The 144,179-nt window shown below is 38.0% G+C and overlaps 2 protein-coding genes across 9 annotated transcripts in view; one reads left to right on the forward strand and one right to left on the reverse strand.

The window, feature by feature from the left end:
- Nucleotides 1-6,702, reverse strand: part of LOC132323534 (NEDD4-binding protein 2-like 2) — a 16,845-nt gene extending 10,143 nt beyond the window's left edge. The window contains exons 1-4 of one of the 6 annotated variants that reach the window (XM_059838846.1): nucleotides 6,411-6,640; nucleotides 5,295-5,375; nucleotides 4,090-4,216; nucleotides 2,787-3,001 (exon numbers count right to left, since the gene is read on the reverse strand). In XM_059838846.1, the coding sequence (XP_059694829.1) occupies nucleotides 2,787-3,001; nucleotides 4,090-4,104 (230 nt within the window). In that variant the 5' untranslated portion in view covers nucleotides 4,105-4,216; nucleotides 5,295-5,375; nucleotides 6,411-6,640. Of the gene's footprint in view, nucleotides 1-2,786; nucleotides 4,217-5,290; nucleotides 5,376-6,410 lie in introns of all 6 variants that reach the window. The other 5 variants (XM_059838847.1, XM_059838843.1, XM_059838845.1 and 2 more) reach the window with 5 other exon arrangements.
- A 9,096-nt stretch (nucleotides 6,703-15,798) lies between these two features.
- On the forward strand, nucleotides 15,799-116,963 carry PDS5B (PDS5 cohesin associated factor B). 3 transcript variants are annotated; one of them, XM_059838849.1, is made up of 35 exons: nucleotides 15,799-15,933; nucleotides 35,823-35,948; nucleotides 39,286-39,489; nucleotides 44,041-44,127; nucleotides 44,226-44,323; nucleotides 45,379-45,505; nucleotides 52,187-52,267; nucleotides 54,015-54,155; nucleotides 61,799-61,914; nucleotides 63,629-63,723; nucleotides 65,996-66,141; nucleotides 67,044-67,195; nucleotides 68,939-69,052; nucleotides 70,548-70,629; nucleotides 73,807-73,855; nucleotides 75,342-75,481; nucleotides 75,557-75,672; nucleotides 76,648-76,753; nucleotides 78,388-78,548; nucleotides 79,182-79,305; nucleotides 80,076-80,234; nucleotides 81,017-81,085; nucleotides 85,430-85,566; nucleotides 90,054-90,177; nucleotides 95,701-95,905; nucleotides 100,018-100,132; nucleotides 100,475-100,607; nucleotides 101,406-101,525; nucleotides 101,781-101,843; nucleotides 104,073-104,218; nucleotides 106,291-106,396; nucleotides 109,844-110,286; nucleotides 110,378-110,479; nucleotides 113,361-113,502; nucleotides 114,327-116,963. In XM_059838849.1, the coding sequence occupies exons 2-35, from the start codon at nucleotides 35,841-35,843 to the stop codon at nucleotides 114,360-114,362; spliced, it is 4,347 nt and encodes a 1,448-aa protein (XP_059694832.1). In that variant the 5' UTR covers nucleotides 15,799-15,933; nucleotides 35,823-35,840; the 3' UTR covers nucleotides 114,363-116,963. The 3 variants fall into 3 exon arrangements, with proteins under 3 accessions (XP_059694832.1, XP_059694833.1, XP_059694834.1); XM_059838850.1 differs by having other exon boundaries at nucleotides 106,291-106,390; XM_059838851.1 differs by lacking the exon at nucleotides 110,378-110,479.
- Nucleotides 116,964-144,179: the final 27,216 nt, after the last annotated feature.

The following is a 144,179-nucleotide window of genomic DNA, read 5'->3' on the forward strand; positions in this document are numbered from 1 at the left end:
TTCTACAAATGATGAAACCTAAGCCTTGGCACAGGCAGGAAAGTGAGCTCTGTTGAAAAGAGTCTGAGGATTACAGTGGACATCAAATGAGATGAGTGAATGGTGTACCCTCATCAAAGGCTGGGCAAATCACAACCTGGGCTTTAGTAGAGGAAGCGTGGCCAGTAGATCATCTGAGAAGGTATCACCCACACTTTATCTGGCTCTTGTGTGGTCAATTCTGAAATACTGTATCCAGTGTGGAACTTCTCAATTCAAAAGACATGCTGAAAAACATGGGAGGCCTGAACAGATGGCTACCAAGATGGCTACAGACATACAACCTCCAAGGAGAGGTTAAGAGCAGCTGGGCTTGTTTAGCCTGGAAGTGGAGACAGTAAAAGGTCTGATGCCAACCTATTACAGTGACGTAAACCTCTCCCTTATCAGAAGGGAAGCTGCAAAGAAGACGAGCCATATTCTACCATGTAACAACACATGTTATTACACAGGACATGCAAATTATGTCTTCAGAACTTCATTTTGGAGAATAGGAACAACTTCCTTATTTAGGTGGTTTGTACTGCACTAGAGAAATTTGGTGAGACCACAGAAATCTCTGTGATGTTTTTAAGCTCAGGCCTGACAAAGACATACCTGACCTGATCCAGCGACAGTGACAGACCTCCTCCAAGCAGAACAATGAACTAGTTCACATCCACTACTCTCTTCCAAAAAACATGCCCATAATTCCAACTGCTTAGTAGGAATGGAAGAGTCAAAACCAAAAACAAACTTCAGTGGAAGATTTGAGACAGACATAAGTCAAGTTTGTGAGCAGGAAAAAAAGTGTCTGTACTTAAAAAACCCTTACTCAGCACAAAACACAAATAGAAATTTGAGATTCCAAGGTCTCGCTACTGGCTCTGCTGTCATTTCCTGCTTGGGAAACCCACTTGCAAGATACACCTTATTCCCCTCTAGTGCAGATCCACACAGACAATGTCAGTTTTCTGCTTTTCCTTCACAGTTATTTTACTGGCACAAAGGGCAAAGGTTTGCCTGCAGCTGCCAAAAATGCAAATATCTACAAAGATACCTGTGGATACTAATAAGACATCAGACATGACATCACTGCTGTCCTAGGCTACGCTGCAGAATTCTATGATGTTACACAGAAAAACATGTTCAAAACATGTTTATTAAGACTCAACTAATAATAAAGGTATTTTCCCATGGGCACCCATTAATTCTGGGATGTTTTATTCCCAAGGTATCCAAGACCCATGATTTCATGGGAATTAACAACTGCAACCAAGCATTAAACATATGAAACAGCATGTAATTGAAAACACTGAAAAACAAGCCCCATGCTGTTCAAATTCTGCACTCACTTTTGCTAACTATTCTTAACGTTGATCTCATAGTGCCTGCTTTCCCATCTGCTAAACAAAATTAGTAACTGATCTCACTAATGAGAGATGAAAAAAAGCACAAATACATGTTCTTAAAAACCTGAAGATATTTAGAATCTTTCAGATGATATGTGTCATATATTTGGAGAAAGACTTAGAGACAATTTAGCACACCAAAAATGGAAAACAAACATATTTCGTATCTTCATATTAAGTTCTATCCAATCTCTAAACTGAATGAGACAGCATTTTTTCCACAGGGTTATTTTTAAAATGTTTTATGCTGCCTTCACATATTAAAGGAATTATTGCAGTAATACCAAATGGGCACATGCAGCTTCAAAAATGCAGGCTTGCAAAATACAGCAATCAGTAACTATAAAAAAATTATTGCAAAAACTACTGAAACATGTAAAAAAAAAAACCTTATAGAAATTTCTAGTTGTAATATGTCTCCTAAATACCAGGAAAAATCCACTAATAGAATGTTAAATAGAATGTTACTCCTTTATATTAAAAAAAAAAGTAAGAACATGATGACTGTGTCTATTCCACAGACTCCTCACATAGAACAGATGATAACTAGAAAAGATATCCTGTGATATAGTTTCTGGATGGAACTCAATCAGTAAGTACTGATTCAAAAACTTCTTTTTGATATACACAAGAGAAACTTCCTTTCACTTAATACAAGTACCATCCGTGCTCTGTCCGCTTTTTGTGCTTTTTAAAATAGGCCAAAAAACACAAAGGGAAAATCCAAGTTGGAGGTATTATGTGTTTTTAACCTTGTCAGACTTCAACAAGTATATTAGGAAGAAAAAATAATGCTTTTATTGTGCGCTGTTCACAAATAAGGAAGAGTAATTGACAGACCATACTATGAAAAAAGGGAATGAGATAATGCTCAGTTTCTTCAATACACCAAAACCAAGTATTTTCAGAGTAGCAGCATTCTTCTAATGGCCTTTGAAAATTTTTACATGGGCATGAAAAGGGATTTCTGGTTCAGTCAAATGGACATTGTTAGACTTGATGGAATTTTTTTTTTAAATTAGGGAATTAAAGAATTACAAAAAAGCAGGAGACTACCACATACTAGTATGAAAATTTCATAATAAATAGCTATGCAATTTAATGGATACTCAACATTTTAAATTTAACACAGAGGAGCTCCTGCTCATCAAAACTCAGAGAGACAAAACCCCCAAGTAAATCTTTTTAATATTTACGGTCACTTGCACTCTTTAAGCACAAATGACAGCTTTAAACTACTGCATTTTAAGAGTCTAATTTACAAACTAAAACATTTCCTTAGTGCTTACAGATGCATTTAAAATTCTTAAAAAATTTTACTTGAATGAACTTCTCAAGCTTTAAGTCTTCACTTACCGAGAAAGTGTGGATTTTCCTGAACCTGGTAGGCCTCTTAAGATTAGAAGCAATTTCCGTGAACAACTGAATTTTTCTTCAGATAACTGCAGTGAAGAAAAGTTGTGCATTCCTTCTGTACTGTCAGCTTTTGGATCATTCCAACACTCTTCTCTGGTTTCACAGAAACCATTTCTTTGGAGTCCATTCTGACCATTATTCCCATTCCTGAAGACCTGAGTAGTATGGATGTTAGTATGACCAGAATAGTCAGTATTCTGATCAAGCAATGGACCATGACTTTTGATATCAGTACTTTCACGATAACTTTCATAAAGAAATCCCCTATTCTGAGAAGGAGGAACATTTGGAATTTGTGGTGAGGGATCAAATATCTGAAAATGGGATTGATGATTGAATCTAGGAGGAAAAGGTCCCTGAGGTTTTTTGAAAGATGCCCTAGTCTGCCAAGCAGGTCTGAATTCAGGCACTGAGCAGTTCCAAGTGTCTACTTGGTCATTAAAGGTATTTTCAGTTTTCCAGCCACCTGTTTCCACAACTAACTGCTGCTCATTGTTTGTTTTCTGACTGTTCTGCTCCCCCAAAGAACATTGTCCATTCTCGTAAAATGGGTGTGGACTGCCCAAAAGTACAGGTTGATAATTTTCTTGTGAGCTCTGACCAGAGTTAAATGGAGAGTGCTGTTCCTCAGAAATTTCCGTTTCTTTTTCCTGAACATTAGTATCCAAATTTTCATTTTCCAGCTGGTGAATTTCTTTATAGAACTGATCCAGCTGATCATCTATTTCTGGTACAGTGGCAGAAACAGCCTGCATCTTCTTCGCCTCCTTTCTTTTACATCTGTTTTCACATAATTCATTCTCATCTCCTCCAGTGTTCTTACATTCATTGCAATTGACAGATTTGTCCTGCTTGTTACTTTTGGCGGGCTTGTAAATAGGTCCTATAAAATCTTTGCTTGTAAAAAAGTCTTCATCTGATTGATTTCTATTTACTGAGAATGATGCACTGTTTTTTTCAATATTATCTTCACCAGAATTATTTGTAATAAAAGGGTCCTTCTCTTCTTCAACTTTAGAGTAATTCATTGATGTAAAAGGAGGATTTATACTCTGCACAATTTCTAAATCAACTGGCTGACTAAGCACTGGATTATTTTCAGGGAGAACTTCATTCAAGGACCCCAGGACACCAGGAGGTATTTTCTCTTGCTTCTGCATTTCACATTGCCCTTGGTTATCTAAGGCACACACAGGTATCCAACCATTTGATTTTCTCTCAACATCCACTTTCTTCTGAGTACCTTTATCATCATCATCAGGGAATTCCTCACAAGCCCCTTCTGTTGACTTCATTCTTTTAGAATATGGCTCAATTCCAATTTCGTCCTGACACTCCAAGAGCCTTACTGTATTTTCAGCATGAAGCATCTTAGAAAAAAGAATGAATATGTTATCAGCATGCACATTTTTAAAGTAAAGTATAAAAAAGCTGAAGTTGCTCAGTCCTATGATATCACACTGTCCATGGTCACAACTAGAATGGTACTCACCCAGAAGAAAAACAGACATCACCTACCACAAGTATGGTTTAAACTAGACTGCTACATTATTTATTGTTCACTTCTAGTAAAAAACGTTAGTGCTGTATCAGTCGAGCAGTCACATTTTATGATATTCCTTAAATAATTGATAAATCATGCTTTTAAAATGTGACTGAAAAAATAATTACATCAGCAATCTCTGACCTATGTTACTACTGTTCTCTACTAGCTGTTATTTCGCCAAGTGTTTGAAATCTCTTTTAAAGATAAGCATATGCCAATTTCCAATGCATAAACTGATGCCTGACATCACTACTAATACACCAACAAAATATAAATACTTCAACCATGAAGATTGTTTTCTATGACATAAACCAAACTCAACTAAGTCATTTAACACCAATCAAACAGGTTTGGGTGGTAATTTAGAAAAGTCAAGTAAGACTTAAAATCAAAGCTGCAATCTGTTATTATGGTTTTGGTTTTGGAACTACTAAAGACTTTTCTTAAGGACCAAGATCACTTGCTTGCATGTCTTCTAAAATTAAACACACACACACACAAATCCCTGTCCCAAACAGACTGCCTTCTGAGAACTAAACCACTATGACATGTCATTATCCATCTATTAGTCTGAATTTCTTGGATTTTGAAGTCTACACAGTATGCAATAAAGAGCACACTCTTTCCTCCAAATAAATACAGTTTCAAACACAAAAGAACACATTCCTCCTACTGGAAGGTTTGTTTATTCTACTGTTTTCTGAAACATTTCAACTTTCCACCACTAAATATTAACGAAGTGCTACATGCCATTCATCCTGGATAGGAAAATAAAGTTTTTCTTTATCTGAAAAGAATCTGTAGGTAGTATTATGGGAAGATTTGTAAGTAACCATTATCCCAACATGTTCACTTACAAAACTCACAAGAAAACATGCTACTCTAGGCACTTTCTCACCTACCATCCAAAGGAAGAGAAACCTGCCATTCTCAATCTCTGGCTAAACCAAGGAGATGTTACTGTCCGCACTTGACTTCAGTACCTGGAAGAAAGCATTACTATTAGAAGGGGAAGAAACACAGCCATGCAACTCTCTCTTCCTCAGAACTGGTACCATGTTCTCTCCTCCTCTCAAGATTTATGTGTTGTATGCATGCCTCCAGCTTCTTCGCTCTTCATTTTTGTCTATTAGAAAGCAAGTATGACATTACTAGTATCCACTGAGTCTATCCCCATCTAGAAAAAAAATGTCCTGCTGCCTCCACTCAAAAACAGCACTGGGGTAAAAAAAGTTACTTTATTAGCTCCTATGTCCTTATCTTCTGTGATGGTGTTTAAGCAGACCCGATTTCATGATGTGGAATTAAAACAGCAAACCTGTGAACACTTGCTGTATGACAAGATCTCCAGTGACAGAAAATGCTGCTCTGTGACTGCCCCACATAGGAATATCCTTTCTTGCTAATCTCTAACAGACCGTCCCTCACTAACCTTGGAGAGAGTGAAGCTGCACGCAAAAGCATATCCGCCTGAGTCCTTGGCGAGGACAGAGCAAGCATGCTCAAGGAAAATGCAGTCTCTCTGACACTCTCACCTCTTGAATGGGCAAGTCCGGGTCTATAACATTTCTGTAAAGAACTGGTTGCAAGCATTGAACCTGAGCCGGCACACGGGGATGCCAGACTTATTTACCATTTTAACTGACCTGTGAAACACCCAGAAGATTCAGTCAACTAACTAACTCAAGGCCTTGAACTCCACCTGCATAACACCTTTCCCTAATGGAAAAATAAGACCTATTTGGCAGAACCTACAGACAGGCTTTCCTTGCACGGTGGTACGGCGGTCACGGGGCGCACAGCCCAGCGCCCCTCACACGGCACAGAAGCAGGGGAATGCAGGCGCAGCTCCCACACCGGGCTGGTGGCGGCGTGTCCGAGGCGAAGGCACGGCCACCGGCCTCACGGCTCGGGGAGGTGTATCAGCCGCCCCGTCCCTCCTTTCCCCACGGTGCAAAGCCCACTCCTCTCCCCCACACACAAACACTTCCCTCAGTGCGGCGCCCACGTCACACAACCTCAGCAGCCGCCGGCTCCTGCGCGCTGACACCGCCATCCCCACGCCGCCCCTTCCCCGCCCGGTGGTGGCACAGGTCGGTGGAAGCAGCGCTGGTGGCGAAGGAGAAGCGGCTTCCCTTCGCGGCCCGGCCGATCAGCAGCCACCTCAGCCACACAGGGGGCAGGACACGAACCTCAAGGCCGCGGCTCCCGGGGGCGGCAGAAGCTGCAGTTCCACCCCCTACGCCCAAAATGGCGCCGCCTCCCGCTGCCCTCTCACCCCGCGCGTGGCGCTGCGAGGGGCGGAGCCTTCCCCCCCCCAAGGCGCGCGCTCTGCCTGGCGGGATGATCCCGGTGCCAGCCCCGGGGTGGGATTTGTCCTGGTTTATCTTCCTTCGTGGCCGGCTGCTCAGGCTGTCTAGACGTTTGCTGTAGGTGGTAGCCTGCTGTGAGCAGCGTTCCGGTGAGGACTGTCCCTAGTGTAAAAGCCGCCCAAGTTTCTTAGACGTGTGTTGTACTTGGATTTGCAATCTTCCCTCCTGCGCGTATAAAGTAAAATTTTAATACGACCTTACTACCTTCCCCCCCCCCCCCCACGCCCGCCAAATCTTGTGATACTGTGCAAGGCAAACCACATTTTTCCTAAAAGCCCCTCAGTCTTGTAACAGTAATTCCCCAAATTTCATTAGCGCACACAAGAGCTTCAGTAAGTGATGCACCCACTCAAAATACCTGCAATGTTTGTTCTTTCACATCACGCAAATGGATTGTGAAGGTTTTAAAGTATATGATTAATAAAGTCACTGAAATTAGTTTATTTGCTATAAATGGTAGAAAGAGAACTGATCAAATCCACTGGCCAGGCATTCCTTCCAGTTAATCCTGTAACCAAAGCATAGTCTCCTTCCCTGTGCCAGGTGATGGCCTTGGTTTTTTTGGAAGGTATGGATGTGTCTTTGGTAGCATTTTAATCTAGATCAGAAGTGAGCTGTGAAGTGAATCTCCCAGTTTACCACTATTTTTCATCTGTAGTAGTAATTACGTGCTTCCCTACACAGGCTGTCATGCAACACCCAAACTAACCATTAAGAGAGTAAGAGTGCTGCACATGGACATTTTGTAGGTAATATCTGGAGATCAGAGCTCTCAAGCATTCATGTTGTTTATGTAGTAATTGTCTCAGATGTATTTAATTTGGGGAGTTCTCCCATTACTGGTACCTAATTAAATAAGCCACATGTTACAACTGGCAGAATCCTAATGTCATTTTTTCAACCTCATTGAGTATAATGAAGTAGGCTTTCCTTGACAATCCTGTTACAGCTGCTACAGCTCCTATGTGGGAAGTTTCTTGCTTGAGACAAAGCTGCAAATAATTCCTCCTTATTCCTTGTCCTGCACTAGATTATAAAAAAAGTTCCATTGGAAACATCGTTAGGAGAAGCTGATAGGGTCGGAAAAAGCAGTGTCCAAGAGGCTGAGTGAAAATATTTACAAGGAAACATTAAGAGATGAGGTTTTTTCTTCATTTTCAGAGAAGTCTGAATTTTAAAATTTCATTTTTTACATATGTTTATAAAGTTACTCAATGCTACCATGTACCACTACTATGTGTCACCCAAAGCTCACTTCCTATAACGTGCATCTATGATTGTAGTGGAAGTGTCTCACAGAGGTAAAAAATCTTAGAGTGAGGTAGTGTTATTACATAGTTAAGATATAAAAAATTATCTGTTCCTGTGTTCCTAGACGTTTATTATATCACCTTCATATTAGTTGATGATTTGTAGGCTTTAACTGATCTAAGAGAAGAGTGAAAGGAAGATTTTCGACCATATGAATTCAGATTTTGATTCAGTTTTCCAAGTGACTTGTAAGTTTAAGCTGATTTGAACCTTACACATCACATCAATTAATTTGCATATGGGAAGTGAATTATGTTCTTTTTTAAAAAATAATTAGAGTTTTGATGTTTTGGAACTTGAGTGTTTGAACTTGCAAATGGAGCATTTTCTCAGAGCAGTTTTTGCAATTGATTTCCTACATTAAAAAGGGAAGATGGCATCTGACCAGTTTGGAGGATCATCTTGATTCCTTTATGGTTCACTGGTACAGTTGATGCCTTAAATGCAATGCAGACATCTCTGATACTTGTACCAAACTAAGTTGTTGCCCTGCTATCTTCTGCGTGGGCCCAATTTCAGGTTCTGTAGGAAAAAATTCTTTCAGGTGCAATTTCAAATTACAGGTAAACTAAAATGAAACTACTGCCAGAGAAAGTGCTTCTGATACTCTTTCCCACCCATGGTGTTGCCTAATTGCTGTTCTGCCTCCTCTAAACAGGTGGCTTTGGTTCTTGTTTGAGAACTGGGTATTTTTGATAAAAACATCATACTATTTTTTGTGTGTGGAAAGGTTTCTGTTAAATTTACTTCCAGAAACATTTTAGATAAAACTTTCTAGAATAACTCAGCATAAAGAAGGTAGCCAGCATAAAAAATATTAATGCAGAAAATTAAATATTTGTTAGTGAAACAATAAATGCCTGTGTTATGCCTTTTAATAGAAAAGATCAGGCAAATTTGATAGACAGAATGATGAGACTCCATCTGTTATTAAAAGAGAAAAAAAATTATCCAGCAGGCACTACTTGAGATTGACTTTTGTGTTTAAGGGTTAATATGGAATGATAGCTCAATCATTTAGATCTTGTGATCTCGTTATCAGACTTGACATATCAGATTGTTCTTTCTTCTTCTAATAACACTTAAATATAGCATATTTTTGAGTTCAAGAGGACAAGTTACAGAGTTAGATTTAATCATGCCTCTTTCTAAAGGGCCTTGGGTCATAGATTGTCTTGTCACTTTACAAAATCTTGTTTGAAAAAGTGAGGCTTCAAGATGATTTAAGAAATACTGTTGCATAATTCTTTGACTTTAAATCAAGCTATCTCTAGGGAGAAATTCCGGTGAACTTTAAGAGAACTGGTTTACTCAACAAACCAGGAATGTTGCTTGCCAAATTATTTTTCCGAAGCTTTTATATGACGAAGAGGAATCCTGGTATGCAAATGTCACATCAAAGTTTCAGTGGTAAAAATACAGTAAGAGCTTTTTGTTTATTAATTTTCACAGATAATATGGAGGTTTTTATTTTCAAATTTCAACTAGAAAATTAACTTAAGAATTTTTGATAAAGTTATATATTTTTACAAATAAAATAATGCCAGGTAGCCTGCTGATTATGTGAGATAGGAGTATTTTTTTATATATTCAACAGATTGTAGCAAGTGATGTTTAAGTCATGGCTAGATTAGTATTTCTTTTGACTGTGATATAACTACTTTGTAATTTAAATATTGTTATTTGATTCCCTTCTGGTACTGGATGAATCCTTTTGGAGATAAAAATAGTGGGGCAAGAATAAAAGCAACATCTAGTTAGTTTATCTCGGAGGTTCATGAAACCTTTCATTTAATAATTTTTATCTGACATTTGCATGATACATAGACTTTTTCTTGATAGTAAGGCACATGTTCTGTGATTTAAGTCTCAAGTGCTACAGCAAAACAGAATTAAAAGAATGGAAGAGATTTAACTTTTAAGACAGAGTGCTCTAGACAATATAACAACTGCTGGCCCACAACAAAGCTGAGATTTTGGGTTGTGAAAGCCAGCCAAGGAAACAGAATTCAGAACAATTCATGTCTTTCAAAGTAGAGCATGGGGAGTTTCTAGGAAGCTGACACTCAAGGTGAAGGTCCAGTCACTGCATAGACCGCGGGACTCTCTAAATAGCATCTGCCATTTACATGAAAATGAAGGAGACTGAGCGGAAATTCAATGGGACATTAAAGTAAGTAGCTTTAAACAGAGGGCAGACAGTGGAATGGTAAAAACAAAAAGTGTGAGTAGAAGAAAACAAGCACCAGATATAGCAACTAAAAAATACCCAGCATTTTACGGAGGACAGTATGTTCAAGTATTTAATGCTTAATGTGATGTTTAAGCAAGAGGAAAGAATTTATCAAATACTACAGAAGTTTAGTGCTACATGCTTAGTTATGTCCATATTGACATCCTCTTGGTTTGGTCAAATACTTGTTCATTTTAGCCGCTCAGCTTTTCCTGAAATTACTTTTATTTGACTTTTTAGAGCTGAACTACTGAGATGCTCACTTTACAGATACAACTTACAGTAGAAAGTTCTTAATTTCCCCCCATTTTGTTATGCTAATGGCATTGCTTAAGAATATGCAAGTTATGTACTATCCTCTCCCACCTCCTATCGTACATCTCAATTAATGATGGAGAGCACTTAAATCAATTCTAGGTAACTCAGAGGAGAAACTAATTTAATTCACTGACAAACTGAGCTAATCACCAGGGAAAGAAAGACTGGTACAGGCTCCCAAAATACTAATTCACTACTGTATTCACTACTGTCATACCTATTTGCAAGGCACCAAGGGAAGAATAATTTTTTTACCCTTTCTACTGTGATTTTTTTAGATGCTGGCTTCCATAGGTTATATTCCTGCTAAATTGTAGGAATACATTGTGCAAATATAGTCAGCAAAAAGAATCCACGACATTTAGCAACAAAACAGCTGTTGTCATACTAGAATTAAAAAAAAAAAATTAAAAATCCAATAATAAACTTGTTTTAGAGGATGAAAGGTTTAGATATTAATGCTCTCTAACCTATTCCTATCAGATGGCAAGATGGTTTGATTTGTTAAGTCATAAAGGATGGTAGCAAAATATGCACTGTCACTTCCTGACTGCAGTTAAGAGACAGATTCTGTTTTAGGACATTACACATCTAAATTAAGTTTTTACTTCTGTGGCTACTGTAACATGAGGCATTTGATTGTTCTCTTCCCATGCATGTCTCCAACTAGGCAATGACCTCTTTAGGAAGAAGTCAGAGATGAAGATACATCTACAGCTGATTTGTGAGGACATGTTTTGTGAGGGGGTAATGCTTCTTGCTTTAATAGACTGACTTACTTTAGTAGGTCATTTAATCTTAATGGTGTCCCAGTATAGCTATTAACTATTTAATGGAGAAAGCAGATGAGTAGGTGGAGTTGAAAAGCTTTCTGCAGTCCTCACCCTGAAGAATAACGTCACATCCTCATATCCTCTCTAGTTTTGTTCTTGTTGGGTTTTTTTTGGTTTGGTTTGCTTGTTTTTGTGAAATTCCATATAGTACTTAATGACTCTTGTCTTCCTGTTAGAAAACATCCACAAGACAGGCAGAAATAGGTATTTCTGGTGGAGTCAGACTTGTTTGCACTAAGATGAAAGTAGTACTTTCAAACTTCAAAATTTATATTGCACATATATTGAAGCTAATAGATTCTGAGCATCACTGCCTTATTCAGCTGTTTGATTTTTGTTTACAAGGAGACAGTGTTGGAAACAGCACACGCACAGACAGTAAGAGTCTAAAAATTCCAGTAATCTAAAGTCACTGTTTCCATGTGGCTTCCTTGCAAATTACTTAAGAGACATATGAGATACTAAATTAGTTGCAAAGTTAACTCATGTTCATAATTCTATCAGCTATTTAGTTGAAGTGGAACACCAATACATGAATAAATTTTTCTTTCTCTGAGACAAATCACTACACCTGCAAGTAGAAAGCCTCCCTCCTACATGTCAAAGGCCCCTTCCAGTGTGAAGAGCTCAGAATATAAACTACATATATTTAATCTGAATTATTTTGCTAGTAAAATCCTTTTGATGCAATTGTTTTAGAGTCACAATTAAAAGAGAAAAAAAGGGAAGTAACTATGCTGGAAACAAAAGTATAATTTTCACAAACCTGTTATTACCTTGACAGTTGTTTGTACTTACACTGAAAGGCCAATACCATAGAAGAGTATGATCACAGGGCCAATGGGTAAAGACAATGAGTTGGGAAAGGGCCAGTGTAGTTTCTGTGAAGGGAGATAGAGACAGACTTCCAGCAAGTTTGTGAGTCAGGAAGTGCATGGACAAGGAAAAACCAGGGAAAATACTTGTCTTTTTAAAGAGCATTTGTGCAGCTTTTTTACTAAAAGTTGTCAAACCAAATTTTCATGGAATTGAAGTAAATGTCCTATGCTGAGTTGGAAATAATGGTTGAAGGATGGAAGCACAGAGTACTTTTGGTCACTCCCTTGGGTGGAGAAAAGTCAGCAAATCTTTCTCCCAGAAATATTTGGGCTTACTTAGGTTGTTTTGTGCAACAATCTTTGATTTTCATTAATGACCCAGAAAAGGCAATGCATACGGAATGATACTTGCAGGATGTTAAACTCTTTCAGGTAATCAGATGCTGGGCTGGTGTAAAGAACTCCAGAAGGCCTCAGAAAAGGGGGTGGGTAAAAAGAGAGGTTTTGAGAAGTAGATCAGTGTAAGATAAAGCAGAGAATTGCCTGTCAAACCTGGAAGTCTAAGTTCATGAAATCTTGAAGTTGATGTCAGCTCTCTGAAATCTTCGACTGAAACTGCAACAGCAACCAAAAAAAACCAAACAAAAAACAAAACAAAACAAAACACCAAAAAACCAAACCCAAAAAACCAAACCCTAAACAACAGAGATGTAAGGTGTCATCAGGAATAGTACTGAGAGCAAGACAGAAGACAGTTTGCTGCTCTGAGGGAAATCTCAATGTACTCCTATCTTGAGTACAGTGCACAGTTCTGATCTGCAAGGACATAACAATTTTAAAGAATGAATTGAGAAAGATAACTAAAATGATTCAAGGGGAGAGACTGTCAATCTGATAAAGTAGGGACTAAAAGGCCCTTGTCACTGCAGTCTTCTGTTTTCACACAATGTTTTTACAGACAGAAGGCTGTGAGAAGAATACTGCTGTGTAAGGATGTTCTTTGACTATGTTCATCATTGTCACTCAAACACTGAGATGTGGAAAGTGTCTTCAGCACACACAATCTGGAGCACAAGTCTTCTGGGGAGCAAATGAAGGAGCTGGGGTTGTTTGGTCTGGGCAAAAGGAGGCTGGAGGGGTCTTATTGCTCTCTATAACTGCCTGAAAGGAGGTTGTAGTAAAGAGGGGATCACTCTCTTCTTCCAAGTAACAAGTATCAGGAAAAGTGTAAATGGCTTCAAGTTGTGCCAGTGGAGGTTTAGAATATTAGGAAAAATTTCTTCACTGAAAGGGTGGTCAAGTACTAGAACAGGCTGTCCAGGGAAGTGATGGTGTCAGCATCCCTAGAGGTATTTAGAAGACATGTAAATGTAGCACTTGGGGTCATGGTTTAGTGGTGGACTTGGCAGTGCTGAGTCAATGGTTGGGCACAGAGATCTTAAAGGTGTTCTTCAATCTTAAATGATTCTACGATTCTGTGTAAAAGACCTGGTCTTGGAAGTTCTGTGGCACTGACATTCCTTATATGTCCTACTGCAAGCAAAATATTTATTTTGTACAAATATTTTAAATCTTTCTCAAGTATATAGTTTCTGTAAGTAACACAACTTGCCTACCCTTACCGGAGGTGGCAAATCCCCTAAAATTTAGCTGCTTAGAGTCACCAGCTCCACGAGAGATGCAACTTTTCTCGTGGGAAAGGCTGAGCCTGCCCTCGGGACACAGCCAGGGCTGGCACCGCTTGAACTGTGCAACTGTGGGACGGCATGGCAAAGGGAGCGGGTGCGTGTTGCCCTCTCCCGTAGGCAGAGCGCGGGTTCCCGGCACTTTCCAGGGCGGTGAGCGCGGCTGAGCGGGCGGCGGTGGCGGACGGGCTCCCTCCGCAGGGCCGCGCGCGCCACTGCGGAACCGGGACCGGGTGGGACAAGGACGAGTGAGCAAACTCCTCTGAAACGCCGATTCCAAAATCGTGAAGGGTCTCGGTGCTGGCGGGAAACAAGGGCGGAGCGTGCCTTGGGGAGGTCCCGTTGTTCAGCGCCTTGTCCCGCTCCGAGGGGCATCCGCCGCTCCTGGCGTCCTGATCAGGCGCTGGAAGCGGTGCTGCTGTGACCTGCTCCATCAGAAAAACGGAGCAACACGGGGCAAACCGGAGCATCTCAGCGCCGTGGTTACTGTCACAGTCATACGCCGGGTTTTGCAATTTCAATAGCAGCGTTAAGAGAGTTCAAAAAGTATTTCAGTTTTCTGCTGCTTTGTAAGTATCCCTGCACACATCTGCAAGTGCCCCACTGGGAAAGGATGTGTTCCCCAACCTATGGCTTTATACTCGGTGAGCCCAGAGAGACAGCAATGGGGGAATTGAGGGGAAATTGTTAAACCTGCATCAAAAAGTTATATCTTGACTCCAAGTCCTTCCCAATAGAAAATTGTCCTTCCCAATATAAAATTGTCAGACAAACCCTCCTCTCTTTTATGTCTCTTCTTTTTTTCTTTTTCTTTTTTTCCTAGAAGGTGTGGACCAAATGTAAGTCACTGGGAAAAAAAAAAATACAAACAAGGGAAGTTTTGGGGGCTGAAAAGTGATTTGTATGTAACAGTTCTGGTTGGGCTGAGGTAGTCTGCATTAGACAATGGGGTAGTTTAGCACTGAATGAAGATAAGGCGTGCTCAGTACAATGTACTAGCAAGTTCAGAAAGCTTGAGAGGACCTTCTGAAAGATTTAAACCACTAGTTACAATGTATTGGCTAACAGTCTGTCGAAGTGTGTTTCTCACACTGGACAAAGCTGTGGGTATATTTCAGCAGATCTGTTAAGTGTGATTTGTGTTTTTTGAATCATAATCTTCTAAACACTTACATGCTGTCCTGATGCGTTGGGAGAAAGTTCTTCTTCCAGAGGGTGGTTGGGCACTGGAACAGGCTCCCCAGAGAAGTGGTCACAGCACCAGCCTGCCAGAGTTCGAGAAGAGTTTGGACAGTGCTCTCTCTGGCACATGGTTTGACTCTTGGGGATGGTGCTGTGCAAGGCCAGGTGTTGGACTTGATGATCCTCATGGGTTCATTTCCACTTATTCTATGGTTCTACAGTAAATGAAGCCTTTTAGCTGTAGCGGCGAGAAGAAGCCACATTGCTTTTTTGTTTGCATTTTCCTGTGAGGGCACCCCTCAACTCTTGCACTTACTGAAGCAAGAGCAAAAGACTAGATGAGTGACTTAGAGCAGAAAAAGAAGCGTTTCTCCGCAGTTAAGCGACTTTATTCCTTATTTTTTCACAACAATCCTTTAGTAATTCACCGTTTTGGGGAAGCGCTCGCCCCAGTCGCCCACAGAGCGCTCCTCAGCGGGAGCCGGCCCGGGCCCACCCTCAGCCCCGGCCGGGCCGGGCCGCGGGTGCTGCCCGCGCGCGCCGGCAGGGGGCGCTGCTGCCCCGCGCTGGCCGCGCTCGCTCCCCTCGGCGGTTCCATTGGAGCAGCCGGAGACGAGTTGGCGCCATTTTGAAGCCGGCAGGGGGACCGGGGCGAGCTGCGGAAGGGGAGGGGGCTGGCGGCGATTGGCTGCGGCGGCGGCGGCGGCGGCAGCGCCTCTCCGAGCCCGGAGCGGCGGCAGCGCGGAGCGGACTCGCCTGCGACCAGCGAGGCGAGGCGGCTGCGGCGGGGTAAGTAGCGTGGCACCTCGGCCGCGGATACCCCCACCCCGTCCCCGCTCCATTTTCCCTTCTCGGGGGCGTGAGGGGCGCCCGCTCGGACCGTGCTCCGCGGCCAACGCTCGAGGAGGACGGGGAGTAGAGGGGGAGCGGGAGGGCAGAGCTCCCCCTGGCCCGTGGTGAAGCTCCCCTTTCCCATCCCCCTCGCCCCTCCGCGGGGCTGCTCCCCTCCCCCCTTTTCCGTGGCCGCCGTCAAATACTAAATTTCCCCCCCCCCTCCCGCCCGGCACCCCGGGCGATGGGGTGACCTTGGCTGGGGTGCGTGGGGGCCCGGGAGTCACCCCCTCGCCCCGGTGGCCCGGCGGGCGGTGTCGCGCCCAGCGCTGGTGGCTCCTCGCGGCGCGAAGTGGCGGGGAGGGGGGGCGGGGAGGCTGCTCGCCCGTGGCTATGAGTGAGTGAGTGATCGCGGCTTCCCGGGTGTCCCTTTTCTCCCTGCCCCGGGCGTCCCCTCCCTCCCTGCCTGCCCCGGGCAGCCGGCCTGGTCCCCGCTCCGCGGGGCAGCACGGCGCTCCCGCCGCCCCGCGCGCCTGCTGCCCGGGCTGAGCGCGGGGACATCCCCGTCCCCTCCCCGCCCGCTTCGGTCTCTCCGCGCCGCACTTCGCTGCGCTCCTCAACGGGAAGAGCTGCCGGGGACCGCGGTGTGCTGGGTCCCTACTTGTGTGCGAGCGCGGTTCTTTCATGCTGGCTTAGCTTTTTTTTTTTTTTTTGCCCCGTTCCTTTCCTCCTCTTTCTTTTTCCCTCCCACTTTGCATCAGGCTCTGTTAGCGCTCGAGAAGGGAGGACGGGGGGGAGCTGTGGGGGGGCGGTTGCCGCCGCCTGGTAGATGGAAAACTATGAATTTTACGTCTGAATTGCCAGATGGAGAATGGTTAATTTATAGGTTATGTGTTGTTTACGTTGAGAGCCTCCGGTCAGGAATTTAGGTCCGTAACTTCATCCTGCTGCAAATAAATCACTATCTGTTCTCTAAAACAAATCAACAATTAATGATAGTGAACCGTCCTCGAAAATTAAACTGCAGCAGACCAGCTCCTACAGAGCTGGATTTTGTCTTGCAAGCCTTATTCCGACTTTTATGCTTGCTTGCTGCGCGGTTGCTTTCTGAGAGCTATGATTATTTAGTTAGGCGTTGCGTTTTCCCATTTAACACAACTGCTGAAGCGTTCTCGTGTTGGTCTTTGTTTTGTGCTTGCCGGGTAGGTGCTTTGGCTGTAATTGATTTCTCTTCGCTGGGGATGGAGTAGAAGGAGCGTTGAAAATTTGAGTGGCTTTAAAGTTGAAAATGAGTGTCAAATCATGTTTTGGGAAGGGAGTAAGTTGTCATGCATTATTTCAGGTTTTACCCTTTCACCCTAGTAGAGTTGTTCAGCTTTTGGGGGCGGTAGAAATTTTGCCTGGAATGTTTTTGGTTTAGTACAGATATGCTAGATATTATACTGTGTAAAGTAACTCCTCAAAAAGAAGTGAAAGAGCTGAATGTATGCCATGCTCAGATCACCTGAAAGAAGAGTGACAGTGACAGGCCATCAGGTAAGGTGGTTTAGCAGAGGTGTGTGTATGGTGTTCATCACAGCGTTTGAAACGGTGCACTGCTGGAGAAAGTAGTTTAGTACTTCAGCACTTGCATGACATCTCGTGTCTATGTTCGAAGCAAGGCTGAACTTAATTATTGTAGGGTTGGGAGGGGGTATGGTGTGTCTGGGTGGGGTGTGGTGTTTTGTTTGGGATTTTTTATATAGATAATATACTGGAGTATCTGCCTGTATGTTTCTTGCATCCTCTTTACTAGTTAATATACAACTGAAAAAACTATGGTTCAGTTTTTGATGAAACAACTAAATAAATTAAAATGGAAAAATCAGATGTTTAGCACTTGTATGCAACTTCTTTTTTCTCTTGTAAATAATGAATTTAGACTTTATCTAACATGCTTACCTATGGACTGAAGAGTAAGTCACCTAAGTCGTTATTAAGCTGTAATTAACCATATAAAAGCCAGCAGTCATTGCTAGCATTTGGAAAAGCACAGTAATGAAATATGGGCATAACCTCGGGCATTATCCATTTTTATCTGTAGAACAGGAGGTTCTGTTACCTCCTGTAAATTGGGAGAGATGCATTTTCTTTTGGGATATGTTGCTCTCTACCAGACTTTCAGGTTATGCCTTTTTCCTCTCTTCCTTCAGTCACACAGTTTATAGCCTTACAGACACATACACCCTCTTACTCCTCTGTATGGGTATGAGTCTTCTGGTTTAGTAAAGGATTTTCATTTAAAAGTGTTTGGTGTTAATTTTTTTTATTTCTTTAAACCTGAATTAGGAGAGGTGATAAAGACTACTTGTTGCACAAAGGAGAATTTTTATGGGTGCAGCAAATAAGAAAATGTGAAGTTGAACAGTAAAAGCATGCAAAATTGGAGATGGAGGGAAAATGTGATACTGCAACTCATTATTTTTCCCTATCAGTTTCACTGTAATATCCCTATCCCTTTATATTGCTTGCCCCAAATATTATGCCAAGAAAGAGGAAGGTATGTCATTCCTACTGCCTTTAGAGAAGTTCCTTTTTAGGATCAAAAAGTAGTTCTGATATGTGGAATATTATCTTACCACTTGTCAGTATCATTCTTCTTTTAACAAATACCTAAAGTAATGGTGTTTTTACTCTTAGCACAAAATGTCAATACTGCAACCTGAAATAATCTTTGGACAGACTGAGAGAATATTGGAGGCTTTCAGTCAATTCTGAAACTAGGTGGTAAGGAAAAACTGAGGAAACTTTTAAAAGGTGTGTTTGTGTGTGACAGTGCTTGGTGGTGAAGTGTGTTGATTTTCCTGATCTGTAGACCCTCTGGACAGTCTGAACATCACTGACTGACAGATCTGGGAAGGAGTCAAAGCTTTTAAAGAATTGTAAAATACATGCTTTAAAAAAAGAGAATATTTTCTTCCCCTCAGAGATTGAACATCTAAAAGTCAAGGCTATGCATGTACATAAATTACATACCTCTTGCTTTTCCATTGGTGGCCTATTCAGTTGAATGTAGTCTTGTAGAAAAGCTGAGGTGTTTTTAAATCTGCTTAGCTCTGTTACTAAAAACAGAACTTAATATAGTTCTGTAAAGTAAAAATAAGAAAAAATAATGAAAAGTGAAGAGTATGAATGAAAATTAACATTGTTATTTTAGGAAGTTAGTGGTTTGTTTCAAAACCTCTTTGGAACATTAAGGATTCACAGTAAAAAAAGCTGTTTATGTGAATATTTGCTGTAACAAATCCAACTCGAAAGAATTCAATTAAATACAAGTAATATTTTAGTTTCTAAGAATCAAAATGTTAACACCTCCATTCTTTTTAACGGTTGTTACTGTCTGTCTCTGTGTATATTGCTTTTCAGCCTTTTCTAAAGTGTGAAGAAGTCCCTGAAGTAGGTTCTGAGGATTAAGACCTCTATTACTTTGTCCCCTATCTGTGGAATTTACTCTTTTGCATCCAACCCCAAGCATTGGAAAAACATTCTGCTTGTTTAATACTGCCTGATCTTTGGTTCTATTTTTTCAGCTCACCACAACTTAGGTATTAATATGCTTCAAGAAATAATAATAAAAAAGTGCCATACCTCATTGGGAACAGATGGGGATGTTTGTACTAATGATCTTGTGTCTGTCACCATTTATACGGGAGTACCGTAACCAGGGATCAGGACCCCATCTGGAGTTTTCTAATTCAAACCCTGTTCTTTAAAGATCAGTTCCAGACAATACTAACTGTGTACTTTTTCTCTGACTTAACTTGGAATCCTGGTGAATATTTCTGCTGCTGAAATGAGATGCTTTGCTTTCATGCTTTTTAATGGACAAAAAAGAGATCAAGTTAGCAGTCAAAAATGTTATTGTCTTAATTCTTCCATTGTAGTCACCTAAACTACAAATTTATAGAACATAGAATGGTCGGGTTGAAAGGGACCTTGAAGATTACATAGTTTCAACTGTCCTGCCATGGTCAGGGAACCTTCCACTAGACCAGGTTGCTCATGGCCCCATCCAACCTGTCCTTAAACACTTCCAGGGATGGGCATCCACAAACTCTGTGGGCAGCCTTTTCCACTGTCTCACGGCCCTCAGAGTAAAGAGCTTTTCCTCAATATCTAACCTAAACCTACTCTCAGTTTGGGGCAAATCCCTCTTGTCCTGTCACTACATGCTCTTGTGAAAAGTCCATCCATCTTTCTTGTAGGCTCCCTTCATGTCCTGGAAGGTCACAATTAGGTCAGCCTGAAGTCAGGCAGAACAATCCCAGTTCCTCATAGGAGAAGTGGTCCTTACCTCTAATCAACTTTGTGGCCCTCCTCTGGATTTGCTGCCTGATGTCCTTCCTATGCTAGGGACAGGAGTCTGTAGCTCTTTTAAAGAGTATTTGATTCAGCTAAAATGTGATAACTTAGGAAGTGACTCTTGAGAAGGTAGTTGTCCGCAGCTTCTGCCAAAGCAGTCTTGTTGTCTCTGAGATCCCAATATATCCACATTGTAGTTCACTTCAAAAACTTTCAGGTCAAAAACATTCATCCTAAAGTCTTAGAAAGAGAGGGAACCAATAAAAAACTACTGAAAGGAAGAAAACAACCAACCAAAAACCTAAGTTATCCACAATAAGTAGAAACATACTGCTCGTGAGGAAGTCCTGAAAAAAATGAAAATCAAAACTTCGTGTATGTAATCTTTGGGCCACCTTGAGTTTGGCTGTTCACTTCTGTTATTACTACTTTGTTACTTAGATGTACATTCCAATGAAGGCAATCAGATTTCTACGAAATCTTTGTCACCACATATGTTTGGTTTTTGTTTTTAACAAAAAATAATCGAATTGTTGTCAGTTATGACAATTGAGCAGAAGACACTTCATGGAAACTTGTAATTACATTTAGGGATTTAAAAATTTTTTTTTCTTTTAGTTTTTCTGCATCTGCCTATGTAAAATTTCAAGGACTTTTCTTGGGGAAAATGTACGAAGATGCTAGGCAGCTTGCCATTAGGTGTGATATTTTCTCTGATAATTTTGTTGATTTTGTTACTTGGCAGCTCAGGATGTAGCATTATGTGTAATTCCTGAACACAGAAACAAAGTATATGGAAGTAACTGTAGCTTTTTGTGACATCACTTTGTGAAAACTTTTGTGAGGGATTATGTACGTGGACAGTCCAAGTGCCACCCGGTGCTTTTCAAAAGTCTAAGTGAGACAAATTCACTTAATTCATGGTACAAAATAAAGTCTACATTTGCTTTTCTTCCTCTGAGTATGAACTGATAAGAATAAGGCTATAACTTTTGCTTTCCTGGGTTTTCAAAATGAAAAAAAGCATAAATAAGCCAATGATAAACTGTTCAAAATAGTTGTGAGGAAGTTTTTCCAAGGGACAACAAACAGGAGATGCATTTTGTCTTCCAGTTGCCCAGCTTGGATCATGCAGTTCATAAATCCTTCAGTTACAGAAATGCTTCCAAGAACTAAGAAGATAGATTTTTGGTGCATGTACAATTTTTGGGAATGAATATTCTACACTTTTTTTTAATGACTGGCTGATTTGTACTTTGAGAATGTGAAACGCTTAGAAAGTTTTCCCCAAAGTTACAAATGTTGCCTGTAGTAAGTTCTCCATTAGGTTGTCCATACTGCATTTTATATATACATATAAAGGCATATTTAAAGTAACTTTTTATTTCGTAATGGACCATTGCCCCCTAGATCTTCTGTATTACATACAAAAAAGCTTTAAAACAATATTAAAATGGCAAATTATTTTTTAAAATGGTAAACAATTTAAATTAATGTTTGTCCTTGTAAGTATATGCTGTGGTAGTCTTTAGTTATAATGTGGGGTATTTTCAAACCACTGTATTTAGGAATTAGAACTGCATATCAAAGTCGGCACACATATTTTCCAAAAGCTTGAAAATGTAAAATGAATTGACAGGGGACTGTGGGGAGGGAGAAGCATATCTAGTAATTTGAATGATTGAATGTCACTTTGGGATACTGGAATTCATTCCTTCTGTCAGTTTCTTGTGATCCCAGGCAAGTCTGTTTAAACCAAACTTCCCACAAGAGCTTATTAGTAGTGCATTGATTTCCTGGGAGACGGCTCTAGACCCAGACTACTTCTGCTTGGCTCAACAGATACTTTAGTTTTAGATGCAGTGCTGGATAAATTGGCATACTTTTAAAAGTTGTGTCCTAAATTCTTCCTCCTAAATTCCTGTATAGGCAAAATTGGTTGCTAGTTCTTAAACTTCAGTCTGTATCTTCGGTTAGTAATCTGTGAAATGAGACAAATACTTATTTTTATGAAAAATCAGTGAAAGTGTTGCAAAAAAAAGTTAATTTTAATGGCATGCTAACATAGTACAGCCATGAAACCTTACAAAAGCCCAGTAAGAAATTAAGTCTCTTCAGAGTGTGGCTTAAATAGAATGTAATAAGGGACACACATAACATTATAAGGAGAAAAGTTGAATAGCTTCTTTGCTTTGAATGAAAAAGAAATCCTGTGGTGTGGAAAAAAGTAGTGAAGGATGAGATATATCAGCTCCTTTGTGTGTATTCTCTTTAATATTGTATAAGAAACTTTAATTCTGTTTCTTAACTCTTTATAAATGATTTTACAACTGTTTCTGTATTTTCATTCCTTTTTAATTGAACGTAGTAAACAAATTCACTGTATGGATGTGCTTCTGTCAGTCTTTAGGTTGTAACTTTTAGCTTTGTATCTATGATTAATTGATGGAATGCTATTAGTAGCAATGAGTTTTTCTCTTTTAGCAGCTTTGTGTGGGGTTAGAGATGAGAGCTTTTCAGTGGATTCTTGCAAATATTTGTTATTGGTAGAAGGGCAGTGTAACCTGCTGTTTGCACACTGTATGTTCTGGAAAGTACTGAGATCTGCTGGGGCTGCATTCCCCTCCTGCCAGCTGCAGCTGGTCTTTCTACTCTGATCTCTCTTTAGAGACTTCTCTGCCTAGTTTGTCCTCAGACCTCTTGGGCTTCCAATCCTTCATTGTACAATGTATTTCCTCTCTCACCTTCTTCAACACGTCTTAGGCTTTACAGGATCATAGAGTAGAAAAGGTTGGGAGGGACCACTGGAGGTCACCTAGTCCAGCCTCCTGGCTCCAACAGTGTCCCTGAGAGCACCTTTCTTGTGACTGTGTCTTGGTGGCTTTTGAATGTCTCTGGGGAAGGAGACTTCACAACTTGTCTAGGCAGCCTGTTTCAGTGCCCAGTCATCCCTATAGAAAAGGACTTCATCTTCAGATGGAACTTTGTGCATCAGTTTCTGCCCATCGCCTCTTGTCCTATTGCTCGGCGCCACAATGAAGAGCCTGGCTCTATCCTCTTGATGCCCTCCCTTCAGATGTTTATGTACATTGTTTTGTTTCTATTTTTTTCCCCTTTTTTTCCCTTTTTCTTCCCTTTCTCATTAACTTTGCTTCTTGGTTGGATGCCTTTCCTGTAACCCCTAAACTTTCTAGTCCCTTTGTCTGATAGAGCCTGTTAGGTCTCTCTTAGTAGAAGTGTGTCCAAACCTCAGCTGTTTCTCTGGTAAGCTGAGCTTTTTGTCTTAATTAAGACAGACTGCTCTTGCACTGAGAATCTGGCTGAGGTGTGAACAAATCCAGTTTTTTGTGCTAAAGAAACAGCAACATCTGGCTGTAAGCAGGCAGGTGGATTAGAGATGGATTCAGCTGTCAGCAGGATTTACCAGATGTGTTGGTTAGTGTGGTTTGGCTGTGTGAACCTTCTAACTTCAGGGGAATAAGAAGAGAGCAATGAGCAGTTCTTGTGTGTGCATGAAAAGTTCTTGTACCTTTAAGTAATAGGTAGAAACTCTCTGAACTGTTGTATCATGATTGTATGCTTACAGTCATAGTGCAAGCAGCTATATTTCTTTATTAATAATTTAAAACTTCCTCCTTTCAGTTGAAAACCTTGTTCTTTTGAAATGAATAAGCATTTGTTTCCTATAGGTGTTTCTTGGGTCGTAGTGGTTGCTGTTTATGGAACACAATCCAGTGGGGAGTTTATACAATTTTTCATCATTGTTTTTGATTTGATTTTTTGGTTAATGCTCTCCTGGGTAGGAGAGGTCTTCTTGGGGAGTGCTTTACAGGGTACTGTGAGGCAGTGATCCAATCTAGTAAAATGTGGTCCGTGTCCTTACAGCACATCAGCAGAGATCTGAGCTTGACGGAAGCACAGCCCACACAGTGATGCACGCCATGAGTTTGTCTGTCATTGTGCAGCGAATGTGGCATAGAACCGTAGAAATTCTCAAGCTGGAAGGAACTCATAAGGGTCGTTAAGTCCAACTTCCTGCTCCACACAGGACTCCCTAAAACTAAATCATATAATTAAGAGTGTTGTCCAGACATTTCTTGAACTCTGAGGTGACTGATGACCTGTCAGTGAAGAGCCTTTTCCTTAAGTCCAGTATGAACTTCCTCTGATGCAGCCTTCATTCCATCTCCTTGGGTCCTAATATGAGTGATGAGCTGCAACTGAAGGATAACTAAATATTAAAAAGAAAACAAACCAGGGTTTGTAAATTTACTATCAAGAAAGTTGACATAGCTGTACATATGCTCCTGTTTATACAAAAAACAGGACTAAAATGTACTAATGTATGTAAATTTCTGAAAGTGGGATACAAAGAAGATAGAGACTCTGTTACTTTGCAGTGGTGCCCAGTAATAGATCCAGAGGCAGTGTGCACACGCTGGAACACAAGAGGTTCGTTCTGAATGTTTTCACCATGACAGTGGTCAAGAACCAGCACAGGTTGCTCTGGGCTTTTGCAAGGTCACTGTCCTGGGAGATCCTCTAAAGCCATCTGGATGCATTCCTTGGCAAATGGGTTTTAGGCAGCCCTTCTTCAGCAGGGAGTTCCAACCTCAGCCATTCTGTGAAAATTCAACCCTATTCAATCCCATAGGGCTAAATAATTGTAAGGGATGAATAATTGTATTAGAAAAATTTACAGGAGTCAATATATTATTGGCAGAGAAGTTATATGTTGGTTAAATTTTGAGGTGGGTGTCAAAGGTAAGTTAAGACTTAAACATTAAAAGAATCTTAAGCTTTTTTTTTTTAAAGTGATCTTACTGATAGATCCATATATGACAGTAGGTGACTAGATTGTGAAACTGTTGCTGGTCCTTGTGGTCTTATAATGCACTTAGTTCACCTGGTTGTAATATGTCTTCATCTAATCTGTACTTTGTGATCAGTTATGGGTTCTTTCTCTGTCTTTGGGGACACAGTTCTCTTTTTCAGTCTGTTTTTCTGTCACAGTTATACAAAAAGCAAAATAAAATGTTTTAGCTGGGAAGAAAAGCTGAACTGATAGAAGCCATCTGGATAGACAACTTCTATTTGTAAAACACCCAGCTGAATGTGTTTTTGGTACTAAGATTGCTATATGCAGTTATATTACAAATGTCTGTTTATAATTCATGTCGATTAGGAGTGGATGCGCTATTGTGTAGAACAACATCCAACTTTGCAGTTGAATACCCATGCTTTTTTTAGGCCTTACAGTTCAATCTGTCCCACTAGCATTCTTTGTTTGCTCTTTAGTAATTCTGTATCAAATAATTTATAGGATGTAAATTTTGTATTTTTTTAACATTATATGCAAAGTTAGGAATGGAAGTGTATCTCATTTAGGTAAAGAAGTTCTGACTCATTACAAAAGCAACTTTGTATTGGTTGACCATTGTGAAGTTTTCCATAATGTCATTTTGCTTCTGTGGTAGCATACTAGTATTTTTTAAAATTTAATTTTAGTTGCTTATTTTATTTATTTTTAGTATTTTATTTTGTTTTTTTTTTAATATTCTTAGTGTTTGGGCTTTTTTTCCTTGGGGGGGACATTTGTTTAATTTTAATTCTTACCAAAAACCCCCAAAACAAAAAAAACAATGAAGTTTCATGGTAAGACTCAGTAAGGCACTTTTAGCCAAATAAATGGTACACTAAAATAATAACAAGTCTTGTTTCCTCCCAAGGGGCAACAGAGAGGTTAAACTTGATTTGTGCCTGATGTCTGTGTGTTGTAGTTGTCTCCTGCTTCCTGTTATGTTCTCCTTATTTTCTTCATGGCTTCCATGCCATTCTTGCATGGTTTTTTTTCTTGGCTTGTGTGAGTACTACTGCTGTTAATCATTTGAAATTATGTATTACAAGGTATCTGAGATTTGTGTCTGCTTTTTGAAAATAGTTAATATAAAGAAAAATAGTAATTCCTGCCTCTTTTCCCCCATTCTTTTCTAGCAGCTGGAGGAAGGAAACAAATAATTCCTGCCTTACTAAATCTTAAAGTAACTTCCCTGGTAAAAGACAGCTGTGTCAATATTACGACCATAAACCATTACGTCCATAATGTTGTGGAATTTTGATACCTAGGCTGGTTGTCAGTTCTTCTCTTCTTTTAGAGTATCAGCCTATGAACTTCCAGTGTTTCTGGTGATTCTGGAAAAAGAATGTTTTGTGGAGTTCATAGTCTGCTTTTCAAATGTACCATATGAAAGCAGGGGCTAATCTCTGCATATTGGTCAAGTCGTACAGTATTCTATTTGGATATTTTGTTTCAGATATTGACAAGAAAATAATTCTTAAATTTTAATTTAAAAACTAGAAGTCTGCCTCTCGTGATCAGTTTTTCCTCTTTGGGCTATTTGTCTTCGACACTTTGTCTTATGTGATTCATTTTCTTTGGGTGGGATCTCCTGGTATTTGTGTGATTTTTGGTGATTTCTGCCTCTTTCTACTCATCCTCCTGGCAGTCTCTTCTTGTCACATCTGTGCATGTGCTGTCCTCATGTAATAGACTTCATGGGCGCTTCTCCTAGTTTATACTATCTGGATGATAGGTGCTGGTGGCTGCACATAGTATTCCAAACTAGTTCTTGCCAGAACTTAAGATGGGTGTTAGCTGATGGAGTTTTGGGTTTGTGGGCATTGGTTTGTTTGTTTGTTTCCCAGAATGGGTGATGTTGGAAGGGACCTGGTCCAACCTCTCTGATCACAAGCAGGGCTGCCCTAGATCACATTGCACAGGATTGTGTCCAGATAGTGCTTGAGTATCTTCACTGAGGAGAGGAGGTTCTTGAATACCTTGTCCTAGAATTAATGCGAGTAGAAAAATCACCATGAGACTATAACCTAGACATTGGCCTCTCTTTAGACCTCTGTTGTTTTCCCCTCATAGCTGACTTTTTTTTCAAAGTTAGTGTGTATATTCTTGTTTAGATGTTCATATGCAGTCTTTATATTTGCAAACATTTCTGTTGCTCTAAACTTTCAATGTTTTACTGAGAGACAATATTATCCATCTCTGCATCCATCTGCCTATGATTTCCAATTTAATGCTTCCATAATAAATGATATCTGGTGCAAGGAATGTGTTTTGTCACAGATAAACCAAACATAAATTATTCCAGGGTAATATGATAAACCTGGAAGTTACATTTATCCCTGTTTTTGAAATTTTGACTTCAGTATGCAGATTTTTTCTTAAACTCTCAAAATATTACTGATATCAAACTAGTGCACCTCTAGTGGTAGTTTTTTTACCTTTTTTTTTTTTTTTGCTCTGCATTAGTAATGGGAGTGCTGCTTTTATTTCCTTGCAGCGTACCTTAATTTTTAAAGTTCATTTAAATTTTTTAAATTGAAGGGTACTGCACCATAATTGTTAAATACCTTTAAAAAACTTTGTGGTCCACACAGGTTCATGAATTCTTGGATGGTGTCCATGTGATTGCTTTGATTTGAAAATGTGGAGTTTGTAAGTGTATACACAGTAACTTCTGATTAAAGATATCTGTTACCAGTTGTCACAGGAAAGTTTTATCTGTCATTTCTCTGAAAATGGGTATTCAGTTGATTTTATAGGATACTTCAGTATCCTATGTAGGATGCTTCAGTAACTTCTTTCTTTTCAGTCATTACTATACAGCAGTACTTCCTTTTTGATTCTAGCTGCTGAAGTGCAATTTTTTTTTTTTTTTTGTTAAGCTTATTTACAGTGAATATCTCAGTTTGGCTTCAATTTTACCTTTATTTTTGTATTTCCTGGTCTCTGTGGTAGAACTGTCCTGTTTTGAGGGCTCTAATTACTACTTACAACTTCATTAAGTGGTTGTTGGAGTTCACTTAGTAGTATAAAAACGTTTCTTGCACCCCAGTCATGGGTACAAAAACTTAAAGCTTAATTTTGTTCCTTTGGCGTGGACATTGCTTGTGACCCCTCCCTGTTTGAGTTATGTACATCACCAAATCACTTCTGTTTGAACATTCTGAGGACTGGTCATAGTTTGTCTTAAGATTTTGTGTAGTATGCTTGAATAATGTGACCACCTAAGGAATGTTTTCCCTAGCACTTGGCTAACTGACAAATATATTGCAGATGTCTATTTTATTAAAATCATATTTAGTCAGCCTACACTCTTCTTTCTCTGTCAGATTCTTTTACTATTGCCTTCCAGTTTTTATCTCTTTGTAATTTCTTTTCCTGCAGCCATACACAGAAATAAACCATTTTAATTCTTACAGTCCCTTTTAGTTAGTCGTGAGTAGAAGTGTGAAAGCAGAGATCTCACAATAATAAGTCAGTTTTATTTTTCCTTAGGTTGTTGAATGGTTTAGTGGTGAATTCTTTTATATAGTTTCTGATTTTTTTTTTTAATCTGAATGTGTTTCAGTGAAAATGCTGTTTCATAAAGGGCATAAAAAAGGGGCAGTTTTATTAAAAGACAAATGACAACAGTAACATCTGGAAAAATGCTGAAACTTAAAGTTGGGTCACTTATATTTTGTGGAAGCTGCAAGTGTCTGCAACACCACTGGAGAGAGCTGTATGCTGAGATAAGTTGGTACTGAATACTTTTTACTTGCTAAATCTTTGGGAGGCTTTCTTTAATGAAGTTTGAAAAAAAACTTATCAGTGGAAGTGAGGGCTTGCCTGGGATCATTTGCTAACTTATTGCAACTCTGTTTAAGTTGCTTGAGGCCCTTAGTGTGCATGTGCTGATTTTGGTTTCATGTGTTAATCTTTTCTTCTTTGTTCTTTTCTGAATCCTCGAAATCCACTCTACATTGTGATGATGTTTCTTCTTGCACATCTCTTCTTCTCTGATGTTTCTTCTCTGCACATCTTTTAATTTTCCAAAGTTAATGTGTTAATAAAGAAACTTAATGTACTTCGCTGCATTTTCTGGTGTAAGTTTGAAAAAAGTATTTCCTAATTTAAACAGGTTATTACTTATGTATGACTGTCAGAGGACTGCCATTAATGGCATTCTGGAGTGAAACCCAACACTTTTTATGTCATTTGTAGGACTGAGAGTTACTTTTACCTTATAATTTGGGTCTTCATTCCAGAAGACATTTAATTAGTGGCTTCTGTAAATTCTTCCTGTAACAGTCCTTACTATGCTGCCTTACAGAAATGGGAAGCTAACATTTTGTTGATATGGATAATACTAGTATCTTGATTTAATGATAGTTAAGTAAACAGTATAACATGATACATTTCTAAAAGAGAATGGAAAGTATTAGTCTAGGCATTATACCTGAATAAGTATGAAGAATAACCTGGATTTATGTAAGCACCTTTGGTCCAACACACTAAAGTTTTCTATTTATTCAACAGCAAAAACAATTAATTTCAGCTTACCAAATTTCAGCTTGGAGTGGCTTTTTATAGACAAGTTATAACTCCCTAGCAGTAGATACATTATGGAAATAGGTTTAGTTTAGGGGCAGTTGGATAATGCAAGTCTCTAACACCAAAGCCACTTCTCACCTTGATCAATTGCTGTCAATCAGCTGTATGCCAGCAGGAATTTACCAGGATGTAAAGAATTGCTGTAAATAACTTAAATTGTTATGTTGTTTGTGTTTTATTAATAATACTAATAAAGTAGAAAGATGCCTGCCTCTTCCACTTGCAAAAGTTGCTGAGTAATCTCTTAATGATATCTTGTTACATCTTTTGTGGAAATTACATCTTGACAAATTTTTTCATCCGTCCTGTGTTGTTGAAACAAAGTGATCTTCAAGCATTTGTCACGGTTTATATTAATTCATGCAAGGATGCTACACACTGAGGGTGCAGAAATAAAAATTGCATAAAAATAATAAAAAGAAATTACAAACTGCGTGTTGAAAAAGGAATAGAGCTTTGGAGTGAAGTCTGTAATGTGATTTATGAGATGGAAAAGATTTTGCTTCCTTGCAATATCCCATGAGACAATTTAGAAAAATGTTTTTGGGTCTTCTAAACTGTTTTTGGATTGTTGATGGAATGGCCTCTGACAGTGAGAGGCCACTGGTCATCCTGCTTGGTTGTAGAGAAAGTGTTGATGAATATTTGCCAATCTTTTTTTTTTGCTACACTTTCTTGTTAGGATGTGTATATTTAGTTCTTTACACATTCAAATTTTTTTCCATGTGAACCACTTACTAAATTCACTTGAGCTTCTAATACCTTTGTGAATGTGAAGAAAGTGTTATTTTTGCCAGCATATTAAAAAATGTCTTGCAAACATAGATTTAAAAGTATATGTATTAGCCTACATAAATTTGATGTGTACTTTTTTAGGTTTTATATACATTATTTAAAAATTATCTCAAGAATAGCTGTAATTATGTATATTCAGTGAAAGTTCTGAAAAATAATGATGATAGAATTTGCTTAGTTGATCACTGTTTCTGGAGATCTTTTAAGTCCTTATGTTTGGATTCTGGATTTTTAAGAGGAAGCAACAGTAAGGCAGGAGACAGACTTGCGAGGAATATAGGGATGATTTGCTAAAGTTTTCTTCATCACTTGGGTAAGACTTCTATCTGGAGGATGAGGATTTAAACACATGTATAGGTCTCTGGAAAGTCACTGTTGACACATGATGTCTTCATGTTTTTTAAGGCACAGTTTGTTTAATGATTAGCACAGTTAATTAAATCACCATAGGCAATGAAAACTGTCAGCCAAACAAAATACAATTAAATGGAGTGGGGTTTAAGTCCTCCAGTTAGATCATTGACTTAACATCTTCTCATGATATTTATTGACCTTTGAAGTGTATTTGCATAGATACTTAATATACAAGATATCAATCCATGCTTTATTTGCATAATCACAGTCTGTATTTTAAAGTATTGAGCAAATTAGTATATGTGAAGTTAAGCTATTCATAAAGTTATCTACTATATAGAAAACATTTATGAATGTTTTAGCAATATAATGGCCAGTAGACTTAGCTGGAACTGAGTAGCTGTTGGATGCTACTGATTATGTACAGAACTCATGTGTAGTTTATTTATTTGAGCTTGACCAATTTTGGCAGTGGTGCTTATTACTAATTAACTCTGTTCAGATTAATTGATTGTTCCCATTTGTGGTCTGGCTGTTAGTCATAATTTTACATTAAATATGATCTTCTGATTTTTGTCACAAGAGGTGAATGACTTTTTAATCCATCCTGATCTAATGCCCAATAGATGTAACTTCTGCTTTTGGGTTTTTTTCCATGCTTTAGTTTTCCTGTTGTCATTGTACAAAGGGTATGTGTTTTGTCATCTTTCTTTCTTTTGTCTGTAGTAGTTTCTTCCACCCCACCTCCCTTATAACTTAGTTTTTAAATTGTCGTGCTATTTTGTACATAATATTTTTCAATATACTTCTGAAGACTGGCTCTCGGTTCCTGACTTTAGGTCTTTGAGAATTACAATTGCAGTGGTGCTTCTGTGTTGAAACAAGCAGTTCCTGGACATCTTAAGTCCTACTGTATCATCTTCATGTGTACAAAGAGTGGGGTTTGTATCTTAAATGCTCTACTAGCTAAACATTTATTTATTTTCTTCATCATTTTTGAAGACTTAGCTTACAGTACTGTTTAACATTACTGAAAAAACCAAAGTCTGATTGAAACATGATTTTTATTCCTATTTGTTAGGACTGGAATTTGTTATATATTTGTTCAAGTTTCTTGTGACATCTATTTCCCTTCTTTATCTTCATATAACAGCAGAAACAGGGCACATGTTAAAGTTTAGTTTATGTGCTGGGATTCTGCGTGGTGCAAAGCATTTCATGGTCTGAATTGTTTTCTTGCCTTAAAAAAGGCATCCATGTGAACATTTTCCTTTTTCATAGGATCATAAAGGTTGGAAAAGACCTCTAAGACCATTGAGTCCAACTGTTAACCGTAACTACTGTGTTCTCCACTAAACCACGTCCCCAAGAGCTGCATCCACATACGTTTTGAACACTGCAAGGGATGGTGATTCTCACAACTTCCCTGGGATGCTTGTTTCAATGCCTGGCCGCTCTTCTAGTGAAGAAATTTTCCCTAATGTCAAATCTGAACCTTCCCTAGTGCCATTTGAGGTCATTTCCTCTTGTGTTGTCATAGATTACCTGGAAGAAAAGACCAATCCCTACATTACCACACCTTTTTTCAGGTAGTTTTTGAGAGCAGTAAGGTCCCCCCTGAGTCTCCTCTTCTCCAGGCTAAACAACCAGAGCTCCCTCAGCCTCCTCTTGTAAGACTTGTGCTCTTTCCCTTCTGATGGTGTATATGGAATAATACTGGGTTTTTGGAAACATGGTGGAGAACTTCTAAAATATCATTTGTTAAAAAAAAAAAATAGAAACTGTCAGCTGAGTCTGTTGAATCTCAAAGACGGTTTAAAAGAATTTCCTTCTTTCAAAATGCTTGTCATCTTAGACTGTTTTGCAATACACTGAATCTATTAAAATGAATTTTAAAAGCTTTTTGAAAGTCAGTCATTGAATATCACATCACTGGGTTATGGATTTTCATTTTCAACATGCTGTACATATAGCTGGCCTTGAGGCTGTTGTTCTTAGCTGTTACTGTCTTCTTTTTCCATGACAGAAGTTCACTGAAACAGCGGATGTATCTAATGTGAAATCACAGACTTGCATTTGGTTAGAGTCACCAAAACACCTCCCCCACCCCCACTTCCCTGCCCCTGAATAAAATCCTAGATTCTACTAAGTGTTGAACACAGATTATTTTGATAAAGCTAGGTATGCACAGTTTTATTGGCAGTCCAGAAGAACAGGAACTTCTAGCAGTGGAATGTAATGAAGTTTTACTTAGGTCATTGAAGTTCTAACTGTTGTACAAGTTTGCTTAGCATTAAATTTTCTTTTTCTTTTTTTTTTTTTTTTTTGAATGATAGGTTTTGTTTCCTGCTGTTTCTTTTGAATGGTTTTTGTTTCTCTCAGTATTAGAAGCTTTATAATTCTTTATCCTTTATGTTCTATTTCTTAGAACCTTTTTAGAATTACTTTTGACCCTGTAAGACTAGGTGTATTAATTCTCTAGAAAGAGAAGTCCTGTTTATTTTTTTTCTGTACTTCTGAGAGGGATAAGCTGTGTACATCCCTGTGTGTAACCTTGGCTGGCTGTTAGGTGCTAACACTGCTGCTCGCTCACTCTTCTTGCCTAATGGAACAGGGAAGGAAGTAAGAAAAATGCTCATGGGTCAAGATAAATGCAGGGAGATTGCTTTCATTCTTCACTAACCTTGGTGGCTGCAGGTTTTTCACACATTTCTTCCTAGTAACAGCTATGCAGCATTTTTTGTCAGTTCTTAAATGCGTTATCACAGAGGCACTGCCAGCATCGCTGATGGCTCAACTTTGGCAAGGGATGAGTCCATTTTGGAGCTGTCTGGAGCTGGCTCTGTTATGGGAGCAGCCCCGTGTCTCTTCCCACAGGGGCTATGCCTTCAGCCCCCCCCCACTACCAAAATCTTGCCATATAATCACAGTACAGATGTTCAGTTTCATCCAGACCTTGGATGCCGTTGTAGCTTAAAAGCTTGGTTTCATGGCCGTTGGACATATTGGCTGCACAGCTGAACTTGACTGTAATGTATGAGTTTCAGTCTTTGAATTATTTCAAAATGTGCTCCAAATGGGACTACATTATCATGTTCTAATCAAGTTTCCACTGCATTTGATCTGATCTGACAGCTATCCACCACTGGAAAATGGAGTTTTGTTCCCCCATTCCCTTAGTTCCTGTTCTTTCCCTTGAGTTAGCTTTGATGCTTGTCACACGCTTTTCAAAAACAATTAGGCTTGTTTTTTGAGTTGGTGAGTTTGATTGTTCCAGCAAAGCATCTGATGCTTTTACACATTCTCATATTCAGGCGAGCAAGGCTCCCTTCTGCTGTGATGAGCTGTTAAAATGAATTTAGGTGTAATATATAACATCATCCCATATGAAAGGTAGAGTGTAACATTATGTCCTATGGCAAGAAGAGTGAACTTCATTACAGTTTCTCTGTGCTTTTGAGGAGTCCTAGACTTGACATGGACTTGTCATGGCAGTGTGTTTAAGAAATATAACGGGGATAAAAGTGGCATCATTTTTTGTATTAGAAAAAGTTACTTCAATGAGCTTTGTTTCCTCCCAGCTTTGACATTGTCAATTTTTACTACTACTGCATGCACATGGCACTGTTTCGCTGCTGGGTGCATGTAGGTGCAGAAAAGATGACAGAAACTGAGTTGACTTTCGTGTATCTGTTGAAGTACATTGCATATCATGCCTGTTGAATGAAATCTGATTATGTTCATTCTATTCATGTTTTCCCTATTTACAAAAATAAAATTTATTGTGCTGTATGAGTTCATTGAAAAAAAAAATTAAAAGCCAATGCTAACTTTTTGTTTGGTAAAAGATTTGGTGAAGATGAAGCAAAATCTGTAACTTTGGTTGTTTTCATGAAATATGAACTGAAGAATACAAATCCTGATACTTGGGATTCACAGTTCAGAACAGTCATGACTGCTAGAAGTAGATCATACTTTTAGCTAAATAAATAAAAATACCAAGACAATGACAAAGAAATTTGGTTCATTTGTTACATTCTTCATTTTTAACTGCCCTGGTACAGTCTTTTTCTAATATCCTGATTGTTCCCACACATGCCATCCAGATTTTTTCACCACCTTTTGTATTGATTGCTTTTATGTAAGTAAAGATTTCAGTTCAGCTTCTTTCTCTAAAGCAATGAAACTCTGCATAACTTAGAGTGGATTACATGGTAGTTTTCATTTGCATCCATTTAAAAGGACTGAGAAACCAAGTAACTGAGTTGTGTTTCTAGTTAGAGTTTATGAAGAAGATACCATTGCATATCTGCAGTCTTTCACTTGAAAACTTGGCTTTAATGGCATAGAGGAAAGAATTGTATTTGGTCTGCTCTGTTTCTGTCTCTAATTTCATTCTCTATTTGCTGCTTGCCTGGCAATATTGGGGAGTTAGAACTGATGGTGTGTAACAATTAACAGCACTGGTGTTTAGGCATTTTGGAAAATTGGGTTTTCCGAAAGAGTAAAAATGAACAAAAAGTCCAGTTCAGATGTCTGAACACCCAAGCTCGCTAGGATGTATTATTACCAAGAGGTGGAAACAGATCATACAGTACAGTAAGATTCTTGGTTGTGTCTTGTTAGTGTGACGATCAATGCCATTCTGAAATGAGGAGTTTTAGCTTTTTTCTGATGTGTACTTCTTGAAAGCTTTGGTGTGTCATAGGACAATCTACCTGGATATCAAAACTGTTGCCGTCGCCCACAGTATGGATTACTTTAACCAGTGGAAGTATTTTGACTTTTTTTGTGTTTGTATGGATTTGTTGGTATATTCCTAGTTGGATTTTGTTTGTCAAATGGGACAGATATGGTAAAGCATGAACTAGTTAAACAGCATTGTCTTGTTAATTTCTTTCCACAGTTTTAAAACCGTGAAATCATGGCTCATTCAAAGACGAGAGCCAATGATGGAAAAATCACATATCCTCCAGGAGTCAAAGAAATCTCTGATAAAATATCTAAAGAAGAGATGGTGAGAAGGCTAAAGGTTAGTAAAGCAACTAATTGCTTGCAGATTACAGTTTCTTGTAAAAGATGTTCAGGAATCCTATTGCTATATTTTATATCTGGAAGGGGTTTTTTTCCCCCTTTGGGCTTTACCTTTTCTATGCATAGAAGGAGAAAATTGTTTGCTCTTGTGCCTTCTGTTCTACCACTTTCTTGAAATGGTTTATTCAGAAAAGGTTTAAATGCATTTAAAAATCACAAATAGAAATGAACTGCCTTAATTTAAAATGCTACTTAAATTTTATTTTGGCTACTATGCTAAGCCAGTACTTTCATTGTTTTCCAGTATTTTCCTCTCTAAAAGAGAGTAATAATTTTGGAAATAATTTGGATACCTCTCAATACGTTCTTTTTATGCCTTCATGCCCTTTGGTTTGTTTATAAAAACTATTATTCTCATTGTTTTAGCCTGTATCATGATGAAGGTAATTTTTGTTATACTTAAATATATATACTTTGACTATACTTACAGTCTTTGAAGTATTTCTGTCTTGAATTTCTTGATCATTTTATTTGGCCTAAGCGTACAGGAAAGCTGGACAGATTTGGAGGCTAATTTTGTTACTACAGTTCTGTATCTATCTATGTACTCTCACAAAAAGGCAGGCCTGTATTGTGCAGAAGGAGTGCCTGCAGCTTGGGCTTGCCCTGTGAAGCAGGGGGAAACAGATGTGGGATGGGAACCTTAAGTATTCTAACAGATGAAAGAGCTTAATTTGGAGTTTTCTGAAGGAGTAGTTTTAAGTCAGTTGGAACTATGGGTAAATGAACAAAAACCAATAAAATTCCAAAACAGGAGGGTTGCTTCTTGTCTTCCCCCCAGTAACCTGTCTAGGCTTTGGGATTTTGATTGGTGGACTAAAGTGAGTATATTGCATTCTATGGTACTGAATAAAAGACAACATTTATAATTTTACATATTAATGATTCCTAAGAGAAGGAATTCTTTGTTAGCACTTGCCTATTTTTTTCAGCTTGTGGAAATGGCAGCACCACAGCTCTTACTATTCCTTTTTCTCCTGTAGCTTAATTTCATTTCTGGCCTTGAATGTCTAGTCCTTTCTGTCATCTTGATCTGTCTCACAGAATAAGAGGACCTTGTAAGATGTCTTGTGTTTCTTGTTGGTTGTTTATTCTGGCTGTGAATTCACTGGTGCTCAGGCAGGATAAAAACTGAAGTATTTCTTTTATAAGAGGTTGGATGATCCTTGCTACACCACAAATGTAGAGAACTTCAGTATAAACACAGTTGCAGGTGCTAAAGAACAGTAGTTGATAAGTAAGTGAACTATTAGCCTCTTGATTTCTCTGACTGCCAAATTCATGCAATTATTAGGGGAAAAGCACTTTTCTGTGCCAAAGGAGACATTCTGCTGTTTGTTGATAATGATATATTAATATAAATGCAAATTATTGAGAAATCTGAGAATAGAATGGAAAATATGCAGAGTGAATTTCTGTATTAGCATAACTTATATTGGACATATGATGCATTTTGAATTGATGCCCTCTTGAAGTTTATAATAGATTTGGAAATGAGATAGAAACTAAATGGTGACAGTTGTGAACTAGCACTGAAGAGAGAAAGAAGGTGATAAACTCTTGGAGATGATGAATAGTGTGAGAAAAGCATTTTTCAACAGTTTCTTTAATACACAAGAACCAAGTCATCATCTAATGAAATATTAATTTTAGACCAGCAGTCTAATAATACACTTTTCTGTCAGTTTCATACAAGTAGATTCCAAAGCTTGTTTCTGTGGAATGATGTAGTAAAAACTGAATGGGTTAAGAAATATTTGCCACATCTGGAAGATGAAGCTCCAGGAGTATAAATTGTGGTGGTCTGGGTGTGATTTCAGGCTCTGGAGTCCTCTAACTTACTGCTTTGCAGGAACCTAGAAAACCATGCTAGGAAAACTAGCTTGTTTTCCTTTGTTTTTCCTTAAACACTATGATGGATTGCTCTGCAGACAGGATGACTGATCTTTGTTGTCCTGATTTGTACAGATGTTCATGTTATCAGGGAGAAAACATGAAAGGTTTATTTCCAGAGTAGAAAAAACCCATAGTTGTTGCAAGAAGTATGAAAAGACTACTTTTCATGGAAATGAAAACAGGTCTGACTTGTAAATTAATTAGTGTGTAAGGGCACCAGTGCACTTCAGGTGGTTCATCTTGTGCCTGACTGGGGAGGACTTTATTTTTCTTACAATGGAAGTTGTGTCTGCCTAAGCTGCTGATCTTCTGTGCCTTTTTGTAAAGGATTCTCATATGTTTGAAAACTTCACAGCTTCTGTGATCCTAATTACGCAGATGTTTGGAATATTTTGAGTTGGGCTTGTTGCTCCCTGACCAGTTATAGTAAATTTTTTGGAGGGGAAAAAAACCCCAACCAAACAACACACTACAGCAAAGTATTTTGCAGTGTTATAGGATTCTGGGACTTTACGTTATAATTCTTTGAATATATCTCTTCTTGCACTGAAGAAATAGATGGGAGCTTTAGCTTTAATTCTCAGGATTGTGTAATTAAGGCTGTAGTACAATTTTGTTAATTTTACAAGAGCGGAACTCTTTAAAATAACTCTGCCTATGTGAGTCAGATAAGGAATTACTTAGTTTCGTCAATAAATTTCTCTCCTTCACAAAGTTTTTCAAATGTAAGAATTCTCACCAACTAACAGTTACTAAATATAGCTTTTCCTGCTTTTGTTTTATTCAGCATGTTAAATATTTGGTGTCCCAGACTCCTTTTTTCTTCCATGACTTTATGGATCCTCATAATCCTAGTGGTCATTTTAGTCTTGTTGGACAACATCCTTGCTGCTGAGCTTCCTGGATTTATATGTGCATTTGCTGAAAGTGTGGGCTCTGCTTCTGCTCTTTCCTCAGAGCAGAAATAGGCAAAAACCGGAAACTGAAAGAGAATACGAGGAAAAAATTGTCACTGAATAGTTGAGAGAGAAACAAATATTTTTAATAAAGTTTTGCCTTTTTCTTAATTTTTAAATGAATAGCTGCAACAGTGAATGCTGTTGCACTTCTTCAATTGTCAAACTCAAAAAGATTTGGGAAGTTTACAACTAGACTTTCAGTATTTCTGCTGAAACTGTGCGTTGGTTCAGTTGATAGAGGACTTGGCCAGGTATTTCCTGTGCCCTGAAAAATGAAAACACTGGTGCTCAAGTAAGTACTACTGCATAGCTAATAATGCTTCTGAGAGAAGCAGAAAACCAGAAAAGTAATTATTAGTAAGGATTCTGTTACACAAAGTATTTCATTTTATGTATTGATGTGTGTGTCTGTCTATTTAGATGGTTGTGAAAACTTTCATGGATATGGACCAGGACTCTGAAGAAGAAAAGGAGCTCTACCTAAATCTTGCTTTACATCTTGCTTCAGATTTTTTCCTCAAACATCCTGATAAGGATGTACGTTTGTTGGTAGCATGTTGTCTTGCTGATATTTTCAGAATTTATGCCCCTGAAGCTCCATACACCTCACCGGATAAACTGAAGGTAAATAAAACTAATCTCTTTTTCCACAGCAGGTTTTTACACTCAATGATTAATATAATTGGTCATGACTGCTTTTTTCCTCCTTTTATTTCTGGTACAGCCTAAACAGTTCAAAGCTTTCACTTGATTTTGGGATGGGATTGGTCAAGTCAGTTGTCCATGACACAAAGGGCTATACAGTACATATTCCAATAACTTGCAGAGTTTTGGATTTGTATTGAAAATAATTATTTTATTGAACTGTTTTTGGGATTTGCAGGTTACTTTACTTAAGAAATATTGATTATATGTATAGCTTTTATCAAAATCTCTTGCAAGATAACTAATACCTTTACTTGGGAAAATACCCCTGCATCTCCAATTAAACTACCAAGTGGCAGGTACTTGTATATTTATAGATGCTATAAAGGTGCTATTGAAACAAAGATAAAGTACTTTTGTACAGAGTTAAATGATATTTGATGTGACTTGGAAAATTCTGTAATTACAAACATCACTGATCCCACTAGATGGAGATGGTTGATAGAGAAATGTCAGGTTTGAAAAGGAAGTACAGATCTGACTAATTTGTTCCAGAAGGAAATAAACTTTATATTATTTTGTTGGTTCTTTTACTTTTCAAAGTAGAAATCTAACTTAGTTCCCAGCTCTCAAAATCAAACTGTTTTCCTTGTGCAGTCAGAATCTAGAGTAATGAACTGAGTTTTGGGGGAAATTTACCAAAACAGGTGAAAGTAACACTGAAAAATGCCTGCTTTTTCATCTCCTTGATTTAGAAATGTGTGTGGTCTTTTTTGCTTAGTCTGGTTTGGTCTTTGTTTATTCCACAGTAGGATAAAAAGATGGTTGTGGTGGATGGTCTATCTATTTTCACTTAAGAGGAAATCACTCAATTTCTCATCTAATGGTTTTGCCAGCAGTGCTTCCTTATTAGGGAAACTGTGCAGTTTCAACTGCTGTAGTACATCTTTTGTTAACAGATATACTGGAGAGATATCTAGAGATTTTTCTTAGTTCTGTTTTCTTAATTCTGAATTAGTGTGTAATCAGAGGTACAACATCTACTTCCTGTACTTATTGATTGCACCATCTTCAACTAGAGATAAATATTAGCTTTCTCTACTGTGCTATATTTAAGTCTGGTTTTCAGGTGTCCTGATTTCTATTTCAGTTTTTAGTAGATGTTTTCATTTGCTTGTTAGGCTAAGAGCTTTTAATTTCTCTCTTTCTGAGTTGGGCTAACTAAGTTCCTGCTTAGAGTATTTGATCTACCAAATGCTATTAAGCTTCACATTTCGTAGTGTACACTATTGGAAGGTTTACAGTACTGATCTCATACCTGAAGTATCAGAGTACTACAGTCACTGCTTGGACAGAACTTGGAATGGATGAGGGACTCCCACTGCCAGCATTGAGTTCTGTAATCTGTGTGGATTTCAGAATTCAGTTTCTTGATGCAGTTTTTTAAACATATTTTAAGAAATAAAGACAAGCCAAACAACAGGGACCCTTGCCTAGGGCTGCTGGGGTAGGTTTCTTGCAAACCTGTTTCTTCTGAACTCAGCTTTTGTGGTTGCAGGACAAGCTCTGATAGAAATGTCGAAGAGTTCCCTCCACTTTATGACAGAGGTAAGAGGAAGAATGCTTCCTCTTGGGTTATATCTTGGCACTATTTTTACCCAGTATTAATATAAAATCCATACTGCAGCTGAGTCTGTTCTTGTATGTTTAAAAGCAAAGTTAAAAATGGCAAAGGGGAGTGCTGAAAAGACTTAATTTTTTGAGAGGAAAAGACTCGAATCATAAGTTTTTGCCCTTGCTTCAGATTCAGTGGATCTCTTTGTAACTTACATATTGTGCAAGTGAGATGCTGAGGAAAGGAATAAGAATCTCAGCTTTTCCTCTTTTATGTGTATCATCAGTGTAAATCTTACATTCCTTGCTGATCATTGAAAGAAGGTTGATAACAGCGATGGAAAATGCCATGAGTAGAATAAAAACAGAGCTGGAGTATGTTTGCTCTGCTGGGATCTTGAAACTTCTAACTTTGAGCCCTCCTCAGTCCGTGTAAAGCCTAGAGCCCAAATCTAATTTTTTGGTGGGAAGATAATATAATCATTTATATGTGTCAGTTGAAAATGATGTAAGCAGAAGGACTGTCTACCTGTCTCGGCTGAAATGTAGATGTTAAAAAGGGTAGCAGAACTTCAGTTATCGGAAGGCATTCTCTGGTGAGAGCCATGACTGATGATTACTGAAGCCATTATGTCGTTAATTGGCATCATGACAGCAATCCACAAAACAAACCAAAAAACCCCAAACCAAACAAAAAAAACCCAAAGTAAAACAAAACAAAAACTAAAACAACAACAAAAACCCAAAACAAACAAACAAAATCCCTAAGTTTGAAGTGTGAGCACTTTTGTTTCTGAAGTCTGGATCCTAATGCAGACTTGCTTTATGCAGTCTCATATGAAAACCTATTTTCCAGTTGTGAAATTATTGCAATTTTTTGGCTGCAGCCAAAGTTTATTTTAGCCTGTGTTTTGAATTTATAAATGCCTATGTTCAAGTCATATGTTATGTGTGCTTAAAAAAGGTAAAAATGTTTGGTCATAGTATGTGAGATATTAAAAATTAGTGAGTACTGAATTTAGTCTGTGTTGCTTTTAGTCTGTGTTCTGAATTTAGTCTGTGTTGCTTTCTTTAAATAGGAATAGGAAAAAATATTTTAAGACTAAATGCGTACTTTTTAAAACCGTGCTGTTATTTGAAGCAGTCAGGTGTTGGACTTATTGTGCATATATCCTATTCATTAATGTTTGTAGTTATGTACAGCACAGTGATGAGAACTTTCTTTTGGAAAGTTAGTAGGGTCTTCAGATCACATTCAGTAGATCAGTCTTGCATACTGAGCTGTAGGATAAAAACTGAGATACTTGCTTTAATGAACTGATTGAGATTTACCTCTACAAGTAAAGTTTAACACAAAATAATTAACACAGAGCATGGGTTCTAAGATTAAGTAGTTTTTATGTTTGGTATTGGTCAGTCTGTCACATGCCCTCTTTCTTCTTCAGTTGATTCTTATTCTTCCCTGAGACTTGGTTTGAATGTGTTCTGAACTTCACAGAACCTTCCAGTGTACCTGTTTTCCATAAGACAGCATTCATTTTGGGTGGGCACTGATGGCCTGCTAGTGTTCAGGCAGTAATTTTTAAAGGAGGGATTCTTCAGATGGGCTTTCTTATGGGAACTGAATTCTTCTGAGTGGTTGGAAGCCATTAGTGTGTCCTTTGTGTCTTTTAGTTTAATTTCAGCTAAAGAGTCTAGATTTTGTGCTCTGTAAGAGATCTGAAGTATGAACCAGATAGTGATCCTACTGATCATCCTTAACTCTTCAAAATCTGTTTCAAACAAAGTTAGAACATGAATGTGGCTGTAGCTCTGAACAATGTGCTTGCTGTGCTTTTTTGCCAAGACTTGGTGATGTCACATGTAATCTAGTTCTTGATTTTACCTAGATCCACAGTAATTGCTCAGCCTGGATTTTCTGTTTATAGTATTGGAAAAAAAGAAACCATATTCTTGTCTTTTGTCTGTGTGTTATCCTTGGGGGACTTAGGGGAAATGTTACAGAAACACCTTATAGACTATTTCGAGGATAGATTTTCAGGATTAACAGTAAGGCTCTATTCTATTTATTATGGTAACTTTATACCTTTTGGAATATATTTGATTTACACCTAGGTTGTTAGATGAAACATAGATATAGTTGAGGCTGTGAAGAGTGTTTCTGGTGATACTTATTTCTAAATATTTTGATTTAATATAGTTGTATTAGATTAATGTAGTTGTAGTTGTGAATTTCCAGCTGTTAATTATCTGAATGTGAAAAAAAATTTAAGAAGATAGCTTCTTGTGTGTTTCTATTTAGTTCATAATTGACTATTTGTTCCTTGTAACCTGCTTCAATTTACTGTGCGAGACTTTTTCTGAAGGAGTCTTCTGGTGGTGAAAGTTGATAGAGGAAGCAGGAGGAACTTGGTTTATTAGTTTTTGCAAGAGATGTTATCTGTGTCAGTATCTTTATGACTGAGAAATGCACAAACAATACAGAGTGAACATATAATAGCATCTCTTAGGAAAGATGTAGTTCCCTACTACTATTTTCTCCTTCTTTTGAAACTGTAATATGAAGTAAAAATATGAAATTCATTGTCCTGCTGAATAATAATCTCTTGACTTCTGCAGTCAGACAGTTGCAGCTGTTTGTCAAGTTGAGTGCTTTTTTTTAGAAATGAAAAACATTTGTTTCCTTAGGGAAAGGTTACTTTCTCAACCCTTTAAAGAAATATGAAGTATTTTTAAATTACTCCTTGACATTTTCCATGATGTTTTTGTTGATGATCTTTTTAATAGTGAAATAATGTCTGTCATTGCTGCATATTTTGTAGTAACTAAATAATACAAGTAATTTTAAAAGGTAATTATTTTATATTGAAGGTTTAATTGCAGTTTATTGAATAACTAGCGCTTATTTCTTTTCAGGATATATTTATGTTCATAACAAGGCAACTTAAAGGTTTAGAAGATACAAAAAGCCCCCAGTTTAATCGATACTTTTATTTGCTTGAGGTAAGCTTCATAACTTCTTTAATAATAATTGTTAAACATAATCTTTCAATTTAATCTTGTGTTGACTTCTCCTTTTATTTTTTCCTGTTCCAACACAGAACATTGCTTGGGTCAAGTCTTATAACATATGCTTTGAATTAGAGGACAGCAATGAGATTTTTACACAGCTGTATAGGACGCTGTTTTCAGTAATAAAGTGAGTATTTTCACCCCAGATTTCACGGTATATTATTGCATGATTGAGGTCAGCGAGTTCTAACTTTTAGCATTAATGAGTTTTGTAATTTAATTTAACTAAAGGTAGCAGAACTGTCAGTTGTTTCATTAAAACAGAAAAAAGACACACTGCATATCATCTTTTTTCCCCTAAGAAACTTTGATTTAGTTGTCATTAACTGCATGTATTTTATTCTGTTCTTGAAACTGATTGGTGTAGTATGCAATTCTAAGGAATTTGGAGGGTTTTTGCTGTGAAAACATGAGTCAGAAAGTAGCAGACACTGGAAGGTACTGCTAGAGGTAGTCTAGTCTTTTCCCTTTGCTCAAACCAGCTTGAGCAGATTGCCCAGAACTGTAGCCAGTTAGGTTTTGGGCATCTCCAAGGATGGAAAGGCTGTGCCATCTTAGGGGAACCTTCTAGTGCTCAATCACCCTTTTAAATGTCTGAATGGTATGTCTTGTATTTCACCCTGTGCCCACTGCCTCTTGTTCTGTGACTGGACACCAGTGAGCATGTGGTGTCAAGAGTCTTGCCTTGTCTTCTCAACTCCCAGTATCGGGTATTTAAACTTATCATTAAGTTCTTTCCTAAGCTCTCTCTTCTCAAGGCTAAAAAGTAGATGTCAGCTTTCTCAGCCCTTCCTTCCATGAGAGCAGCTCCAGGTCCTTAATCATCTTTATGAACCTTGGCTGGACTTGAGTTCACGATGTGTGTGTCCCTTTTGTGCTGGGAAGCCCAGAACTGGACACAGCACTCCAGAGGAAGTCTCCCCAGTGCTGGGCAGAGCAGAGGGATGCTCTAATACACTGTCTTTTCATGGTAGGGACAGATAGAGTCTTACTGCAGTAGTGAATGAGGAGAGCATGAAATTTAAGAATGATGGTATATGCAATCAAGGAATCAAAGTATTTCTAAGAAAATCTGTGATTTGCTGATTTTATTCCTTGTTTGCCATCACCACAGGGATTACTCTGAGCAGAAGTTGTACTTTATATAGATATTACACTAAGAGTTCTTGGTTTTAATTTCAGCAACGGTCACAACCAAAAAGTACACATGCACATGGTTGATCTAATGAGCTCTATCATCTGTGAGGGAGATACCGTGTCACAGGAACTTTTGGATACAGTGTTAGTTAATTTGGTGCCAGCACATAAGGTAAGACTTAGTGGCTTATGTTTTGTTTTGTTCTGTTGGTTTTTTTGTAATCATGATTTATTGGATGTATGTGTTCAGATATGCAGATCTAATTGAGAGAGTGGCTGTAGCAAATGTCTTTGTGTTATCTGGATTTTTTTTAGCAAGCAAGTAATTTTAATAGAAAATTCAGTGAACTTTCATTGCTCTGATGTACTTTCCATAAGCGAAGTATCAGTGGTCACAGTAATCTAAAAGGTTCAATGTCATATGAATTTAAACAGGTTTTTTTTGTGCCATCAATGCCAGTAAAATGGCAGAGAGAAGTTACATACATCCTTTGGAAAGTTTTTATTAATTCATGTAATGCTGTATCAACAGTTCAAACTAAGGTGCTGCCCTGAGTGGGAGGGAAAAAGTTGTTATGACTGCTAATTTGTAATTGGCTCTGTTGTATTTCAGAAATGTTGGCTTGGTGTTATTTTTATGTTTCTGATGCAGCCATAGAATCAAACCTGTGTGCAGAAATGATGGTTCGGGAAGAGCCCAAGGAATGGCTATCTTAACTTAATGAATTATGTCATGTTTTAAAAAAAAAAAAGTCTCCTATAGATGAACTAAAGGAAAAACTTCAGAACTGTGCACCTGTTGTGATCTTAAATGTTTAAAAAGCATGGAAGTCTGACTCCTTAGTTCAGGAATTTAACTGTGTCCTACTGAAATCTCATGGGCTACTCACTTGTAAGTTGTGCATGACAAAAAAAGACTGTGGGGAATTATCTAGGAAATGTATCTTTAGCTGTATTTTGGACACTTCTAGTAGCTTTTTTTTTTTCCTTAAAATATGTTCAGGAAGGTGCTAACTGCTGTAGTTTCTAAAAAGTGTAAGGTTAAGTGGTTATTAACAGAGATATGCTTTGGAGTGCCTGCCTGTGTGCCTTTACCACTAGCCATTAATTTCAGTAAATCAGTAGGACATAAATTGTTTTCTATTGACAGTGAATGACTAAATGCTTAGTATAGGTCAGTAAATTTTTTTCCACCACTGGAAATGTTTTAGCTTCCACGCTGGAAATGTGTCCTTCAAGGAGTCTAATGCTTGTGTGCCAGACTAGACTGAAATTTCTGTGGCTAAAGTTCAGATTTACGAAGTACAGCTTTGGAATGCAAAAAACAAAAGCAAGAATATGCAAAATACTTCAGTTTGTGTTCTCAGTTAGTAAGAATCTATTGTTTCATTGTGTCATTTGTGTTCAAATTGATTTGACTGTACTATTTTTATGTTTCATGTTTAATAAACTGGCTTTGAGTTGAAGAATTTGTATCCTGTTAGGATGTCTGTAGCACTAAAAGAATTCTGTTTTATAGTGGATTTAAAATTACTGACTGAATATTTTAAAAAGGGAAATATATTTGGGGGTTTGCATTTTCTACTGCTTTTCTTTTAATCAAAGTCTCTCTGTGGATGGGATGCTCATTTATTGCCTGCTTTCCAACAAATAGATACATAATGTCAGATTGTATTCTGAGTATGTTTACCTTTTTTTTTTTCCCATTCTATTGGAGAGGAACTTCTAGTGTTTTTCTGTTGCATCTGAAAGTCTTCACATGGTGAATTTTTATTTAAAATTATTTAAAATTTGGGTCCTCTAACTACTTTCTGTGGCTACTGATGTCAAGTTGGAAAAGTGTAATAAATTCAGAGTTGAGAATTTTTCCACTCTTCCATTGAGCACAAAACTAGAAGGAGATAAGGGATAAGGTCCACCATATAAAAGAGCTGTGTCTTGGCTGACCTCACTGTTCAGCTGTATGGGCTGTGGAAAAGAGAAATTGAGTTATCAGACTGGTCACCAGAAATGGCATAAAGGCAGACATTGGTGTAATGGTCTGTAGGCAATCCCCAGATTTCCTAGTGACCAAAAAATATCTTTGGAGTGGAAGGCACATAGATCTGCTACTAGCTCAGTTTGAAGATGATCAGATTGAGAGATTGTTGAAGACAATTGTATCTATAGAAAGTGACACAGGCAAGTGGTGTATTTTTAATATGCCCAAAAGGAAGGTTGTGTATGAGAGGGAATGTGTAGTGGCCTTTTGAACTGAATAGCTGCATTGTAGAAAAGAGTTGTATTGGTAAAACAAGACTGAGCTCTTCAAATCTCAGTCTGTATAATTTATCTAACCTGTGGTCTGTGTGTTGGGAGCAGAATGTTCATCCAGTGGCTGAAATTCAACATAAGACAGCTTTAGGAAAAAATTACATTAATATATATAAAAATTACATTAATATTTTAAAGAGATGTAGTAATTAGTTGAACGGTTTACAAAAGGTTAATTCAATACTGTTACCCCTTAAGCAGACAGTATTTTTCCAAAGGTGAAAAATAGATATGGTCCGTAGTCCTGAGTGGGAAGTGTAAAAAGCAATGGTTCTCACAGGATGGCTGCAAAAACTTGTGCATAAAGAGCATATACTGGGCACGTGATGTATTATCAAATGTCTGTATACCATAATTAGGAGTCACTGAAGTAGTGACAACTCTAAACTACTCTATCTCCCTTGAGTTTGTCATCCATCTCACTTGGTCAGGATAAAAGCCACACTAATGTAAACCTGAATGAAAGCAGCTGATACCAATATCAGAAAAGAGGCACACTGGAGTGTGCACAGGCTTTCTTGACTAGTACAGCTGTCAGATAAGCCAATAAAATGGCAAGCTTAACTTGACTGACCATATGCTTAACTCCTAATTTTGATACTGAATTATTTTTTTCCTTTTTAAATTTCTTTTCTATCAACTCAACTGAAATTCTTTTGATAGGATTGTATTAGGAGGGAATGAATTTAAGTGACCTAAACCCAGATAAGACCTAGAAGTAAGGGAAGAGGTAGTTAGTATGAAAAGGCAAGAAAAATTAATAGTTTTCCTTTCCCCTTTAATGATCTTTTTGTATTATAATGCTTTTATGGCAGACCTGAAAACAATTTTGTGTTTGTGCAGTGTGTTAGAAGTCAAACTGTACTTGATTTCCTTGGGTCTTTGCCAGTGTTCCATTTTCAGCCTCAGGACTGCTACAGGGAATCCCACATTGCACATCCCACGTGCTTTACATGCCCATGTTTTAGAAAAAATGATATTGACAATTAAATTCCTAACTGTCTCTACTAAGAATTTGCTTAATATTTAGTGTTACCTATCTTGACAACACCTCAGCTGAGCTTTTTCTTTGTCAGCTGTCCATAATCTGTTTACCTTCCTGAGGAGAACAAGAGAATCTCTTGAAACTGTTTTATCAGGCGCTCTTGGATACTAATGCAGCTGCTGTGCCATTGATAATAACAATAAAACTGAAGATGCTTTTCAAATTCCAAGTAAATAATATGTGAAAAAAATGCTTTTCAGGAATATTTGTACTAGATACAGACTTAACATTTGATTTTCCTCCCAAAACTACAAGATAAAGGCTGAATTGATGCTAGCTTAGTCATCTCCTGTAAATAAAAGATAAGGCACTCACCTTTTTTTTCCTTTTTAGGGGGTGGGTAAAAATTATTTCACTCTCATAGTGTTTTGATCTGTGTTAAACTGGTTATTGAAAGGTAACTGGAAAAAAAGTAATTTAGAAAAAGTCAAGTTTGTATGAATTTCTATCACTTCCGACCCCCTTGTGCAAGAACAAATAATTTTGGCTCTGTGGCATACTCTGCTGGAGAATATTGTCAGTATAAGCACAAAAATGTGTGTGCCATACAGTCAGAGAAGTTGCCACAGCTTCTTCTGTCAAAAAATAGACATTTGTCATTCTAGAGAAAAGCAGGTATGAAAAATGAGTTGCCAAAACTTTTAATGTTTTCCCAGGTATAAAAACCTTGAAATGCCAGCAAGAAATCCCTAAAAATCATGGTAGAAATTGAGACAAAGGAGAGAACTTGTGGTTGACCAAGATAGCCTCTATTCAGATATTATTGCTGGAGGTCTCCCAAAGCTTTAAAAAATGTGAATGTTCTCCACTGTTTATTAACATTCTTTTCTGAAACAAAACTGCAAGTTCTGGGGGAAGAAGTCTGGTTCAGATGTTAAGTGTAACCTCCGTTTTCTTGCAGAAGATTTGTGTTCTGCCTTCTCAGGGATGGTTCTTTTGTTTCTGCTTATTAATCAATATTTTGTTTTTTTTTTCCTTCAAGGTGTACTAATTGCTAATGATTATTTTAAACAATGTTGCCAAGTGATGGCTTTTTTCCTAGCCTGTTCAGGATTCTAAAAACCTTAGGCCTACTGGATGCTCCTAAATGCATCCTGATTAAGATAATTGTCCCCATCACGAGGGCTTTCTTAAATCATTAAAAGATCTTGAAATACACATCATTTTTCTTTACAAACATATGGAAAGATTGTACAGGTAATAATGGTAGAAGAGCTTATCTAAGAACAGAGAAAAAAAATGGTCAAATTACATGTTATCCTTCTAAAATTTCTCCTTGAGGGGAAGGAAGTTTAGGATATTTTTGTGACAGTTGAATTAGTCAGGTTTGGTTCTGTAAAAGATCTTTGAACCTACTTTGTAAAGGCTGGGCTGCTCTTGCTTTCATTTCACCTAAGCAGTGCCACTTTTGCTTGTTTCTGATTTTTTCCTGAAACTGGAAAATGAGGAGAAAACTCATGTGCTTTTAAGACTTCTTTGATACTGTTATTTTCAGAAAGTGGGGCCTCTGGACATTTGAGGGTCATGACTATTGGCACTATTAAATCAAGTATAGGAGGCATGAAAAAATAGCTAACTTTCCTTAGCTGCTTGTACTCTGGACTATTTTTCCTCTTTAAAGCTTTTTTTAGATAGATATTTGCATTACATTTCCTTCTTATTCAGGGATGCAAATAGCCACTGCTGGCATTTATCTTGGGATGCATTAAGCTTTGAAGTGAACTGCTGTGCAAAAGATGCAAGCTGAAACTGTAATTAATGTGAATCAGAACAGTTCTGCCTGTTGAAACTCTCCTGTGCTAGGTCTGCTGTTTGGACTTGTTTTATACTAAACCAGATCTTGCTCATGATCCAGAGTTCCTTCTTCTCCAGGTGAAAGTGGTTTTCTTTGTGTTGTTGGAGGTGAACTGTGAAGTCAAGAAGGATCAGAGCAAGAATTGCAAGTGGCATACATTGCTTGTTATAGTCATTTGAGCCTTTTATTTCTGGAACCATAACAATTTTGAATAACAGAAAACAAAATATTCCAGTAGAAATACCTATTTTTAAAAAATTTTTATTGTGACCATAAAGAACAATCCAGCATGCAATGTTTTCTCTTTTCTGGGGCATGGAATAACTGTACAGTTTTGTAATAAGATGAAAGTGCTTTATATATTAAAATATTTTTACAGAATTGGAATTTTTAGTCATCTTCTCTAGTGGCTTTGAGTAAAACACACTTCAGGCATGAATCTTTGTAGTGTTTCAAGTTCACCTGACTTAATTCTATCAGTAGACAAGTCAACGATGTTTTTGTTTTATATTACAAGAAAATGTTAATCTGTTCCCACTGCTGTTTAGAAGCCTATAGTTCTATAGGGTTTTTTAAATTTCAGACAGTACTCTCCATATCTTTGCAAATCCTCTCTTTCATTCAGCATATCCAAGTAAAGAAATACCCTGGGTTGTAGCATGACACCTTGTGTTTGCTATTCATTGTGCTACAATGAAGTTTTCTTCCTTTTATGATGAGAAATATTTTAAAAAAGCAACCACAAACTGCCCCTTTTTTACTGTTGAATTATAAACTGAATATACTGGGGTTTTTTTTAATTGCAAAGACTAATAAAAATTGTAGAAACTATATTTCTGTAGAGTTTTTATAGCTATTAAAATACTACATATTGTTGTGTATTGAAGACGTTTTTCTTCATTCTCCTGTGTGTTAATCAACTGCTGTGGGTGTCACAAGGGCTGAGTTGCATTTTCTCCTGAAAATTTTTTGAGAAATAATTGTGATATAGAAATTGGAGAAAGGGTGTAACAACTGGAGCGTGGTGAATGTGTGCAGGGAAAGGGAGAAAACAATGATAGAGCAATAACCCATTTAGACAAATGGAAGGATAGGAGTGGTGATGAGGGGTTATGTTTTTTAATTTTTTTTTATTAGTTTGGTTTTTATTTTCCCATAAACCAAAATTCTAGGGTATTTTTTTTTCTTTGCTGTCTCAGGCAACAGACTGAGTATCTTTGCATGGTGTGATGGAGAGGCTGTGGTGGTGATTCACAGGTGACTGCTTGATGCAAGGGCAGAATTGCATTTTCTGTGCTCCTGTTCTGAGTCTCACTTCTGCGGTGACTCCAAATGCCTTTGTGTTGCTTTGTATCACTTTACTGGTTTTCGGGGAAACTGATAAGGAGGAGCAGTAAAATTCAGGCACTGAGTTAATTGAGCGTCAATTTTAGCTGTGCAACTGAAAAATAAGTCCTCATCTGCCTGGACTTTTTTTATTCTTCTTAGTAATATCAGTGAACACTACAAAGTTTGGTTTGAAATAGCTTTGCTTTTATGATATTATTTTCATAACTGAAAATATAAAAAGAATAGGCTATTTCCTTAATGCATTTACCAGTACATGATGGCTTTAAATTATTGGGTTTGTTTTTAGATAAATGCATGTGCTTATAACTCTTCTGAGTTTTTGTTTGTTTGTTTGTTTGTTTTTCCCCCAGAACTTAAACAAGCAAGCCTATGATTTGGCAAAGGCTTTACTAAAGAGGACGGCGCAAGCAATTGAACCATACATTACTAATGTAAGTGAGGACTGCAAACAAACATAGAAATCAATACTTTCTGTAACTGAATGGTGTTATAAAAAGAGTGAATTGCATGAAAAAAGGAAAAGGGCTGAACAAGAACTTTTTACAGGTTGTCATTTTTCTTTGAGAGAATGATTGATTGTATCAATGAAGCACTGCATATCCTGTCCTTTTGAGTATAATTCTTTACCATATAGAAACTATTAAGTACTTGAGATTTTGGAAATGCAATGGATAATTTACTTCCTACTGTCTTGGAAGACCTTGTAATTCAATCCTTAGAGTGACTGGAATACCTAGTGTATTTATATATATTGTTCTGATAAAAATACATAAGCACATTGTAAGCAAAATTTCTCTTTTAGTAAGGAGATAAGACAATTTAGAGTCAAGAGAATTGAAGATGGAGCAGAATTTTAGTGCTGTTATCACAGCAGTAGAAGAGGAAGCAGTCTAAGAATAGATAGTAAAGAAGAAAACTGAGTGAATTGAGGATTGTAGCAGAGTTAAATGTAGACATCATGGGCACTGTAATAGAAGATGGATGAGGGGAAGTAAAGATCAGAGAGGAGTATGCTCTAACTTGAGCTGCAAAATAGGAAAAAGAATAACTATTCTTTTTTTAAGCAGTTGAGGATTTAGCAGGTACTGCATCTATCCAAAACCTCAGGAGCCTGAAAACACTGGAGTACCTTAAATGCTTTCTGTTACTTTAAGACTTGTAACATTTAGAAAGTGGGTGCTTCCTAAGATTTTAAAAAATCCTCAATAAAAACTCTTCCTTCAAACCTACTGTTTGGGAAGGTGTTGGTGCATGGTTTTGTTCATCTCTAAGGTTAGACTGCAAACTGGGTGCAGTTTTCTGAGCTTTCAGGGAGTCTGTACAATGAGAATCTTCCTTCATTGGAAGAATGTACATAGAGTCTTTGTTTCACACACGAGAAGTATTTTGCGGTTTTGAAAAATTTTTTTCTTGTGATACATTAAAAACACAGTATCGGTTAGTTTCCTAATCAGGATTATATACATTCAGACAACTCTGTATCCTGAAAAACAAAACATTTCTTCAAGACAATCTTTAACTTACAGTAAAATGCACTATAATATATATATTCCTCTTTAGTTGCCTCCTACCCATCAGAGACAATGTAGTTGAAAATAGTGTGGAAATATTTTCTTTAATGGGAAGTATGAAGTTTCTCTCAAATATGTCAAGTTTACCAAGGAGGAATGTTTGCTTTACAGTTGCATTTTGCTGCTTGTAAATACAAATTCTGAAACAATCAGTTATCAACTCCTATGCTTTTACTTTCAACTCCTTAACCTGTCTGAGGTGCAGTGTAGTAATTAGCCAGTTGTTTCAGCCTTGCTTTAAATGTTAGAATACTTTTGAAATGATGATTTTCAATCGTGGAATAACTGAATATAGTCTCACTATAAAAAGATATGCACTGAAATTCCTTTAAAGTTGTGTTTCCTAAATCATTTTTAGGCCTGCTGGGGCAAACATTGTGTTTAATGTGTTTTCCTTTATGTATTACACTTGATAAGAGACAATGATATTTCAAGATTTCTGCTATGGAATTCTCATCTGTGTGTGCTACCTTCCATCCTTTTTCTTTTAGAAGTGAAATTAATGTTGTAAGATTAAAAGTGACTTAATGTTTTAGGATTTTGCATAGGATTTAGACGAGTGCATGTATACACTCATTCTTAATGTGTAATCTGTTTTGTTTCCCAGTTCTTCAATCAAGTCCTCATGCTTGGTAAAACATCAATTAGTGACCTGTCAGAGCATGTATTTGATTTGATTTTGGAGTTGTACAACATTGACAGTCACCTCTTGCTTTCTGTACTACCACAGCTCGAATTCAAACTTAAGGTAAACACTTCTACCGTTTCTATATATTTGAAACGTGTATGCTTTGACCATTATTGTTTTGGGTTTTTTTCCTTAACTGACAAGTTCTTCAAATTATTTGGCAAATAGAACTAATAACTATATGTAAAAATTACCTTCTCTGCATTGTTTAAAGGAAAACCCATACAACTCCTCAAAAATGTAATTTAAGTTCAAGTGTAACCTACAGTGCATGTGTGTATATATTTGGGATTTGGTTGGTAGATGGTTTGGGCTTGTATATTTCAAGCAATAACTCCATTTTTTTGATGACTTGAGGGCTTGACCTGTTTTATTTATGGGTTTACTTATTATTTATTGTGAAAGACCTCATATTTTGAATATATATGCTAATAATTTTGTCCAAATTGTAGTTCTGTGACAGATGAAAGAAGACAACTGGAATGCATCAGCATGTCTTGTAGCAATTGCTGCAATGTCTTATGATTTTTTAGACTTGTTTCATATGTCTGGAGAATAGCTGGTGCTAGCTCTCTATTTTAATGGGTATTTTTCTTTTTGACTTCCTTTTCAAAGTGTCTCCATCACTTGGACAGATGTGATATAACACATGAGTTGGTTCTCCCTTTATTTTGCACTACTTTTATTCTATGTGTCATTTCACAGGGTTTCTATGAGGACTGTGATTAGATTAGTATTACTCTGTTTGTATGTGATCTGTTACTAAGCTTGAGGGGCTGATGTGCATTGGGCCTCTTGTAAGTTTGAATGTATTTTTATTACAGAGAACAGATTTTAGGTTGGTACCACCTTTGGCCTCTTCTTATGGTAATATGTGTTATCCCAGTGGCTTGTTCATGCCAATTACTTTTCCCTAATGTTGCTAGGCAGGCACGCTACACTTGCTGGATGAGGGTTTTTTTCAATGCTTTTATCATTCTATTCACATTTCCGAGAGAAGTAGGGTTCAATTTACTGCTAGCTATGTCTTCAAAGTAGACCTTTTTCAGCCTTTAATTCTTGTTCCTACAGATGGCAAACAATTATCACTCTCACTTCAATAAAAATAGTACTTCTGCAGCTGAAGGTGTTATTCAGGATATTTGATCTTACCTGCTGCCATAATAGTATATAATTGCAGTACTTTTCCCATCTGTAAGTCCGCTAAAATCTGCAGGTTCTTCAATTGTCATCCAGCTCCTTCATTGACTCACGTTTCATGATTTTCAGTACTGATGTAATTTTTGAATCTTATTTTATTGGAATCAGTCTAGTAGCCAATGTCAACTTTTTATTTGTTTATTTTGTTTTGTTCCCTCTTTACCCGGGCCGGAAAAAATTCTGGTCTCTATCTTCAGCGAGCTGATTTCAGCCCTAAGCAGTTCCATGTTTTCTTTGTACTTCTTAATTTACAACACATTTTTTTCATGTTTGCATTTCTGTTCTTTGTTTAGTGTGTTCTTTTCAGATGATGTACATGTATTTTGTTGCTTTCTGTCTCCTTAGTGTAGTTTTCTCATTGTGGTCTGAACCCTTAAAGGGCGAGTGGTTTGTGTTTGATGTCTACAAGATCAACTTTAACAATGTTTCCAGGAGATATGTAGGTTTTGATAGCTACATTCTTACCAATCTTATTCATTGTTGTCTTCTTGAACTTAATATAGTTTGTAGCTATTCCAAAAGTACTGTAATAATTTGTTACTCCATGTATGTGTTTTGATACTTTAGGTTATAACACAAAATAATATATGCCTATTTTTTTTTCCCATTGGCTGTCAAATGACCATCTTCTAAAGAAGAAATAAAGCACCTCTATTTGGAGTAGGATACACCTGCTTTAAATTTTGAAATGCTGGAACCGGTTTCCCAGAGAACTTGTGGGTGCTTCACCTCTGGAAGTGTTAAAGGCTGTGCTAGCTCGTGCTTTGAGTAACATGGTCTAGCAGAAGGTGTTCCTGCTTACAGCAGGGGGGTTGAAGGATGTCCTTAAAAGTCCCTTCCAACCCAAATCATTTTATGGCTCTAAATGAGTTGAGGGATCTTTAAGATCTTTCTGTGGTGAGAAGAGTATTTTGAAGATAAGTGTTCTAAAATATTAATGAAATACAGTCAACCTGTGTTTTTTGTGAAATCAGCACAAGTTCATTCTACATGCAAACCTGCCAGTGATGATTAAATACTTTTCACTGCAATGATAGCTTTAGCTTTATTCTGAACAGCAGCAGCTAGTGTCAACATTTTTTTAAATTCAGTTCCAGGTAAATAGCTCATTAGTGTGTTGAGAATAAAGTGTGATTTCAATGAAACTCAGAGTGATTGTGGTTGAAGATAGCCAGTTTTTTATTGCTTCAAATAAAAAGAAACTAGACTGCACTAACCCTGTTAAGCTTGATGAAGCCTTGGTATAGGTGGCTGGTAAAGGAAAAAACATGCATGACAGTCCATACTGAAAATTGGGAGAGGGGAGTTGTTTTTTTCAATAAAGGTCAATTAAAATTAAGGATACAATAGCCAAGAGCTTCAGTGAGTCCTGCATATCATTCAGAGCTGGACTCGGTGATTTTGCCTTTTCTGGATTTGGCACATAGTACTGTGTCTCTGTATGCCCAGTTAAGGAGCCTTGTCCTTCTGAGCTCACTTACCATGGACTACTAGGTATTTAAACTAAGGTTTGTACAGTATATTTAGATGAAATATGTAGTTTCACTGAAACATCCAGTTTTTGTTCTATGAAATTGTCTGATATGGTTCTTGAATACAGAGTTGTGGTAACAGAAGGCAAATACTCCACTAGTGCTTAAGAGGTAGTGGGACAGTTAGTGTTTTCCAAGATCTCATATTGCTGCTTTGCTGCTTAGGAGATTTTTATTATTCCTTAGCAGATGATCATAGAATCATAGACTACCAGGTTGAAAGGGACCTCAAGGATCATTTGAATAAAATTTTCTTGGCAAAAGCACAGTCTAGACAAAATGGCCCAGTGCTCTGTCTATCTGGATCTTAAAATGTCTTATATCAGGGAATCTACCATTTCCCTGAGGAGATTATTCCAATGGCTGATTGATCTCATGGTGAAAAACTTTCCTCTTGTGTCCAGTGTTGAAGGAAAGCTGTGATTGTCTGAACAACTGCATTGTGGAGATGTGCCAGAATGATCTCATCTTGCATGCACTGAACACACGGAAGGGGACATAGTATCTTTGCAAAGACAAATGGAATAATTTTCTCTATATTTTTGAAAATATGCATTTCTTTTTCGTTGGCTTCAAAAGCAGTAAGTGAAAACAAATTTTGGCTAGATGAAGTGCACTCATGGCAGACTTATCTGAGCATGACATCAAGTGCTCTGGCTCACTTGAAAGCTGAGGTGCAAGCTTGGTTTCAGGTGTGAAATTGGCTAGTTCTGCATGAATTTGAATGGATTCCTCCTGGTATCAGCGGTGTTACCTCTAGTTGCATATTCTGTACGTGAAACAGACTTTCTATGTAATTATTTCTTTGCTTCTAAACATTTAGCCTTGAGAAAAAGAGGCTCGAGGGAGATCCTATCACTCACTCTACAACAACCTGAAAGGCGGTTGTAGCAAAGTGAGGGGTTGGTCTCTTCTCCCAGGCAGTAAGTGACAGGACCAGAGAAAATGGCCTCGAGTTGCACCATGGGAAGCTTAGATTTCGTTTTAGTAAAAATTTCTTCACTTAAAGACTTGTCAAGAATTGGAATAGGCTTCTTAGGGAAGTGGTGGAATCTCTATCTCTGGAAGTTTTGAGAAGGGAAGTGGATATAATAGTTTCCTTGTAAACATGGCAGTGCTTGATTAACTGTTGGGCTCAAGGATCTTAAAAATTCTAGTTTTCCAACTGTTATGACTCTATGATCCTGTGTTTTTGTAGCATGATTTGAAAATGAAGAGATGATGATTTTCTCCTAACCACCAGGCGAGCTTCACTGAGCCATCTCCTCCGCCTTCTGATTGTTTTGAGGCTTGATGGGAGTTTGAGGATGTAAACAAAAATCTTTGAGTTTGTGACTTATTACCTGACAGGATCCAAATCTCTTGCTCTTCATCTCCATGAAATTTTTTGTGCTCTTTCTATCAGGAAGCCTTCTAGTTTATCTTCATGTGTTTAGGGTTGTAGACTGTCTCTTTGAGTGGCAGTAAAATCCAGGGGCTTTCTCCTCAGAGAACAAATAAATTTTTGACCGTGTGTAGAGGGGAAAAAACTCTTAGTATGAAACTTGTGAGAAAGTATAGGTGTCTCTAATACTGTTGAACCTACTCAGTATTTAGGATGTAAATGATGTGGCCACCTAGTGTTCAAGTACCTTGCCATTTTGGTACAACAGTGAAGGCACAGGTAAAGGCTTTCTCCCTGTGCCATTCCTCCTCCCCCCAGGTAGGCTGAGTAGAGCAGAAGGTTGAAAGGGAACATGTGCTCAGCAATAAAAGGCCAGGGGAAGGAGAAGGAAAGGATTAATTTGTGTTCATGCTGTGTGTCTTCCCAAGTGAGCCCTATGTGAGACCCTGCTTTCCAGGAACTGCCAGGGCATGTCCCTGCCGGTGGCAGGTAGCAAATCAATTCCTCTTTTTGCTCTGTTTGTACACAAAGCTTTTTCTTTACCTGCTGAACTCTTGTTCTCTTGATGTATGGGCCTTTTAACCTTCCTTCTCTTCCCTTCCTCTCTCTGTTGGAGAGAAGGGACTTGGGTGAGTGTTTGGCTTTTGGCTGGGGTCAACCTGCCCTAGCTCTATAGATTCATGTGAAGAAAAAGCTCCTGTGTTCTCAGGTGGCAGAACTCTGTTGTTAAGCTCTGTGAGAACTGTGTGAAATCATGGTTGCTTCTTACTAGCAATTTAGTTTTTGCCTTACTATGGAAAGGAGTCTGGGAAATTACCAAGAGAAGGAGCACTGTATGCATTTAATTTAACCTCTTCTGTGAGGGTCAGTCATTTGTTCCTGATCTTGGCATTTTAAGATGATGTGTTTAGAGATCTAGTACTGACACAGAAGCACTGTGGGTTTGGGAAAGAGCTAAGAATGTATTATTGTATAGGTCAGCTTTTAGAAGGAAAGGAACTTTTTTCAAATTTCATAATGAATTTTAGAAATTTTTGTTACACAAAGCAAGTAACATTTAAATGTTCAGGAGAATGGAAGGCTGATGAATAGACTGTTTTGGAAATAATTGTCATGGGGTTTAGGCTTTTATCTTAGTGTTTTACTAAACCAATATGATGTAATGAATAAAATCAATAAAAGGTTGACTTCTTATTTTCCAGCTCCCTTTCTTCTTGGATACGATAATTAAAATTTTCAGAAGTTTCAGATTACGTGTCCACCTCTTAGTCCCAAATCTCCAGATCCTGAGTGCAGCCTATCTTTTGGACTCAGTAGTGGTAACAATCTGACTGGCTTCAGCTGTTCTTACTGACAGACTCAGATGTCTAGGCCAAAGAGAAGCTGCCTGTGTGCTAGGACCATGTACGGGGAACTGAAAATATCCATGTTTGGTGTCAATTTCTATTGACAAGTCCTGACGGAACACTACTAGAGTGCTGGATTTACTTAAGATGTGAAGGGTGTGGCTCTTCAGAGTGTCCATAGAATGGAGAAAGACTGAGATTTTTTCAGAGGTTGATGCCCTTTTTTTCATCCTCAGAAAAGGGGTGGAGATTAAAGTAGCATAAAGGAGAGAGACTGTAGCAGCAATGTATTCATTCAATAAGAAGTACAGGTTTATTTTTGTTACCCCTCGGAGTGTGTATAACCGTGTTTCAGGGAAACCAACATCAGTGTAAAAAATTTAGAAAGGACCAAATAATTATGTACCAAGGTCCATAATCACAAGTATTTTGCTGTTTCTACAACAGGACTAGAAACACAAATGGGTTGTTTTATAATTGGATTAGTGGCTGATACAGCGAAAGCTTCTTCTGCAACTAATTAATTAAGGATATTTTAGGGTTTTGTTGTTTTGTGGGTTTGTTTTGTTCTGTTTGGTTGTCATTTTTTTCCTCTATATTTCTGACTGTATAAAGTAGTTGAATGTTTAGTGTGCTCCCAGCTCTTCCATCTGGCTCCTTCTTCCACATTCTGGAGTGTCTTGCTCTGAGTCTGTGTTGGTTCTCTAAAAAAATTCAGAGGTGCTTAATATTTTAATGTTTTGTTTAAGCAAGAGAGGATAGGATGTTAGTCATGAAGGCTGGACTAATGTAGCCCAAAAAAAGAAATTCTAAGTTCTTAACCATGCCCCACAGAATAAAAATTTGTAGTATAATGGGCTGAAACTCATTAGGAAAAAACTATTATTTATTGCAGATTGAGGAGGTAGTTGTAGAATGCTTTCAGTAATGTCAGTGTGAATGTTAATTGGAAAAAAATTAGTCAAATGCAAAAACCCATATTAATAGATTTGCTGTTGGTGCTTTGAATACTTAAGTGTATTCAAAAGAATTAGTTTTTTGTAATATAGTAATATATCACTGTTAGAAATTAGTGTGTCCTTCACTTCTCTTGCTCTCTTACTTTAAGGATTTTACAAATGATTTTACTGTTCTTAGGGTTCTGAATTAAAGACATGCTGGCAAATGTTTCAATCCTTTTATGGTATTGAGACAGGAGAAATAGTTTGTCTCTGAAACTGTGGTGTCATATAAAAGAATTCCAACAGCTATATTGTGCTCCTATTTCTTGTTCATGTTCAAAAGGGATGCTGAACTAATAAGAATTCAGAGATGCTAGAAAAAAACCCCAGTATTTTACACAGTTCTCAAGTTTTACCAGAAAAAAACCTGTGAATAATAAGGGATTAGTAATATCACCTAAGCAACAGTCTGGCCTAATTAATATAAATTAATTTTAGCTGCCCATTTTCAATGAATTGTTGCAGCCAATTGAGTTTTCTGCCTTTTCTTTAATAAGCAAATAAAAAAAATATGAACAGTAAGTTCACACTAATTGCACAAATGTTAACATGTATTTCTGAAGTATGCATTAAGGTTCAGATTCTGTGTGTTGAATTAAAGAATGATGCAAACAATGATAAAACAAGGCCTTCTTTATATATTTCCACTATCTCTGTTAGTGCTCATTTTCAATATAAAAGGAAGACTATCTGTTGTACCTCAGCAGTTTTGAATATAGGCTCAAATACAGGACCACATCCTGTGGATCTCAGATCTTGGGTACTTAATCTGATGTTCTCTAGAAACTTGTATTCTGGAAACTGCTTTTTTTGACTAATAATTTTAATTAAGCAATTAAGCACTGTTCTATAGAGCTCTAAACCAAACAAGCAGAGACTAACTTCTGTAAGTTTTGTGTTGTGTCTGAACTTGTACCAGGTACATATCAGATTTCCTAACAATCAGTAAACTGTAAATAAGTGTTAAAAAGATGTGTTTTTCACCAGGCTTTGTTCACAGCATTTTTTATCTCAACATTGTTCTTCATTTTCACAGTCTTTATTATTTTGTCTTCTGAAAAAAATAATGATGGGTCTTTGCCTTGAGATGGACATTTGTATATAAGAGAAGTCTATTAAGCTGTATTGTGATATTTCTAGAAATATGTAAGTGCATTGGTGTAAAAACTGTACAAAACAGAACTCTGTTTTTTGGCTTAGTTTTTCTTTTAACTTTAAGAAAAATCTGTTTATTTTCCAGAGCAATGACAATGAAGAACGTCTGCAGGTAGTAAAACTTCTAGCAAAAATGTTTGGGGCAAAGGATTCCGAGTTGGCATCTCAAAACAAACCACTTTGGCAGTGCTACCTGGGGAGGTATGTTCTGGTTTAGCTCCCTGTCTAGGGAGGAAGAGCATTCAATGAAGTCAAATGCAATTGGTTTGGTTTTTTATTTTTAAGTGACACAGCTAAGCCTGAATTCCCTCCTGCTGCTTTATCTGAGATCTGGCAGATAATGCTAAAGCAATTTTACACATATCTTCCTCATCTGTCATTCTGCAGAGTGAACATTTACAAATCATCTCCTTAAATGCTCATTTTTTTCAACCAGCTTTGTTGTCATTGTCAAGAAAAATGAATACTTTAATTTCTTCACAACTGAAACTGTTCAATGACGGATTAATTTTAAAACAGCATCAAAGGACGTTTTTAGTATCAGGTGATATTAAAACTACTTTTGAGGCTTTTATGTATGATCTTTGTGTATGAGTTCCAATTTTTTTTTTTAATGACAGGAGTACTTTAAAAAAGTATGTAGTATTTATGATGCTGCAAACATACTTAGTTTTCTGGTTTTTGAAATATTCTGCCAGTTTGAGATAGACAATACAGCTGGAGCTTATAATTATGAGAAACTCAAGTTTGGCTACCATAAAGAAAATATTTTTGATTTGAGTAAAAGAGAATACATTCTAAAAGTTATTGCAAATGCCATAGTTTATAATGTAGCTTTCAATCATCTAAAGCAGAGTCCTCAAAGAAATGCTGCTTTTAAGAATAGAAGAAACTTAATTGGAGCAAGGTATTTTGCATGAAAATATTTAACTATTTAAAACATGAAATGTCACCAAAAACTACCACATCTGACTGGGCCCAAAGGAAAATGCTTTGTTGTGTTACAGTGTGATTATGTGCAGTTTGTTCACGATAACTGTTTTCTGTTAGTTATGGGTCACATTCATGCATTTACACTTCTAAAGATTTTCACAAAGTTGTAATAGCTGTGTTATTGAAGGAAGCATTCATAAAAATCTCTTTATTTTTTTATTGAAAACATACCTGGCTTTTACTAAGACAGGTATTCCTTAAAGTCTCTTTAAGATGTCTATTTTGATAAATATTTCAACGGTAACAGTGTTCTAAAATTACATTTTTAATTTGTTTCATACCAAGGATTTTGAGGATAGCTTGAAAATGTATTTTATTTTGGAAGAATTGTTTTCTAATTGCATCTAATTAAATGCATCAACAGTTTTGTTATAAAATGACTTATATAAAAATTAAAAATGTGAAAATACTAGTTTTCAAGCATCAAATTGAGTTTGGTCTTCCAAAAGGAAATCCAATGAAATGATCCATGTCAGAAGAAATTTGTAGCAGTCTAAATGTGCATTTGTTTGTTGTCTGTCGTGCCGTACAAGGAGGGGATGAATGTCACAGTCTTACAAAATTTTGAGTTTCTGATACATGGCTCATGGTTAATTAGGTGTAGCATTACAGAAAAGGAATTAAAATATATCATACATCTTTCTAATAGTTTTTTGTCTGTCTGGGAGTTTTTAATGTGTACCAGGAGATGATTATTCTTTTCAGGTTCAGAACATGAATCAACAAATGAGTATGAGAATTTTTTTTTAAGCTGAAGACAGTCTACTTAATACTGTGAAATCAGAGATGCTGTATGCATGTAACCCTGCATGGGAAGCATAAAAAACATTTTCAGAAGTATTTGATAATTGTGTAGAAATTAACAGATTGCTTTGGTAGAAGTGGAATTTTGGTTGTAATGCATTGTCTTGTTTCTAACTAGGTTTAATGATATCCACGTACCTATTCGCCTTGAGTGTGTCAAATTTGCAAGTCACTGCCTTATGAACCACCCTGACCTGGCAAAGGACTTAACAGGTATCAGTTTCATTATAACATTAAAATACCATTTTTAAGACTACTGGAAGAGTCAAAAAGGCCAGCTGTAATCCTAATTAATGCTGTCAGATGTTGTGGAGGACCTAATTGGTGGTGGAGTTCTAAGTTAAAGTCCCTGCCTTCAGTGTTGCTTCTCAGGCTGAGGGGATTGTACACAGCGAATGCCTCCTCTAGGGAGGTCTCTCTCCCTCTCATACAGGAGCACTCCCATTGCATTCCCAACCGCTGCTGAGATTAAGCACCATGACATCAGGTAAAGACAGCCTGCCTAACTTAATGGTTCTGGTGTTTATTGATTAGGGTGCATAGGGGAGGCTTAAGTTACACAAAGCTGAAATGTTTAAGTCTTATACAGCCGCTGTCTAAAACAGAACAATCCTCATAACTGACCACAGCTTCACAGTTCCACCTCCTTCAGATCAAACACAGCCTGAAAATCAGGAGCTCTGTAGGAAGAAGGCGACTGGCATCAGTGGAAGCCTTTAGTATTTGTTGCTTCCCATGTCTTAATAAAAAAACCGTGTAATTAATGAGAATTGGTTGGTTTTCTTTGTTGACTGTATCTTCCCCTGGTCATTAAACTCCTACTTGTAGTTTTTTTGAGACAATATCTTTGCCTAGTTGGTTTAAGGATGGAGTTAAAAGGACTGTTATGTGCATGGGATTGCTCTCCTGCTTGCTGGGTATTTGTCAAATTGGACACAAATAGAGACAGTCTGGAGTCACCCTGTAATTTCAGGTTTATCCAGAGATTAGCTCAGTTGGTTGGAGCATGGAACACCATGGTCATAGATTTGATCCTCATATGGGCCATAAGGGTTGGTCTTGACCCTTCTGGGTCCCTTCCCAACTCAGAATATTTTATGATTCCAATTAAGCCAGCTTGAAAAACCCAAAAGGTTCTGGGTCTTTCCTTAATAGAATGGCAAAAATATTTTCATTTTTAATTATCAGAATTGTATTTTCAATTTATCTTATTTTCACATTGCAGAAAGACTTTGTGCCCCCTCTAATGGTATCCTCTGGGAAATATAATTTTGCTTGCCCCTCCTCTCTCTCCCCACAGTGCTTATCAAAGCAAAATTGTTTAAAAATTTCTGTGGCTCATTGGTATTGGAGACAAGAATTGATTTGTGTAATGGCAGTATTTATTATTTATTTTAGTTTATGTTCCTGTGAAACAATAGGTTTTTTAAAAAGGCTTATTTGGATTTAAAATTTCATGCCCTCCATAACTGGAAAAGATTATTTTGAGATGTGCTCTTTTGACACTTGGGCTGATTACTGTTAATGTTAATTGCCAGTGTTTCACATGAGGCTTGAAAATTTTCACTGGTCATTGAACAGTCATGAGAGAATAGTAACCTCTGCTTATTTCATTCAAAGTTTGAATTTGCAAAGTTTCTTCAAGTTCTCAGCATTGCACAGGTGTATGCAGTGAACTGTGATATTTATTTCTGTTAGGGTGTTCCTACCTTTTGTGCTTCTAAAATAGCCTAAAATACAGCTAACAAGATAAATGAACTTGCCATTTTATTTGCCAGCTTTTTAAATTGACAATAGGTATCTAACATATTTGCCGCCTAAAAGCAGTTTTTAGGTGTCAATAGTGTAAGATTATTGGTGTTAGTGAAAGAGTAGCAGTGTACCAGAGTAATCTAGCAAAATTGTTTAAGATGGATAAACTATGATGTGTCTAAATAAGCATTTGAGTTTGAAGTATCTCTTGATTTGTCCCTGCTTACAATGCTCACATGGCTCATACTGTTGAGTGTTCCTGGAGCAGATGAGCTAGATTCCTTGTGGATAATACAGAAGTTGTGTGCAAGTGTGCAACTAATGTGCTCTAGGAGCCAAAGGGGATGGAGTCTGCAAGAAGAGAGTAGCTTCTAGCCTGATGTAAAACTTTGAAATGTATATGGTGTGGTTAGCAAGTTCTCAAGCACTGTCTTTTCTACTCTACAGCTCCAGTCCTGCTTGGTTATGATAGTTGCTAATGTATACATTGTGTAACTACCATAAGAAATAATAATAAAAAAATGTTAGCCACATAATTCTTATTTTAATAATGCCAGTAATACACATCTTTAATATTCTAAGCAAATATGAAGTTTTACTACATTCTAGTTAGTCTTGGAAAAAATTGCTGGTTTCTTACTGCTGAAGCAGAATAAAATAATTGTTCTGTTTCTGTCTAGTGGGGAATGTAGCTGAAGTTGTATACTTACATATACTCATGTTTTCCCCCCAGAATATCTGAAAGTAAGGTCACATGATCCTGAGGAGGCCATACGGCATGATGTTATAGTATCCATAGTTACTGCTGCTAAAAAAGATCTTTTGCTTGTCAATGATCACCTGCTAAATTTTGTCAGAGAGAGGACACTGGACAAGCGGGTAAGATATAATTAGCATTGATAATAGCTGTTTTATACTTATAAACGGTAATATTCACCTTCTTTAAAATCAGCACTTCTAGGAAATGCTATGCTGATTTTAAATTAGAAATAAAAACCAGTATAAAGCAAAAAACCTTGATGAAATTAAGGTGAGGTACCTTCTTCCCATTACTAGCATGCTACATTTTTCATTATGCTGTATTTTATTTAAGATTATATGGTTTAAATAATTAAATTGGCTGCAGCACAACAATGTTGTTCCAGTTGTCTAGTTCAGTAGAACTTCTGAATCAAAGAAAACCCTTGTAAATCATTCTAGCATTTTTCTTAAGAAATTTTTCCAGCAGGTTTCAGAATGTATTGCATGTATTGTAAATTACCTGCTTTTAATTAGATCATTGTAAGACTGCAAATCAGGGTGGTAGCTTTCAAATTTAAATAGTCTTGAATTTTAGTTGAGATATATTGCATTATTTGGTAATATTTATGAGGTTCGCTACTTAATTTAAAGCATAGTAAACAGGTTTGTTGATGGCAAACTTTAACAATTATCGCCTAATTTTTTTTTCATTTGGTGACATGCTTTTTCTTGTTGCGGCCATAACAGAAATGCAGATAGTGAGTATGGAGTGTGAGAAAGGGTGGGGGCTTGAATCTGTAATAATTGTAAATTCAAGAGACATACTTCTATGGTAGTTACTGGTGTTGAAAGGCTTAGTGTAATATGATGATATGATGCAACATGTGTCCTAATGAGAAACTGTTGCACTAAGAACTCAGTTCAACTTTTTTTGTGAATTAAATTATGTTATTTTGGTGTAGTTTAGGAAATAACATTCTACAGTCTTTTCAGTTTTGAGTTTAGAACCGCTAAAATGGCTGCTATTTCTTTTTGTCAAGTGGAGAGTGAGGAAGGAAGCTATGATGGGACTTGCACAGATATACAAGAAATACTCATTGCAATCAGAAGCAGGAAAAGAAGCTGCAAAACAGATATCATGGATCAAAGATAAACTTCTGCATATATATTATCAAAACAGTATTGATGACCGGTAAGTTAATTGTAAAAGCTGGGTGATTTACTGTCAAAGTGTTATAACGTGTTATGAAGATCTGTTTTTCCTTTGTGTTCCAGTGCTGATGAGAAGGAGGAATCTTTATAATCCTGTATTTTTTGATTCAGTGCATAATCTTACATAGCTGCAGCCAAATGTTGACCTGTGTTGTTTTCTTCTATTTTATTGTTGCTTATTTTAAGGCCAAAAGTGGTTCTAAAGGGTGTGAGAGGTTGGGGTATTTCAGAAGTCTTACGTGTACTTTGCCACTGCTTCAGTAGAGAAGATCTTTGTTTAAATATCAGTAATGTGTTAATTTTTATGTTAAAATTTAGGAAGTAAACTTGCTTGAATAATGTTGGTTTGGATTTGCATGTTGTCCTGTATGTTTTAAAGATAGCATGCGTAGTGACAATGGGCAAGCTATATCACTCTGCAGAAGTTTAGGTTTCTGTAGCAGAGAAGCTGTGAATTAGGGCCTTCTCCTGGATTTGTGGTGAAAGCAGTGCCTCTGTCATACCAGCTGTAGCCTTGTATACAGTTGTTGGTATTGAACAAGAGATGGTTGCACATGGGTAACAAGTTTGGGAACAAGTTTCCCTTGACTAATCAAGGTCATCATGTTGGCTTTGGAAATGAGCCTTCGCAGGGTGTTTGGATACAAATGGCATTGCAAACCCATACAAGTCTTTCAAAAAATGCAAAGCCTCAAAAAGTTACCTTCAAAACAAGTAGTTATTTCATGGTGCTGTGGAAATGGACTGTCTGCATCCTTAAACTCAGTCTTAACCACTGACGTGTTTCTTAAACTTTTTAAATTAGCTGCATTTGGGTTTTGATCACCTGCTCCAACTGTGCATAAGGACTTTTGTTTTCTTTTCCAGCATAAGCATACATGATTGTTTTTAACTCTGTTCCATTCTGTTAATGCTGATCTCAGTATTGGACCTCAGTCTTGGACTTCTTAGTATTTGGGAGTAGCATGTGGGCTTGGTTTATCGTTTTTTATTTTCTTCTTAGTCTTTTCTAGGTAACTGTCAGGCTCAAACCTCTCTCTCCTCCTTTTTCCAAATAAAGAGCTTCATGTTACACAGAAGCTTTTAATAATTCCCTGGGGAATATACCTGCATTTATATTGCAGAAGCAAAAGACATGGGATAAACTCAGCCTATAGGGAAGGGGCCAGAAAAGGGTGAAAGGAAGTCAGCTCCTTATAACTGGTATCTGAATTCCCCTTCTGGGCTTCATGATATTGTGTGATATAATCAACATGATACTTCTTTTTTTAAAGGCATTATTAGTAGTAGCTGTATTATTTTAGGGCAATTAATTTGGGTCAGTTCATGAATTTATCCCAATACTGACTTGTAATGAAATTAAATGATAACATCTTATTGGGTTGGTAATTAGTATCTTTCTTGGATCGTTTGGTTTCTTCTAGATTAATACATCTGATTTTGTTAATTTTAGGAGATCTGTTAAATCTCCTAATGCCAGCATTAACATTGCATCTTCTATAATGAAAAATTCTGTTTAATTTATGCTCAGTTACATCAAATAACTTGAGCTTTAGGTTTTTGAATATCCCCATTTTTTTTTATGCTATAACTGATGGCTAGATAGGGCTGAGAGTTTTTGAATTGATGTTTCAACTTCAACTGATGTTTCAACTCAATTGATGTTTCAATTCTAGGCCATGTTCTTCCTGCACAGCTTAAATGTCTTAATCCTGTCTTTCAGGTTACTTGTTGAACGCATTTTTGCTCAGTACATGGTCCCTCATAACCTGGAAACAAACGAACGAATGAAGTGTTTGTATTACCTGTATGCAACACTGGATTCAAATGCTGTGAAGTACGTGCTGCTTTTTGCTGCTTGCAAAATAACTTTTAATACAAATGTTATTGTAAAGTAATTTTGAATTTTTATCAGTAGCCTAAGTCAGTGGACAGAAATATTTTGTAAACTATTAGAAAACAAAAATAACATCTATTTTTCAAGTGAGATTTTGAAAAAACCCTAAACCTACGGGGTGTTTTCTAACAAGATGCAGTACATTTCAACCATAAACAGCTAAAAAACATAGTGTCAAAGATCTGGAAATAAGCTTGAGGGCATGTCAGTCCTTTCATGTCTGCAGAGAGATAACACAGATATGGTATATCAGCCCTAAATCTTACCTGTCAACTTATTAATTGATAAACTACTTGTTGCAGCAGCCATGATGTCTTGAGAAGAACTTACTTGTTTGTCTTTCCTCCTTCCTTATTATTGTGTTATGTGCCTTCTCCAGCTTAAAATGGGTACATGCATGTGAATTTGGCTAATAACAGTTAAACTGCTGTAATGTTCACAGTTGGTTTGATTTTAGATAGTTTTACTTTGTTTTTCATGCGGTAGTACTCTGTCATTTGAAAATCAAATAGATGGTCTTTTTTTTGCCATGAAAGAGACTAGAAAATGCTTTGTGTATGAATGAATGCCTCAAAAGATCCCAAAGCCTTCCAATACTACAAAACCTGATATTTGAATCCCCTGAATTTCTTATTGCCTGTCCAAAGATATGGCAACTATAACAAACTAAAATTATTAATAGTATACTAAAACCAAAAAGTTATTGTTCTAGTAATTTTTAGTGTAGGCTAAATGAGAATGCAGAATGGATTCTCTAAAGTTACTTGTTTATTTCAGGCAACAAGTAACTTCTGAATTCTACAGTTCTTGTACTCATGTTAAAGACATAATTTGTTCAGTTATTTATATAGAAATTATTTTTTTACTTGTGGATTCTGTAAGTTTTGTAAATGTGGCTGTGACTTCTATTTATATGGCTTACTATTCTCGAAAAGTTTGTAAATTTTCTATTCTGCTGAGTATCTTTTATGCATCTCTTACAAGCTTAATCATGTCCACTTTTCACAATTTATTTATCTAGTAGCTGCTTCCTGTCTGCAAGAAAAACGTTGTTTTGGTGATAAAAATCTTAAACATCTGCTTTAACCTACTTCTTGGTATGTTTTTAGAAGAGTCAATACAGGCTTGTACAAATGAGTTCTTAATAGACAAGAGATTAGTTCCTTCCTCCTTCTTTGAAAGGCGGTGTACTTAAGCATCTGAAATGAAACTTATTGCAAAATCTCACTTTGTTTCAGTCTAATATGACCAAGTACATTTTCCATGTTATCCTACTAGGAAATTTAGCCTTTGCTCACTCTGCATTGAAAGTTCAGGTGATAAGTACATTTCTGAGTCTAAAATTGAAAAGACTGTAAAGACTCACTTTGGACAGTTGTGTAACTCCTTGAATAGATAATTTTGACAATTCTTTTAATTTTTTTTCTATTTTTAGAGCATTGAATGAAATGTGGAAATGTCAAAATCTGCTACGACATCAAGTAAAGGATTTAGTTGACCTAATAAAACAACCCAAAGTGAGTTCAACTTATCTTTATTCCCCAGTGAATATGCAGTTTTAGTTAATGTACTGGTTTTTAATTCCCTTTGTTTGGCTATCTTAAGCTTATTTTTAATAGCAGATAAAAAAAATACTGTGAAAGTCAACTGATACTCCATTAGACTACATTTGCTGAAGGAAATGTGTATACAAAATGTTTGTAAAATTGAAGAGTAAAAGGATATTACAGAAATTTCTAAAATGTTTTGCCAGTCATTTAATACTAAAATATTTTGTCTTAGTGTTTGCCAGGACTGTTCTGGCTCTTGAAACAGGGTGAAAGCAGCATATTTTTTTTGACTGCCAAATCAAGTAATTAAGAATAAGTACCTATATAAACTCTCTTAAATTGTTATCTTATGTGTGATTGGTAACTTTGAAGAAATTGGAATATTTTGTCCTAACAGGTTATTAATTTCTCTTCCCTCAGAAATTTCTTAAATATTGTATTGGAGATACCAGACTACAATTTAATTTTCTTGCTTACAGATTTTGCTCAGAAGGGAAAAATGAGAATTTATTGAGCATTTAGGATATTCTCAGAAAGTGAATTTCAGTTTGTTGTAGTTACATCTATGTTCATACTCATGTTTGGGTAGGGGAATTATAAAACTAAATTCTTGATATGCTTTGAAATATAATTAAAACTTGGCTTTAATGCTAGAAGCTTGATCTGATGCTTTTTTAACAGAAATAATATAGAGTAGAAAATGTTGCCATGGTCAATTTTCTATGTGCCTCTTTGTGTGATTTTTTTTTTTTTCAGTGTGTATATATATTTGTACCGAGATAAATTTAATGATTATCCATTTTCTGGAATTGCCTGAACCAGGAAGAGCGGGTAGCTAAGTGGTTGGATTATCTAATGTATCCAATTAGAAATGCTAGTGTCTTGTTAATAGAGAGATACTGATTGAAATTAATAATTTTGACTTAGTGCATTAAAAACATGCTGTAATGTATTAAATTCTAAGTGCAGTAAAGGCTAGCACAACAATACTTCATTGCATTTTGGTGACTGTTTTGAAATGCTTTTCGTGTACTGTTTAATGTTCTTTGGTGTAGGTTAAACACGTTGATGCATTTAATACCTGAGTTAGTTCCATGATATTTTCTACTTTTCAGTTGAAAGTGAAATTTCAACTTTTCCTTTGTTTTCAGAACTTGTTAAAGTTTTTTCTCAGTTGTAAAATATCAAATATGGATATTTACCAGGAAAGTTTTGATGCCAGCATAAGCATTGCATTCAAGACAGTGCAAGCTTTCGACATGTTTGCCTTTGTCCATCTGGATCTTATCCTATTTTTTGCCCTTAAATGCTAGTCCTCTGCACTTGGGTATTCTCTTGAATAGCAAGACTACATGGGAGAATTTAGATGGCTTGTGATAGAGCAGAACAGGGAGGAGAGGTGTCTGAGGGGCAGCTGAACGCTGTTCTTTGAAGTGTTTGTTTGCTTTTATTTCTCAATACCAGAATAAATAAGTGAAACTTTGTGTAAATTGACATACTAAATTAGGTAAAATTCCCTGATGCAAAACTGTTTGCTGCCTTCAATGGCACCTCAGACTATCACATAGTCCAAGTAATAATCTTGAGACTAATATCCATTAGCAATTCGGAACTATGTAAACATTTATTTCTTTCAGGAAACAAAACTGAGATTAAATAGTAACCTGTTAGAAAATGAGTTTTTGTGTGCTTTTTCACTTCTGTCTAATTTCTTCATGTAATCATTATAGCTTAGTTGTTGATTTGTTCTTTTGTGGTTGTTATCCCTGTGCCAAGTGTAGGCATTGTGAGAGCTCTCAGAGGCAAACTGGAATAGGACAAGAAATAGTGTACAGATGTTACCGCAAAGAAACTTTGATTAGGTAGTAAGAAAAAATAATTGCAGTGAGAGTGATCAGATATGGGAACAGGTAGGCCAGAGACACTGCAAAATCTTCATCCTTGTAAATATTTAAAATGCAACTAGAAGTTTGCCCGAAGCAAAACCTGATACTGCTTTGAGTAGGCAGTTCAACTGTGTGACCTAAAGTTGTCACTGCCAACCTACATTATTCTGTAACTGTAAGTCTTTGAACTTCCCAGTCTACCTTTCTGCCATTTACTGAGACGCTGTGAGCATCCTCCTTATTTCCTCTTCAAGGCCTTCTCAGACAAAGCACTATTGAGGAGGCTGGAAATGTGTTAAGGACATTTTTATTGCTGTTGGTCATAATTTCTCCTGACTTGAGAGAAGGGACATCAAACTTACCTTTAAGACAAGTTACTTTTCTGAAGAGCGAAAGCATAAATCACAGCTCCTCTTTTTTCCTTCAGCAGTGGTATACAGTGAAGTAAAAGACATAACCTTCCCTATTTGTATGTAGAAAAGTGGGTGAATGCTGTTTTGTGTCTATTGGCATATAATCTTGATTTGCTGCAGATGAATGTAAGATTATGTAGATCAAGTGCCACAGCAGATTTTCTGAAAAGAATTGTTTCTTAGACTTCTTTAATCTGTCATAATTCAATAGAGTTATACTACTGCAAGTTAATACTTCTGCCTCAGGTTATTTGATGTTTGGCTGAATTATTGGTCGTTTGCTCAATGTTTTTTGATGGGAGCTTTAGCCAGTACTTGAAGACTTAGGTAGTATTAGGAGACCAGAACAGTCAGGATGAAAGAAACTCCACAGTACAGTTTTTGTTTTCCCCTGAGTCACAAGAGATTTGAATATGGGAAGTTTGTGTCTGCTGACAGCATTACTTGAATCCTGTAAATTATATCTGATTTCTGTCTTTTATAGTTTTTTTTTGTCTGAACATTTGAATTCAGCTGTGACACCTAGGAGCCCTGAAAATAATGGCATTCTTCTGAGACTACACACTGCAGAAATAGCCCATTCATGCTGTTCATAAGTTAAATGGTTGATTGAAAAGTAATAAAAGTATTTTATGTAATTGATCTGTAGTGATGATCTACCTTTTACTTCCTGTGTCTACATTGAATTTGCAGTGGTGGCTTTTGATTTCTAACACACTGATGTGTTAGCAGAATGGATGCTGACTTGTTGTTAATGCAGTCTGGAATCTTCCTTACTCAATATTCAAATGGAAATAAATAATGTGAAATTTTTACTTAATCCATTTTTCTTTTGTGACTTGCAGACAGATGCCAGCAGTAAAGCTATATTCTCAAAAGTGATGGTTATAACAAGTAAGTCAGTAAAAGTATTTACAGTGTCTAAAAATTACAGTAGAACTTTATTGCTTTCTTCCTTTAAAAATCATTTGGAGTAAGTTTATAAAAAAAGCGTTTTGCAGCAGATAAAATCTAAAGCAAATCATAATAAATGATGCAGCAATATGCTTATAAGAATGAAGGCAACTCTAAGCAGAATTACTCTCTTACTGTATGAAGACATCAGTCATGAAGCCTATCACATAGCATTTTGGCTGCATTGTGGACTAATTCAAGGTCTAGATGATCTAGGGTTTTAATGTCTATTTTAACATTTATTATAGAGTGTATGTTCATAGATGTTAACTGAACTACTACACCATGTACTAACTTACCTCTCTTCTGAGGTTTTAGTATTGTAAATGTCATTGGAATGCAAGAGAGTTTGGATTTCACTAGCAAGGAAAGCACTTCAAAAACTGAAGAACTTCTGTGTAAACTGAACTATTGACCAAGAAACACCCACCAACTCAAAAGCAGCACTTTTTGTTCACCAGGCCCACCATGTCAATAGCATTAAAACTAGTATGAAGAAAAACCTGCTTTACAATTCTGAAAATTTGTTTTAAAATCCACCTTTAAAAAAAAATCCCATCTGTTCTGGCAAAAAAATATACTACGTAAGACTGCCCATTTTTGAAAAAATACAGAGGAAAAAAAATGAACTATGCTGCTTTGTTGGCCGTGATGCTAATCTATTTTTCATCAGTTTGTATTTTTTCTCATACTTTTAGTTCTCAGTTTATTTAAAAAAAGAAATCAATACAGCAAAACAAAATCATAATAGAACTTGTTTTGAACTAACCATCCTATAGTGCTACACCGCATTCTGTACCAGCTTTGCTTAGCACTGTCTGGACCAAAAAAATATGAAGCATCTTAAATAGTAGACTAATCCTTTGCCAATAAATTGCCTTGCTATAATATAAAACATAAATATAAAATGAGGATGTAGTTGAAGAAATGCATCTTAAATGCCTTTTTTTTTTTGGATGTTTTAAGGTATTGTAAATCTTATGTTTCCTTAATGCATTTTAAATGCCGTTTTTTGTTTTTGAATGTTTGTTGTAAAGCTTATGTTTACTTAAGGGATAATTCAGCAAAAATACCCTTTTAGATGTTTTTCACACTTGTTGCATTGGGTGATCTGTATACAGAGTATATTTTGTTGTGGAGTTTAGGCTTTGCAGTCTGAGGTCAGCTTCAGCTGTTATTAATATTATTAGCAAGAACAGCTAGACTTGCTGAAAAATGAGTGTGAAGCGTGGGGAAAGCAATTAGCCAGAGGAAATTTGTAAAAATTTGTGTCCTCATATATATGTCTGCTTCTTTTGAGGTGTTTTGTGGTTTGGGTTTTTTGTGGTTTTTGTTTGGTTGGTTTGGGTTTTGTGTGGTTTGTATGATGTTCCAAACTTGTGCAATTTACAATACATAAAGAGTGATTTATTTTGGTTATTTAAAGGAAACCTACCCGATCCAGGAAAAGCTCAAGATTTCATGAAAAAGTTCACACAAGTTCTAGAAGATGATGAAAAAATAAGAAGTCAGTTAGAAATGCTTGTTAGTCCAACATGTTCTTGCAAACAGGCTGAAGGATGTGTGGTAAGAATTGCTCTTAAAGCATGAATATTTTTGGAATAGAATTGATTAGAAATTTAATCACAACTTATATTTCAGAGGGAGATAACAAAGAAGTTGGGCAATCCAAAGCAACCAACAAATCCTTTCCTGGAAATGATAAAGTTTCTTCTTGAAAGAATTGCTCCTGTGCACATTGATACTGAATCCATCAGGTATTTTTGTGTGTGTTGTCGACCATAGATCACAGGGTTTGAAATTGGGGTTTCTTACTTGGCCTTTAAGCATAAGCAGTAATAGGCTGGGTGGGTATGGTGTAAGGCTTGGTGACCTGCAATGTTGTGACCTTCTTCTGTTTCACTTTGTGTAGGGGTTTTTGTGTCCTTGTCCAGAATGTAGTCACAGAAACAATTGCATTGTCATTCAGCATAGCTGGGATAACCTGTCCGTAAAAGTGGATGTGTTGCTTACAGACAAAGTATGGTTTGTGACCAGCTGACTTATTTTAAAACAAATTTCTGTCCAGAGCCTTCAGCTGAGACTTTCCACCTAGAATATTAGCTCATAGTGACATAAACAGCAATGTAACTGAGGAAGTAAAGGTTATGATGATGAGGCAGCAGCACTTCAAGGAAGAGTGAGCCAATGAAGTTATGCTGGGGAAGGATTGCTGAAATTATTATTGCTGAAATGATTATTTAACTAGCAGCAGTATTTGAAATAAGCCTTATTGTCAAGAAGGAATATGCAGAAGATAGGTCTTGTAAATTTGTCATCAGCTCTTAGCAGAACTGTTAAATGGTTATTTTTTTTCCTCTTGGTTAGAGACTAAGTATTGTAAAGAGTTATTTTCCATCAATTATTAAAAATCTGTAGCAGATTGTAACCTCAGCATAATTCTTACTGAGTTTGTTGCTTGTTTTCTTATTTTGGTCATCCTTCCAGAGTAATTTGTATATGGTTCTTAATTCATGATGGATAAATATTTTTTTAATGTAATGCTTCAGAAGTTTTGATTTGGATAGGAGATGAGGGCAACCAGATTATTTATGTAGTTGACATATTTGGTTTATAATAGGCTTGTGTTTTAAATAAGTTGCTTTAATAAGATTGTTTTCACAATTTTAAGATGTAATCATGCATGGTGGAATTACAGTAACTCCGAGGCCATATTTTGTTTTCCTCTTCAGTGCCCTTATAAAGCAAGTGAACAAGTCTATAGATGGAACAGCTGATGATGAAGATGAGGGTGTACCTACTGACCAGGCAATCAGAGCAGGTCTTGAATTGCTGAAGGCAAGTATAGTCCTGGTGGCCAATGAGCATGGGAAACTTGGCAAACAACTTTGTTAAAATAAATTTTTAATTAGCACTTACTGCTTTTAGTCAAAAACATGTGGTGCCTACCTGGAAGAAGCTGGTTTGGTTTTTTGTGCTTTATGCTCATCTTACGTGGCACATCAGTAAGGTTGTTTTTTAAATGATTTAGAAACTTTTCTGTAAGCCAAAAGTAGTTGCGTGTGAGACAGCAGCAGTGGAGTTTTGGTTATTAGAGCATGAATTCAGCAATTTGTAAATAGACACTGTGCTGTTGTACATCAATGCCACGCTGTGGTTCCTCTGTGTTCCACCTAAGTTGGGGCCTTTCCTGTTTCAGCTATGAGTAATTGTTGAGACTGAGCTAACATAGCAAAGACTGGCAAGTAGTCCAGGTGGGAGTTGACTTCAGAGGCCTAAAAATCTAAAGGACTCCCATAGTGAAGTTTTCAGAGTATTTTAGATTAACTAAGGACTCAGTAGATTCACCTGAAAGGATGTGGCTCTTTATCCAGATGCAGATACCTAGTAGCACAAGAATGCGTCTGAGTAAGAAAGAATGAATCATTTTGTGAAGGAGTATATGCTTGAATGAAGACTTCCAAGTCAGTATTTACGTATTTGTATGAACTGGCATGACACATTTAAGGAAGACGAGTAAGACTGCCCTAAACAAAGAGATGTATACATCATCAGAATAATACAGAGAGGACAAGTATAGGAGTTCAGCATTGGGAATGCCATGCAATGAAGTGGGAGGGAAGGTAACTTAGTTAAAATAGAAAACTTCATATGAAGAAGTTTCTAGATTTTGAGGATGGTTTCTCTGCCATGAGTCAGAATATTATGTGGAATGAGGCTAGTAATCAACAGCCACTTAAAAATGAAGAGACGACCAAAATTCAGGGAGGATCAATTGGGGGTTTCTTTATTTCATTTTTTTTAACATGGGAGGACTGTCATACCTGAAAACAATCAAGTCCAAGGATCTGAAGGAGAGGTACAGAATCTGTTAAGTTAACGTGGAAAACTTGAGGGACTAGAGGCCCTATTGAGTATGTCTGTGTTGCTATTTTAGAGATAGGAATTTCACTTCAGAGCAGAATCACTTCTTCCCCTGAGGAAACAAACATGAAGTCTGGAGGCACACAGGCTGGATTCCTTTCAGAGGAACAAAATTGAGATGGACTTCAGAAGCACATGTTGTGTTGCATTGCCCAAAGTGGATCTAGTCAGTCTAAAAATACTCTGAAGTAAAACTCCTGAAACATGAATATTGCTTCCTTAGCATCAGTTGGGTTTCTCTTAAGACCTGCTCCTGCTGTAACCCAGTACTTGCTAATGTAGATGTAGTCACCGAGAAGTACATGGTCAGAATAGTAGGAGAAGAAACTGAGACTGGGGAAATAAATTAAATCTAATGAGGTCATGTATAAAGACAGAACTTTAGGAGCTACTAAAATAAACAAATGAGAAATGTGGATCATGAATCAAAACCAGGGAGAGTATTATAAATGTTCCAGAATGGCAGTGGAAAATGACTCTTGATGAAGTGTCCTAGTATAAGTGGACCTTTAAAAAATGTTAACATGGCTTTCATCATATTTTGGCAGGTACTTTCGTTTACGCACCCTATCTCGTTTCATTCAGCTGAAACTTTTGAATCTCTCCTCGCTTGCTTGAAAATGGATGATGAAAAAGTGGCAGAAGCTGCATTACAAATTTTCAAAAATACAGGAAGTAAAATTGAAGAAGACTTTCCTCACATACGATCGTAAGTTGTATGTCTTACTGTGAGCAGTGACCTTTACTGTATAGGACTTTGGAAGTTCTCACTCTTCCTTTCATCTGCTGTAGCTTTATCCTGCATTCTTTTGGAAGAAAGTATTACTTCCAAAAAGAGATTTTGAAAAACTAAATTGTAGTGCCTTTTGAAGAATGGAAGTGTAATGAATATACCCTAAGCAGTGACAGCTGGTATATCACTGATACCACTATAATTTATATAGCTGCCCTTCAGAATTACTTACTTTTTCCTAAATTTTATATATATATATATATATGCAGTGTAAAAACATTCCTTGCAATTTAATGATGTTATGTAGGCCAAAATATTTCCAAAAGAACATTTAATACCTGTACAGGTATCAATGCCTGTTTTACCACATAATATTTTATCAATAAAAACAAAAATTTTTTCTTGCAAGTTATTTACATAATTTTTTTTCTTCTTTCTTTTGAAGAAATTACCCAAACAAAAGCAATTAGTGCTTTTGCAAAACTGTTGTGGTTTTTATATGTATATCTGTACTTCTTTGTTAGTTTGATGTTTTGGAAGTTTTTCAATTTGTGAAATTACTTATCTTTTGGTCTGTTTGTCTATTTGTTTTGTTACACAACTGTTTAGTGCTTTGCTTCCAGTGTTGCATCATAAAGCTAAAAAGGGACCCCCTCGTCAAGCCAAGTATGCTATTCACTGCATCCATGCAATATTTTCCAGCAAAGAAACGCAGTTTGCACAGATATTTGAGGTAACATTAAATATTTAAGTTGCTTTTACTGATCTTTTATATTGCATATGTAAACTAAGGGATGTAGTTGCAAGTTGTAGCGGATTTAGGAAATACATTTTTCCCCTTTCCTTTTGTTCTTACATGATTTTGGCTCGAAGAATGGTAGTAGAGGGTGTTCTTGTATCTCATGATTCATCATGTTTTAGGTTGTGTATTTTAAGAGCTGGTAGAGTAAAACCAAATGTTAGGCTGTGTACTAGAACCATGAACTATTTATAGAAAGAGGAACCATATGCTACTCCATCCCTGTTGAAAATGGTCAAAAGTATTTAAATGGTTGCAGAAATTAAGGAAAACTGAATTGTGGTACAGACTAAATAAATTTTATAGCTGTAACTGCAAATGTACTTTTTAATTAGTGGCCATCAGCCTCTTATCTTGAAGGCTGAATCATAGTCCATTTCTGGAATTGCTAGCTTGAGATCTAGTTCTCCCGCAAGAAAGTAGGCTTTTTAATCCCTTGTTTCCTAAATAGTCATGCTTGAGCTGTCTCTTTTTGAGCTATCCAGAGGTGATAAATATTTTGTCCATCATCTTGACATTTCCTCTGACTTGAGGAAGACTTAATGTGTTGGTGAATGTATATTTAAAATTAAATAATCAATAGTTCTTTTGAAATTGTATTTCTGAAGTAGACATGGAAAACTTGATACGAAGCTGTCATTCCCATCCCCTCGGTAAGACACAGATTATATCAGTAATACTTGAATTTGTTGCCTTTTTTTTAGCCACTGCATAAAAGTCTGGATCCAAGCAATTTTGAGCACCTCATTACGCCGTTGGTTACTATTGGCCATATAGCCATGCTTGCACCTGACCAGTTTGCTGCCCCTTTGAAATCTTTGGTTGCTACTTTTATTGTTAAAGATTTGCTAATGAACGATAGGGTGAGTATTTTTAAAACCTGATATTAAGAGTATGCTTTTTCTGCAGTGTCATACTCAGCAAGTGCTTGAGAAAATATTTTGCATGCTGGTTCTGCTTTTTGTATGTGGTTTTCTTTTGATTTCCTCATGTAGTTTGACTCTATTGAAAAGCCATGATACAGGAAAGGAGAGTTCTACTAATTTGGGAATCTTACAAAAATGATGAGCTGCATAGCACAGCATTTCATCACTTGTGACTTGGCCTTCATTAAAAAGGGAAAAATTGTCATGATTTCCTTCTGTTTCTTATCTTGAGTGAGTTGTGATTTTTTAGGAAGTACATAACATTTGAAATTAAAATACACTATTTAAATGGAAGACTGAATTTCAGTTTTTTGAACAATTTTGTATTGATTCTAAAGTGATTATGAAGTCAAAAAATTAACTCGTGAATTGTTTAAAATTGCTTAGGGAAAGATACACTGTCTAAAACAGTAAAATGTGTGTGAAGTTCCAATCTACTGGATATGGAAAAACTGTTATTTTCAAAGCAATGGCTATTATGCCCTGAAAGAATAGTTTTCAGGTAACAACAACAACCAATTCCTTTATTAATCTTAAATTTTCTGATACTTGGGTAGTGAGGTATCTCACTTCTGTAGTGGTTACTTCTGTAAGGTACAGGAGGCATACAGCTGTCCAGGGAGTGCTGCTGTATTGTTTCCAGCAGCAAACAGGAAAGAGGAGGTTACAAGTTTCACTGAAGAGTAACAGTATTGTAACAAATGTAATATTTTGTTTAGCTTCCAGGAAAAAAGACAACAAAACTTTGGGTCCCAGATGAAGAAGTGTCTCCTGAAACCCTTGTTAAAGTGAGTAGCATGTACTATGTTTTCCTGTCTCTTATGTTTATAATACTTAATAAGGATTTGCTCTTGAGAACATATTTATAAATTATTATTTTATTCATAAATTTACATACGCACTTTATTAAGTTTTTATATAAGCTCTTAAAGGTGTAGTTTTGTTTTCTGACACTTGACTGTGATGATAGCTGGATTACTTAAATAATTTTTTTTCCCTCTCCTCTTCAATGTAGGAGTTAAGTACTATAGAAATTTTGTTAAAAGTCTTTCCTTTTTCTATTGAATTTTTATGCCATTTTAAGAAACTTTCAGTGTTGTTTTGGAAGAAGAACAATGGGGTTTGGATTTGTCAGTTTCTTCAAATGAATAAATCTGTTACATTGTTTATTTTTCTATGTTTGCAATGTGTATTAGAGAAAAACCTGGATTTAAGAAAAAAAAATCACTTTGAAATAGTGGGGGGTTTGTTTTGCTACTTTACTTAAAAATGTCATCTCAACCTTATTCTTATTTTGGAGTAAGTGTATTACATTTTCTGTACTCTGTAAGAGATACTGTCAGTCAATTTTTCAGTGAATTAGAAATAGAGTCACAATGTGAAAAATATATTCTATATCTGTATTTGGTTTTTAAATGCCCTTTACAGGGCATAGAACAGGGATAGATTTTTGCTTTCACTTCTTTCAGAATGAGATACTTGTCTTTTATAGTATGCTCTATGTTATATCAGTTGTTTAGTTTCTAATGTCTTCTGAGTAGTCACTCTGGTATTAAGACTTCTTTGCCTTCTCTCAAAATTGTTAAACACTTCCTAGCAGACCTTCTTTTCTGCTGGGTTAGTGAGTACTTTGGTTTGGTACAGAACGCATTAATGGAAAGGCTTGGCTTTTTTTGAAGTTGATTTGCTGCTTTTAGTTTTTTGACTCCACAAAGGATATTTTTCATGTTTGTGCAACTCCATAGTTACACAGTACACTCCAAAAATTGTTAAAAGAATGCACCTTTGTTTTAATTTAATGGAGTGCTTATTTTAACTAGACATGATTTCGCTTGAGCGATTATACGTGTAACTTGAAGTAGAGTAAATATTGTTTTTCTTAATTATTATAAATGATTTGTGAAGCTGTAATAAGTGTCTAAAATGTACTTTTATATTGATAAAACTTCTCATACATTTGGCTATTTGGAAGGGAATTAACCTGCAGAAATTCTTAAGGCAATTTGCAGTTGAAGACAAGCCTGAAAACTGTAAGAATTTATTTGCAGGTGAAAACAGGCTATTGTGAAAATTGATGTGCAAATTTAATTAGCATTTATTACTACTGCAGAGCTTAAACTTAATGTATGCTCCAGACAATGCCATTAGTTTATAAATGATTTCTCTCTGATAGCATACTTTTCTTCACTCTGGTTTTTCAAGCCTCTTTTTCCTTTTGTAATATTATTATATATCTAGTGGGGATTTTCAAACTAGCAGGTTAAAGTATGAAAGTGGGAAGGACTGCTGAAAACTAAATTTTAGTATTGTCCAGCCTAGCAGATGTAGACTGACAGAGGATAACCTTAGTTTTGGGTGCCAAACCTTCTGTGAAAGGCTCTCTGCAGAGAAATGTTTCAGTACAGTATTAACTATGAATTGGATTAATGATTGTATGAGTTAGACTGGAATTCCTACGCTGGGCACTTGAGTTCTAAAGCAATTGTCTCTCTTGGCAGTGACCTGTAATGAGTACTGTGCACCATGCAGGGGATTGAGACTTGTGTAGCAGCAGTGATATTTCTTGTTTCCTTCCATATCACTGGAATATAAGGTTTTTAGTACTATTTCTCTAACTATGGTCAAAGTGGGCTTTGTTTCATTTTTCAATACTGCACAAACTTGCATCCTTTGTGGCTCTGAAACCTCAGGCAGTAGAAACTGTAGCCACCTGCTGCCATAATGGTGATGTAGTAGGAAGACAGTGTTGTGTTTGATATGGCTCTGTCTCATTTTCACTTTCTTATGTTTTCATGTTGTGTAAAAATAATTTTTCATCTCGGAGGAGAATTCTAGGCTCATGAAGCACAAATTGGAAAAAGAACTTCAGACTGAATATAAGGAAAGGCCTGAGAACAGTCAGACAATGCAACAGATAGCAAGAGGTTCCAGGTTGCCAAGAGAGCCTGTGCAGTCTTCATTCTTGGAGGGCTTTTGACACCACGGTGCATAAAACTGAGACCAATGTGGTGTGATTTCATAGCTGACCTTCCTTTGAGCAGGGGATTGAACTGAAATCATCCTAAAACTCCTTCCAACTAGAATTATCCTTTAATAGCTACACAATTTGGTTGCAAAGGGAGAATTTAAAACATGACAGCAGTCCAAACTCATGTCATGTTTAACTAAGTCACTGTCTGTAGTAGTGACTGGAGGAATTCTCATGCCCTGTACTAACCTCATAGGAATGCTTAATTCCGAATGGTTGCTGGAATGTCACTATACCATCATTAACACCTGCAAAGAAATAGGGAAATTAGTGGGGTCAGACGAAAATTCTGAAGGAGGCGGGACTAGGACTTGACTACATGGAAGGAAAACTAGAATAGGTTTGGATAATAAAACTGGGGAAAAACCGTTATGGTGGGAATTGCTAGAAGCAAAGATTGAAATTTAAATTGGTCAGGGGACAAGGTAGCCTGTATCTGTTCCCTGGCTGATTGTGTCATTTATTTGAAGACCAAGGAAAGCTGTCATATTTCCATCCTCCCAACAAATGGCAGGCACTAACAGTTACAGGTCCTGGTTATGATATGAAGAAACTGAATTTGTGAGCTGTGAAAAGATATGATGCCATTATTGTTATATTACGATTATTATATTGGGTTTGATTCTATTAAAATCTTCTGGTGGATACTTAGAGCTGTTCCAATGGAAGACCCTTTGAAAGTGAGGGCAAGACAAATTCTGCTCCTCAGACTCCATTTGCATTTTGAGTTCTGGAGGGACAGACATCCTACAGCTCACTGGTGTTACCCAATAGGGTGGAGCAAGTGGACTACAGTCCTAAAAACTAAACTCACATAGAAGCAATAGTCCTAGAACTGAGATCTGATGGGACCATTTTGGTCAGTTCGTTGCAAGGAGTATATCAGTTATGCTATGATAAATTTAATTTGTTGATATTGTGAATGTTTATATAAAAGCTACTAGAATTGCTTTTCCCACTAATGAGAATATTTGAATTTAGCATGTACAAAAAGTGTAAGTTTTCTAAAGATTTTTTACTAAGGTTTTTTATCTTCAGAGTTCAGTATTTTGTTTTGGTTTGGGGGTTTTTTTGGTGTTGTTTTTTTTGTTTGTTTGTTTGTTTGTTTCCTTCTTTTTCCCCCCAAGGATATCTATGTGATTTAGATGACCATTTTCATTTTCCTGTAAGAAGATACTCTTTTTTGTTTTCTTTATTGTCTCTGCTGTCATATGAAAGGAAAATTAAAGGATAAAGGGATTCAAATACTAAAACAAACTTAATCTCCAAACTAATGTTTTATTTTCACTAAAGAAATGTGCAGTTATTCAGTGTTTCATGATAGTTGCTGGAGTCTGCACACTGGCAGAAGCCTGCCTCAAAACACTTGATGTTTCTATTGGCAAAACCAAGTTATCCCTCCCCAGCTTTAAAGCTTTTCTTTAAATAGTTGTGAAAAAAGTATTCTTTACCCGAGTAAGTTATCTTAGTACAGATTGCTAACAGTCAAGATGTCTATTAAGTGTTTTTTCAAGTACATGTCTTAAATTGAAATTCAAATATGACATATATAAATAGAGAATGTATAGGGCACAGCAATTTAATGCCAAGGTCGTGGGTTCAGTTGCCATAAGGTCATTCACTGGACTTGTTGATTCTTGTGGGTCCCTTCCGATGCAGAATATTCTGTGAATTGTAGGAATATATAAAGATGAAAATGTGTTCTGCTTTTTGATTGAGTAACATTTTCTTAGTAAGTATAAACTAACTGTTTAGCCTATTTCACAGTATTTAATGGATGTAAGCTCAATTAAGAAAATGTTTTCAAAGGACAAAATATGTGATTGCTTATAGAATAAGCAGCTCAAACGTTAACTAAATGTATAATTTTTATTTGCTGTAATACATACTTGAGACTTTCAGTGAAAAGTTGCTGTCTAGTGAGAGTATGTCTGGTTATCTTTCAGTAGTTAAATGATGTTTTGCAGTCCTGACAGACTTATGTTTTTACCAACAAAAAGCACTTGGGAGAAAATACTATGTGATTAAATTAAGATAAAGATTATTTTAAAAATGAGGCTTATAATATAGTTTGACTTTTTGGTATCCATTTTTTTTTTTCCAGATTCAGGCCATCAAGATGATGGTTCGATGGTTGCTAGGAATGAAGAACAATCACAGCAAGTCAGGTACTTCTACTCTGAGATTGCTAACAACAATATTACACAGTGATGGAGACTTAACAGAGCAGGGAAAAATAAGGTATGTACCAGATGGTAATGTTTTCATGTCTGTGATGATGGAGTGAGGGGAGAGTTTTAATTGAAGTAGTGTGTAAACTACTCTGCTAGACTGCTTAACAATTTATGCATTTTATTTCATAAGATGTGATAGTAAGCTTGGCTGGTTCCTACATAAGTTTGCTGAGTCTCAGGTTTTGTAACACTGTATGCACAGCTGAATTTTAGGTTTTTATATCCTTGCTTTTATTTATCCCTTCAATAGGCCATTACTCATATTGCAGGAATAAACTGTGCAACTTCCTCCTTCCCACTGAAAATTGGTTTTAATTTTTTATGCAGCTTGCTGTTCCTGGTGTACCAATTGCTTTGTATGCCAAATGCCAATAGGTGGACTTTCTAATAAAGAATAATAGTGTGTTGTATAAACTAGGTGGAAATACTTAGGACACAAGACACTTCTGCTTGGAGGCAGGCTAATCTATCTTGAGGTCTCTAAAAGTGAAAGTAAGAAGGAAATGTGTAAACAGGATTAAGTCTCAATAAATAATTTACTTTTTAGGTGACTGTTAGACAACTTGTTTTTCTGGGTATCTTCTTGATCCTCTGTGGTAGGAAAAGTGACAAGTAGTCAGCTGCTGTTGCTTGCTAAACATTGAAAATTTATGTCTAGAAAAGCTATTAAGGGCATGGGTAGATTGTGCCAGTATGTTTAAAAAGGTTCTGATTTTCAGGTGGAGTTAATGTTATACAGTAGTTACGCAGATAGAACCATACTGTGTGTGCAAAATTGCAAACCTGAGAGCTGTCTAGTATATTATATTTGTAGCAACTGTGTAATCTGTCCTAAAGTTCTTTGTAAACAATTGTTTTATAGTTTTAAGTTTTGCAGTGTGACCATTCATGGCAGCTGCCAGGGAGTTGAGTGGCAGTAATTTAGCTTTTCAGCACAACTACTTGGAGTACATGGTTGGTTTATGTAGTAGTTAGTGAATAGATCAGTTCTGTAGATCCTGTGTGTTTTCATGTTTGGAATGATGATTCCTTACTGTGCATGTTTCAGAAATTTAATTTTCCCACTCCTTTTCTACTCAAAAAGTAATTATATAAAGTAGAAACTTTATATAATGATGTGATCAGTTCTCCATTTTTAAATCAAGTTAATGTAGGGCTAGGGCGGGATCCTTTCAGGGTAGAGAGAAAGCTGCAGAGACATGTGATGTTGCTGTGGAGGTAACCCTTCAACCCCAGAGCTGGGAGCTCTGCCTGGGGATGGATGATGAGCCAATGGAGAGCTTTTGGGTTAAGATTGAAGAGCAGGTTCCTCTTTGTAACATCGTGGTGAGTGTCTGCTGTGGGACCCCTGACCAGGAAGAAGTGGATGAGACTGAAAACAACTTTAAGTATGCAGTCTTTGGCCCTCGTGGGGAAATTCAGCCTCTCTGATATCTGCTGCAAGAGCAACACAGCAGTGCATAACAATCCAGGGCAGCATCGATGACCACTTTTTGACATAACTGGTAGAGGACCTAATGAGGAGAGGCTCTCTGTTCTACCTCATACATGCCAGAAAGGTGGGACTTACTAGGGATGTGAAGGTTGAAGGCAGCCTTGGCTATAATGACCTTAAAATGGTGAAGTTCAAAATCCTGAGGGCAAGAAGGGGGGCAGAAGGCAAGATTGGACTGGACTTCAGGAGAACAGTCTTGGGGCTCTACAAGGATGTGCTTGTAGGGTCCCATTGGATAAGGCCTGGAGGGAAGAGGGGCCTAAGAAAGCTAGTTACCTAGAATCCCCCCTCAGTACTCAAGAGTGATCACAACAGAAAAGCAGATGGAAACTTCAGTAAACTGCACCTGTATGAGCAAGATACTCCTGGCAAAATTCAAACACAAGAAGAGGGATTGAGAGTAGCCCTGCAGAGTAGTACTTGGGGACACTGGTGGATAAAAGGGTGAACATGAGCCAGCAATCTGTGCTTACATCCCAGAAAGCCAGCTGAGGTGTATCCTGGGCTGCATCAAAAGAAGCGTGGCTAGCAGGTCAAGGGATTTGATTCTGCCTCTTTAGCTCACTCTGAGGGTGAGACCCTACACAAAGTACTGCATCCAACTCTGGGGTTCTCAGCACAGGAAACCCATGGACCTGGTGGAGCATGTTCAGAGAAGGGTCTCAAAAACAATCAGAGGGCTGGAGCACTTTTATGAGGAAAGGCTGAGTGATTTGGAGTTGTTCAGTCTGGAGAAGAGAAGGGTTGGGGAGATCTTATTGTGACCTGTCAGTACTCAAAGGGAGTAGATAAGGGAAGATTTTTTTTTTATGGTGAGGGTGATGAAACACTGAAACAGGATGCTCAGGCAGGTTATAGCTGCCCCATCCCTAGAAACATTCCAGGTCTCCTTGGACGGGCCTCCAAGTACTGCTCATTGCAGGGGGTTGGACTAGATGAGCTTTAACAATCCCTTCTGGCCCCAACTATTCCATGGTATGAGGTAAAGAGAAGGAGCAAGTAGAGATGGGTAATCTGGCAGGAATATAGGGAACACCATCTGAGATACAGACAGGAAAGCCAAATCCCAACTGGGATAAAATCTAGTGAGAAATGACAAAGGCAACCAGAAGAGCTTCTCTGAGTAAATAAGTGACAAAAGGAAGACTAGGGAAAATGTGCACCCACTGCTGAATGAGGCAAGAGCCCTGTTGACAGGACATGTAATAATTTTGTGATTCTCAGTATTGCTTTTCAAGAAAGCTCCAAACTGGTAGAAGGGCCAGTCCATTGTCTCTGTGTGAGCTCTGTTGCCTACATAAACAATTACTCTCAAAGCCTGGAGCAGAGGAGATGATGTTTCAGGCCTGTTAGTTCTGCATGGAACTTGCTGACACTTCCTGACCTTTTTTCTTCACCCACTGAGTGCAATAAGGATATCTTCTTTCTGGCAATGCTTACTGTGTCCTTTCTGTGCAAACCTGATACTGCTCCTTCTGACTTGGAGAAGGCTTTGGAAAGAGTAAAACTGTCCATTCAGTACAGAATATAACCTTTTAGACTGTACTCGATATGAGGTCATTCTATGAGCCAGTTTTAGTGTTCATGGCTTACACTCGTCTTTTAAACAGCGTTTAATAATTTGCTAAACATAATTGAATTAAGTGAAAGTGGCTGGGCTCAGGAGCCTTTGATTCTGTTGAGGCCATCAGTCATGTTGTAATCTTCCTGATGTTATTGCCCACATCAGCCCTAAAAGTGACTCTGCCCCTATGCCTCTTGAAATCTACACAACTTTACCCTTCAGTGACACTGTAAGGGATTTTTTTTTTTTTTTACTTCAAAGCATTGTTCAGCCTGGAGTGTCAGGTGAAGGCAAGGTCCCATTTGGACAACAAATCCCTTCTCTTGTTCATCCTTCATACTTTGAAGTAGTAGGATTGATGACTTTCTTGAATTACTTTTAAATCAACAACTGATTTCTTTGGGATGCTATCATGTCTAGGTTAAATTCACCAGTCTTGTCTTTTTTTTAATATTGAATTTTATCAATAAGCAGTATTTCAACTGTCCTTTCCAAGTCTTTCTTTTTAATTTTATAAGTCATAAACAGTCCTGCAAAATTCAAGATGATACAGATTTTCTGTTTGTGGTTAGATAGAACAGCAAGGTTTAATCTTTCATGTCTTTGTAGTAGGATTTTGATTTTAGTCTATACTAAGCATAAAATAAGACTGTTTCAGTATCAGAGGATGCCAGCAGTTGCTGAAAGTACTGATATTAGATATGAAGTTGAATTGAGATTTTCTTGATATACCATCTGCATTTTTAAACTAATGCTCACCAAGAGAAAAATTATTAAAAACCTTTTGGAGTTTAGAATGTCATAGCTCTGTGCTGTAGAAAATTTGCCACACATCTGATATACAACATTTTCAGTGGTTGCATTCAAAAGACATTTTGCTATTGCCTTGAAATAAAATTTGCTTAGTCACGTATTACACTCATGTAAAATTCACTTAGTCATGTATTAATTTATGTTGGCCTGAAGCATGAATTTAGAGCTAGAAAAGTTTGGCAACTCTGGGGACTAGAAATGGGCTGGCTATTTCTTTGGCAGGACTCTCCTGCTGAAGGAGGACCAGCAAGCTGAACAGAAGTATCTTACTGCTAGATGTGGTCTCTGAGGGGCAGTATGGACTGTCCTCACTCAATGCAAAGCTAGAATTGTTTCACACCCATGTGGAACTTCTAGGAAGTTTGATGGAAAATTTTTATTGCCAGGTTGGGACCAGGAAATGGTAAGTGGGAATAGGCTGTAAAATGTGCTGCCATGAAAATTACTTTAGGTTTAAAATTGCTTCTGTTAGCATAGGGGTAGCTATGAAACTTTACAGAAACTTCTTTCCTTTGAAGTACTTGTTTTTCAGTGATGCAAATTTATTAGATTTAGTTAAGTCAAATAATTACATAATTTTTTTTACTAATTAACTGTCACAATCCATATGCTTGTTTTTCAGTAAACCTGACATGTCTCGCTTGAGGCTGGCTGCAGGGAATGCTATTGTGAAGTTGGCACAAGAACCTTGTTACCACGAAATCATCACCTTAGAACAATACCAGCTGTGTGCACTAGCCATAAATGTAAGGAAATGTGGAGTTGTGGGTTATCAGCAGATGTATGAGTTGTTGTATAGTTGTTTGAGCTATATGTTATGTATATTTCTGCAAATCTGGTTTCATGCAAAATACTCAGCCTTGCCATGAAATTATTTCTCCATTTCATAATTCTGAAAACCCATTGTGGATGAGAATTAGATCTGTAGTACTGGGCTGTCCATTGGGCAAGTACTGACTTAGAGTAGTCAAATGTTAGAATACTGATAAACTAAGATATGCAGTATGTATTTAAGTAATACACCAGCTGCATTATAACATTACTAGAAGTTAAATTGAGATGATGTAAAGTATATTGAACTGTGGTGAAAACAATGACCTTGGTTTCTCAATCCTTGGGTAGAATATATTTGGAAGGCAGAGGTCTGGAAAAATAATTAGCATCCTTTAAATATTAGAAGAAATAGGGAGATACTCCTTGGCAGATACTGTAATTTCATCGTTAACCACTGCCTGCGAGCCTATAGTAAGTAGAAATGTAGGGACCCTCTCTGTTTCTGGCTTGTAGGCATAGCAAATTGTACAGAAATTGATTCATACCCCAAGAGTAAGGGACTTCTGTTGGTGTTATTTGTGTAGCTGCTGGTATTCTCCTGGCTTTCCAGAAGTCAAGAAATCCTCTGCAAGGAATCCTGTCCAGAAGCAGCAATAATGATATGCCATTTTAGATCTTAATTCCTGTGTCCAGCTAAAGCTTTAAAAGCTGGAACCCATTTTAAATGTCAGAAGACTTTAAATTGGCATATAATGTTAGAAAATATGGAGTATGGCTCCTATGTTGATATTACTTACTTTCATACAGAGTATCTTTTTTAGTTTCTAAAGTTGCTTGGAGTTGGTTACTGTTGGGCTAGAAAAATCATTCCTTTACCAGAGTGAGACAGTCCCTATTAGACTTGTATGTTGTTTTAACTTTGTTTATGTGCATTTTAAGCTTCTGTGTTCCTATGAAAAAGAGCCCAGTTCCCAAATGCTTTGGAAAAACAAGGGGAATGGAGCAAAGCTTTAAACTACTTAAGCAGATGAAATCCAGCAAAACTACAGCAGGAATTCAGTGGTAATAACTGAAAGTCTTTACACCCAAAGCAAAGTCTGATACTTTTCAGCTTTTCTATTTCAAAACTGAACAGAAATGTTAGTCTTGTCTCAAAATGAGTTATAAAGATTTTTATAGTTCAGAACAAAATTAGGTGAGACAGAAATAGGCACTCAGTGTAATGACGAATAAGTTCTGTTTCTGCTCCGGAAAGGATACTCAAGCTGGATAATGTCATGCCAGACTAGCCTTGCCAATGTAGTGTTTGCATGTTCTGTTTTTTTGTGAACCCAGTGATCAAAATCTGTTCTTTCCTTCAGTCATTTCCCTCCTGTGGCAAATCTTTATTGCAAATGTTAACCTTGTAGCTCCTATTAGATTTTTGCTTCATTGTTTTGCTATTCTTTTCAGTATGTTAAAGTGCAGGTCCTTTGCCCTCCTCCATCTCTCACTTCTATCATTTACTTTCCAGCTATAACAGTCTTAACTGTTTGTGGATATTCTAACAGATGTGTTGTCACCATTTTGTGTCTAATGCTTACCTTCCCTGAATTTTCAAAAGGGAATTTTGAGAGATAAAATTCAAAATTAGAACATAGGGTTCTCAACATTTATAAACCAGTTAGTATCACATTTTATTGTAGCATTACATCATACTTTGGACTGGAATGAACCTATAAAGATCATCCCATTAAACTCCTTTGCTGTGGTCAGGTACACGTTCCACTAGAACAGGTTGCTCAAAGCCTTATCCAGCCTGGCTCTGAACATCTCCAATGATGGGGTGCCCACACGTTTTCTGGGCAGCCTGTTCCAGTGTCCCACCACCCTCACCGTAAAAAATCTTTTCCATATGTTCAATCTAAACCTCACCTCTTTCAGTTTAAAACCATTGCTCCAGAGCAGGACACAGCACTGCAGAGGGGGGTCCCGTGAGACCAGAGTAGATGTTGAGAATTCGCTTTCTGACCCTGCTGGCCACTCTCCTTCTGATGGAGCCCAGGTCGTGGTAGGCTTTCTGGCCTGTGAGCTCATCTCCAGTTTTTCATCCACAAGTGACCCCAGTCCTCTGCAGGGCTGCTCTCAATACCTTCATCCCTTAGCTTGTATGGATACTGAGGATTGCCTGGAGCCAGGTACAGGACCTTGCACTTGGAACTCTTGAACCTCCTGATGTTCCCCTGGGCCCATCCTTTCTTAAGCCTGTCAAGGTTCCTCAGGATGGCAGCCCTTCTCTCCAGTGTATCAACTGCACTACTTGGCTTGATGCTGTCCACAGGCTTGCTGAGGGATGTTCTCAGCCTTCCTATCTGTGTAATTAACAAAGATGAACAATGCCTGTCCCAGTATTCCCCCCTGAGCGCACCAGTTGTTACTGATCTCCATTTGGACATTGATTTTTTTTTTGGACTGCAATCCTTTGGACATCCAGCCAATTTCTTATCAGTTGAGTAGTCCGTCTCTGAAACCCATATTGCTCCAATTTAGAGACAACAATGTTGCCTATAAATGTGTCAAAGCCCTTATAGAAATCCAGATGGGTGACATCAACTGCTCATCCCTTATCCATTTGCACATTCACTTCATTGTAAAAGGTTAGACCAGTCAGGCATGATTTGTCCTTTGTAAAGCCATGTTGGGTGTCTGTAATCCCCTCCCTCTCGTTATCCATATGCTTTGTCATTGCTTCCAGGAGGATCTATTCCTTTGTAATATCATTTCTGTCACTTTTCTTTCTTCATTTATTGATACTTCTTTGCCTTTCATGACTTTGTAAGTTGTTTCCCAGAATTTAAATCATAAGCTCTGTCAGGTCAGGAATTCTGCCTTTCATTTTCACTGCAGCTCCTAATGGATTTTGAATACTTACAAATAACTTTTCTAGATGTTTTTCAGGCCTTCTGCAATTTCCTCTCTCACTTTTTCAGTGGAGATGCTTGGATGCATAGCAGTTGTAATGGCTTTAATGATTTTTTCCACTTAAAAGGGGTACTGATTTTTTTTTTTGACATTTGGCCTGTGCACATATGCATACATACATGTTAATGCTTAGAGTGGTTAGTATTAGAATCCATTTCTTGATGGTAGATACTGAATACTCTGAAAGTTTTTTTATTATTAACACTTCCAAGTCTAGCCACAAATCAGGTGACATCAAGGCTAACTCTAGTTTTCTGTTATTTAATTCACAGTAAAGATTTTCTAAGTGGGCAGATCAGAAAACAGAATAAACAGCAGGAAAAATCATACTTTTTAAGGCCTGTGATGGCTGCACAGGTTCTGCTGAGGTTCTGTGCTGGCACTTTTTTTTTCCCTCTGATGCTGCTGTTTTGTAATGTGTAATGACTGGAGTACAGAACACATAATTAAATTTTGTCACTAATTGCCATGTGAAAGTGGCACTGGTAAACAGGGGCATTATTATGATGAAATGCATGTAGTTTTAGTAATTGTAAAATAAGTTGCATATGTGTTTGGCCAATCTTATAAGCTTACCAGCAGCTGACTTCTGTGATCTCCAGAACAAATTTTGATGTCAACAGCGCTTCATATTGAGAGGGAAAAGTAACTGAGGATAGTACTTCAGTGTTTAACAAGATTTAAGATCAGATTTAAGATCTGATAAGCTTTGCTGTTGAAAATACAATTTAATTGTATTTAGAATAAGTTTTGTAGTTTGCATAAGTTTCATTTGTTTAAAACCCAAAACTTTTTTAGTTTTCTTTGTTAACTCAGGTTGTTGTAATTGATGAATCAGAGCTATATCTGAGTGATACATGATGTTTTGCAAATGTGTATTTTTTAATGCTTTTTAAACGGTGAACTTCTGATGAATTGGCATTAAATTCAGAGGTGAGAATATATAAAATCGGATTAATTTATGGAGTTTGTGTATGCTGTTAAAAATAGCATACCTTGGTTAAGTTTTGTCTCCTTCTTCTTAGTGAGCTAGTGTAACTGAGTCAAATTTAAGGTTATTCTCAATATTAAAAGATAAAGAAATTATAGTCATTCCAGCTGGCCACACAATACCATCAATAGCAACCAACTGTACCTCCCTTGTCCTCTGAGACAAAGATGTTTCCCTGCTGAAATAGCAACTAGGCATCTGTCTCTTCTGAGCTTCCTAAAGGCTTTAGACTTGGGTGATGCTGGGGAGGGAAAAGAGGGCTCTATCCTAGCCTCCTGTGGGGGTGGATTTGCTGTAAGGAGGCAAGAGATAATGAGCAGATCTCATGGTTTGGGTTTGTGGGCTTGGGTTACTTCAGCTCTAGCTGCAGCACGTGTTTCAGGGTTTCAGTCCACAGAGGGGGAATATTGCTTGAAGCACAGAAGGGAGAAAATGGGGCATGACTGAAAAAAGTTTCTTCGCAATTTCATTTTTGGTGGAGGCAGAGGGTAGATTGTTTTATTTAATATGTGATCTCTTTAGATGCCCTTTGCCAGTTTAGCAGAGCCAGTGTTTCCAGTGGCTAGGTTTTGGCTCTGCACTTCCAGTAGACTGATAACTAGAAATCCTCTTCTATCCTTTCTGACTTCAAAACTGTCATTTAACTAAAATAGCTGCTTGCTCCTGTTAACATTTTTACTTTGTATTTGGAAATAAATCTTTCCTCCTGACCTTTTTTTTGGCAGGTTAAATGTGCCAAGCTATTTTGGTGACCTTGTTTACCTTAAGCTTTTCTCTATGTTTTCTTCAAAGTCTTTTCTACACATGTTTCTGTTAAGCTTCCTTGTCCTGTGTTGGGAAATGGTTTGTCATGTCTTCAATGCTATATGTTGGTTATTTTCATACAAAAAAAATTTAGGCTTCATGCCTTTTCTGGGACCATGTTGCTTAATAAGCTGTAGAACTACATTTGCTGCCTTCATATTGTTTTACTTTATGTTGTTTGGCAGCTGTTAAACACAGATAATTCTCTTCCATGGTCAGTTGTAGTGCATAGGTTTCCACAGTATAATGGAAATGCTTGGTACTCTCTTTGGTGTTTCACCTTATCTGTTGAATTTTATTCAGTTTTTAATATTAGTGTCTTGATGAAAATGTGTGAAATCGTAGCAGCAAAATTGACATGGTGGTGGTTACTGGTGGCTAAAATGTTTTTGTGCAGGTCTTTGACATTGGCTTTACAAAGCAAGTGACCCAACTGTGAACAATTTCAGTGACTCCATGCCTTAGTACTATGCGAAATTAGATCTTGAGTCCTGAGTCTGATATCTTCCTGCACAATTTTTGAACCTTAGCTCTTCTTCTGAGCTTAAAGGAAACTTCAGCTGATTAATTCAATTAAATTGCTCTGACTTGGTATTTAAAAAAATTCTTGCAGTTCCTATGTTTCAGTGGCTTCAAGGTCTAATTTGTTTTAGCATATTTACCTGAGCTTCCATGCTTTATTTTACGGTTTATATTGCTTTAAGAAAATCTTTTTTGGTTTTGCTTTTTTTTTTAATAGGATGAATGTTACCAAGTGAGACAAATATTTGCTCAGAAACTTCACAAAGGCCTTTCTAGACTACGGCTGCCGCTAGAATATATGGCTATTTGTGCACTGTGTGCAAAAGATCCCGTGAAAGAGAGAAGAGCTCATGCTAGGCAGTGCCTTGTGAAGAACATAAATGTCAGAAGGGAATATCTGAAGCAACATGCAGCAGTTAGTGGTAAGAGAATTGAAGTCACTTTTTGCTACAAGGGGTGTAGTTCAAATATAAATGTGAGTAGACTGAAAACATTGATAGTTGTCTGTTTTTATACACAGAATGACTGTAAATTTGATTTGGAGGTATCTAATGAAAACTGAGTTTTCAGGTTTTCTTTTGTCCAGATTTTATTTTGATTTTTTTTTTTTTAACAGGCACTGCTGAGGTCTTGGAGTTCTGTTAAAAACTGTGCAAATGCTTATGCCTAAATATATTGGAAGTGAAGTAATTTTCCAAGGCAATTATGTGTACTATTTGAACGTAATAATGTTAATAATGTTCTAAGTGAAGTGACAATGATTAATTTTACTTTAGCAATTACTAATAAGTAACTTTAATACATAAATGCTGTACTAAATAGACTGTCCTTGCACTGCTGTATTGAGTAGCATCTTGTGTTATTCCTGCAAAGGGCTATATTTGTTGGCACTTCAGGATGAGTTGATGCAATTCTTTCTTCTCAGTGCCAGTGGTTGATCATGAGAATGCTTTGGAAGTTATTATGGACTCATGTCAGCTATTTTTCTTTTATTAAGTCAGTCCTTTTGACTTAAAGCTACAGACATACACTGTTACAATGCTGGTACAGGGTCATAGGAAAAAGGAGACCTTTATGAAGAGCTGTAGCATTTTTGAATGAGAGGTTTTGAAAGATTTATTTCTTTGAAAGATTACTGATGGTTTGACTTTTGTGAAATGAAGGAGATTTTTTCATCCTTTTAGCCTAAACCAGACCTGTTTTGTGAATCTGATCTCAGAGATGCTGTCAGATAACTGACTTCCTTCTGTGTTTATGAATCACTTTATATTAGTTATGTCAGTCAGTCTTTCTCAGCCCCGTTAGACTCTGATCAGAGAATTAGTCTACAGACAAATCCTTAATGTATCATTAATTTAAGAAAAAAGTGGTACTTTTCTCCCACTTAGTAACATGTAAAAAAGAAAAAATAAGTTGAACAAACACCTCTAAGTAATTTTAAGACTATCCCTCTTGAAATTTGAAATCTCTTTTTAATTGTGTAGACAGAAAGCATAAGAATTATCATGTGTTTGAAACAGATGCTGCAAAGTAACTGTCAAAAATCTGTGGAAGAAATTAAGAGGAACCTAGGTGTGTGTGATTTTCTTTATCCAGTAGGACCTCAAAGTGCACCTGATAAATTATTTTCTTGCTGAAATAATTGTGTGATGGCTTTGATTTGACATATACTATAACACATGGGGAGTCTGGATTAAATATAGATTGCAGGATTTTTTGAGGATGACAATCTTAACTTCGTGCCCTTCAGATTTACCAGTCTGAGCTTTCAGCAAATAAAATATCTTGAACTGTTTGTATCCTAAAATATCCATATTGCAGCACTTCAGCCAAAGCTCATTTCTGGATATAACACAATATTTAAATGTGTGTCTCCCTCTGCCACTCTCTGTGCTGACCATGCAGTAACTCAGGGTGGTAATGATGGTAGTACCTCCTTTGGAAATCTGTATCTTTGCATATTCCAGCTATTTGTCTGAATCTATAAATGTGTGGTTTTGTGGTATGTTTTGTCTCAAAAACTTCATACAGGTGAGGAGGATAGCTGTTGGATATTTTGGAGGGATTTCAGCTTTTATTGAAAATATGGTAAATTTCTGTTTACCCTACCTGAGGAAAACTTTCTAAGGACTGGTACCAGACAGTAAAACACCTCTTTCTTCCACACTGGCCTTTTATAGGCCGTCAGGAATTATTCTCAGCCCTCTTAAATTCTCTAAATTCTATTCAGAGTGCAAGCCACTCAAGAAGAGACTTACTTTGATTGTGTATCTTTTACTGGTTTCATCTGAGTAGAGACGTGTCTTGCATTGGATTTTTTATGTTCTCGTGATGGGCTTTTACTTGAAAGTCAGTAAGCAGAAAAATTACAAGAGTAAAGATTAGTTTTTTTAAACTAGTGTTCTTCCTAAAAGCTCATGAAGGACTCTTGTGAAGGGTTTTGGCACATGTAATTTTACGTGCTGGTAGGAAAGCCACCCTACCTTTCAGGTAGGGTCTTCTTTCATTAGATAAAAGTTATATTTTATTTTCCCTAATGTTTTTTGTCATGACAGGGTTAAATATAATATGTATCAATACTTTTTCTTTCCCTGTTTGTTCTGGAACTAGTTCATTTTATTTTCCAGACCCAGTTGGAATTATTATTATAGTTATATGAGAAATTTTCTGAGGCAGGAAGTTACTGAAAAACTGAGTTTATGAGCTCTTGATTGGCATTCTATTGAAGTTGCTAATTAGTACAAATAATTGTGGTTTGGTTTGTCTGGGGTGTATCTAAATCAAGCCAATTTTGCTAGTGTTCTGAAGTTTTAATTCTATTCTTTTCCTTCCCTGCTATCTTTAATTTTTGTTTAGTAATGTGAAGAGCTGCTGACTAAAATGCAGGACAGTGCTTGAAAAGAAAAAGGATGTTTTTAAAGTTAATAGTGCAGTGTCAATTGAAACACACTAAAAACTGCTTTGCAAAGTATACTGAATTTCAATTACATAAATATGGCTTGAAATAGAGGGACATTAGGTGATTTTATAAATTATATATTTTTTCTGTAGACTGCGCATTACCCCTATTTATACATATCTCTAAGAAAGGTACAGGTTAAGACTTGATGTATGCATGGCAATTGCTTTGTTAGTTTTGTAAAATCTGCAATAATGGTGTATTTTGTTTGATGTGCACAATATTTGTCAAGCACGTGTCATAAGAATACATATATTGGAGGTAAAACTGTTAGTGTTCTTATGTATTTTTAAATGGTTTCCAAATAATATTAGTGTGTAGAATGATTTACAGATGTTTGGACTTATTCATAACTGAATATGGTATAGGCAAAAGTTTACTGAAGAAAGATTTTTCCAGACTTGGTCATGCACTTACTATCACAAAATGTGACTTTCCAAAAGCGGAGCTGGGGATTTCCCTCTTCCCTTCACATGTACATTCAAGTACATGTATTGCATTTGCCACAAGCACTAAAGATCAGATGCTTGTGCCATAGCACTATACATGGAATACCAGGATGCCTTCTTTTGACCATTGTCTTGCCTGTTGCACAGGGTGCAGGTTTAGTAACTTTGGTGTGCTGTGTGTCCTCCCACTTCACTCAGGCAACAGGCTAAAGTCAGTCAGTGATGTTTGGTGAAAAATGGGTGGTTTTTTACTTTTGGTGTACAACTTGTCCATCTGTTGCCCATGCCCCTGTGGGAGACGATCTCTGAGGTGCTAGAGTTCATGCTGCATGGTGTTGGTTGGGTCAGGGGCTTTGTTACCCTACAGAAAGTGTATTTTGTGATCATAACTCTGAGAAGGCCATTGGCAGCGACCCTTCCTTTGTGAATCCCCAAGGGAGATAGGCCTTTGGACTGTCATGATGGAGGAAAGACTTTCTTGCTGTCCTGCTTAGGATTCCCAAAGTCTCAGAGAATGCTATAAAATATTTTGAGAGCTTTGAATGTCACAGTAGAGTTGGGTTGCTCTGTTTAGGTGGGATTGAGCCTTTCAAACTCAGTGCACTACTACTTTGTTACAGCTTTCATGTGACCTCCCACTCCTCTGGAAACAGATATTGTGGCAATTTGACTGTGAAATCCCTGCAGAAAACCTTTATTCTCTTGAAGCAAGGCTGCACACTGCAATGCCCAAAGAAGTAATAGCAGCTTATCCTGTAGTTGTGCAGGTCTCACATCTTGCAGTCAACATGGATTTTGTGATCTATCCTTATGTCTGCTTGTCAAAATTCTTCAGAATACAGGCTTTGAACTGAGGAAAGGATTGGGAGTAGGAGGTAACTGGAGCTGTATCTCAAGGTAGCTAGAAAACAAGCAGCCCTGAGTGAGAGATACTTGAAATCTTGATTGTTGCACACATGAAGCATGTGGACAGCAGCCATGAAATGAAACATCATAGAGAAATTATAGGCCCACATGTGTTTATACCTTAATGCATACTGACCTCAAGATTTGCCCTCTCCTCTTTGGTTGAAAAGCATACTTCTTGGTATGTAGTTTTTTTATGCATCTTTCTTCTGCTTTTCAGAGAAACTGTTGTCACTTCTACCAGAGTATGTTGTTCCTTATACTATCCATCTTCTAGCTCATGACCCAGATTATGTCAAAGTCCAGGACATTGAACAACTCAAGGACATTAAAGAGTAAGACCACTTTTTATAGTGTTATTTCTAACTTTGTTCTAAGTGGAATTTTAATTCATTGTTGTACTCTGTTACACAGTCCAGCGTAATGATGGCAGTTACTTCTGTAAATATTGAGAGAAATAGTATAGGTGCTTTTTTAGCACTCTGTGTTATTTTATAGAGGAACCGTTCACCTTCCATCTTCATTTCATTTTTCCAAAAGAACTGTTTTCTCAGAGTTAGACTGGTTCAAATGCATAATACTAGTAAAAGCTGGACTTCATCAGGTTCTCAAATGTGTTTTTTGAGGGAATTTCTTTTGTACTTTGGTTCATGCTGGATACTGTATTTCTCCTGTAGGTGCCTGTGGTTCATACTGGAAATATTGATGGCTAAAAATGAAAACAACAGTCATGCCTTTATCAGAAAAATGGTAGAAAATATCAAACAGACCAAGGATGCTCAAGGACCTGATGATCAAAAAATGAATGAAGTAGGTGATACTTTTTGATTGAAAATTGCATTTAATTCTGGCCTGCTAATGTGAAAGAGTTGCTTTTTGTTTATACACCAACTTCAAAATGTCTTTCATAGAATTGTACGTATGAAAAGATATTTACTGTAATGATTATATTTGTTTTAGTTTAGATAGCAGTTATTTTCCTGTGCTTCAGTAACTCTTGCAGATTTGCAAGGGAGTCGTAATAGTTTTCAGTTCTGTTTCTATCTCAGTAAGGTTACTAAACACTAACTTTAAATAGATACAAGCTATAAAATTTACTATTTAAATCATCCACTAAAGTGCTTTTTAGTATTTCATTTCTAAAGTGCAAGAGTAAACTTAATAGAGGAAGAAAAATACATTAGAAATCTCTGGTATTGTGTAGTGCATGTATCAAACCTTTTTTTTTTTTTCTTTTGTGGTTTTAGCATCATGTATGTCCAGATTTGTCACTTTTCTGCTTTTCCCACATGTTTGTTTTGGATGGTGGGTGGGTGGGATGTGTGTGCTCGTTTGATTAATTTTGTCTTAGAAACTATGGCAAGCATTACTTTTAAGTGTAGGAAGACAATGAAAACCATCAGTCTTCAACTGTTAGACTCACAATGCTTTTGCTTTTACCATCTGTATTTCAGTATCCTGAGAGACACTGTTTAAGATGCAGGCTAGTGTTAAATATTTAAGATGATTGCTTGTGAACTGTGATTTCTTGTGGTCCTGTGCATGAAAGATACACTGTCTTTTGTCAAGATTTTCCATAAACTGGTTTTTAAATTTTATTTTTTACAGAAACTATATACAGTCTGTGATGTAGCAATGAATATCATTATGTCAAAGAGTACAACATACAGTTTGGAATCCCCTAAAGACCCTGTACTTCCAGCCAGATATTTTACTCAACCTGACAAGGTATACTTTGGCATTTAATTTTTCTTGAGATAGGTCTGTTTAAATATTTGCTAGTTGTAATTCACAGTTGTTTTTCTTAAATATTTCTTGTAACTTCAGACTTCTCCCTCTTACATTGTAGTTGAAAATGTATGGATGTATGTTTTCATAAAAAGCATATATGATGTAAATTAAATCTTTCAGTGCAGTCTCCAGAATGTTTATCTCCCATTCACTGATTATTGCTGTAATTGCCCCCATCCCCTTTTTTTACAGAATTTCAGTAACACCAAAAATTATCTTCCTCCGGAAATGAAGTCTTTTTTCACCCCTGGAAAGGTAGGTATGGTACGGGGGGGTTGAGGTTTGGTGCTGTGGTTGTGTTCTGGTTTGTCTTTGTTTTTGGAGTAACAGTTTTGTTTGCTTTCTTTGTGGGTTTTTTGGGTTGTTTTGTTTTTTGAAGAAAATTAGCATGTAATAATTAATCACTATGTTTAAGAGAACCGATTGTTTCTAGGTATAGAGAAAGAGATAGGTAAAAAGAAAACTGCTGCTGTCTGTACTAGATGGTGGCAACAATAGGCAAAGCCTGTTGCCTTTAGAAGGAGAGGATCCAAAACCACTCCAATATAACCCATAATTTTGTCAAGTTGACAAAATGGTTAACCTTTTTAGACTGCAGAAGACTACAGTGTTGCATACAAAGTGGCAGCTATGGAAAACTCTAACAGAAATAATTTTAAAAATCACATCATTATTCTTTGGGAAAGCTGAATACTATTTTACAATACCTTACAAGATAACTGACTGTTCTGTAGTTTTGTCATTTGTTCCCTCAGAATATGCATTCTATTGAATGGCAGTGTTCTTTCTTCAGTAAAACTAAACCCAGGTACTCTTTAGGATAAAATAAATATCTGGTAAAGGAAGTGACAAACTGTGGTTTTCATCTGGATTAATGCATCCTGTTCTAGATGACACAGAACATTAATTTGTTACCTTGTGAAAGAAAGAAATCTTCATTACCCTTAACTTTGCTAATGAAGCATTAGCTGTCAGATAGTAACTTAATAATAAAGGAGGAGTGCAAGCTAGGAAAAGAAGCAGATTTCTCTTTGAGAAATTGGAAGTCAACATTTATGGATTGGAATAGATCATCATTGAAATTCTTTTGAATCCTAAGTTAACTTTTATATTATTTTAAATTTCTAGTGCTGAGTACTCTAGTTCTTCCTGTGTTGTTTTGACACTTTGTAACAAACAGGAGAGGTGTATTTGACCACAAAAATTTTCAATTTCTTCACTATCATGAGAGGAGCATGAAATGAAAGTTGGTCTGGGTAGTCTTATTTTTGCGAGTGGAAGACTGGCTTGGGTGAATGTTAGTGGAGTAGATATAAGAAGATAACACTGGGGGCAGGAAGGCTTTGAGTGTAGATTCCGTGAAAAGGAGGAGCCTTTGTGCAGGCCTTCTTAGTCCCTCCTCAGCAGGAAGTCCAGTTTGGTGTGAATTTGAAAATCTCTTTGCTTTTGAACTCTTTCAGCATACACTGATTAACATTTAGTTCTAAGCTAATAGAAGTAAATTGTTAAACTGGATTAAGTTCTCCAAGGTTTATTTATTTTTGGAAAGCATATGCTATTTTTTTTTTTTTTGTGCTCAGTGCAGAATGAATCTTTCTAAGTGTAAAATTCCCTCTGGCTATAAAAGTATAACCAGAACTTCCATGGTGTGTAGCTCTGAAAAAAGAAACACCCAAGGCTGATATGATATGCATGTTGAACTTTTTGTAGCTGTCACTAACTGCAGACATAGTTAGAATCTAATATTGAAGGAGAAGATGGATAATGAGAGATGCAGGGAATGGTCTTTAACTCAAAATTTTTGTACATGGGTGTTTGGCATGCTCTTTAGGAATAATTGAACTCTTTCAGCTCTCTCAAAAGTTAGTATGAGCTGGAGGCGTTTGGCAGGTCTGAAAGATAATCCAGTTAAATTAATAACCTGAAGCTCACCAGTGTCTGGAAATTGTAGCACTTAATAAAAGCCTAACATTTTAAATCTGTGCAAGAAATATCAGAATTTTCTCCACGGTACTTGGCTTTTGAGATTCCATTTATTCCCAGTTGAAACTAACGTGGTTGCCAGTAATGTCTCCTTTGCTGCAAGGGCCGTTGTGCTGCTATTTCTGCTTCGCTGGGCCAGGTGCTTTTCTGATGCAGATGGGGGAGCTGGTTCAGGTAGATAAATCAGCAGAAAGCAAATGGCACACAAAGTGACGCAGTGCCTGACTGCATGGTCCGGTGAGCATGCAGCACTGCCAGTGAGAAGAGGACAGAATCTAAGGCTAGAGAGAAGAATACCAGCTTTGGTGGCAGCTACTTATTTGATTGCAGCTCCCTCAGCTTCCTTCTGGTGTCTGTTGTAGCCTTCAGACGAAAATGTTTATCACTTTGTGTTAAAATTAACATAATGATTGTGAAATCTGTGACTATTTTAAGCATAGTACATGTTAACAATATCTGAACGTGTAGCTTAAAATAAAGGAAATATATTTTTGGTTTCAGCCCAAAGCAGCCAATGTTCTTGGAGCAGTTAATAAGCCTCTTTCGTCAGCAGGCAAGCAGTCTCAATCCAAATCTTCACGAATGGAAACAGTAAGCAATGCCAGCAGCAGTTCAAATCCAAGCTCTCCGGGAAGGATCAAAGGGAGGTTGGTAGACAACAAAGGATCTTTGATATTTCAAATATTCGTAATGGAAACTTTGAATACTTCTATAATGTTTTCTAAGTAAAAGACAGAATTCTTTTATCTTACATTGAAGTAAAGTTACAGAACCACATTGGTTTAACTGAAACCATGAATATGGCCTTCTAACTCCAGAAATAAATTTTCTTAAAAAAAACCCAAAACAACAAAGACCAACCAAACAAAAACCCACCAAAAAACAAACAAGAACAAAAAATAACAAACCCCCAAAAACAAAACAACAAAAAACCCCAAACCCCAGAATCAAGTTGCATCCAGAATTGGCTGAAGGAGAAAAGGAAAGCCTCATATGATTTAATTTTTTTGAGGGCAGGGTTGGGATTTTTTGGGGTGTGTTTTAGGTAGATAACTATATCCCCCCCACACGTACATGGGGGGGTGTGGGTGGGTGGGTGGGTGTGTGTGTGTACACACAGCTGCAGTCCCTGGGAACCTGGCTGTAATGCTACAAACACATCCCACCCAGGGAGAACTGGTAGACCATTGTAGTGGTCCTGCATGACTTCCTTGAGTTCTGCACTTTGCTGGACTTTGCAGACAAATATTTTTGGATTTTAGGTTAGTTTTGTGATGGAGAGCTGCACTGTAATGCTATATAAGTAATCTTCCATTTATCTATCTTTAAAATTATAGCTTACTTTGTGTCAGTTTTGTAGGTTATTCATCAGTTTATGTATCTTATGTTCATTTTTTTTCTTTTAACTGAAAATCATATTGTCACTTTTTTTTTTTTTTTTTTGTGGACAGTGAAAGATTGTATAGCCTCCACTATTTGTATTCTTTCTACTGGTTCACATTCTTTCAAGGCTTAGGAAATGTTATATTTGAATTTAAGACTTCTCATTTGGTACTTCTGTGACTATTCAGTATATAATATTAATTTTAAATGTAGTACAGTGTTTTACAAGAAATATTTCTCCACCGGAAAGTCTGCAGAAAGGCTTATTTCTTAAAATTCATGCAGGTTCACATGCTGCACTGCATTACTGGCTACTGGCACGTTCTAGGACTCCAGATTCTTCTCTGTATCCAGCAAAACAAATCTGAGATCAAATTTTAAAAAATGCTGCACTCACAGCCTAACATGTTCTGTCATCTTCATGATCTCTCCAGTTCACTTAAGTTTAAGGGATTAGTATTTTGGGTGGAGATGCCAAAGACAAAAAAAAGGGATGGGAAGGATTCAGGATGCACGATATTTCCAGTTTAGTCTGTCTGAATATGTACAGGCAGATTTTTATCTTTTGAGAGGATGTATAAAACTTAAGCTTCCCATTACATCCCAGTTAATAGAGATTGTACATCTCTAGGAGTGTGAGAACATCTTTCACTCACTATGCAGTGCCCAGGCCAGGGAGTTGAGTTTGTGTGTTGGAATACCACTTTTCATTTCCACACATAGCGTGTTTCTTTTCACTAATAAAAGTGCACTGGTTTTAAAGAATCTTGCTGCTGCAGATGAAATTAAATGACTTGTGTATTGGCTTTTGTGCATTACCTTTTATCTGTGGGTCTCAGAGTTTTACATATGCAGGAGGCATTATTGTCCACGCTTACATTCGTAGAAACTGAAATAAAAATGAAATTGCTGCTGCAAAAAGCAGAGGGAAATTTGAATTGCTGTTTTATTGCCTAAACCTCACCATAGGAAGATGTGTATTCTTTGGCTGGTCTGTCTGTGGGAATCTTTCATGGCTATAGGAAAGTGTAGGCAATTGTATGCAAACACAGGTTTACTCTTGCAACTCACACTTCTTTTTAAAAAGGCTGCTTATCTTTCCCAGTGAAAAAAGAAAATTGAACGTGGTTTTGATCCAAACATTTGTCTTGAGACTTAGGTGATGTGGCTTGTGATACTTGATATCTCTAGTACCCACAGTGAAAAGTTACTTCTGCCAAATTGTTCTTGGCTTATTAATAGATTTTTTTAATGAAAATTGTTGTCCTTAGTATTTTTTTAAATGATTGCCCAATGTATAATAATAATGAGGGAAATATATGTTTATTCATCCTAGACTTGACAGTACTGAAATGGACCACAGTGAAAATGAAGAATTCACACTGGCTTCACCCTTACCAGGAAAGAAAACTGACAAAAGGGACGACTCTGATATTGTAAGGGTGAGCTGTTAAAAATTCATGTGATGATATTTGAGATCATTCAAAAAAATATGTTGAAACATGAAACTGAGCTGATATTTTAAACTACTAGAAAATATGTTTAGAGTTGGATATGAAAATACAATGAAGAAAAGCTTCTGTTTCTTATAGAATCATATAGGTTGCAAAAGACCTCTAAAGGTCATCAAGTCCAGCCATTAACTTGGAAGAGTGACGTCCACCACAAAACCATGTCCCTGAGGTTACAGAGGCTTTGGAGAATGGTAGTATCCCTACTGATTCTTACCAATGGATATATATATATATTTGTAGTTTAGTAATAAGAAACGTTCCTAATGAGGATGTAAAACATCTCACTCAAATGTAGTGCTTTAATATGTAAAAGAAGTTGCAAGCAGGCAAAATATTACCTTAACTATTTATACCTGTATCAGAATACAGAAAAATAAACCACAGAAGAAAATTATAATTGTATTGTAATTCTAAAAACAGATCAAATAAAATAATAATTTCCCTTACCACTAGTAAGTTTCACTTCTTTGTACCTTAGTAGCAGTTGACAGTCTGTAAATTTGGTAGTATTTGGGATATGCATGAGAAAGTAATAAGATCAGATTTGCTAGAATTGGATTTTCTAGGCTGCATTAAAGATGTCCTGTGTCTGATGTCACTACTGCTTTATTTCTTTTTACTGTCTCTGACATTTCTCTTTTCTCTCATTATGTCATTTTGGTGCATTTTTCTAGGTTGCTTGGGACATAAGCCTACTGTCTAGTAAAAATTCCTGAACTTTTGCTTGTATCAAAATATAAATAACTATCTTATACTGTGGGAAAAGCAAACCAGTTTATAACTAAATAAGAAAAATATGGAATTTCTGGTCAAAAAAAAAACCCCAAAACACTTCTGTAAACCCTGAAGTCTGAGAGTCCAGACAGCTCCTGGCATGCAGCTCATATTTCGAAGCATTAGTTTGAACTGGTAACTACTGAGAAAGCTCAGTGATAAAGCAAATACAAGTCAGTGTCTTGAGTATTTTGAGAGCATCATTCCACTTCAAATCTGTGAGTTGCTCAAGATCTTGGATTCAGAACTCACTTTTGGTTTTTTGGAGATGGGGAGCAGATTACAACAAGCATTAACTGAGAAGCAGGATTTTAATTGGGTAGCGGAAGGTCCATGTTCTAAAGGTATCGCTCTTCACGATATTTGTCTAGATTAACACCTTAGATTAATGGATTAGCACCTTAATTCTAAGGTTGTGGGACACTGTTTAGCCCCAGGGAGAAACTTTACTTTGAAAATTGGCAGCAGTTACTTACTGGCTAAAAGGAGTTGCAGTGACAGATGTGCATCTGCAAAAGCAAATAAAGTGGGGAATAACAAGAATGTCACTGAAGACATGAACTGACAGGAGATGTCAACATTGTTCAAACATTTTTCTTATTTTCTTCTTGGGTAATTTTTTGTCCTTCAATTTCTTTTCCTTTTTACCCTCATATTCTTCCTAGATTTTCTTTCTGCTTTTCTTGAAAAAGGTTTTTGGAGACATGAATGAGTATGTAAGCTGACCTGTATCTTATGTCACAAGGCAGATGTACAGGGGAAAAAAATACCTTCATTCAGGTTTTAAATGATGTATCTCTGATTATGTAGATGAAATTTCAACATGGCAAATAGTATTAAATGCGTTGAAATACAGTAGTGTTACTGTGAAACAAACATTGGTATGAAACAGAAATAGTGTAAATATTTGGACTTTTGGATAATTTCATTTTGTGAAATGAAAGAGTCACCCATGAAATGGTGGATGGGTAATATTTTATGCTTTTATTTTTCTGAGGGTTGGTTGGGGTGGTATTGCCCTAGTAAATCTTATGCACTTATGCATATCTTATGCACTTGTGAAATCCTATGCACTCTCTAGTTCTCTACATGCTCTAGTTCTCTCTTTAGAGAACTAGAGCATGTAGAGAAAAGGAACAGTTTCTATGAATGTTTTCAAACCTTATGAGTCAGAAGGGGTTCTACCTTTGTTGATATGTTAGAGGGAAGGGCTGCCATCCAGAGGAACCTTGACAGGCTTGAGGATTGGGCCCAGGGCAACATCAGGAGGTTCAAGAGCTCCAAATGCAAGGTCCTGCACCTGGCTTCAGGCAATCCTCAGTGTCCATACAGGCTGAGGGATGAAGGGATTGAGAGCAGCCCTGCAGAGAAGGACTCTCAGGGTCACTCGTGTATGAGAAACGGGACATGAGCCAGCCACATGTGCTCACAGCCCAGAAAGCCAACTGTGTCCTGGGCTGATCAAAAGGAGATTGGCCAGTGGGGCAAGGAGGGGATTCTTGATGTTTCTTGGGACCCTCATCTGGAGTGCTGTGTCCAGCTCTAGGTCCCCATTAGAAGACAGACATGGAGCTGTTAGAGCAGATCCAGAGAAATGTCACAAGAATGATCAGAGGGCTGGAACACCTCTGCGAAGAGGAAAGGTTGGGCAAGTTGGGTTTGTTTAGCTTGAAGCAGAGAAGGCTCTGGGAAGACCTTATTGTGGCCTTCCAATATGACAGGGACATGTAAGAAAGATGGAGAAAGACTTTTGACTTGTCCTGTAGTAATGGGACAAGGGGCAGCAGTCTTAAACTGAAAGAGGTGAGGTTTAGATTGGACGTAAGAAAGGGATTGTTTACCGTGAGGGTGGTGGGACACTGGAACAGGTTGCCCAGATGGGTTGTGGATGCCCTATCACTGGAGATGTTCAGAGCCAGGTTGGATGGGGCTTTGAGCAACCTGCTCTTGTGAAAGGTGTCCCTGCCCATGGTAGGATGGTTGAGATGGCAGGTTGGAATGAGGTGATCTTCAGAGGTCTCTTCTGACCCAAACTGTTTGTTTTAAGGCTTGGGTGCGTTGTTTTGCTGCTCAGAGCAAATGTTGGTACAGCTCTGACAATAAGTGACTTGGCAGCTACCACTAATTCCTGTGCTTCTTTCGATGGTTGTAAAGTCAGGTTGGCCACTGTCTTCTGTATTAGTGCCTTGCCAGTGCCAGCACAGGAGCCAGGCATTAGCACCCTGCAGCTCACAAGAGGTGAAGGCACAAGTTGACAATTCTGATCTTCTCTGTCTTTATCTTTTCCTGTTAGATAGAAATGCAGTTATGGGTGTTCTGTCCTACTGTGTTGGACACAGCAGAGGATACAAATGAGGAAGGCCTTACACACTTCAGGGCTTTAACTACTCACCTTTCAAATAATCTTTCCCCATTGTCTGGTATTTTATATGTAGGTGTGTGTTTATATTTTTGCAAATGTTTTTGAAATGGCTATGATAAACAATCTGAGACAACTTGTGTAATTTGAAGACTCTGTCTTGTTGGAGGAAGCTTCTACATGTGACTGTTTAATATGGTAGTTGAATTTTTTAATTTAATGGTGCAATCTTGCCTTTCCAGTCAGAGATGGAGAAGCCTCGAGGAAGGAAGAAAGCCACTATCACAGATTCAGAAGAAAAGCTAAGCATAGATGACTTGAATAAAGTGGGTCAAGAGCAGAAGCTTAGAGGTAGTCAACGGGGAAGGAAGAGACCTGCAGTTGTATCAGAAGCTGATGAAACACAATGGCAAGAGGAAAAAAGACTAAAAGAAGATGTGATAGAAAGTGAGGATGAACAGAACAGTCCACCAAAGAAAGGGAGAAGAGGACGCCCTACCAGAACAAATAATGGGGCCACACCAAAGGAAGAACCAGTGGCAAAGTCATCAAAAAGGAGCAAAAAAAAACAACCGCCAGCAGCTGCAGTGGAAGAGGAGGAGGAGGAGGAAGAAAGGCAAACTGAAAACATTGAACAAAAACCAAAAGGCAGGCAAAATAGGACATCAAAAAGAACACAGCAGAGGTAAGCCCATCTTCTTGTATGTTGAGTGTTTTTTATCTTTGGACATTAGTTATAATTTGATGCTTTGCAATTTGGGTCTTCCTCAAAACAGAGCAGAACCATCTGAAACTAGTACAGTTGAATCAGCACAGTCTACGCCACAGAAAAGACGAGGAAGGTCGTCACAAACACCACCAGCACAGCAAAAAAAAGTGTAAGTCTTCTAAATCTGTGTTTAGTGAAAATTAAATAATGCCTCTGTGCCCCCAAGCAAACCTTTACTGAAAATACTTCAGAATGCTGTAGTTGACAGTTAAGAAAATAAATTGCTATTGTTATTTCTAAAATGTTTTCCTTAGCTGCTTCTCCTAGGGCATCTCACAACAGAGCAGGAGGTTGTAAGTAATTTTAATGTGCTCGGGTAGCACATATGTAGCTTTGCTTTTTCAGGAGAAAAGTCAATAAAGCATACAAAGGCCTTGAATATAGGGCTTTATTAGGACTTAAAGGAGAGGAAAGTGGCCTTGTTTGTTTCAGATAGCGAGGAAGAATCAAATTGTTACTATGGTGACACAGAATTGTGGAGAATTAAGTTTATTCTGATTCTCCTTAAATTAATGTTCACTTTCTAATTTGTGGCCTTCTTACTATCCACTTAAATAATTTTCATGTGGAAAAGATGTGTTGTGATCATTGAAGGGTAGCAGCTTCTGAACATTCTGAAGTGCATTAAGTTCCCAAATGAAGGTAGACTTGTTGTTGGCTAGCTTCATTTTTTTTGTGCCTGCTGTAGGAAAATACAGGTATCTGTACTTTTCTGTACATGTATAGATAATATGTGTAAGCAGAGGAGCACAAGGTGCACCACTTGTATCAAACTGCAGCTCATGGAGAATCTTTACTTTTTTAAAACCTGATATAAATTTCTTGGGGCACTGCTTGGCGACATTTACTGTCTGACACTGTTGGATATCTCTGTTGTCTTTCTGGCTTCTGGGCTTAGCATCACATTGCTCTTCTCTGGCAGTGTAGTGTACTGACTTGCCTTAAACCAGGGATCTTCCCCTACAGGAGAACCTTGCCTGAACAAGCTTGTACCCTCATTTCAAATTCTGGGCTTACTCCGGATCACATGATCTGGCATATTGCATGCAATACATCCTGACCTTTCCAGTTTCCCTGCCTCAGGTCAGATTTGTGCTTCTCCTTTACTCTGTAACCAGAAACACAGGACCAACACTGGCTGGTTACTCCAGAAGTCACTACTACATGTGCAGTTGAACAAGAGTTGGAAACTGCTACTGCCATGCAGGGAAGACAAACCAACAAGCTATTGTTGAGTGATGTGCCATGTGGTGTTTGTCAAACATGCCTTTTACTAAATATTTAAATAACTTTGCTCTGTAAAGTTGGTATGTTTCTTTACTCCATTTTAAGCTGACAGTAAACTATATCACTATCCCCAATCAGTAACAAGCATAGCTCTCGTTCACATGTATGTACATTGTTCCTGTCTGCTGTCAGGGTTCAAAGTTGTTGGATCTATTGTAGATTTCTTTTAAAATATAAAAAGTGGGTTGTGTTTGTTTGTTTTATCAGACCACCCATATTTTGACTGTTCTTTTTCCAAATGTGCAAGAAAAAGGTGAAACAGTAGCCATTTCTCAGTCTTCAAAGTGCATTGTGTAGTCAAGCCTTTCTCACTCATCTACATCAGTTTTTGCTGAAGGAAGTTGATAGACTGAGCCAGCATTGTGTTCCGCAAGACAAATATATTTATACCAAATGCTTAAAGCTTTCTGTGCTCCTTGGGAGTGGATCTGGCATAAGAATTTGGGATTTTGTGTATGAGGTGATGATGTATCCTGTGGGTGGTAGTGCATAACCTATTTCTGATAGCAAATTGGGTTACCAATTAGCAGACAGGAACAGGCTTATTTTTGTGATATGTGAGAGGAAGAACCTAGTTTGTGAATAATTCTTCTGCTTCCTTTTCAATTCCATTGCTTCTACCAGTCTTGGAGGACTTGAGCTGGACTAATTTGTGTTAAGGGATGGCAAGTTGGTTGGCTTGGAAATACTATAATTGCTATGCAATTGAGATATTTTGTTTTGTCTGAATTTTACTGGCTCTCAGGATTGAAAATTCCTACCACTTTCACAATGTGATGGCATCAGAGTACGATTGTTTTGGATCTGTCCCCCACTGGAGATTGAAGTCTGTTGTGTGCCTGGAACTGAGTCTCTGGTTTTCATTTCAACCAAAATGTCACCACCTTTGGGTTCACCAAGACTGCACCTGCAGTAAATGGGATGATTCAATGATTTGATTCTGAATTGTGCTGCTGTAATGTGGGTGCAACTGTGGAGTTTTGGATACATTCGTAGTTGGCTTTTTTTTCAAGGCAAGGAGTGTTGGCTAATTTTCATTTTAAGCAAATGGGTGCTTTCTGCTTCTGGCACAAATCCCATAACCAACACAGACAGTTTAAGATATTGTTGACTGATTGTTCTTGATTATCCTGATTAAGGTATTGTTATGCTGCTTATCCCTAAGATAACTTCGAAGATTTGCATTTTAGGTGTTCATTTCATGGGTAGCAATATAGGTTCTTCTAGGTCTGAAGAAACATAGATGCAGTTATTCAGATTTGTTGTGCAAGAAGTCTTGGAGAAGTAGAGTACATCTGTTCATGAAATTGAATAGAGAGAAAACTAACAAACAATATTCAGTCTCTGGCTGTTTAGCTTTTCCTGTTCACTGGTTAGTGTTGTGTCAACCTATTTTGGCCTGTATCGTGGCACTGAAGAGAAAAATCTGCCATGTCTATAGAGGTAAAATTGTTCAACTTTGTGCTCCTGGGCCTCTATTGTGGAACAATTCTGTTTTCAAATGGTGTTGTCCAGCCTCCTAGTTTCACATCAGTTCTGTGCATGGATGAATTAGACAGGTGTAAAAGCAGCATTATATAACATGAAATGGTAAGGCTGCTGTTTTTGTGAACTGGAATGTTTGCTGTGTTATACAGTTTATACATAGATACTGCAGATGTACAGGTGCTGTGAAGCTATCTTTATTTTTCTTCTCATTGTAGCCGTGCGGGGCGTTCTAAACAAGCAGCCAGTAAAGAGAATGAATCCAGTGAAGAGATGGACGTGTTTCAGAGTGGTTCACCTGTCAGTGATGATATTCCCCAGGAAGAAGTAATGGAAGAAGAGGAAGTTTCCACAATCAATGTAAGAGAAATGCCTGAGCTTTTCTTTGTGAGTCTTTGTGGTGTTCTCTGTGTATTGATGATCAGACAATGGCCTCTCTTCTTAGAATGACTTCTTGTTTTTAGAACTTAACCTTCCTTCTTTAAAATGAATGGGGTGGTTGTCAGCTGCCACTGTTGTGTAGTGCAGCTGCACTGTAGTTTCCTAGAGAAGCTGCATTTCTTAGAAAATACAATTTTTTATCAAGTATCTTGAAGTTTCTGTCCTGTGTAGCCTTCCATACGTGTGTGCCAGAATTTTGTAGCCTCTAATGGGAATTATTTTCCAGGTAACTCCTGCCATTCTTCTCATCTTGGTTTTAATAATGAATAAATCTTCTTTATACAAAACAGACACACAAAATTAATAGTACTGGAAAATAAGCATGGAGTCTTGGAACAGAATCCTAAACTGATCTCTTCCTCTTACCAGCATATGTTAAAATGAATTCACTTTTACCTTTATTTCATACAAATACATTGGCAATGTTACTAGTCACACTGAAACTGAGAATGCCTTCACACTTTTGGATAAATCTGATGGTTGGAACATCTGAGAGCATGAAAACCCTGAGAAAGGAAACCACATTGTTGCGAATTCCATTAAGGATGCGGGCTCAGTAGATGAAGTTGGTCATTGACTGAGACTTGTACTTGTGACAAAATGAGTAATGAATGACACTGCGTATGGATACTCAAACGTTATTGAGTGAGCCTGAGCATTTTTTCCATTATAAAATGTATTTGTTCTTGAATTTTTCAAAATTTTTCTGTAAAAAACGTTTAAAATGTCTTTTCTCCAAATAGGTCCGTCGCAGAACTTCCAAAAGGGAAAGACGATGAGTGAGCATGTAGTTACCAGCCTTCCAGGTGAAAGCGTTGAAGAATGCTTTTAATATAAAGCTTGAGACTGAATGAAGCTGTTAGTGCACAAATGGGGTTGCTGAAGAGAAGACAAAACCTATTTTACTGCCCCTGCATTTGCAGTCCCTAGGTCACAAGCTTTAGCCACACACATGTTGATATCAGTAACTGTGGATTTTTGTGAAGTGTAATGTGCGCTGGCTTTGTAGACATATGAACTAAAGAAGAAAACTGTAAATAGTTCTTTTTTTAATGTTTCTGACTTATAAAGTGCTTGTATAGCTTTTATCTGCGGCTTTAAACTGACAGTACCCCACTGTTTATTGGATCGATTGATTTAAAAAAAGAACAGAGTTTGTTGAAAATTGATCTCAAGCAATATCTGTCAGTGTTCGTATTTGTACTCTTGTTGACATTTAACTGTGAAAAACAAGTCAGTTGAACAAATAGTGCCACATTCTTTTGCCACTATTTGTCAAGGAGGAGAAGAAGAAGAAAAAGCAGTCTTTGTTTCCTTCACGAATATAACCTAGTGTTTACCTTCAGGCACCTACCTATCATCAGAGGTGCTAAATTACTTTCTTTTACAGTTGAACAATATTGGATAGAATAATACAAGAGATGCAAATTTCGAAAGAAGCTTTGTTTTACACCTCAGTATTGACGCCAGACTTTTCTGGACTTGTAGTGGCATTGAAAATTCAAAAAGGATTTAAAATACTTTAATTTTAAAAGTGTGTTATTAAATAATGTACTGAATACCCTACCCATTTTTTCTTCCCCTATCAGTTTTTATTAATCTACTGTATCAATAAAATTCTGTAACTGAGTTTTTAATAGTCTAGTATGTTAATGTGTATAGATATTTCCTTCTGAACATGATGTTCACAAAGAGCAAATTATTACTACATTATAATATGAAATCTGATATATAAACATTAGTGAAAATACAGTTCTTATTACAATGTAAAGTTAATCACAAAGAGAAATTTTATTGATGCAGTGTGTCTTTATAAAGCTGTTCTTGAGAGCCAAGTGTTTTGTATTTTATAGTGAAGTTGCATGTTTATGAAAAATGTGCTGAAAATGGGATGTAATGTTTTTTTTGAAACTCGTATCTAGCAGTAGTATATGGTAGGTTGCCTCATGAGAGATCCTTTTATTGAGAGTTTATTGTACCTTTCTGTTTTGTTTTTGTTTTTTGAGCCAAATTTTTTTGGTATGAAGAGCTAAGTTTTTTGTTTAATAACCAGCTGTCAAATTTTACAGTCAAGGTATTCAAGATTTGAATGAAGCTCCATTTTTATTTTGTGCTACAATAGAGAGAGGTTGGTTTGTGTTGGTGGGGTTTTTTTTGTATTTTTTGTTTTGTTTGGGGTTTTTTGTTTTGTTTTGTTTTTGTTTTTTTAGTTATAATCTGTAAAAAAAAAAAAACAACAAAAGAAACAAAATACATAGAGCAGTATCCTGTATACAATTTAACAGTTTACAAACTGTTTTTGAACCAAAATATATCAGTTACTATACTCTGCTTAGCCAAGCACACATCATAATTTCAGGTGCTGTTCTCCCTCTGGTTCCCTACAGTTGACAACACATGAAAAATAAATTTCTAACCTAAGAAAATTTTATTTCATTGAATAATGGAGCATTTTCACATAATCCATCAATAAATAAGTTATTGTTGCAAGGTTGCCTGTAAAGATTATAGGAAGGGATAATACTAAACCACAAATTCACCAGTTTCCAAACTGTAAGATCACTAATAAAACAAGCAACCCTTAGAATTTTTTCATTATTCATTTTTTTTGGTACCACTAGGAAAAAGTATTATAAGCAATTAGATTATTCTGCCTCATCTTAACTTTTCCCCTCTTCCAGTATTCAGCTTTTCAACATTTATACCTATAGATACGGGGGAAATGCTGACTAGAAAGGCAGTTATGGTTGATGTGAATTGACTTTGAAATAGTTGGCACAACGGAACTGGCTTACTTAAGCTTCAGCAGTGCAAATGCAAGTTCTGGAGGGTTTTTTACGGTATAAAATGATTGAAAGCTAGCTTTGTATTTTCCTCTTTGACAGAATTGCACTGAAACATTTATGGAAGATGTACCTTTAAGTCAATTTTATACAAAAATATGAAAAAGTAATGCTGAAACTGCTGCAGACTCTTGAGGCTTTATGTGCATAAACATGGTTAGGTTAAACTTCATGGAATATTGATGCACCATTACTGATCATAATGTTTATTGTAAATTTAAACTATAGTTTTGCAATTTAAATGTTGATTTCTTGGGTAATAATGTGTAAATCATTATTTCTTGAGAAATAGGCACAGCAAATATGTCATTCTTGTATTCAAACCTCTTCTAAGTTCATTCTCATCTCATATAAAGAAAATGAATATTTTATGTACTAACATTTTGAGATCTGCGTACATAGCTACAGTAGATTATAATTATGTATAAAAGATAAATTGCTAACATTCAGTTAGCATGCTCTTCTGCAATGATAATGTTAAGTTTATAAAAATGTACTGTATTACATTAAAAGATCAAATTGAACTCACTGTAACAAGTTCCAGTATGACATTTTTGTGAGATTACCAAAGTATCTTGCTGTACTTTGCAGCAAATAAATATTTTGGTACATTTCCCTTTCTTTGCTGCAGTGCAACAGGAAACTTTCAGTGATCTGTAGTTCATGTGCAAAATTCAAACAGGGATTTTAATCCTTATACTAATGTTTAAAAATAATTCACTGATTCCAGAAGCATGGTGGTTTCTTACCTGTCACAGACTGAGATAATGAATATTTAGGCCTAGCTAACCCACTAATAGGAAGGAAACATGAAAGTGTTTGAAAGTTCGAATGTGACTGTACCTGTTTCACCTCAGATAATCAGAATCCTGTATTAATTATACTTGACTCTGCCAATTGACTTTATTTTCTAGCAAATTTGAACCCCTTTTCAAATATTTTGACACTTGCTGTTTTGACATTTGGATCTCTGTGAACAAAAATATTAGTTTACAAAAAGATACTAATATTAAAGACATTTTCACCAAAAATGAATATGCTCAGTTTGTGAGTAACTTGCAAAAAACTTAAGTCTTGAATCCTAAATACATTATTCTGGCATAGCATTTTTCATCTGATACTCTAGAAAATGCACCACCAAACGTGAGAAGGGTGTGTGCAGTTTTCTTGCATGTGTAGGTTTTGACAGTTTATCCAAATCTGCTTTTGTAAACGCACACAGTAGGTTTTGGATCCTGCAAGTTTACTTCTCATTCATACTTATCCCTGTCACTCTGTGGGGTTAATTCTTAAATGCAGTCATCCTGTGCAAATACAAGTGCAAACCCAAGAACGTTGTTTGAATATTCTCACAGCTGTGCACACAGAGGATACGAGGATCTTAAAACAGGACACCAGCAATAAGCAAAATTCTGAGTTTGTGGATGGAATAATTTTACAGACTTGCCTATGTTTATAGTTATATAGTGTAGAGATGGATACATCTCTGCCTCATCCAAGTAGGTGCAGTACATTCTTTAAAAATACTTTTTAAAGAGACACATTCAGGTATGCCACTGTGTTTGATCAAGACCTCATGTCAGCAAACACACATGACTAAGATGAGTTCTAGATGGCCATCCTGCTACTCTGATGGTTGTGTAATGACCAAAATGATAAAATTCACTTGACAAAGACCAGTCATCCATCAGGAGGAGTAGAAGAATCTGCATGCATTCTTTTTCCCTGTTGTGCTCAAAGATTGCCATTCCAGTCTGTGCATCTTTGTTGGATGTTACCTTTACAAAAGACATTTACTAATTTAGGTGCAGTATCCTAACACTGGCTGGAGTGATTTCTTTTCCACAGACAGCCAACTTCCTGACGTGTCAGTAGGTTTGCCCCACACCGTCAGGATGCCCTCTTCATTGCATACAGTACAGCTTCTGCTATTTTGTTGATCATGGAAAAGTAAGAAGCTGAATATTGGCAATTGGTAAGGAAATACAGACAAAAAACCTCCACCCAATTTGCTTTAAAGTTCATCAGATTCTGTTGTCTTAAAGATCCAGTCTCTTCACAGTGGTCCCCAAGTGCCACTGTATTTGTGTGGACAGGGTGAACATGGTCTTGTGCAGTGTGTACAGTAAGGAAAAGGTTTCATGCTTGCATTTTTTCAGTACCTCAGTACAGTCATGATGTGGTTTTTAGTAGCACTTTCATTTCTGTAATGAAGATGTATATTGTGTATTCTTTTTGAAACAGCAGCATCATATCGACATAAGAAAGAAAGAAAGCCTCTAAATACAGATTTCTGCCCCTGCAAATAAGTATTTCAGTAATGATGCAGTATGTTGGAATTACTTTAACGTACGGGTTCTTTGAAGGATGGATAACATTAGGTGTTTGATTTGGCTAGCGGTGTTTCCCGCACTTGTATCCTACCTCACATATGTAGACACAAAGAAATGCAGTATTTTGCAAATCATAGCAGTGGTACTGAACACTGTCCCTGCTTACTTGGAAGTAATTTTGTTATTAAAAAAGAAATTGCAGGTCACAGATTTGTTAGTGGTTCTGAAGAGATTCAGTGAGCTGATGGCTTCAGATAATATGTTCTCTAATACTGTGTCAATATTGTTGTTTTTCATTATTTTTCTATAGGTAGAAGACAGTTGTACAAGTTGTGACATGCAGTGTAAGAGAACATGAGAACTTAGTAGCAGTATCAATAGTGGTGACTTCAGTTGATGTTACAGTGTAGAAGATTGTGTTAGAATGAAACAATCTTATCCTAAAAAGCTTTTTCTTTACTATGTTGGGAAGACAAGCTGATAATGTAAAACAGCTTTCTTCTTGATCACAGCACCTTGAAATAGTCTGGTTTGTAACAGCTGGCTTTTTTGGTAGATATACTTTAAACTTGCAGGTTCCTATGTTCCTTGTAGTATATTTCTATTTAGCAAAATTAAATTCTTGTAAACTAGGGATATTTTGAAGAAGAGAAGAGTTTTTAATCCTTATTTAATAAAATAATATGTTCATTTTAAGCAAGGAGGTTTTTGGGGGTTGGCTTTTGTTGGATATTTTTTATAGCTATACCTATAGATGCAGTAACATGTTACATGAGTGTGGTGTGCATTGCCATTTTTCTGGAGTTTTTGGATCTTCAAGACACTGAAAGGCAGTAGAAACTGCCTTTGTGTTTTCCCCAAAAAGGCATTTACTCTCATCCTGCAATGACAATTTCAAAAGATGAATAAATGTTGGTGTAATTATCTTCTGTTATAATCTCTATGGTTTAGGTGATGAAAAACAACAGTGGAGCCAAGTGTGTGGTTGAGTAATAAGTGGGGTATTAGGGATTATTGACTTGAAAGGTGCTGAGAGATCAGTAAAGAGTAGGGAATCAGCACATAAATGAGGTAGGAATGCAGTCTCTTGATGCGAGATGATCTATGATGTTCTACTCAAGATGAAAGCTGAGATGGGGAAAACTAAGCTGGTGATCATGCTATTATTATTTATTTAAGAGAGGAGAACTAAGGATATGTTGCTTTCTCCAATTTGGAGGAAAATGTGTAAGAACATGCATAGAATTGAGACTAATACCAGGAGTGTTTGCGGAAAGGGGGCAATGGCTACTGCTGAGGGCAAATGTCATTAGTAAGGAGTTTGGAATAGATTGGCAAAAGAGGATTCTAACCTCCATAGGTAGGAAGTAGGGCAGCATTCATTTATGTGCTAAACTAAAACTGGGGCAAAAGAGGTCAAGGTATCAGTCACTGGGAAACAAGAGCTTTCAAAGCTGCCTAATAGCAGAAGCCTGCACAGGTCCGCCTTGCAGACAGCAGCATTTAAGCATTGGAATGATGTTTCCTACATTGCCTCTCATTCAATCTTTCGATGTGACCTCTTTTCTCAGCAGCATTTTGTGAAACCCTGATTATCTGCTCTTCCTTACTAATATCAGTACTTTCTTAGCAGCCTGGGATGATTCCCCCCTTCCTTCACATATGGATGTCCTCTTCTACAGGACACTGTGAGTCCTATGCCTAGTCACTGCTGCTTTTCATTCCTTTCAGTGGGCCCCAGCCAGGCAGGTTTCTGAATCTTTCTGTTTGTGACATGGGCTCTTTGCTGAGTGGGTACTTGGTCACTGAATGGCCTCCTCAGACAAGCAGTCACAGCAACAGGCCCGACAGAGTTCAGGAGTGTCTGGGTGACATTCTTGGTCATTAAGTTTATTTTTAGGTAGTCCTCTGAGGAGCAGAGAGTTTGACCTGATGATTGTTATGGTTTATTTCCAACTTGAGATAATCTTTGTTTCTAAACGCAGCTGTTGTGCTGCATATTTCACAGGCATTGAGCTGTAAAGCAAAAGCAGTCCGTGGACTGCAGGGTGTATTGAAAAAGGTTTGGACAGGTTTGGTAATTCACAAGAGAAGTAGTAGTAGCTGAAATGCTGCTACATTTTGTTACCTCATTTTCCCAATATCTGGTGAACCAAACTCCTTCCAAGGTTATAGGTAATAGTACTTCAACAAAATTAGGAAGGTGTCTTCCAAAATCTGGCCTGTGTTATCCAGTGAAATGGCAAGTAAGGACTCCCCTGAAACATAAGTAGCCAACTATGTGTTCCCAAATACACTTTGTTTTCTAAGTCAAAAGGCGGAATAATACAGAGAGATTCACTCTTTCTTGCTCCTGGTATTAGAGAAGAAACAAGTCTTTGGTAGGAATGTGAAAGAAAATGAAGACTATTGTAGTAGGGAAGAGCAAGTTTTGCCAAACCATTTTTTGTAGTCATGGAAAGAACAGGAAAAGTTACTCAGGAAATATGTGTCACTTCAGCAACATTTAATGATTGTATACTTGGGTGCTATCCTGACAAGTGTGCGATTGTGGGCTATGGGATATTACACTCATTCTCCGTGGAATGGTGTTTAATCTCTGTAAGGATCTAAAAATTAATTTTGTTTTCATCTGAAGCTGCTCAGTTATTTTTATTGTTTATCTTTCTATAACTGTTATTTAATATCTGGTCAGCATCTATTGCCTGTTTTCAACTTTTGCATTTCAACGAAATAGTGAAGTGAGAGATGGCCATGACACAGAATTGCTGTCATTTAGTGCTATCATATTTCCTTCAGATAAAATATTTGATGTAACATGAGAACACTTTAAATCTATGCTTAATTCATTAATATGTTCAAAACTTGTGACTTTGTCATCTTAGTTTCTGTGCTACTATTTGATATTGAATTTGGAACATTGTTTTATTTTGTGGTGTTTTCTGTTTATGCAAGAAAAAGAAGTCCTTAGTACTGTACACATCCCTGCTCAGGACCCACCATCCTATCTAACTTCAAGACTTATGAGGACTTCTAAAAAGTTGTTTAAGTAGCTGGATTGTCCCATTTTGTTATAAAGGTAACAACTGCCCAAGTGTTCCTCCGTTAAAATTTCTGGGGTGAATGACTGAGTCAGCTGGAGGGCTTCTCACAGTGGATCTCCTGTTTGACTCTCTGGATTCCATGTTCCTGTTAATGAAGTGTGATGTTCCCGATAGCCATTACCTCTGCTAGATGTAGGGAGATACTAAACCTCACATCCTTTTCTCTAGTCTTTCAGCCACATTTTTCCATTCCTGTGTTGTGTTAATTTTAAAAGGAGTGGGAGTTTCATCTCTGCCGGGAAATTACTTCAAATCTTTAAATCTTTTTCTTGTGAGCCTTTTGCTTTTATGTGTAATTTGTCTGTCATGGTCTTGATATCAAAAGGCATTTCAATGTTTTCTTGTTTTGGGTTTTTTTAACCACATAAATTCAGACCTTTGGACATCCTCAGCTGCTCACTTCCCCTGCAGGCATTCTGTCCAGGTGTTCTGCTATTTCTAGCCAGTGGCTGTACAACAGGCTAGTAGTCTGTGTCCAGGCCTTCTGGGAGATACTTTTAAGAGGGGAGTGGTCAGAGTGGCTTCTGCCTGGACTCAGGTGACTTCTGGAACATTGAGGATCTACTGTATTCTGGTTATCCCCTGTACACCTGCATGCAGCCTCATCCATGCTATTGCAAATCTGGATTTCACTACACAAATTCCATCATGTGAGCTCATGGGGGTCATCTGGCCCCCTGACATGACAGCATGGTGGGATTTTTGAGAACCTTCTCCTGTGCTAGGCAGTAGCCAACTACTGCTAAACTACCAGCTGCACTAAAAGTCATGTAATATTTAATGGGAGTGCAGGCCAACTTGCTTGAAGAAAGCATTAGTTAGTTGGTGTATGCACAGTGGGTGAGCTTTGAGAGACATGAGCGTGCTACTTGGGTTTTCTGTCATTTGGTGTCTTCTGCCGACACATTCCTGCAGCTGAGAGGAGCTGAAATGCTGAGTATGAGAGGAGTGAGAATCCAGAACATGGCAGCTTTGTGTATGGCAAGGGGAACTCTCCTGTCCCACATGCCAGAGAGAAATACAACCACGTAGGAACCGTTGTTATTAAAGTAGCAGATGTGTGTATTTGCTTCCTTTCTGCCATTCTTGCTGTTAGTCTTCTGAAACATCTGATATTATAATCTTCTACAGAGCAGAAACTGAAATGCAACAGTTTTGTCATGTGCACATTTGTAAGAAAGATCAGACTGGGAGTATGTGTTGAAAAACCCAGGTGTTCCATGGTCCTGGCTTCTGTGCACAGCTGTGGCAATGTTTATTTGTAAGAACTCCAGTGCCTGTTGAGCTGTGCCTCTTTATTCTTCCTCTTACACATTTACATTTTTATTGTGCTGAAAAAGGTTTGAAAACAAGGTTTCAAGACTTGAGCATAGTATATTGTTTTTCTTATTTGAACCATGGTTCTTGCTTTTCCTCATATGGCATAGACTGCTGTGGAAATAGTGACTGCGAAGGGGAGAACTACCAAACTAGGGAGAAGTCCTCGTGGGAGAGTGGAGTTGACTATTGCTCTACACAACAGGCAGCATCTGTGATCAATAAAACATTGGCAGTAGCCATGGAAAACTCCTCAGAAGGAAAGTCTCATGTGCTAAAAAAATAAAATAATCAGCATTTTTTTTATCTTTTATACCTTTCTGTTTCTTTTGATGTTTCTGCCATGTTCCTTCCACTTTTATACTGTTCCTTTGTGTTAGTAGTGTCTAATGACACAAATACAATTAAGGAAAACCAGGTTTATCTTAAGAAAAAGACTGACTAAAACTTCTAAAGTTCTGCCTGCTTTGTCATGAGCAGGTGCTTTCTGCTGTTTCTGTATGTTCCTGGGCCCACAAGGCTTTGATGAACAGCAGTGATTAAAAACAGGCCCTGAGAACAAAGGTTCATTTCCCCATCACTGGAACATGTACCTGTTTGCACAGATCTGCTGAGAGCCAGAGCTCTGCAAGAGGAAAACTCATAAATGAAAAATGATGCAATGGAGTAAGGGAGTAAATATACTTTTCAAACCCTATGAGAATATCACCAAAAAAAAAAAGGCAATTCACATGACCTTTTTAAGTAATGCAGTGAATTTGATATTGGTAGTGTTTGGGTGACTTCCTGAGAAAGTGTCTCTATAAATAAAAAATCAAAACTATTTCAGTCCTCTGCAAAGAGGAGTAAGTTCATTGAACACTGCTTGGACAGTCATGTGATGATCAAGTCACACAACACTCTCTGCTGAAGGGAAACAGTATAAAGTCATGTTACTGAAAGAAAATGGGAAATGGGTTTAGATTCTGGCAATGGGGTATCAATTCTCTCAAGTTCGTGAGCTTGTATCCGAGGGAGCCCTTTGCCCAGTCAGGATGCAGGGTTAGATGATTTCCTGCTGAGGTGGAGCAAGAGGTCAAGGGAGGAACGTGCAGTTATAGATACAGAACAGGCATTGGTCAAAATTATTTTGCCAGTCAAAGATTTAAATATGCAATAGTGGACAAAGATGTAATTCCTGGGATGGTAAGAAGCTGCAAGCTAACTCTATCCTGGGCTGGTCCAGGTGGTAATCCATAAAGTGTTTCAAACCAGGCCATATTTTAATTAGATGAGACAGGGAATGAATATTCTGGCTGCTGATACTAAAACATGGGTTTTTTTTTTTTCCTCTTACATCTGTAGAAAGCCCAGTTCTTGGCTTAGGAGGTATGAGTGGACTCTGAGAGCAGTGGTTCAAGGGCTACTCTGCCTCAAGGCCGGTAAGAACTGTCTGGGATCTGTCCTGGGATGTGATGTGTTTAATGTCTCTATCAGTGACCTGGAGAAGGTGGCAGAGTGCTCACTTATCAAGTTCCCAGCTGACAGAACATGGAAGGGGACAGTCAGCATGCTGGCATACAGATGCCTAGAATCCTGGGGAAATGGGACCACCTCATGAAGTTGAATAAGCACCCATGGGAAATAAGCCCCACCATGAATAAGCCCCTGCACAGGAAGAACCTTTGACCATGATGCAAGGCTGGGGGCTGACTAGTTTGGGCAGCAGATCTGTTGAAAATCAGCTGCGGGAGTTGGTTTTAACACATCACAGTAGGATGTATTAATAGGGGCGAAACGAGTGGGCAATTAGTAGGTGGTGATGATCCCCTCTACCCAGTAGTTGTTAGACCACATCTGGATACTGTGCTCAAGTCTGGCACCCTGAGAACCTGATAAATTCCTACAGGTTTGGTGGAGAGCTGCCACAATGGTCAGGCCCAGAGCACAGGCTCTGTGCAGGGAGGCTGGCGGAGCTGGGCTTTCAGCATAGCTCTGGAAGGAGAGCAAAGAAGAGCAGCCTGCTGACACTGGCACAGAGGGTACTGAGATGATGGGCCCAGGCTTTTCACAGCAATGTGTGGTGGGAAGAAGGGAGACAGAGTCAAACACAACCTGGGTATAAGGCTGGGTGCAGGGAGAAGATTATAAAGACAAACTGACCAGAATGGGCTCAGTAAGGCATGGGATCAGGTTGCCCAAGGAGAATATAGACTCTTGTGTAGATTTTTAAGAACCAGCTCTGCAAAGCTCTGAGCAATGTGGCCTCACCTCATGCCTGACCCTACTTTGAATGAGATTTTGGCCTACAGGCCTTCTGAGGTCCCTTTCAGCCTGAATTATTGTATGACCCCATTCCTGTAACAGCATAGCTTTTGAAGTGGGAATTATGAAATAGGACAAGTTTCCCTGGCTTGACAAATTTAGGTCCCTCTACTATATTCCACCTGCCATTTAGTATCACTGCTGGTGAGTGTTAGCATAGCTTAGAAGATAACAAATACAAAATTAATAGATTGGTTATTCTCAGTTTTTTAGATGTGAGTTCAAAATATGCAGGCAGCTTGAAATCAGATTTTTACTTCTAGCTGATTTCTAGTTATCACTATCAGGAACATATGCATTGTGCTAATACAGTATGTATTATTGTTATTATTACAAGTCATGTAGTATTATCAAGGGCCTGTATAGCCATGGGCTTAATTCATGGTTCTCCTAATCCACTGAGTACTAAATTCAAATCTTAAGATACTGTGGTGGACTTCTGATCTGGATAAGTAAGGAACTTCTTCAGCATAGTCAGGCTTGTTTGAAGAATTTTAAATTCTTTTGGTATGGTAAGATGAATATTCCTCAGTGAACGATTGCCAGCACTGAAGACAGACTTGGGTTGCTGGAGACAGATTTGAGGAATTGCATGTCTGTTGGGGCAGCCAACAGGTGCAGCAGTTTGTGCGGCAGTTTCTGGACCGTGCTTTGAAATCTTGTGGGTGTTCTGAAAATTTCTCCTATGACTGATAGAGGACTCTCAGAGGAGCATCAGTGCGCTGCTGCTGCATGTGAGAATGCTGCAACCTCAAATGGTCTGGCCTGTCCCTGAAGAAAGGGGGCTCTGAGCTACTGTTCAGCTGATTCCCGGCTGAAGCGGACACAGGGCCTTGCAGAAGGTATGGGGCAGCCCTCCAGAAGCATTGCCTGGCTGAGAATATGGCTTCCCATAGCAGCAGTGAGTGCAGGACAGAGGCAGGACCTCGCTGTGAGCAGCAGACACATGCCCTGCCATGGTGAGGATGTGCCACAGAGCACAGACCACAGAAGAGTTGGGTCAGTGGCCCCTGTGACATCAGCAGCCTAAGCCTGAGTGCAGCTCCTCAGGGCTGTGGCTGAGGAATGCTGGGGAGCTCTCATCCAGGCTAGAGACATGGGCTTTTGTGGCTAGGAGAGTCCATGTTGACAATTAGCAGAGCTGTGTGAGGATGAAAGTGATTGCGCATCATCAGCGACGACAAGAAAGATCCACCAGATCCTCTCCAGGACCCCGCAGGTCCAACGGCTCCTCTGTCCTGAGGTACAGGCAGAGTCTGTTGGGTGGGAAAGCAGGACTCCCACTATTGCAAAGGCTGGTGTCTTCCTGGGCCTGGAAGCATGGCTCCTGCTCCCCATGCAGATCTGCTCCCAGGGAAGGCATTCACTCCAGGAGCAAACCAGAAGCTGGCGACCCCCTCCAGTGCATCTCTGTACCTCAGCTGGTGGCCCTGCGAGAAAGCAAATAATGGCAGCAGTGGGAGACTGACCTGGCAGCTATCTGCTGACTCAATCTGGTATCTAGGGAGGACTGCTGTGGTCTTGGATTGTTCTTTTCCTTGTGGGTACCAAGAATGTACCTTGGAGACTAGGAGTGACAGAGGAGGAATCGTTACCTACCATCAACTCGTCAGGTTCATTAGGTTGTCAAACAAACAGAATTGGGGAAAAGAAGGGGCTGAAAGGGGCCAAATTTGAGAAAAGCAGAGCTTTATGGGGAAAATTCTGAGGCCTTTTCTGGGAAACTGAAACACTGCATGCCTCTCTGAAGTGCTGATACACTGACACATACAGCATGAGGAGCAAACAGCAGAAGCTGAAGATCTGTGTTCAGTTGCAGGGCTGCAATCCAGTTCAGATCACAGAGGTATAGTGAGGTAGCTCACATGACAGGAGTGACACCATGGATGGATCAAAACTCTTCAGGAAGATTGGAACAGGAGGGTGAAGAGGGGGAATTGCCCTGTACAGGAGAGCAGTGCGGGTGCATCGAGCTCTCTGTGGGACGGAGGAGGAGCCAGCTGAAGGTTTATGGGTCAGGATTAGCAGGCAGGCCAACGGGTGACACTGTTGTGAGTGTCTGATACAGACTTCCTTCTCAAGAAGTGGACAACTTCAGACAACTGAAGCCTGGTCCCTGGGGGTACTTAAGCTTCCAGAGGTTCCTTGCTGCCTTCAACTGTGGGTTTGTATTACACTCTGCCTTCTAGGTAACTGCAGTGTAAATACCAAGCATGGGAGCAAAGCCCTGAAGAATTTCGTAAGGAGATGAGTGTTATTGCTGCAGTTGAAGGAAGGCACTCTGGATGATTTATCTCACTGTACAAGGACCAAAGACTATGGATATCTGTAGCTTGGCCATGCCTCATCTGCCATATTTTTCCTTTTTTAAAGGGGATGGAAGTGTTTTGGCAACTGCAATGCGCTTGGCAGCTTATAGGAGAGAGAGCAGGATGGACCTTGACTTTTCTATCCTAGAAAGACAAAATTTTAACCCCTAAATCTTGAATAGAAACAATGCATTGCTTTCTCTCCACTAGGCTTTTTTATCCCTCTGAACTGGACAAGTTAAAGAGTCTGATTGCAGAGCTGTTCTGCTGGCAAGAACTGGAGAGAAAAGGATAATGGAACAGCTTCTACCTTATTGCAAAAAAGTTTTATTTAACACATGGTTTGTTTTGTCACCCAGTTTTCTCCTATAGCACTAGAGACTCCCAAGAGTTATTAATGGGTAAACAGGGTATTTTATTAAGCAGACACAGTACTGTAACCAGGACTGTTTCCATTACCGTGGTATTCCTCAGGGATAAGTCTGTGAGTCCCTTCATCATAGAACTTATCTACTGAAGAAAAAACAAGCCAAAACAAACCCAATGGGCCTTTTCCTGTGTTCTGTATGTAATAGGTATTGGCAAGGATTCTAACTTTCCTTCCTGCAAGGATGACTGGTTTCTTTTAGAATGTGGGAGATGCCCGTGTGTGTGATGTGAATAGCCAAAACCACGTCAAGCAGAGGAGTTCATGACTGGACTGGAATTTGCTGGGGAGAGAGGCTGAGATCAAGGAATGGAAAAGTGGCTGTCCTGGGAACTGTACTGTACAAAAGAGACAGACTGCCTCCAGGAGTGGCCAGAAATGGGTATCTAGGGGAGAATAAGAACAGGATAAAAATATACAGTAACTCCCCCAGACATCACTGTTGCTGTGAGCTATTTTCAGTCCAGAGGATTTCCTGAGCTAGTTGTGGTTTAACTGTTTAATAACTTTCAATGGATCTCTCTTCCAAGTCCAGCTTCCCTTCCAGCCCACAAAAGCTACACATGCAGGGTGCTCCCTGGCAAGCGGCTACTGCATGAACAGCTTCTGATGATGTGTTTCTGAATCCAGTTCCTGCTGCTTTCATTGCCTAGTTCTGGTGGCAGAGAATGCTGAATGGTCAGCCCTTGACCATTCTCAATGATGCTCACTCTTAATTAACGTCATTCATTACACTGCTTCAGTTAGCTCTGGTTTGGGGTTTTCTTGAAGGCTATAAGGAAGCCATTCCATGTCTTTCATTAAAAAAATTATAGCAAGGATAATCAAACTTTCCCAGTTCTGTTGTTTCTTTTTGACATGAGGAGACTGGCACTATCCCCAGTTTTGGTATAGTGATGGTTCTTTATTTCTTCTTATAATTCCTACCACTGGGTTTTCTTCTTTGAGCACTGAACTGCTGTTTTAATGAAAGCATCTACCAAAATGTCAAAGCCTTTCTCAGGAAGGGTAACAGTCAGTGAAGAGTGTATCTAGAAAATTCCCTAGCTATGGGGGAAATTTAATTCTTCCAGCAAGGACTGCAATCCTTTACCTTACCCAAATAAAGTTTAAATGGCAGAAAACATGAGGTGAAGAGACAGTATTTCCCTAAACCTTTGTTTCCTTTAAATGCTGTTTGCTCTTTGTCTCAGACAGCTGAGCCCTCTTGCTTAGGGTCATGAACACTGCACTGGCCCCAGTGTGACAGAAGCTGTAGGTGAGCCAATACTTCCAAACCCAGGATAGAATTTCTTCATCTGAAACTGTTCAGTTTCCCCTTAACATATAGTCTTGTTAACTTCCTTCAACCTATTAAATACTCCCAAATTTCTCAGTGGCTCTATTACCTTGCTTACATGCAAATTTTTACAAAATGTTGCATGTCAAAGTTTACTTAGGCCTTGATAAATGTCTGCCACGACAGCTGCATTTGCCACTTGACTATCAGCCTGGAATTTTTGTAGGTAACTGCTTCTATTTTTTTCTGCTATTAAAAAATAACCAGTTTTGCAATCCAACCCTTTGCACACACCAAAATCAGTAAGACAGGGTTTTTTTTGTTTACAGCAAGATGAGAAAACTGTTCAAGATCAATTTGTAATTCACTGGAACAGTGGTCTGTTTCATACTTAAGGAAAGGGTGTAAATTTCTCAGTTGTATGACCAGTATAGTATTTGATGAACTTAGTAGCTGATGATTAGTTAGATGCACATAGAACAAGAAGAAGCACAAGAATGACCACAATACCCTGTTGGTTTGCTACTAAACAGTCAAAAAACCCCAACTCTGTAGGCTTGTAACACTTGAAGAGGAAAGGCCTCACTGGTAGTGCCACTCTGTTAGCAGGAGCTCCCCAGTGCTTACAAATTGCTTGTTACAAGCATGCAAATTTTTTCATGGTTGGCTTCTTCAAAATTTATGGTCAGACCTGCAACATTTGATTCTTTAACTTGTGTTTCACTGAGCCAGTCATCTGTTTACACTTCTTTGTCTCTCTGTTCCATGTTTTGTTAGCATTTAATGTGAATGAGCTTCATATCCTTGATTTTATTTTTTCCTGAGTAAATATATATTTCTAAAGGTTCTTCAGAAACAGGCCTGATTGTGTGAATGACTTAGGAGGCAGCTGAATGTGATCAGCAATGAAAAAGGTGCCAACCTTCCCACACACAGATTTCATGTTGCTGTGAACAATGCCTGAACGTGTCCATGCTTCTGTTAGGAAAGATGATGTCATCCTGGCTTTTTTCTTGCTTACACTGGTACAGATGTGCACATTAGACTTTGAGAGACTTGGAAACTTCATGCTGTGATCGGTGACAGAAAGACAGAGTCATAATGGCTCAAAATGTTTTGGTAGTTTCTCTAAGGTTGAATTACACCCTCACACTGGCATCCCCTGTGGCATATAGTGAGAGGGATCCCAGGAGCCGTGTCATGGTGCCCTGATTTGGGGAGTGCAGGCCAGCCTGGGGTGTTCCACTCACAGCTGCTGTCCTGAGATGGCAGCAGAAGGTCACTCCCAAGCAAGGAAGAGGTGTAGGAGGACTTGTCTACACCCTTACCCCTTCCTCACCTGAACAAGAGCCCCTTTGGGTTGGGCTCTTTACAGGCACAGGCAGAGTTGCTGGGGTGATCACTATACACAGCTGCCTGAGCAGCTGTTCCCCATCTCCTCTGGGGGAAAGGGACTCTGGGCCAGGCAGATACATTCCCCGCAGCCTGGGTCAGGTCTCTGCTGAGTTGACCCATCCGTGCTGTAACTGCACTGAAAATTATCTGTTTCTGCAAGATTTATATATTTTAATTAGCATGGTCTGATGTGTGATGTGTGGGTATAAATGAGCACATTCTGAAAGCAGTTTCTGCTATTGCTTTGAACCTCTGTGTCCATAAATCCAAGACAGTCAACATGTATTGGATTTGATGCTGTTTCCAAAGCGTTGTTTTATATTCATGTTGATGCAGTACATGTATTGAATAATTTTTTTAATCTGGGAAATTAATGCTATTGTTGTGAGCAACAAATAAGCTGTTTGAAAAGGCTAAGGCTGAATTATAAGTGTGGCCAGTGGGTGTTAACAGGAACTGCTCTTTGTTATTTTAATCCAGTGACATTGCTGATAAGGGGCTTTGAGTTAGGAAAAGAAAGCAGGATCGATGCCTCTGCTTTACAGGCAGGCATTCTCTCTGAACTGTGCATTATGGATCATAATAAACAGTTTAAAAAAACAATATGCAGACAAGACAAAAATATCCAATCATCTGATAATAATTTGAATTGCAGTGCAGTAATTTAAAACTTGTATACTTTCAGGAAAGATCAGATGTAGATGCTACAGAATCTATAGGAAAAAAAGGAACTACAGGGCCAGTTAGGGTATGTGCATATAATGGCTTTAAATAGCTAAACAGTGTGGCAATTAATTTGAATGCTGCTTTATAGAACAAGTGCCCAGGGAGGTGTGGAAGAAAGCTGAAGGGAGCTGAATATCCAAAAATTCCTGGATACTCCTGTAAGAAGCTGATGAAAGAAGAAGGATTACTTAAAAGAATTTAAATATTGACTTGTGCTCTGGGTAATTTCCATTTGACTTATTGGAAGTTCCTTTTTATCCAGATTTTAGTCAAATCCATCCATGCATATTGTTATGCTGAAGAAAGATTATTTTCTCAAAGACAATGTTTACAGTTTGCAAGATGATCAAACAGATGGTTTAAATTTGTTCTGATACTCTGTGTTTTTTCACAGTCTCTTTGTAAGTTAAATAAACTTGAAAATGATCAGTGTCATTTCCCAGATGAGATAGCTGCTTGAGGACATGCCTGTCTTCTCTCTCCGAAAAGATAATCTTCATCTTCAGTAAATAGCAATGACTCTGGTTCCCTGCTATTCCAGGACTTCTGCTTCTCTCTCCGCTCTCCAAAATGAGCCCATGACCTCACTGCCTCATATCGTAGCTTCTAAAAGAGGTCCTTCATTATCCATTGTCCGTGGACATTGTCCATGTCCTTTTCTGTTCCTTGTTCTGTTCCTGTTAGTCACCCTGACTGATCCAGTATAGATCCTGTCTTGCATGACAAGAGGGAGCTGGGAAAAAGCAGGGCAGCATGAAAGAGGTGATATTCCCAGTGTGCCAGAAGTGATATTCCCAGCGTGCAGCTATTCAGAAGCGCAGACATTTCCTTTTAGCATCCCTCCAATTGTTCAAAGTCTCTTTTGCCTTGCTGGCAAAGCACCCACTGAAGGCTACAAATGATAGCCATGTGGGTTGTTTTCCAGCGGGCTGAACGTGTCACTGTTTGTCCTGTGTGTTAAGGCTGACACTGCTTTCTGAACTAGCTCGACTTTGTTCAGACCGGCTGGTTTCAGTCCCCGGTAGCAGGCAGAGCAGCAGCGCTGGTCTGCCTCTTATGCAGTAAATGCAATTAACAAAGATCTTTTGATGTGCTCAGGGAAGCCTTGATAACGAAAGAGCTCTAGAAATTGTATTTCTGCATGACAAAACAATGGGAGAAAAAAGTTATTTCTTCCTTTTCCTGCCCTCCCCCCATTTTGGGTCTAGGCTTCAAATTCAGCCCCTGTTTGCTGTGCACATTGCTGGCTCCATTTTAATGATATATGTCTGACGCCTTTGTGAAGGACGAGAATCTACCCCTGGATCTTGCCTCAGCAAAGAGTTTGGCGAGGTGCTGGACTAATTCCTTTCCATATTTAATTTAAGCAGAGCAGAATTATATTGTAATCGGACATCTTTGAACTCTTCTTCGTAGTTGTTGTCTCTAAATGGTGGTTGTTGTCTCTAAATTGTTAGTATAGCCAAATAGTCCTTCAAACCAATGTAAATACCAGCCAAGCATATAAATCTAGTGGCTTTTATCTTCTTCGCCTGGCATGGAAATGCAGTGTCAGAAAAGCATGTAACTACACAGAACCTGAAACTTCCCCTTTCTTTCCTCTCCACATCTTTTACTTCTTTTTTTCCAAGAAAAGGGATTGCTACTGTTATAGAGATTGGGGTCTTTTTCTTCTTCTTCCTCTTCACATTTTAATTTCTGACTGAATGAGAATTTTGTTCTTTTCTCATACATATACTACTACTGACAAGTAGAATTAAATAGCATTGACGTAGAAATTTCTTTGCTGCTTTTAGCAGCAGCAGAACAATCAAAAGTGTAGACCTTGTATTTGTCCCTCTTCTTTCTTTAGAGAAGGCCTAAGCAATCAGATCCTCTTGAGCCAAGGTAAATTTGAGTGGTCAGTTTTAATGAGACCAGGATAACAGCAGGTAACCATGGTAAGTCTAACGTGGACATAATTTATCTCATACTAAATTATTATTTGCTGTTAGCTCTGTGTAAAGCCCATGGCTGTGGGCATAGCTGACACCATGGTGGTTTGGAAAAGTTAGCAGGCAATTTTTTTTTTTCATTTTAGTATAGAGCTTGCAGTGAGAAAATCAGGGTACATTCTGTGTAAGCACATTTTTTAAAATTGTGTGTTTTTTACAAACTTGTGTGCATCTATGATCTATGAATTCGGGCTCTGCAAGCAGGTTTGGACATAATACCATCTGGTCGTGGAGACAGCGCGGTCTGGTGATATCCCTGTTACACTAGCCTGGATTTCCAGATGAAAAATCATGTTTCCAGGTCACAAATACAGTTCTAGTGCCCATATAGATAGAAGAAAATTATCCAGTGAAAATGTAATTTCATCCAGAGAGGGAATGAAAACAAATAGATGCAAATTTAAATCACAGAATCATAGAATTCTAAGGCTTGGAAGTGACCTTAAAGATCATCCCATCCCAACTCCCACCCCCGCCATGGGCAGGGACACTTCTCACTTCACCAGGTTGCTCAAGGCCTTAGCCAACCTGGCCTCAAACACTGCCAGGGTTGGGGCATTCACAGCTTCTCTGGGCAACCTGTTCCAGTGTCTCACCACAGTAAAAAAAAAAGTCTTCCTAATATCTAACTTAAATTCCCCCTCTTTCAGTTTGTATCCTTTCCTCCTTGTCCTTTCACTACAGCTCCGGATGAAGAGTCCTTCTCCAGCTTCCCTGTAGGACCCTGAAGGTACGGGAAGGTTGCTGTGACTTCTCCTTGCAGCTTTCTCTCCTGCAGGCTGAACTGCCCCAACTTTCCCAGCCACACATTTTGGTGTTTCAGCCAGAGTATTCCTCTCAGCAATAAGCAGAAACCTCACATTTCTCATGGGATAAGTGAAGGGAAAAGATCCAGGCCCACAGCCTGGCCCAAGATTCCACTGCTTTCTGGAAGGGTATGGCCTGCCAGAGCTCCCTGGCAAAGGTGAGCCTGGCAGGGACCATGCCCTGTGTGCACATCTCCTGGGCTATAACGTGCTACATCTCCCAACACATGTCTGCACTGTCTTTTTTGTTCGACACCCAACACCCCCCAGTTTTGTTCTGTAACGAGTAACTTGTCACTGGGGCTCCATTACTCTCTTGGGTGAGGCCTCCACTGGGAATTTATTATTTACACTTCTGTGCTCCAAGATGGGGCACTGGCAAATGCACAGTAGCAGAGGAGGGTTTCTGGTGTAATCTGATGTGACAGGAGAGAGAAGGGGTGTGGGGACAGCCATTAGCTAGACCTCTAGTTAGAGAAATGTTTGTTGGAGCTGAGTTTTTTCCTCCCGTGTTTACAAATGATCAAGGGATCTGCTAAATGTATTCAAGGATCTATACCGGGATAGAAATTAAGCAGAATTTTAATGAAAAACCTCTCAGAAATTGACATTTTAGCATTATTTTTTTTCAGGTGAACGTTCAAGAGTTTAATGTTAGTCTAGAGCAGGTTTGGTGCTGCTGAGGATTCCTGAAGAGCAGCAGGATTTTAAGCAAGGTGAGGACACTGTGTGAGGGGAATGTGGACAAAGGGCACGGCACCGGTGTCAGGAGGAGAGAATGGGGGGGAAAATCGCAGAAGGAAGTGTAAGCTGTGGATTGAGGGTACGGACGGGCAACTTCACGTGATAAAGGTGCTTTTGAGGTAAAACAGCAAATCCCTGGATAAAAGCAGCTCGGATTGCTCTGTGGCTGAAAACAGCGCTTTGCTGGGGGTGCTTTCAGGGGGCTGCTGGCCGCAGAGAACATCGCCGGTGCCGAGGAGACAACGACAACGCTGGCCAGGGAGGTGGCAGGCCTGTGTGGCTGCAGGCCGGCGTGCTGTTTTTATTCCCAAGGGAAAAGTAAAGAGAAAGGGGAGGCGTGGCGGCGGCCCTGAGCGCGGCTCGGCCCCGCGGCGGTCCCGGCGGGCCGTGAGGGGCGGCGGGCGCGGCCGGCAGGTGGCGCCAGCGGCTCCGCGGCGCGCGCGGGGGAGGGGCCGCGGCCGCCGTGCCCTGAGGGAGCCGGGCCCGGTCCCGGTCCCGGAGCAGCGCCTCGCCCAGCGGGATAACTCGGACTGAAGATCCCATCCGAAGCTGCCAACCACCCAGTACCTGGCACATTGCATTGGAGTTACATTGGCTCTGGTTTGTAGAGCTGTTCTGCTTTCCTTAATAACGTTAAGGGGAGGGGTACTGTAGAGTGAGTGATGTTTGTTTCCCTTGTATTTCCTCAGGCAAATGACATACTCAAAACTGATTGGAAAAACATAACCTTGAATGAGAATTTATACACACACACACACACACACACACACACACACACGCACGCAAAGGGGAGTTTGCAGGTAAATTAGTTTATACTACAAAGATGTTACCCATTACAGCTATACACCATATCACATCTCTGTTTGACATTATAACATCCAAGCCCATGATTTCCATGAAAAAATAAATCAAAACTCAAAAGCTGTTGCTGTAAATTGCTCCTAGTTGCTCTTCGAAGTAGAAGCCTTTTTCATTATTTTTTTCTCCTGTTTACTGGCTTTATATTTTTCTCCTTTTTTTTTCCTCTTTTCTCTTAATACCGTAGGGGAAAAAAAGTCGAAAGTGTATATGACTTTCCAAGGGCTGCTTTTCACGCTAGAAAGAAAACCTATTAAGTACAGTATTTCCCAAGAAAATATTATGAGCAGCTATGTTTCAGAAAATGAGCAGCCCAACCAGGGCTTGGAAAGAGCTTGTCCATTCTTCAGATTGTCCTTCCCACTGCGACTGAAACCTCAGTTTCAGCTTTACACCACAGAAACAGACTCCCCCTTATTTTGGCAGGGAAGTCACTCTCCCATTGTGTAGACACTGGTAAGATGATGTTCCTCGGTGTTGACGTTTGTGTTTGGTGACCCAAGTTGTTGAGATATCAAGGAAGAGCCATAAAAATGGTCCGATGTCTAGGAAAGACACCTTATGGTCTATGACCTAGAGAGCAAAACTTAATGCAGCTCTTTGGAATGATGAAAGATGTACACATTTAAGTTTATGTGTTTGGAGGTTTATTTTAAATTTTGATGATGTAGCTGAAAGTTAATGTACCTCCCACACTCTGAATGTGGCCAGGAAGTGAGACACCTGAAGGAGTGAAATCACCCATATGAAGGCCATGAGGAGGGCACAATTTTTCTATTTGTGCCAGTGGCATGACTTGAGAAGCTTGCTAATGGTTTTCATATTCTGTAATTACTCCCTTGAACAGGATATCAAGGGGAGAAAGAAGAGCTAATTACCCTGGCTTTGTCTGCCCAATTTCCTCCCTGGTTAAACAGGGTTGACAAATGCTTTGCATGGAGATTAAAGCTACTTTGTCCTGGAAAATTGTAGTTAGGGCTGATCATCTAGTTCTGTAGAAGCTCAAGTCAGCCTGGTGGTAGCTCCAAAGAGCCCAGTGGCTGTTTGATTTGACATGAATGGCAGAACCCTGCATATTGTGATAAATCTGACAGGCCTTTTAGCTGGCTGAAAATAAACCCCAACAATGGCTAGATGTTTAGCTGGTTAAAAAGCAATGGCCAGACATTGGTCGCTTCCTCAGCTGTCAGATGCAGTCTGGAGAAGGCAATATTTTTATATTAGTATTCTACCTTTCTGGCCTATTTTTGCCAATGAATTTAAGAAAGATGGAAGTGAGGAATAAAATGTCTAGGGTCAGAAGTTAGCTTTTGCCAAGCAGTACCACATAAAAGAAAAATGAAAATATCTTTTTGTCCCACCATTTTTTTATAAAGGAAGCGTTAGAATCAGTGCTGGGCTCACCCATGATGGCAGGTGATGTCGGAAAGGAGCTGACCCCAGGCCTGTACATGCCATCGGGCTGCATTCCTCTCCCCATCACCTGCTCTGTGAGCTGCCTTCCAGCACTGCAACAGGCTTTTCGTGAAGGACTCTCAAATTCTAGTGTTCAGTAAGCCTGTGACCCAGGAGGAAGATTAGTTTATCATTTAAAGCTCCCCAGGTTAAGCTTAGCTTATCTCTGTCCACATATGTGTCATAGCAGAGCTCTGGGGTACTGCACTCATCAGGGAGTCCTGTGCAGACAGGATTGCCCATTTCTTTTGGGCTAGGGCTGACTTTCTTTCTTTTTCTTTTCTTAGCGGCAGCTATGAAGGGGCTGGTTGAATTGGTCTCTGCCTTTCAGACAAACATTTAGCAGAGGAACACCTGCACCTGCCCAATGTCATCTTCCTTTTAAAAGATGTTTGGAGTCTTCTGTTCCCTTGTACAGGGCTGCATTACAGGATGACTGTCAGCAGGGAAGACACCCACAGTGTGCAGAAAGCTTGGGCAAGAGAGGATAGATGAGTGGACTGGCAAACTTGAGTGGACTCACAAACTGCAAATGCATTTCCCACATCTCCAATACTTTAAAGCTGGGGTCAGGGCTCAAGTGTGTCAGCAACAGCCTCATCACCACCAAATACTGAGTTCTGTATTCACTGTGCTCTTACATAGGTAGCAGCAGTGCTCCTTTTATTGCAGCAGTGGTGCTGATGATGCCAGGGTGATGCTGTGGCACTGCTCTGCTGGAACTTCCTATGTCCTTTTCAGAGGTGCTTCTCAGCGGGATCTGACTCCTTGTTTCACAGCAAATGTGTCTCTGCCAATGAGAGACACGTGACCTCATATTTGTATTCATTGATTCTCAATTAAATTTAAGCTGTTTCTGTCCACCTCTGGCTTTGAGCAAGATGATAGCACAGGGTAGGCCTAATGCCCACTGATTAAAAAAAAAAAACAAAAAAACAAAACAAATCGTAAAGTCACTTTTAAACTAGATTGCAGTGGCTCCTGAACTCACTAGGAATAAAGTCCACTTTAAAAATCAAGCTCCTATGGAAGCTAAAATGAACACTTTGGATGCGTTTGGATCCTTTGCATCAATTCTATCCTCTCAGTATAAAAGTCAAGAAAAGAAAGTAGGGGTTATGTTTTAGGCTTCCATGCAGGAAGACAAGGAGTGCAATCTCTCTCATTTTCCTTCTGATTAGGTTGTTCTTTTCAAGATGTGATGTGGAGCCAGCTTAGTAGCAAAGAAATTTCATTTCTCAGGGAGATAAGAAAACAGAGGAAGGACCATCAGAGTGGCAAGGTACCAAGTGATATGTATCAAATATCAAATAGAACACAGGCTCCTCCATCTTCTGTGTGCTATTCCTGCCAAAGTGAAATGGGATCGTGTTGAAACACTGAAATACACTGACCCTTTAAGCCCCAAATAGTATCCTGAGGAGATTGAGCCCTACACCTCAGACAGACATAGGAGTTCTCCTCAGCACACCAGGGCTCAGGGTTTTAAAGTGAAATATGGTATAATTTTAAGATCAGCCCATTTCCTTCAGGAATACAGGTATTTGCTATCTTGTTATGGAACCAAAAGAGTTGATGTAATGTTATTCATTCATGAAGTTCAAGGGTGAAAAAGGGCAATAGGGATGGGATGATGACAAGAAATAACATGAGCAGCAGATGTGACCTTCCAAGCCAGCAGGGCTGACTGGCCAAGAGCTTTCAGGGGCACAAAAATGTTCATGTTAGATGAGGCTTTTCTTCAGACTGCTGAAGAGCTGTTTACTTGTTCTGCTGATTGCCTCTGGCCAATTTTAATCCTGAGAGTATGCCCGCCGTGTTCTCTGCTTTGATCTCTTTCCTTCTGACTCAAAACACAAAGATGTTATTAAGATAAATTGTTAAAGACAGCTCTGGAACTGGGTGGGAAATGCTGATCATCTTTTCCCCTGGAGATAAAGTAATCCCCATGCTCAATCAATTCAGAGTAAGTAACAGCCCTGAACAACTCCTTTGAAACACGGGAAAACAATGGTGCTCTATGAATTGATTGCATTTGGCCTAAATATAGAAGAGCTTTGAGCAGGAGTACTTAGAAATAAACTGGAGAGAGTGCTAGAAATGTGCAGTGCTGAACAGGCACGTAGAGTACATGGCTATATGGGCTGAGTAACCTGTGTGCTGTAACACAGGTATTAAATACCTTCTCTCTGTGCAGGCCTGGCTTCATTAACTGCCATAAGCAAAGGAGTGGAAGTACTCCTTGAAAAGAAAAGCTATATGAATTCTAGTAAAGAAAAACACATGAGAGTGTCTGAATCACGTGGCACTGTTTCCATTTGAGAGCAGCCCTCAGGAATTGTTTGTTTTGGGCCAAAATGAATGAAAGTTGTTTGGGCTTTTTGTGCTTTTAGTGTCTCTGTGCTGAGTTGATAGACCCTTATGGGAGCACCTAGGTTAAACTTGTTAACTTGAGCAATTGGAGATGACAAATGCCCTAAAAAGAGAAGATAAGTTGAAGAATTATTGTGAAGAGAGAGAAGATAAATAGCATCAGGGTATTTAGGTAATAATTTAATTTAGTATACAGTTATAATGCAAATCACTCATGTAACAACTATACTCCTCAGTAATTTCTGCTTCTAGAATAATCACTAACAGAAGCAATCACCTGTTGACATAATCTCTCATAAATGGTATAGTAAAGAATTGCTAAATGTATACTACCTTTTGCAAAGTTCAGTATAAATTTGAGATACAAAATAATTAATGTGCAGTTGTTGTGAATTTTATAATTAATGAAAGTTCATGAACATTAAACATGGCCTGCAACCTGAAGGACACACATCAGCAGCATAAAGCACCAAGGTACGTTGCAGAAAACAGCATGGGATAGTATCTCAGTGCTTATAAAAGTGTTCATAACTCTCCACTAGCCTGGCAGGGAGGCTAACCATGTTAAACAAAAATTTGTGAGGTGGTTTTGTTGTTTTTTTTTTTTTTTTGGTTGTGTTTTGTTCCCTGTGGTAACTCCAAGACTCCACTTGCACTTGCACGCCTAATGAGGAGTTGCTTTTTTTTCAAGTATCAGTGGGTAGATAACCTAAGCATCTTTTGACAATTTGTGCCATAGGGAGCAGTGAGGAGTGATTGTGAGTATAGGCATCTCTGCATTTTTATTTTAAGGCAAAATAAAAAATGACAGTGTGATTGGGATCGGCTGGGATCAGTCAGCATAGGGGCAGTGAAAGGTTTAAGGAAATCCTCCCTGGAAGTGCATTAAATTGGACGTGTTTGTGACCTTGAACCTTCAGTTAAACAAAGCTGAATTTTTGTTGGCTTCCAAGTTTTATTCAGCCTGGTCTAAAATGAAGAATAAGTGAAGTGAGCACAAATAGCACATGTTTCTGAGGCACAGGAGTTGCTCTAAGAGTGTCATAGGGAGCTGCACAGCAGGAGCTGTTTTGAAGCTGACTTGAAGCTGGCAAGGTCAGGACCAAGTGAAGAAAAATAAAGGAGCTACAGCATGAAGTATTATGAGATTTTTCCCTCCTTCCTTTTTTTTTTTCCTAGGCTTCTCCCAGAAGAATTCTGATGAAAAGCACAGCATCCCAATGCTCTCTTCCAGAGTATGATTGAATTTCAGTTGAAAATGGGAACAAGGAAGGTAGAGTAGCTTCCTTCTTGCAGCTCATCCAGCCATACATGCGGTGCTTGCTTCAGGTGACTGTTCACTGGGATCTGGCATTCAGGCCTGATGCAGCATTTCAGTGCAAGTTAAAATGGTCTGTGTCAGAAATGACAGAATTGGCTTGGAGGTGAGTTTTGTGGATTACAAAATAGTAGTGTGCATTTAAATGGCATATTTTATCTATAGCTGTTGAACTGCTTTGGCATAACGGCTTAAGGGACAATACTGCCTCAATTTAGCAGGAGAAACAGATTACCAGTGACTTCCCCAAGGTCATGTGAGGAACTGCTGAAAAACTGGGAATAGAACCCAATTAAACTGGCTCCTAGGTCTGTGGTCCCATTTATGGTCCAGTATTAAGCAAGGTCCCGCTCATCCAGGCAGAGAGAGAAACACTTCCCTGTATGCTCTTGCCTGGGCTAAAGTACATAGAAAAGCCAGCAACCAGCAAAAGAAATCTTACAAATTTTTCCTTCTCTAAAGCAGGCTGGCTTTCATCAAGGTAGGAAGGAAACAGTAGAGTCTTCAGTTAGCTGGGTCAGGATAGATACCACTGTTGGTTAGGAAAAGTCAATTACTTCCAGGTGAGATGGAAGTGACTGCAAAGAGGAGTCTGGTTGACCCAAGTTCCCTTCTCTGGCTGTGAGACACTGTGACTATGTGATTGAGCTTTTCAAGGATGAACCGCATTTATAGGCTCCTGTGTACCCAAACTTTGTGTAGCCCTGTAGCTCAGTATTTACTGTACTCATGGTAACACACATTGCTGTTGTTTGTAACAGCCCAGAGGGTGTGCAGGAGCTCTGTAAGGCCTCAGGACTTAATGGCTTTGTCTGGGCTTGTCTTGGCCTGTCTGGGATTTTGTTTTACATTGTTTAGCTGGAGCTGCAATTTCCAGCTGTAACCAGGTGACTATTACACAATTTGTTCTGCTTTTGCTTAGCTTTGTGTGATTTAACCATAATTTTAATTTAGCTGAGACTAACAAGTGGTATTTTTTTGTGGAATGAAGAATGCAGGGCCCTAGCAAAATGATGTGGTGTAGAGGACTACAAACAGGGTATCATGGTGCAGGTCACAAAAGGAAAGCTACTGGATGCACTTCAGAGTACAGATCTGAGACGTCAGTAGAGGGCATGGGATGATACTTGAGCCCCCAGTTATGAACAACACATAAATGGTCAATGAGTAATGGTTAAATAAAGGCAGACCTGACAACTGGGTGAAACTGCTTTTAGGAGTAACAAAGAGAAAGGATCCAGTGTATATAAAATCTTATATATGGTGAGAGGCCGGCCACCTTAGGATCAAGGTGGGCAGTGGCAAGGTGAGTGTAAAGTGGAGAGGGCATATAGGTACTATGAGATTTGTGTTCCAGTTTCACCTTTATCATTCTTGAGACTTAACAGCATTCTCCTTTTTTTTTTTTTAATAAATAGATCAAGATTATTATCGTGTGATTGTAAGTCAAAGAAATTGAGTGATTGCAAGTTAAAGATTCAGTGACAGTAACAGTTGGCTTCACTCCTAAGTTGTGTCTTTTTGGCCATGCCAGGACTTTTGAACAAAGTACATCCAAATGCCTTCTTAGAATGTGATCATCGCACATTGAGAATTTTAAGCAAAAAGCTGTGGGGGTGAAATAGCTCAGAAATTCCCTAAAGTCAATCCTATGTGTTTTCTTTTGCCATTTATTTACAAGAAAATAAATTGCTTATTTGAACAGTAGGAAGTGAAACAATATGATAAAATCCTGAAAAGGCATCCCTATGATTTAGCTCTTTCAGTCAAATATGAATCTTTTACTCAAGATGTGTGCTATCAGTAAATCAATAAGATTTGGGGAATGTTGTTTACACCATATGTTTTTGAGGGGAAGGAAAATCAATGGATCACTGGTTATTAAGAAAAAAGCTGCAAAGTTGTTTGTTAGTGATTCATCCATTCCATACGGTAAATATTTCATTCAGTTTTTTCATGAGGCTTTATTCAAAATGTGTTGTATTTTGGTTTGCCTCGTAACATGGACATGCTACAAGAAACTTTCAATAAAACATTATTATTTGTTATTATTTTTAGAATATGATTCGAATCATATGCTTTTGTAATGAGGTTTGGCACATGTACTGTGACTTTATTTTCCCTGAGCAAATGTGAATATGAACATACCTTATCATAAAACAAGCCTCTAATTAAAAAAAACTGTACGCAATGTACAACAATCTGGTGGTTTTATTATAATATATCCTGATTTTCTAGTTTAGTTTAAATATACTCTTTGAAAAATTTTCTAGTACATCAGTCAAATTTGCTGATAGTGAAATTTTCACTTGATGAATTTTAATGACAAATTTCACTCAATATAAAGATATCTCCAAAGTAAACTTTGGTTCTAATTGTCATAGTGCAGCTGTTGTCTATCAAGTAATTTTCCTTTAAGATACAACCTGTATCCTGAACAGTTACGCTTTGAAACAAGCATTTTGAGTACCTGAGTAGTCTGAGAAATAGAGTTCTGGATTGATTTCTGATGTCAAACTTGTAAAGATCCTGTAATATGAGATTTTTTTTTTCCACATCAAATATTCCCCTTATAAGCATCTTGGGTTTTGAGCTGCAGCTCAGATTTCTTCCCTGAATTATGATACTTGACTTGCAACTTTGTACTGCAGTACTGAGACTTTAGCCCAGAAAATAGGACAAGCATTGATGGGAGATTTGGATTTACCAACAGCATATGACTTGTTTGCAAATTGCAGGATTGGGTAAGTTACCTTAAAAGCCCATGAAGAGTAAAAAACAAGGTGAGACAATGGCCATCCATCCTCATTAGCTACTGCTGATGCTACATGGCAAAATTTCATTAGGGACTCTCTAGTGGCTGGTCATACCAAAGTATCATGCGTGAAGTGACCAGTGGCTTTTGTTCCTGCTTGCCTCTGGACTACTTGTCTGATTGCCTTTGGAAATGGAGTTTATAAACTCTTACCTGGCTCCCATGTGCTGGCCTACAGAGTGTAGCTGGAAATGAG

This window comes from Haemorhous mexicanus, chromosome 2 (assembly GCF_027477595.1).
Source record: "Haemorhous mexicanus isolate bHaeMex1 chromosome 2, bHaeMex1.pri, whole genome shotgun sequence".
Classification (NCBI taxonomy): Eukaryota; Metazoa; Chordata; class Aves; order Passeriformes; family Fringillidae; genus Haemorhous; species Haemorhous mexicanus.

Bases quoted from the DNA above. Each gene is read 5' to 3' on its own strand.
- PDS5B (XM_059838849.1), top strand. From the start codon at position 35,841: ATGGCTCATTCAAAGACGAGAGCCAATGATGGAAAAATCACATATCCT. The intron at 45,506-52,186 runs GTAAGACTTAGT...TTTTTCCCCCAG, and splicing joins ATTTGGTGCCAGCACATAAG to AACTTAAACAAGCAAGCCTA. The intron at 80,235-81,016 runs GTGAGTATTTTT...TATTTTGTTTAG, and splicing joins ATTTGCTAATGAACGATAGG to CTTCCAGGAAAAAAGACAAC.